General features: G+C 32.8%; 3 protein-coding genes and 1 long non-coding RNA gene across 4 annotated transcripts; 2 read left to right on the top strand and 2 right to left on the bottom strand.

Annotated features, from left to right (window-relative positions):
• The first annotated feature begins 42,409 nt into the window (after window positions 1-42,409).
• Window positions 42,410-60,806, top strand: LOC133189458 (cytoplasmic aconitate hydratase-like). Its single transcript, XM_061324828.1, has 23 exons — window positions 42,410-42,422; window positions 44,110-44,208; window positions 44,482-44,650; window positions 45,419-45,556; window positions 48,007-48,150; window positions 48,945-49,014; window positions 49,455-49,638; window positions 50,018-50,157; window positions 50,528-50,699; window positions 51,195-51,295; window positions 51,594-51,722; window positions 52,063-52,210; window positions 52,819-52,954; window positions 53,327-53,411; window positions 53,763-53,919; window positions 54,688-54,752; window positions 55,891-55,950; window positions 56,336-56,440; window positions 56,546-56,688; window positions 57,029-57,176; window positions 58,099-58,221; window positions 59,003-59,188; window positions 59,870-60,806. The coding sequence occupies exons 1-23, from the start codon at window positions 42,410-42,412 to the stop codon at window positions 59,978-59,980; spliced, it is 2,826 nt and encodes a 941-aa protein (XP_061180812.1). The 3' UTR covers window positions 59,981-60,806.
• A 740-nt stretch (window positions 60,807-61,546) lies between these two features.
• Window positions 61,547-64,674, bottom strand: LOC133189501 (uncharacterized). The gene is made up of 2 exons (XR_009721488.1): window positions 64,520-64,674; window positions 61,547-61,967 (listed from the first exon to the last, which is right to left on the bottom strand). It is a non-coding gene; the product is annotated as an uncharacterized LOC133189501 (long non-coding RNA).
• A 15,236-nt stretch (window positions 64,675-79,910) lies between these two features.
• Window positions 79,911-111,582, bottom strand: LOC133189405 (uncharacterized). The gene is made up of 11 exons (XM_061324778.1): window positions 111,528-111,582; window positions 107,018-107,118; window positions 102,251-102,297; window positions 99,371-99,496; window positions 98,103-98,302; window positions 90,643-90,950; window positions 90,395-90,535; window positions 89,600-89,827; window positions 89,072-89,181; window positions 88,759-88,900; window positions 79,911-81,576 (listed from the first exon to the last, which is right to left on the bottom strand). Exons 2-11 carry the CDS (start codon window positions 107,081-107,083, stop codon window positions 80,773-80,775), a joined length of 2,172 nt encoding a protein of 723 aa, XP_061180762.1. The 5' UTR covers window positions 107,084-107,118; window positions 111,528-111,582; the 3' UTR covers window positions 79,911-80,772.
• Window positions 111,583-123,801: 12,219 nt separating this feature from the next.
• Window positions 123,802-126,728, top strand: LOC133189404 (uncharacterized). The gene is made up of 3 exons (XM_061324777.1): window positions 123,802-123,978; window positions 125,219-125,291; window positions 125,953-126,728. Exon 3 carries the CDS (start codon window positions 125,958-125,960, stop codon window positions 126,705-126,707), a length of 750 nt encoding a protein of 249 aa, XP_061180761.1. The 5' UTR covers window positions 123,802-123,978; window positions 125,219-125,291; window positions 125,953-125,957; the 3' UTR covers window positions 126,708-126,728.
• The last annotated feature ends 17,451 nt before the right edge of the window (window positions 126,729-144,179 follow it).

Raw genomic sequence — 144,179 nt, 5'->3', positions numbered from 1 at the left:
ATTTCAATGACAAAAAAAAAACGTTTATATATAACATAATGTTGTTCATATGTCGTCATGTACAATATTGATATCTTATATAATGCTACATATTTAATTGTACAGAGCCTTTATTCTGAAACAATTTCATTTCATACTTTATTTCTGTCTAATTGATTAGAAATGTTTAAATGACATACAAATTTATCATAACAACAAATTTTAACAGCAAAATAAAATTCTCAAAAATGCATCTTATGTTGCTCTAAAGCTTAATCGTTGCATAAAGTTTTTAATTGATGCTGTAAATGCATCTAAATTCTTCCTCCTTTTTAAAATGCCTGTTCCTTTGAAACCCCCGATCTTGAATTTTCCATTACATAACTTAAGTAAAATATGTTTTGTTTACGTTTAAGAATATATGTATAAATGAGTAGATTCTGATCTTGGATACGGTAATGAATTAATAATATGATGTACAGATTTTAAGATAGGTTTGCCAATGATTGGCGAGTTCTAATTCGAATAGTGCTTGTGCGAATTGTCCTAAGGGCAAGTTGTCCAAGGAACGAAATGCCTAGCATTTTTCGCACATGCGTAACCTGAGGTAAGCCCATGGCATCCGGTTTAACCCCATATATATATGTTTTCTGCGTGTACCTCGGGGTCCACGCTATAACAACTATACTTACATTTCAATGGTTAAAATTCTTGCCTTCATTAACAATCACATTTGCTTTGTTCAAGTGCGGTACGTGATGTTTGTGAGAAAAAACTGATTAAGATGCCAGTTTCCTGGGATACCCGAGCCAGGGAATTTCACCACTGACCTATTTATTTAGAGCTCTAAAACACAACACTTTAATTCAATGATGCTAAATAAAGAATCTACCAAGATATATTCTGTGCAAAACAAAATTACTATATGCATCAAAGACTTATAAACATTGTTTCATGATTTTCCATTTAATATAATAGATCAATGTTTATAATGAGGTGCTTATTACATTACCATCGATTTACAATAAATAAACTTGGATTGATGAATGGCACTTTTCACAATATTGGGCCAACGTTGGTCAAGCATTTCATCTGATTCATCTCCAACATTGCAGGCTACATGTAATCCCGGTATTCCCTTTATTGGACAAACTCCAGCCCAATGTTACAAGCCCAACACAGACCGATGTCTCATAAGTCAACATTTACTAAGCTGGACCAGATATTGAATGTCCAACACTAAGTGGGCACGTTTCGAGTCAACATGTACTCGGTTAGACCTATGTTAGGCCAACATTTCATAGTAGGAATATTATCATCATTGCATTTTTACCTATTTCACTTCGCATGTTGTTAGTAATTCTGGCAGGCTGACCTTGGAGACCTTTGATATTACGGTGTAAGTAGTTTTATTGGTCAAGGGTTTTGGCGGTAAGTTTTCTATTGTTCGGTAGAGTACGCAGGAGTACTCACTTCCCGCACGGATAGACAACCTGGCGGCTCGTAGATATTTGTCTCGATTGGTTATTATAGTACATACATATATTTGTTTTACAAGGAGAATTTTCTTGATCATTATACAGACCACATTCAGTAAGTTTTATCTCTTTTCTACTTTTATCTTTCTAGCTTCACGTAAATAAATAGTCGAACCCTTGTACCTACTGTGTTGTTCATCTATGTAACACGGTCACAGGACCAACATCGCATACCCAACACCGTTGGTTTAGCTATCATGCCAACGTAGACCAACGTCGGGCCTACATTTGTTCCCCACCGCCAACACTCTACCAACAATCCAACCAAAAAACCAACGTTGTTGTGCTATCTGGGTATCTGTTTACTAAGTTTTCATTTGTGATTGTATCATAATCGGGTCAAATTCATTCTGGACTCCAGCCTAAAATAAACCCTTCTAAACCTTAAACCATAGAACGCGACAGCTGTCTTAAGGGTACAAAATATGTGTAGTAAATATTGATCGGGTTCGAGATCCCGAAATTGATACTTGAGTTGTTAACTGCAAACAATTATGTTCAGTTGCTTTTTAGATCTGACAGTGTAACAGACCTGATCATATCCAGGGAGGTTTTGCAGCTCAGTGATTCACCTGCCTTGGATGAGCTATTGCTTTTATATTGTATATGTGTGTATAGTGATACTAACACAATATTGGTGTCAGAAGTGGTAGTTTTCGATTAAATAACTAAGCATAGAAGATCGCGCATTTTGGCGCCGTTTTTAAAAATATTTCTCTGTCTCATAAAGACAATATTGACTTTACAGCCACTGCTGTATTAAGGGTACACATTATGCATCATAGTGTCACTTTTACATATATAACACTAAGTCTATCCATTATTTCATTAAGTCCTCTTTATATAATATGTAGTACGTTATATAATACATGTATGTAGTACAGAAACTTTAACATCATTTCTCAGTAAGGACCAAAATATTATTGTAGGGCTGTGACACAATCATGAGAGATTTTCATGAAACTTTTTCAGGTGATTAATGTCCATACAGTATGTCATAATCAACATTCAACATTAATGTTACTACCTGTTGCCATGGTAACAGGCTAACATAGATTTTTGCCCCATTTATTCTCAATTCAAGCATAAAAATACTATATACTTGATTTCATGTTGTTTAATCATCTTTATTATTTTGAGATAATTCATACATTATATGAATAGAACAAATGGAGAATTTATAACACCATTAAAAAATATTCTACAAGTCAATGCAAATTCTTCAATTGATGACTCAAAGATGACCAAATTCTTACATTCTGGAAATGACCATTTTTACCCCAAATTTCAAGAAGTCTCTCAAGAAATGCAGGCAATTCAAGATATAAAAAAAATATAAGAACACCATAATAATATTAGTTAACTTTTATGAAAAGTAGAGTGGGGTGGGGATTTATTTCGTTGTCAGTATTTTTTACTTCGAAAAAAACTGGGTACGTTAAGACCGATTATCAGCCCTGTAAATTCGGCAAAAATTAAACATACAGTTACATTTAATCAACAGTATCTATTAATTGTTAAGGTTTCCCTGTGTGTGAAATAGGTATCATTTTTTCTTAACTCACTTGCCCTTTTGTTTTACTGAAAAAAATAATGCATTTTGATATTTTCTTTCCCAATGATTGCTGCAACTTTTTTCAGAACATATATTTTTTTTTAATTTTTCTTCATCCAGGCTTTTTTTTTATTTACCCCTTCTTTGGCTGATCCTGACAAGTATTTGGAATGTGTTTTTCTTGCATGTTTTCTTTGCATCTATCTTTCTCAAAAACATGTTTTCAAAATTCCTTTGCTACTGCTGCATTATATAAACACAGTGCTAATTCACCTCATTTTATCTGATGTTTCCTCAAATAAGAAAATACCCATTATCAATAAATGAAATAAATGCCAGAATTTATGTTTTGTTTTATTCTAATTAAAAATAAAGTAATAAAATCATACACAAGTGCAACCGTTTACATTTCTATTTTAATTCCATCAAGCCTTTATATGATTGATTACTTTGTATGAGAAAGCTAGCTTCCTCTTATCACCAGAAGTTGTTCTTAACTTCCTATCAAAATAATGCTATAGCAAACTGTTGTAAACTTTAGTTTACAAAAGATAACTATGGTAAATGTAAGTTTTCTCTATAGTTATACAAAGTATCAAAATTTCACGATAGTAAATCAAAGTATCACAGTTTTCAGTAGAGTTATTAGTAATTCAAGTTTCAAAGTTTTCACTATAGTTAATCAAAAGTTTTCACTATAGGCAAGTTTTCTCTTGATTTAATAAAAGTATTAAATTTTAACAGTAGGTAAATAAAGTTTCATAGAATGCGGCACCACAATAGATCATTGTTTGTTTTTGTTTTTGTTTTTTTTTTGTTTTTTTTTTTTTTGTTTTGTTTTTTGTTTTGTTTTGTTTTTGTTTTTTTTTGTTTTGTTTTGTTTTTTTTTTTTTGTTTTTGTTTTTGTTTTTGTTTTTTTTTTGGGGGGGGGGTGTTGATTTCTTAAATTTACAAATAAGCTGTTGCAATTGCAATATTTCCAATTATTTTTTAAATTTAAGAAAATGCATATACATGTTTAGTGAAGTTGATGGAAGAACAGGAATTCTGGTTCTAAATGACACAAATAACATTTTATGATATATTTTCCTTCCTCTTATAAAACACTCTACATTAGCATTATTCTAAAACACATTAAATGAATGTTCTTATCTGTAGGTCTAATGTTGAGCAAGACAAGCTCATATCAAAATTCATTTGTTTAATTTCTTTTCTTTTCTCTATTTCTAGGGGAGATGGGGGATTTATAAACAGTTCCTTTAAGCTTTTCTGAATTTTGACCATGAATTATCACATAGTGTCCAGAATGGTTATCCAAATCAGAATTCTATAGTTATTTAAAGTTTTCACAATGCTTAATAAAAGTTTCAACGTTTTTACAATAATCAATCAAAATTTCAAAGTGTTCACTATAGAAACCTTACGTTTTAACTATAGTTTATCAAACTATCAAAATTTTCATTAGAGCAATTCAAAGTCTCACCGTTTTTAGTATAGAAAACCAAAATTTCTACGTTTTTACTATGGTGAATCAAAGTACCCAAGTTTTCACTTCAGTAAATCAAGGTGAACAAGGACTTTGATTCTATTGTTAACCATAATTAATTATAGTAAACTATAGTTCATTATAGAAAACTATAGGTCACTGTAGTATTTCTGCTTTGGTTAGGCCTAGCCTCCTACACAGACTCTCGCTAATTCTATGCATAGTATTTTCACGTAGACATTATGATTTTTATAAGACAGGGAATTAATTTACTAAAATTTGAAATGTATGATCGCAATGCAATAAGCAATTTGAAGTTGGAACTACATGATATATATGTGTTGAATTTATATGCCTGTCCGTCTGCAAGTTCGGACATTTATCCTGCCCAAATGATTTTTCAAGGTTTTGTTAGGCTGTCTATGATTATGCCGAGAAAATCTAAAATTTTGCACTCATAAATAGATATAATGTTTAGGCTGATCAGGTTATACGATGTGGATGCTAAATTTTCAGCCTTCTTTAACATTCTGTAACGTTTTTCCGATACGGTCTAAGGGGAATAACTCTCAGTGTTTTCCAATTCTCCCAATGAATTGTCTTGAAATGATACACAAGTAATAAAGTTTATGGTTTATTCACATTTTAAAATCCACATTGGCACAAACACAGTAAGTATAAAAATTTGTCCGAAGTGATCGTAATGACACATGAAAACTGACTGACTCTCTGTCTAAAATCGCTCCTATATTTATACATAAAACCCATTGCTCGCGCGGAGCAATGCAATGTAAACAAAAACCCATTGCTCATTTGGAGCAATGTTATATAAACAATCAGTAGTTACAGAACCAACCAAACCCAACCTGACACCTAAGCAGTCCCAGAAAGCAGTCCCCGGGACTGCTTTGGGACCGCTCTGGGACTGCTGTGGGACTGCTCTGGGACTGCTCTGGGACCGCTCTGGGACTGCTCTGGGACTGCTCTAGAAAGCAGACCCAGCAGTCCCTGAGACTGCTTTCTGGGACTGCTTTGTTCACTCATGCATGAAAAAGGTTCTGAGTGACATGATAGCTCCGCCCCTTGTGTATTCTGAATTTGCAGGCTCCCTGTTGTTGTTTTGTTTACTTTCAGCAGAGAGGTGTTTAAGATAAAGAATTAAAAAAAAAACCAAGGATTTTTTTACAACATTTTAATAAGTAGAGATAGATATACATGTAATTACTAAATGTCTTCAGGGGCTGTAAATTTACACAATTGTAGTCTAGAATTAATTTCAAAAATTGAAAGTAGTTAAAAGGGAAGTCAGGAGATGACTGTTATCCTTTAAATTAAACTTTAATACAGGTATTTGAAAAAAAAATATATCTAGGCCTATTTAATTAATCAATGCTAATTAAAACTTTAATACAGGCGTTTGAAAAAAAAATATCGAGGCCTATTTAATTAATTAATGCTGTCAAGTTACGGAATGTACTCAAAGTTTGCATTAGCACTATTTAAAAACAAACAAACAAAACAAACAAACAAACAAACTTGTCATTACAATAAGACATTCAGAGGGACTGGACTGGGACTGTACTGGATTTTTTTTTAAATTGAAAAAGCTGAAACCATATGCATGCTAAAAAAGAGCATTCCATGCTATTTTTTACCGCCCTCAAATAAAACCTAATAATTTATTAAATGACTATGAAATACAATTATTCTACCATTCTTCAGTCATTTAAAACATTATATGTGTGAACAATTATTGGGGATTTATTTATGAATTTGTTTTTGATTTATAAACAAGTAATTAAAAGAGTAAATTTATAAACATTTTAAAATATTGGGAATTGTGACTTATTTCTTATTTGTTTTGTTTGTGTTTTCCTGGCCAATTAATAAAAAGCAATACAAATGTATAAAATGGTGTCAACACCTGAAGTTTCAAGTCAATGCATGTTATTTGGGTATCAGTGTTACACATCACTGAACATGCTGGTCAACAATGACACTAATTTCAATCTATGTACTGCAAAAAATCTTCGTTTCGATAAATGTGTATAAATTTATTTCGGGATTAATTAATTTTGAACATAATCTGAGGGTTCCATTCGCGTGATTTACAGATATACACTCAATCGTTTATATAATAAAAGTATTATTGTTTTCTGTTACATAGATAATTCAATGATAATTAAATTGGCAAGTCAGTGAAAATAATCATGACTGAAATATAATACACAAAGAATTTTTCAAAAGCTCCAGTACTTAAGAAAACTGCATTCAGAGTATGGTATGGAAATCGGCCTTGCTCTATAATTATAAGGCATATTTAAAGCTAGTTTTGATAGAAAATAAATAACTCAAGCTTAATTATGTACAAAATATATATATATATATATAAAAATAAATATGGAAACCAATATCAATCACAGTAATTTAGAAATTGATTTATTTTGGTGAAAAATTAATATGCCACAAAACTGTGTTTAAATATTCATGTTATTTATAGGTGTGAACGTCTTCTTTGTTCAATATCTATTATTTGTTTCTATACGCTTAGTGTGATTTTCTTAATAGTTAAAAAATGACCGTCGCATGAGAATTGATACTGCTCAGAAAGAAATGGATCATCAATTTCAACTGCCTTTTATAGTTACATTGTTTATTGGTAATCTCATTTCCGAGTAAGCTCCGTCCATTAAATTAATTAACCCCGCCCACTGGGACTGCTGGGACTGCTTTCTGGGACCGCTGGGACTGCTGGGACTGCTCTGGGACCGCTGTGGGACTGCTCTGGGACCGCTGTGGGACTGCTTTGTGTCAGGTTGGGTCTGGTTGGTACTGTACGTAAAATATCGCTACAATTCTTTGCTTGAGTCAGAAATAATGAATTTACACAGATCGAAAAATTGAAATCGCAGTCTTGTACGGCAAGGCTGAGTTTTCAAGTTCATGACATTTGAACTCCACACTATGTGATGTAAAGAAAGCTAATAATTGCATCTCATTTTCCTTATTCATCAGCAGTGTAGAGTATTGTGAATTTTAATTGTTAACAATGAAAACTAAATAACGTGCCCTAATCTATCCTGCATTACCAGAACAGTCAGTTAACATTGGTGGCATTAACAACACCTTAAGGCGGTTGCAGTTATAATTATTGTTCCTTCCTGGTTTTCACTATCTCAATTTATGTGTTTTAAACCTCTCTAAAATTTATCAGTCCTTTGACAAATATTTTTTTCAATCTTCGTACGTTAACACAGCAATTGAAAAGTAATTCCAACCGATAACCTGTGAAGAGCATTTATGTTGTTTACGTTAGATTGTTGGAGTCTGCAACCAGGTAACTTACGTTGAAATTGATTCGCAGATCGTAGATGCGTGAAATGTGAATCAACTAGTTTGGGTCTCGTTAATATGCACACAATATACACTAGATATTTTGTACGCATGCATAATTACATTGTATAGACATTTTGTAACGATATTTTCTATAAATACTGTACTACACATGGGACGATTATTTTAAATTAAAAAATCATAAACAGAGAATGAAAAAAAAATATTATTGTATATAATATCTACTAAAAAATAGTGTTACGTGTTTCTGTACAATCACACAAGTACACCTTAGTCTATTAAGTTATTATTACTGAGGATTTCACCAGTATTTTCAAAGTCTGCAGAATTTCCAAACTTAACTTTCGTTTGCACTATTGCTTTAAGTTTCATGCATTCTCTTTTAAGGCCACTGCATTTGTCTATCCAGCATATTTTGGGATCACTATGTTCAATTGCTTTTAAATCAGAACACAATTCTCTCAGAGTAAAGTAATAATCATCATCTTTCTCATCACTGATGTAAAATCTGCATTTCAGGATTTTTGTCTGAAGTCTTTTTCCTCTCCAGAGCGTCTTTAAAATAGACATATCTGATTCACGCGGACGTACTCCTCTTTCCACCAATGTCTTCACAAGCTTTGGTCTACCCAGGTATACGGCAGTGTGTAAAGTGGTAGGTAGCTCACTTTTATTGCAGTGGTGAATGAAACTCTTGTTGTGAATGATGAGGCGCTCTAAAATTTTATCATATTTATGAATCGCAAGATAGTGCACAACATTATTACTGTGTTGATCGAGTTCCATATCTAGTTCACTCGCATTGATGTTTCGATTATGTGCCCTCAGTAATAAGCGAATAACTTTTGTATAATCTTCATTTCCCGGTAATAAAACAAAATCTGACGTGTTAAAATCTTGTAGGATGGATACTACATGCTGCGCTGACGGTAAACTAACTTCAACAGATCCAAATCGGAGTCCTAGCAGTGTCGTCTGTAATACCGAAAAGCCTTGCCTTGTTCTGTCTAAAACATTATGACCTGAATCTATAAACTTCTGTAATAGTGATGCTCTTCCAGCAAACGCAGCGAGATGAGCACAGGACCAGCCATTGTCTGTATTTGTAGGCTCATGAATCTCTAGTATTAAGTCCACCAGTTCTTCCCATCCGTGGAGAACACAATAGTGAAGTTGTGTCTTGCCAGAACATACAGATCTAGAACTAAGAAGATCGTATAATTCTTTATGTTCACAAATATATCGAATGATAAAACTCGATGTTTTTCTATTTTCGTATGTATTCACACAATGGAACAAAAAAATGTTAAGTTCTTCCCGTTTGATTTCAAACATTTCTTCGTTTGTTTGTTGTTCAGATGGTGAGAGGAAGCAGCATGTGCAGTTTGATTTTATTCTTGACAGTATTTCAGTGATATTTTTTAAGAATAGATTTGGTCTCCTAGTATCATTTCTGTCATCAGCTGAAGGAGAAATGTAATACTCCTTCAGAAATGCCGAAATAAGGACACATGGTTTTATCTGTGAGAACGGTAAAACATTTTTCCAGATTTCAGAAAAAGTTGTTAAAACTCTAGGATACTTTTGCATAGCTAGCAGAACAGCTACAAAGTCAGGATCGTTAGAAGCAGGATGACACACAATGTAATATGCCACAAAGTATGGATCATCACTTGTTTGTATACCATTCCCATTATCACCATCCAGCATTCTCTGTGCGAGGCATTTATAATGCTGAATTGGTATTTTCAGAATAATTTCACTCGCTTTGATTGAGTAGTTTTGGGTACGAATAAAAGCAAACATTTTTCGCTTACTGCAATGCTTTAATACAATATCTGGTGCAAGACGCCCAAATGAGACTAACACAGTGTCTAGAATACTTTCATGTGAAAATCTAAAATCTTCTTCGTTTTGAGTACCCGACAAATATAAACCAGTTAATTCTTTAACAGCGTCTTTTATATGTACGTCTATGTCTGATATACTTGCTGTCTCAAAGCCTATTATTTTACAAATTTCTTTCAGCAAATGCATGAATGTGTTCTGTAAATTAATGTTCCCATGTATTAGTACGTATCACAAAACACAGTATTTCAATTTTCCATTGCACTCATCTTTTGAGATTCTCATGTTTTTTATTATATCGTATAACATTTTATTAGGACCTGCAAAGTAAGAGGGACCAAGCTGAAAACATTCGCGCTTAGAGAAGAACTGGAAACATGTCAATGGAAATCCATAGTAAGGATCGGCATTTATTATCTGCATTTTCTCACTCTCTGATAATGTGTAATCGGCATCAGAGCCATTTTTGTCTGCAAAAGCGGAAAAACGTTCACCATCTAGTTCAGATGCTTTATAAGAATAATAATCCTCGTGGTCTTTAAGCATTTGATATCTATCATACAGCGTAAATATGTTTTCCGACAATATGTCAATTACATACTCTTCGTTAAGAATTTCAAACATATGGTACATTCTTGCTTCATCTAGAACGTTCTTCCCGATTCCCATTAATACCTTAATATTCCCAGTTTTAGAGCAAGAAAATATGATGTGATCAAGATGATTTTTCCATTTCTCAGCAGCTCCTACATCTAAATTTGTTGAACCTATAAAATCATCCAAAAAGACAATAAACCGTTTATTCGGGTTGATAACCTTATCCCATTGATCTGGAGATTTCAATAAAACAGGTGTATAGTAGGGTTCGGAGGATTCGTCAGACATTTTGCACATGACTTGATAGGCTGTGGTGGTTTTTCCAGCTCCTTTTTTCCCCACCAGAATAGCGACGTGGTCTTTTTTGAGTTTATTTATTGTAATCTGTACAGCTGATGTCATTGTGCAAACTTTCAACGATTGTTGATCTTGAAGAACTGCTTCTGTATTTTCTTTAAAAAAAGAGGCGATTTTCTTTTAGATATTACTTCCTTCATTGAATACATATATTACGTACAAAGTATACTTTGAAAATAGGCCCCCTTTGCATTTTGCATATTGGGTCAACATTCGCATTCATCGTTGGGTCTACAAAATCAGCTTTGTTGGCCCAACGATGGGTCAACATATTGATGCTGACTGGGTGGTTACTATATATCAACCTTCTACCCTCCTAAAAATTCAATTAGGCATCAATCCCGGTTGTGCCATATTTTTTTCTCTCTTTCTGTAAAACTGTGTATGGGATGGGTTCAATGTACTCATTTCAGTAAGCTATTATTTTCGTTCTTCATTTTAATCTGCGTGAAGCAAATTTTACGCACAGTAACACGAAGAACGCATAGTTATAAATTGAATTTGCGTGCTATTTATTGAAAAAGAAACTTTGCATCTACAGTACCTGACATCAGGGACCTAATGACATGTAAAACATCAGACCAGGTACATGTGCCTAGTAAAATTCATCATTATTACTTTAACGAGACCGAGTCTAATTATTTCTACCCTAGAGATTTTGATAAAGAACTTGGTACGTTAAGACCGATTTACAGCTCTGTAAAATCGGCAAAATTAAAACGGACGATTACATTTTATCAATTGTATCAATTAACTGTTTAGGTTTCCCTGTGTGTGAAATAGGAATCAATTTTTCTCAAATCACGTGCCCTTTCATTTACATAACGTTCAAAACCGGTCTAAAATTCCGGAATTCCTCTATTTTGGACGTTTTCCTCCTCTTCAAGTCTATATTTCGATATGGCCGCATCCGAGTATGTATGCGAAACTTTGCAGAAAGAACAAATATACTACGAATTCTAATATTAAAGAAAAAAAATAATATTACAAAAGTGCGGCCACATCCGTTTTTACAAAAAAAATTGAAGTTAAAAATGCTGCATTTTTGGATAAACTTCACTTTCTCTCCACAATTAGTCTACATTTTTAAAATCTAAATTTACAATTTTATTTCACAATGAAATGGAAATATAAGGAATCACTGTCTAGTTAGTAGAGTATGCTAGGGACATCAACGATAGTTGGAAACGTGGAATAATTTATGAATAACGGGCTTCTCCCGTTATGCAAATTACCCCACGTTTCTAACTATTGTTGATGCCTTGGCATACTCTACTAACTAGACAGTGATTCCGTAAGTATATTGAGGATTATTCCTGGTTAGTGAATTTTACATGAACCAAGCAGTAAAGCGGATCCACTGGAATAAATAAATAACGTTCTATAAAAGAAATCCTAAAATCAAAGAAAAAAATTTTAACGCAGTTTAAGACACCTCGTAACCCCGTAATAGTGAGAACTTTATACGTTAACGTTATCGAAAAAAAGAGAGAAAAATAGAAAATACGAAATTAATAGCATTGCCATTTGTTTGAATGGAGAAGGGGAGGAGTGTTGTTGATGGTCTTTTCATTGCCAAAAATTCAGTTTTAAACCTTATATGGAACGTTCAAATTTTCTTTTTAATTCATTCATGTTTCTTTAAAATTTTTAATGTAACTTCATAGACAATGCGGAAAATGGTTGAAGAAATCATAAGGAAATTTTAACATAAAAAAAGATAAATCTGATACGAGCACAATTTTAAAGAAATACTACCTTGTCTCGTCTGCATGAATGAATCAAGCTTCATTACTTGTCTAATGAAATCGTTTGTAATAAAATTATATTTTCCTTTAAATTATTATATCCTTTCAGCTATCAAAGATACATTAGATGAATTGAAAAAAGTTCAAAATTGTTTTCTGGAACATAAGGCAGATTAAAGTAACGGTTTGAGATAATTTTAAAGAATTAAATAATTTTGAAAGGACACGTCGTAGGCATGTTTGTAAAAAACTGAAATCAAATCTGGAGACAGGGCCGCTCTGTTATACGTAACGTACATGTACCCAGTTCTTTTCTTGACTTAATTTTTACTATTATATTTATTGTTTTAAGATTAAAAAATTGAATGTTTACCGTTCCGATTTCCTAGAGGGCCATCTCAAAAGTTTTCAAATTTTATCAGACCCTATGGGAATTTTTTGGAAAAGCGCCAAATAATCATATTTTTTCCATAATTTTTGTATTTCTGCCCTAAAGATTTCTTTTTCAGCCAAGTACATGAAAGTTATTGTAAAAAGTCACCAATCTCTAATTTCAAAAAAGTTGACCATCTAGGTTGATCTAGGAACTATTACAAAGTTGTTTTTTTTTTTCAATACCCAATACCTCTAAAATTTTCGTCTTGCGGTTTAAATATATGTCGTTGCAGATGAATTATCGGTGCAGGTGAATTATCGGCGCAGGTGAATTATCAGCGCAGATGAATTATTTTGGTAAAAAAAAAATAGCAATGTTTAGATTGCTAGTATGTTTCTTTTGCTGTTCTGTCAACATTTTTTAGTACCGGGTATATTATCTATGGACGTCTTGAACATACAAGCGCGTCATGTGTCATTCTTCTGTGTCATGCATTGCTTACAAAATCGGAAAACAGAAACGTCGTTAGAGCCATTTCAGCGATTTTTTCCTAATTATTGTCGTAAAAGCACAATTTCAGACCCACAGCGATACAGACAGTATTAATTTTGTAGTAAAATCACAATATATGGGAAAGGTGTAATGTCAAACATATAACTGCATAAAGTCATGCGCACTCGAATTAGACTCGGCCTCGTTAAAATATTTTCTAAAAATTGACATACCAAGAATATTCTTTTCCTCGGAGTTTGGAAGCTGTTCTGATCCTTCAGAAATTTCTTTCAAAGCTGTATCTATAATTATACAAAAGAAGAATGTTTAAGAGAATTATACTTTAAAAATACAAACAGGGAAACTTATAAAAAGGCATATTAGTCAGAAAGAGAGGGAGAGCAAAGTCATGATATGTTTAAAGGGGATCCTAGGTTGTTGATCAGAAAAAAAATGTAATACTTAATAGGTCTTCTTGGTCATCAATAAAGGTAAGATATTTTTCTTCGAGTTCAGGGTCCATCACGTCCGTTTTTATACCTTCTGTAGCATCTGTGTACATTGAACATCCCCCAGGAAGACATTTTTCAATTTCACCGATTATATTTGTCAAGTCTTGCCAAAGACTTTGGAATTCTGTCTCACATAGTGAGACTTTTGGCCTGTGTCCTAAATAAGTATTTCTGATCTTTCTGATTCTGTCAATATGTGCAGATAGAGATCGGTCTGATAAGTCTGGTTGTTTTCCCCATCCTTTCTTGTGAGGTGGTATTCCAGACAAGTTTCTTATTAGACTATATAATAACGTTAGATCAAATTCATCATAAGTACCACTGAAGTGTCCTGATTTTGGATAAAGAAGCTCTCTTTGTTCTTTAGACAGAACAGGACTTATATTTGTTTTGTTCTTCTGGAGAATGAAAGGAAACTGGATTTCTGAAATATGGATTTTGAGAACGTCTCTAAAGAGATCAGTACAGGGACCCTGTATTACTCGGGACACACGTGCAGAGTTTGCTGTCTCCTTTGTCGAAATATATTTTGAATACGCCATCATTAATCTGAAATTGAAATAAAAAATTATTTAACTCTTCATAAGAATCCTTTTTTCGTGCTTTGTAAAACGTCTAAAAGAAAAATTATGAAGATGTCACTCTTTGATTGGAAAATCATTCATATTTAGTTTATTAAGAACCCTCTGTACACTGCACACTAAAGAGTTCTGATTCTATGGTATTTTTCTGCAGTTAGAGTGATCTGCCCTTAGATTTAAATTCTAAAAAATAGAAATTTACAGTACATTACTCAATTTGTAATCAATTCAAGTATTCCTAACATTTTAAAAGGCCAAGATAAATTAATTGAACATGTTATTTACATGTATTTTCAATATGAAGGTAAACAACAGTGATTTCTATTCACTGATACTGTGTTGTGTTTAAACATTTTTCCTGGGGGTAAATGCCAGGTACCATATAGTGAATATTAAATAGAAAAGCTCAATATTAGCACCTTTATATAATATATTTTTCTCAATATCCAAAAAATATTTTGCACTGGTGTAGAGAGGGTCCTTAACTCATAAAGAATTAGAAAGAACTAAAGAAAATATTAATACTATGTATTTCATTGAAAAAGAACAATATTTATTTATGTCCTTTATTTCATTTTTAAAATATTATTTTGCAAAAAGCTAAAGTGAGCTTTTTTGATCGAAATTCAATAAAACCTGCCACAAAATACCCTAAAGGGAATTCAATTTAAGTTTATTAAAGTGAATGGCATGCAATTAAGAATTCGTGAAAATTTGATGGGCTACATGTAATAAGATGATACTTATATGAAGGCTTCCTGACATAGTGTAAATTCAAGTAAACTTATTAAACCATGGACCCAAGGGATAGGGTTTGTCCACAGTAAGAAATCAGAATTTTACATCGGAAAAATCTTTTAAAATCTTCTTTCCAAGAATAACAAGGTCGTGCTTAGTCATTTTTAAAAGCAAACAGGAAGTGTAGATTAAAGTTTAATCAAATCTTGGTCCCGTACATAGAGTTGGACTACAGAATGAGTTCATCATTAAAATGAAAATATTTAGGTGAAAATCTTATAAAACCTTTGTCTTAAAAACAGCTTAGTCATTTTAACTTACATTAATATGCAAGCATCCTCAGGTAGTTCCGATATAGTTTTATTCAAATCCTAGGGTTGATCCAGAGTCACATTTAAAAACAAATTTTTACATGGGAATCTTAATGTGCATTTTTTTTTTTAAAAAAGTCTTCTTCTCAAGAACAGTTTCATCATTATCAGTCATATTAATATGCAAGCATCTTCAGGTAATAAAGAATCAAGTTTTTTCAAAGCATGGCCTTAAGGATTTGGTGGGGCCAAAACACATGATAGATAATGCAAAACAAAAATGTTAAAAAATCTTTCTATCAGGTACGGGAGAGCCATGATTTTAGATATTAATATACAAGCATTTCAGATGGTACAGGTTCAAGTTTCCTCAAATCAAGGCCTCTAGGGATACGGTAAGATCACAATAAGTGATCACAGTTTTGCATAGAAAAACATAATAAAAAAATCATTTAATGTATTCTCAGGTAGTGTTGGACCAAGATAGATATAAATATGCAAGTATTTGTGGATACGTGGCTAGGATAGGATCCTTAAAAAATACACTTATCTATAGTGAACTATAGTTTAAAATGGTTAACTGTAGTATCAAAGTTTTTACTATAGTAAATCAAATTATCATAGTAAATCAGAGTATTTTACTACGGATGTCAGATTGTTATATTTTATGTTCTATAGTTTATAAATGCATATTTGTTGTATTAAATGGAAATATCACTTGATTATTGACATATTATTCAGAAAAAAATCAGATCAGTAGTATTGAATTTTAGAGATTTTAAATATGAAAATCTCAAAAAACTGTTCTAAAATAAAGTTTCATAATAGTAAATTAATTAAAAGTATCAGAGTATTTACTACAGTTAAGTATAGCTATCTATAATAAACTATAGTTACTATAGTAAATTTTCGTAAGCGATATTACAGTGTACAACCTATACTTCTCTGAACTACATAGATGTAACTTCATAATAGCATATGACATCAAAATGCCACAAACTTGAGCTGACGTGAACGGAAACTCTTATATGTTTTACATTCCATTCGTATGATACGAATATTATATATATTATCGTATAATGTTGATGTTATATTCAGATGTATTGATTGTTGGTTTAAGCTTCAGTGGGTTATTGATGGGGAATATTTTTTATATAACTTGATTATTCCTTTCTCTTTTAAAGTCAATCAATAACGGAAAGAGGAAAGAGCAAATTATAAAACCCGAGGAGTTCGCAGTAGCTCTGGCATTTGAATTGCATTGTGGGTTACTACGGATACTACAATGATTTCACACTTGAAAAGAAAAAAAAAACAACACATATACAGGCGATCGGAGAGGCACAAAGAATTTTTTCTCCATGCATTATGAAGATGAAAAGCAATCTGTCCATTGTTATTTCCATGCTCACAATTACAAACAATTCTATTGTTAAACAAACGTGGAATTCTAGGTTTCTCAAAGCCATTCTGTAAGGCGATTTGCGTCTGTATTCCTTTGATGTATTGTCGGTGAATACAATTGTCAGGTTGGTTTCCTGGCCCAAAACACGTGATCATGGGTATTGTAATGTAAAATAAAAAAATTGTCCATTTATATGCCTAAGGGATGTCGCTCGTTTTCCATGAACTGTTGAAGCGCTAGTGTCCTTAACGTGGCACAGCCTACGTTTTTTTATGTACATTTTCTTGTTAAAACAACATAACAAAAATATACAAACACCCGTTAAATCTTTTATAGTTTCTAATCTTTGCATTTTTTCAAAAAGTTTTTTTTTTGGATTTTTTTTTTTTTAAAGTTTTGCAGTCTTCTGATTCATTCAACGCTTGGTCTATTGTTCGTGGTAAGTTCCTCTGTGCGCATTAATGACAATAGCCGTATAAGGTAAACAAAGGTTTGTCATTGTAGAAGACATATTACACTTTTTTCTACCAGTGTTTCGGGCGATTTTGGAAATAGTGTCAGTACTAAGCTCCAGTTTTCGCCGTAAAGTATCACAAAAGCGAAGATTGAGTAGATTGTGATTTTTAACACCCCCCCCCCCCTCTTGTCTTTTCTGTTTAATATCATGAAAATCTTTCAGAAAGGCCTGGAAACACATTTTTCATAGGAAATGTTTTCAAAAGAAACAGGCTATAGCAATTTCCTGTTTACTGCCAATTTATTTATAAAACCGGTTCTACCCTATAACTTTTGAAAGGGTCAAAATACACCTCTTGTCTTGAATTTAAATCACAATAAAATTAGTAGGGATGTATGTTTTCAGTCGCCTTTGGGCATGAATAGCAGACAGTCCACGTGTGTTATTTGGGTATCATTTCTACACATCACTTACCATGCTGGCCAACAATGGCATTTATTTCGTTCTTCAGATTGCAAAGCATTTGTTTTAAATAAGATAAAAATGTATTTCAGGATTATTCAATTTCTAAAATATCTGAGGTAGTCACTTGCATGATTTACATGTACATGCACACTGATGTATGGGCTCGGAAAATACGTACTTTAGTGAAATTGTTTTACGTTGCATAAAGATTCTTACAACAATTATATCGACAAGTCAATGAAAATGATAGCCAGAATACATTAGTAAGCAAAATTTGATAAAACTGTCATCAGATTCATGATACACATGTATATTTTCTCAAGCTTCAACCTCAATGAAAAACGTATGATTTATAATATTCGAATCGGTCTTGCTCCGTAATTGTATTTCAAAGTCATTAAATTCATGTCTAAAAATAAGTCATCCGTTTTATCTAGCACATGGTTAATTTTCTATAAAGAAAAAAAAATATGTATTTTTTCGGTAACCATTATCAATAAATAAAATTTAATAAATAATGGTTTAATTTGGTTTCAAATTAATATGCCACAAATGTAATTATTTAGTGTGAAAGTCTCTTTTCTTCTATTACTATTTTATTTTATATATACTGTAGTTTTGTTAATTATTCAGAAATTATTTTCACATAAGAACTGTTAATATGCTGTACATGTACATGTAACATGTAACACTTTTTCTACTAAAAAAAGAAGTGTGTCATTAAATTTCAACTGCCTTTATATAACTGACATTGTTGATACAGTGTGTAATCTCAGTTATGACTGAGCCCCGACCTTTAAATTTTTAACCCCGCCTATTGGGACTGCTGGGACTGCTTTCTGGGACCGCTGGGACTGATACTGCTCTTGGAAAGCTGTGGGACTGCTCTGGGACTGCTTTAGCTCTTCAGGCTTAGCATAGAGTAGGACTGGATCTGGAATTTTTACACCTGTTAGGTAGGCAATATTTTTATTGAGGCCCATTAGTAATACATTAGGTCATAAGTACTTCAGTTTCTTGTAAATATATAAATGTAAATATTTTGTGCTGTTGATAAATTTGCAAACTCTTGTTATAAGAATTCTTGGTTTGGTAAAGCACTTTGCGTGCATACGATCATTTTCGCTACACTGGTATCGTGTTATTTTTAGCTCACTTGAGTCGAATGCTCAAGAGAGCTTTTCTGATCAAAATTTGTCCGTTGTCTGTCGTTGTCGTTGTCGTCTTTGGCGTTATCGTTGTAAACTTTTCACATTTTCATCTTCTGCAGAACTACTGGGCCAATTTCAACCAAACTTGGCACAGAGTATCCTTTGCTGAAGGGGATTCAACAAATCATGACCCCCGGGGGTAGGGTGGGACCACAATGGACGATCAAAGTTTTATATAGGAGTTTATAGGAAAAATCTTTAAAATCTTTTTCTCCAGAACAGCACAGCTATGATGAGTCATATTTGTGTGGAAGCATCTTCAGGTAGTGTAGATTCAAATTTGTTCGAATCATAACCACGGGAGGTAGGGTGGAACCACAGTGGACGATCATAGTTTAACATAGGAGTATAAAGGAAAAATCTTCGAAAATCTTCTTCTCAATTTAGAAAGGCAAAGCTATGATTGGTCATATTTATATGGAAGCATTCTCAAGTGGTTTAGATTCAACTTTTACATGTTTATATATAGGGGAAAATATTTAAAAATCTTCTTCTTAAGAACAGCAAAGCCCTGATTAGACATATTTATACTGAAACATCCTCAGGCAGTGTAGATAACATTTCGTTCTTTTCGTTTTGCAAAATTACTTTTTAAAAAAACAATCTGATTGTACATACAAGTACTCTGAAGTTGACATTAAAAAGATGCTCAGGTTTCTGATTGACAATATCTATGTGGTTTTTGGAGACCAAGTCTTCCAACAATCTATTGGAATTCCCATGGGTACCAATTTGCGCCCCATTATTAGCAAACCTATTTTTGTATTCATATGAAGCAGAACTTGTTCAAAATCTTTTACGTGAAAAGAAGAAAACACTTGCTATGGCCTTCAACTCGGCATATAGATATCGACGACGTATTGTCAATTGACAATGGTTATTTCCATTCTTATGTCGACACGGTATATTCCAGTGAGCTTGAGATAAAAGATACCACACAGTCTGCCACATCTGTTTCATATTTTGATATTTTATTAGAAAAAGACGTAAATGGTAATCTAACAACAAAGCTTTATGATAAACTTGATGACTTTAACTTTTCAATCGTCAACTTCCCTTACTTATACAGCAATATACCCTTACCCCCTGTATACGGGGTTTATATCTCTCAGTTGATTCGATACGCTAGAGCATGCTCTACGTATGAACAATTTCTAAAACGAGGTAAGTTATTGACAAACAAGTTGATAAAACAAGAAAATGAGCAGTCTCGTTTAAAGTTATCATTTTGTAAGTTCTATGGTCGATACAATGACCTTGTCAGCAAATACAATCTTTTACTAAGTCAAATGCTTACCGACTTTCTTCATAACTAGTTGTTAGGCCATTATTTACACACTGAATTGTCGAAGGATTTTTCCGTTATTTCCCGATCATGACAAGAAGCACACGGCGGGTGTGACCGGTCGGCATGGGATGCACACTCCTCCATGGCACTTAATCCCACCTCTGATGTCTTAGAGGTCCGTGTTTGCTCTGCTCCTATTTTGTAATGTTTAATGGACTTCTGAGCTCGAATACTGTTCGTTATCTCCACATATTTCTTATAATGCGTGGGTACAGGAAAAAAATCTTCTCCAGAACAACAGATCACTTTTGATTCTATTGAAAGTGAAGCATCCAAATATTTTGTGGATTCAACTTCGATTTAATCATAGCTCTCCTAGGCTAGATTTTGTTTCACAATATGAAAATAAATAGGAGTACCAGCTGTTGAAGAATTATAGTACGATAAAAGTGACTCAGGTGAGTGTTATGGCCCATAGGCCTATTGTTTAATTACATATGTACCGTGTAACGAAATTCGGTTACGTTGGGCCTTGAGTGGTACCTAAGACTTACAGAAAAACCAGATTCTGTTACAAAAATATTATCAATAATGATAAATTCATGAAAAAAGTAAAGCGTCCTCCTGCGAATTGATTATGTTTAACGTCAACTAAAAATTTTAAATCTACGTTCGGGGGAGAGAAAATTAAACAAGCGAAATTTTCAAAATTCCAATGATGAAAGTTTGGAGAATAATTGAGTTACAGCTGTACATGTTTCTTATTAAATGATAATCATTTCATGTTATAGCTGTCAGTTTAAAAGATATATTAAATAACTTATGAGCCTCAGAAAGTATGCCAAATATTAGTCTATAGGGATCAAAGATTGTATATTCTAATGCAGTTGAGTGTTCAGTTGTTAATAGTTCTGGATTCATTTCAAAATAAAAACAGGGATTTAAATGGGTATTTCTTTTAAACCTAAGTGCGCTGGGGACTTAAAACAAAAATTAAAATCAGACGCTATAAAACGTGCACAGCAAAAGCAATATTTTGTTTGCGCCCTTTTGGGTGCAACAATTATAGGTTCAATCTAATAATCTTATTATATCTTATTTTACATCAGACGCTTTTACAACCAAGATTAGCTTTTAGTTTTCTTCCCATTATTCTTTATCCCCTGTGCTACTATTGATCCTAATATTGAAAAAAAATTATATTTTGGTATTATATCTCTCAGTTGATTCGATTCGCAAGAGTATGGTCTACGTATGTACAACTTCTTAAACGAGGTAAGTTATTATCAAACAAGTTGATGAAACAAGAATATCAGCAGTCTCGTTTAAAGTTATCATTTCGTAAGTTCTATGGTCGATACAATGACTTTGTCAGCAATTACAGTTTATCATTGAGTCAAATGCTGACTGACGTTTTTCATACCAGTTGTTAGGCCATTATTTACACACTGAATTGTCAACGGATTTTTCCGTTATTTCCCGATTATGACAAGGAGCGCACGGCGGTTGTGACCGGTCGGCAGGGGATGCTCACTCCTCCATGGCACCTGATCCCACCTCTGATGTTTTGGAGGTCCGTGTTTGCTCTGCTCCTATTTTTTATTGTTAAAAGGACTTTTGAGCTTGAATACTGTTCGTTTTCTCCATATATTTCAATGCAAAGATTTTATTTTTCAATATATAACTCTGGCATCATGCTATATTTAGGGATTCAATATAGATAGTATTACGGATTAAATATCTACAGAGCGATTTACAATGATAGTGTGGTTATAAAATATTTATTTAAAATAAAATACAATCTTTGTATCTTACAAATGAATATTTGATTGAATGCCATTTAGAACAATTTTCATTGTAACCGATGAGTAAAAGTGGTAACAATAAAGATTTTTTTATATAAATATTTGTTTGTATATCTTGTATTTAATTCTTGCATTTTGCATTTAGAATGAACCTTAATTATTATCACTGGATGGTATAGGAAGACTTTCTTTATATGAACCAAAAAAGTATGGGGAGTTTTCATTCAAGAATCTATGCATCCAAAGAAACAAAACAATGTTACTGCAATCATTGTACAATAATCATTATGGAATTTTTTTGATCGGCTTCGGTCGATCACAGTTCATTCCATATGAGGCATCCGGCAGATTTAACTACATGTACCTGTGCACACATCACGCCCTGCAATGCACTGACAGCTTTGCGTAAATCTTTCTAAACGTTAAGATTTAACGAGCATTGTTTTGATGTATTAATACCTCGAGATGCAAACGTTTATACAGTTACATTTGTCTTTGCATACGTGAGAATTTCTTTCTTAAGTACACTTCCCTTAAGGATAAAGTTTACCGGTTCATTGGTTTTCGGAAAGCGGTAAATTATGCCAGTCAAGAAGTTTCAAATCTCACCATTTCAATTTAAATGTATTTTGATTTTAACCGTAATGTTGATTTTTTTTTTTAAAGAAGTGCTTGACTCGTCACATAGCCAAAACCTAATTTCCTCTAACTACCCTACAATGACGCTGTTTCTCATTATAGTAATTTAGTCATCCACCGGACTGACTATTTACGTTGGAGTGAAACTGCAAGTGCGATTGCGTAATTTGAAATTCATGAACAAAGATTTAGACGATTCATTCTAATGAAACTAGCTCGTACTGATACTATTTGCTCCAATCAGAGGACATGCTTCTTCATGCATACTCTCTGGTCAATGTTAGATTAAAGACACGACTCGATCTACCTATAGACTGTACTGCTCTTCGTCGTTCTAGATGTTGAATTAAAGACATAGATTGTTCTAAGTGAGAAATTTGTACTGTTTTATATGAATTCGGAAAATACCTCAGTGCTTCTCTATATACACGCATTAAAGATGAGGCAGTTTATATCAAGAGCAGATTTAACACTTGATATATATATATCCCTCAATAGTCGTTGCAAGTCACGGATCTGTGGATATTCCTATGGATGCCTGATGCAACTGACTACCTAATTCAATTTTTTGCATCAGACATCCAATCCAATCCAATCGGAATGTACACAATAATCCACTTGCCACAAAGGCCCCAAAACATTGAAAAGGAATCGCTTTTCAATCTAATGATAATTATAAGTTATGAAGACATACAAAATTTGAAAATGTCGTCAATGTTCAACGATTGTAATCAAGTGGCTTTAGTCTGAGACGAACTTAATTTCTCTGATGTCCGCGCTCAAAAGAAATTAATTGGAGGTCATCATTATGATCGTGATGCAGTCTAACTAAAACTTGTTCTATGCTTTATTATTTATTATGCACAGCATTATAATATAAATAAGAAAGCGATTGGTTAATTTAAATTTGATTTAACAAACAGTGACTTGTAAGGAACACAACATGATGGATAAAACAAATCATATACCATCACAAGACTTGAAAGAAACTTTCTGTATTTCCCTGACTGCAAGACTCTCAGCTAACCTTGTGTATCGATTGTTTTGCACGTTTGGTGTTTAGCGGGAAACATCCATTCAGCAAATTATGTACAAGGTCTTCTTGACTATTTTTGCTAGGAATATTCCCATTTCTGAACACATTTACTAATCCCGTTAAAAAGAGAGAATTTTTAACAAAATGGATTAGGCGAGGAATTGAGCAGAATTCATGCATGAATGCTAATGTCTTATTTCCTTCCACTTTAAATTAATAGCTCTGTAAAAAGTTTGATAATTAATTTATCTACAGATTTACTTCTGTTTACAAAGACTTAGCATATTTGATTTTATGTCTCTCATCCCGCTTCACAAAAATGTCAACATTACATCTTTCCGCTAACAAGATATTTTTAAAGGCATCATAATGAGGTCGTACTACTCTATGTAACAACATTGCCCATTTAAAACTTGCTCTTCAATTTAAATTTGGTATGCTTTTTCGTCATACTCAGTTGAGAAAGAATGTGGAATTAGATATCTACATACATACTCATAGAAAAAATATTAATTTTGATCAATCAAAATAAAAAGAAATGTCTAAAAACCTATTTCAAGATACCGGTGTTGTAGAGTAGGATTTCCCCCATAGCCAGCTTTCCCCCCAGAATCTGTACTCTAGAGCAGGATTTCCCCGGAGGGGAAATCTCACGATAGAGGAAAATCAAATTCCCCCTCTTCCTTTCTCAGATTAAGATTTCCCATCTTTTATCAATGCTTAAATCATATCGAAAATATTTTGGCTTGAAGTTTATATGAAACTCAACTGATTTTTTAATGGGAATATTAATTTTTTCTAATTAAAAATTGTTAAATTTAGTATAAAATCTTAAGAATTCTCAAGAATTTTAACTCTAAAGAAATTTTAAAAACCAGTCACGCAAAAATCGTAAGATTCGATGTCTCAACATCTTCCCTCGGAGTCTTTTTGTTTAAGAATTTTAAAAAATATATCTCAGGCCACCATTAGTGATTTGATACTTTGTTTGTCCTCTATAAGGTCTAATATTTTATATATGGTTCGATACTTTTTACAAAGAGTGTGTGAGAAAATTATAATTCTTTTTATTAAAGGTTCCACATACTATTTTGTGAGTAATGTATCTGATTCGAGTTCAACAAAGGAAAGCCAAAACTAAACAGGGTTCTCCATCATTTCAAATTTTAACTGTGCCGCAGGAATTACGCGAAGAGCTTATATTCGCCGTCATTTCGGGACCGAACTCGCGAAGGAACCACGAAATAAATTGAAAACACACAACCTCTATGAATCAATAATTTAATACACAAATGACAGTAATTATTTGGTAAATTGATTAATAAATTTAATACTAAAACAATTGATCGATATCGATTAAACATAGTGTAAAACAAAAATTATCTGCTTTCAAATGACCTATGAATTGTATTATAATAATTCAATACCAATGAAATGATTATTAGACATGCAACTGCCAAATTAGCTTTGTTTTCTGGTGTATAGTATATACATCCCCCAGTTCTTAACAGGCCTGGTGCACTATTTTCTGTAGCACGATTAAACTCTAAAAATTCCTTACAAGCCTGCCGGCAATCTTTTTTTTAATCAGATGAAATAACACACAAGTGCCGTTTGCCTCTAAACGTTGTAATTTAGACCTTTCATTTCTTTTTCGCAGTACTTTTTTGTGTTCAAATCTCTGTATGATAAGATGTAAACTCTAACTTAATTCTCGATACATGCATACATTTACATTGGATTCCTCGCCGATTTTTCTTCATTCTCACAAATAGCCTAATGTAATTTTTTCACATACATATCGGGAATAAGTCAAAAAATTGTGATCTTGATTTTATGAAGTATATGTTTAAGAATACAAAAAAATTAAAACAATAGAACGAGACACTTTTAGAGGGGTAAATGGGACAAGAGTAAAAAAAAAAAAATTAATTTTATCTGACGTAATCAACATGCAGATAATTTTCTGATTTGCGATTTTTCAATCTATAAAACATTATTTGTTGGATATGGATATGGAAAGCAAAGTAGCGAATAAAATTTTTAGCTAACAGCATTGTAAGCCGTTACTTACAGGAGATCAGTGCTTAAATTGTCTTTATGTTTCATAGTACCTTAGCAGATTTTAATATGGTATAAATTTATAGATTTATTTTAAAATATTTACATTTAGTGTGTTTTTCTACTAATCCAACTTTGAAATTGATTTGAAAGTCATTTTTGTGTATACTCACGCGTAGAAATATACACGGCGAAATTAGCGCGCTTCATGAAATATGCCTACGTGACAAGTCTGTGTGATTTACACACCAATAACTCACACAAAACTTAAAAACATTCCTTAAATGTCCTTTTTTAAAATAGAGTTTAATTCTTTTTATGTAACAGGAGTATATCCAATTGTTTATATTATGACTTCTTTATTAATAAAACAAACTGTTAATTCAAATAAGTTCAAAGGGAAAAAAAGAGGTCAATTGAAACTTGTGTCCATATTGTTTCGTGGTACCATTGTAATCTCAATGTGATAACAAGTTTGGCTTTCCAGAAAGCCTGAAATGTCATCTCTTTGGCTTGATTAATGTCACAGAATAAACAGTGGAATGTAACATTTTTTCCTCAGCTATTACAGACAGAAGAACTTTAAAAAAAGGGGGGGGCTCAGAATAAACATTGGAATGTAACTTTTTTTTTCCTCAGCGATTACAAGCAGAAGAACTTTTTTCAAAAAAGAGGGGGGGGGGTAGTCAGAAAAAATAAATTACAACTTACCTGAATAATCTTTCACAAGGAAAAAAAGGGGGTGTTCAAGCTCAAAATTCTTATTTCCTGAATGGGAGGGAAGATTTAAACTTTTTGACTCTCTCGAAAAACACATGGGGGGGGGGGGGGGTATGAATATGCTGCAACAAAAAAATGTTGGGAAGGTAGAGGCAAGCTGCCTTTCAGTGAACATTTGCAACAGTAATTTCAAATACTTTTTTGTATATGTGTTTAAAAAATTTAACCACTAAGCAGTATTCGTAAAAATTGTAAACAATTGTTATACAAGAGGATGGGTAAAACCTTAGCGTTCCTTTTGACTTTACATCACAGCAGCTTACTCGGACAACAGCCAAGAAGTTTAAAGCGCTAACTTGAATTAGTCCGGTGTCATATAGTGAGACCCCCCCCCCCCCATAGTGAGACTTCCCCCCGGAAATCTAGCTACGGTAAGACTCCCCGGTGGGGGGTAGATATACTAGATAGTGAGTCTTCCCACCTAAACGACCATAGTGAGGCTTCCCCCTTCCATGTTCAGTATTATTTTATTTACATAGACAATGTGTATATATTTGCATTTTGATAATAATCTTATAAAATAGATACATGTATGAATAAATATAGAAGTGCGCATTAAAAATTTATCGTGCACAGTAAATGATTAAATTGTTCCAAAATGATTCTTATCAAAAGAAAAACATTTAATATTTAAGAGATCATTACTCGTGGACTCTTGGAATTTGCTTATGTTAACCTTCATCAATATACATGTACATGTCATCCCAAAATTATTTTTGGCTAACAAACTGTTAAAAGGCTGTTAAGATGTTTTAATTATTAATTAATGGAGAACTTTTGTTCATATACTGAAAAATATTGTTTTACAATGAAATAAAATATTCCGGAAACTAAATTTGAGGAGAAGTCTCACTATGAAAGGAGGAGAGACTGGTTATATAGTGAGACCTCCCCGGGAGAAGTCTCACTCTATTGCCAGTCGATCTTCCGGGGGATATCTCACTATATAGCCAGTCTTCCCGGGGGATATCTCACTATATAGCCAGCCTTCCGGGGAAATCTCACTATGGGGAAGTCTCACTATACGACACTGACCCTCAATTGCTTTCGAAGGATTTTCCACTTTTAAATATATGGTTTATCCTAAGAAATAACCCTCACATGCATTTAAATATAGGTCAGTAATAAAATTTACACGTTATAAGCTAAAATTAGGCATTTACAAATTATCTGAAAGAGTACCAATTTACCAACCCTGATATTTAGACTGTTCAAGGAAACAATCATTTTATATAATAATATTTCAAGAATAAGAGAAGTGATTTGATAGCTTTTTTGCCACTAACCAATAATGCAATTTAAAATTACACAAAGAAAATGATCGCAGGTGCTTTAATTATAAATTCTCAAAATACGAGTCGGGTAAAGAAATTGCGTCGTTTATAAAAAGGTAACAATATTGTATTTCTGACATTTATTTTTTATAGAACAAAAAGCAAAGAATAGTACTAGTGCAGATATGCGTAAAAACTCACAATGATTATAATCTTTCTTCCAATGCCTGTAGTTTTAACATTAACTATTTGTTTAAAAAAAATATTTTAAAAAATGGCATAAGGTTATTGAATGACTTAGATACACATAAAGGTAAAATTTTCGACATCAATTCACGTCAGTCGTATTTAAAATTTACTTTGATTTTGTTTTTCTGTAAATTCTTGGATCCACGCCTTGGCTGATCTAATCAATGCCATGTAAAGTGTACTTTGATACACACGCGCGGGCCATCATTCACGTAACAGCCTAGATAACTGCATGTTATTTGAAGACCCGCCAATTTGTTTTTCTGTAAATACTTTGATCCACGCCTTGGCCGTTCTTATCGATGTCATGTTAAGTGCATTCTGATACACACGCGCTGACCATGATTAGATAAGATATGCATGTATTTTGAAGACCCACCACTACCCAAGCGATATTGTCTCTTTGACTCTCTATGATTTACGTGTAGTTTTTCTTTTTTAAGATGGCCTGTTTGACTGATCGCCCATTCTTTGTCATTGAGCAGTTTTGTTTACATCTCTATATTTAGAAATCGTGTCATTTGCCAGACCACCAGCTTATCAATGGCAGCTAATTTACTGGGGCTTCATATCCGGGTTACAAACTTAATGTGTCATCTCTCAAGTTCTTTTTTAAGATGGCCTGTTTGACAGATCGCCCATTCTTTGTCATTGAGCAGTTTTGTTTACATCTCTATATTTAGAAATCGTGTCATTTGCCAAACCACCAGCTTATCAATGGCAGCTTACACTGGGGCTTCATATCCGGGTTACAAACTTAATGTGTCATCTCTCTCTCGACCACAAACCAAACGCAACTTTTCAGACCTTTAATTCCGACAAGCCGAAAACAATCGCTTGTTTTTCTGAGCTTGCCGGAAAGGCCAGAGAAGAAACATGTACCATTGATAACAAATAAACATATTTTAATACTTCCGGTGTCAATCATTTGAATTGCAATAAGTCTTGATTATTTCTGATAACTTCAGTTTGTTCCATAGATGATATTACACTAAACTTCTGTACCTATTCTAACAAATGTTACATCACATCGACTATTCAAAAAGTAAAAAGCCTTCATTATTTATGATAAGTTTGTTCCATAAATAATATAGCTCTAAACTGCCAATTCCAACAAGAGTTATAGCTAAATAAGAATAAACTAAAGAATTTAATTTTAACAAGAGGCCAAAGGGCCTTAACGGTCACCTGAGTACAACAATTTTGAGGAACCATAAACTGATAATGTCTCTCCCATTTATCACTATTACCATGCATACTTTTAACAAAATGTCTATTAACCCCATATTATTTACCTCTCATATTAGCCTCGCTTGGCTTTGAAGAACATTTAAAAAGATAAGTTATTTTTGTTTCATTTTTATTCATCTATTATTTCCATGTCTACCTGATCATTAAAACTATGAAAGTACTTTTTGTATTATATAATAAATGTTCTTGCATAATTCTCTTATTCTGTTAACCTTTCAAATGCATTATCTACAGTGATTAATTATCAAAGGTGAATGGCACAGGGGAATAACTTCACTCCGTAGAATACAAATTAATAGATCGAGAGACCTGGCTAGGACCAGAATACTTGACTAAATGGTCTAGATGTTCAAAATTCTGATAAAAAATACGCTTCCTTATTAAAACTTACTCTGTTTATCTCCAATATGCCCAGGAGCATAGAAGATTTTCAAAGAAATATTGCATTTTCACTATTTAACACAGACCTACCCTAACACCAGAACCCATGACTCAGGGTCATGAAATTTACAAATTTGGAAGAGGTACCCTCATCATTTTAACGATGCAGTTAGTTGAAGATTTTCAAAGAATTCACACATTTTCCCTATATTATCAATAGAGCCCCCCCCCCCCCTTCAGAGAAACAACAGAACCCCTGGGACCACAAGTCTTAAAACTTTTGTAAAAGCATCCTTGCTCATTATAACTATACACTTGTTTTCTTTGCTTTTTAACCAGGAGTAGAAGGAAATTATGAATTTTCACTATATAATCAAGAGTGCCCCCTTTTACCAGAACCCCTGACCCTGGGGCCATGAATTTCAAAATTTTGGAAGAGGTATTCTTGCTTATCATAACCATGCACTTTCGTTGATTAAATAATACCCAGGAGCAGAGAAGAAGTTTTTTAAAGGATTGGTGCATTTTCACTTTATAATCAATTGAGCCCGGCCCTAACACCAGAACCCCTGACCCCCGGACCATGAAATTAAAAATTTCCGAGGAGGCACTCTTGTTCATCGTAAATATGTACTTAGTTAGTTTCCAGGAGTAGAGAAGAAGATTTTCAAAGATTTAATGCATTTTTACCATATAATCAATAGAGCCCCGTCCTAACACCACAACCCCTGACCCAGGGGCCATGAAATTCACAATTTTGGTACAGGGCTCAATGCTTATTACAATCATGACAACAGTTTCCCTGCTTGGTGTCCAGGAGTAAAGAAGAACATTTTTAAAAATTGCATTAATTTTGGTGGTTCCAGGGGAGCAGGGACCAAGAAATTCATTTTTTTTTTTTGTTTCTCTTCACCTATATAGATGCTATATGCTAAAATTGGTTGAAATTGGTTGAGTGGTTTCAGAGAAGAAGCTGAAAATGTTCAAATGTTAGCGCACGACGGACGACGCACAACGACAGACAAAAACGGATAGCAATACTAGTAAGTCACCTGAGTGACTCAGGTGACCTAAAAAATCATATCAGATTTCTTTTTCATTGTACGTCATAATCAAATGTGCGCAAGAAAGTCGCCCAAATCATATAAATTGCGTACCCAGTTTTAACGACGTCAGTAAATCCGGGGCCTACGTTAATTGCTTTCATTGTTTCACACTTCCAGGATTTTATACGATAAGAAACTAATATGACGTACCTCTCCAAAATTCTGAATCAAAGCAATAAACCATACTGAAAAACTTTTTGAAATAAATATAATACCGGTAGTTTTCGCAAAAATTAAACTTATGAAAGCAGCACATCATCTCAAGCCGCGGCCCAAAGTAGATTTATATACATAGGGGAGGATTGTACATTTCGGTCTTGGTTTGCAATGAAGCTAAAAAAACACTTAAGGATATCCGATCCTCAGCTGGGAAGGCTAACTCTTTGATACATTAATTCAAAGTCTCAAAATGAAGCTTAAATATGAGATCTTCATGCAATGATTTTCATTTTATGCATCTCAATGTGATTCAAGGTTCTTTGAAGTTTTAGAAACAGTCTTTTAAAACGTTGATATTTTTACCCTAAAGGGTATGTTAAAAATACAGATTTAAAGAAATCCACTTTTCCTTTAATTTAGCCATACATGTAGATACCAATGCTAATTAGCATGATATGAAATTAGAAATGATTTAATGGTGTTTTACAACGATCGGAAACACTTTATAAACTATGCATTATAAAATAATTGAAGTACACAGAAGAAACTAAAGTCCTGTATAAGTATAAAATCATGCAATTTTCTTCAAATGTCCGGTTACCTATAGTTTTTTATCCTACAATGTTTTTATTTATCAATTTCAAATAAGAAAATGCATAGTAGGTGTCTTTATTCGCATTTCCTGAAATTTTATTTGAGATTTACTAATTTTTCCTGTATAATATGATTAACTTTAATGATGACGTCTGAACGAATGTCGTGGGTAAATTCACATTACTTTGAGAATTCAGAGACATTTTTGTGAGCAGTTTCATTTATTGAATACCTGATTTTCAGAACCCGAGGATCAGACTATCTTAATCAAAATGTCATTAATTTTTATGATTATGTTTATTTTAATTTATAGTGAACCTACCTATTATTTTTTTGTTTTGAACACATTGAAAATTTTAAGTATGATAAATTCAGTTAAAAAAACCATAAGGCCATCTTCCTGCAAATGCAGGAGCTGTAAATACATGTATTTGTATATGGATACAAGAATATTGAAAGATATACAAGAAATATAACTTACTAAACATGTCCTGATTCCAAGCATCACAATACAAACCAGTTCTTTCTAGACTACATAACTTTACGGCGTCTTTCTGCGGTACACAAAGAAATGATTCCGATTTTATTGATTGTCGCGACATATCATAACAACGAGAGGGGTTTTTGAAACAAACCCATAAGACCGTTTCCTTTAAGTTAATTGTTGTTTAAATAGTTAAATGTTTAACAAGTGAATCAATGCCTTTCAATAATTTCTATGGAAGGCAATGACGCCTAATTTTTCAAATGGCTGTCTGAAATTATTTCTGTCTTTATCTTCACTAAAACAAGTTTAAACCTATTTAGGAGGCCGATTTTTTTATGCAAACCAATTTTCACGAATCGAAATTATGAAAATAATGGTCTTATACATGTGCAAGGTTTAGTATTAAATGATTTTTTTAAATTTTATTTTAAATCTGTCAGTTAAAAAGATATAAAACTAATAAAGCTTCAGAGAGTATCATGCAAAGTACATGAATTCTGCATAAAGGAATCATATATGCTTTTTATTCTAATGGAATACAATGTAGTAAAACCATAGTTCTGGAATAATAATATTTTGAAAATCAACAATATAGATGTTTTTGTTCGTTTGTATTTTTTTTCCAAATTGGGAATTTTTATGCCCCCGGATCGAAAGATCCCGGGGGTATATTGTTTTAGTCCTGTCTGTCTGTTTGTCTGTTTATCTGTTTGTCTGTTTATCTGTTTGTCTGTTTATTTGTTTGTCTGTTTATCTGTTTGTCTGTCTATCTGTTGTCAACTTTAACCTTGCCCATAACTTTTGATTGGTTGAAGCTATGACTTTCATATTTCACATGTGTATTCCTTGTGACAAGACCTTTCCTTGGGTACCATCATATTTGACCTTTTGACCTTGACCTTGGAGTTTGACCCACTTTTGCAAAATTTTATGAGACTTTAACCTTGGCCATAACTTCTGAACAGTTGGTGCTTGGGGTTTCAAACTTCACATGTGTATTCTTTGTGACAAGGCCTTCCTTTGGATACCAACAACTTTGACCTTTTGACCTTGACCTTGGAGTTTGACCTACTTTTGAAAAACTTTAACCTTGGCCATAATTTTTGAATGGTTGGTGTTAGGGGTTTCATTCTTCAAATATGTAATCCTTGTGACAAGACCTTCCTTTGCATACCAACCACTTTGACCATTTGACGTTACATAGGAGTTTGACCTACTTTCGAAAAACTTTAACCTTGGCCATAACTTTTGAATGGTTGGTGCTAGGGCTTTCATACTTTACATATGTAATCCTTGTGACAAGGCATTCCTTTGGATACCAACAACTTTGACCTTGACCTTGATGTTTTACTTAATTTTAAAAAACTTTAACCTTCGCCATAACTTTTGGACAGTTGCAGCTAGGGCTTTCAAATTTAACATTTTTTATCTTTTGGCCTGGATTTTGACTTGCATTTGAGAAACTTTAACCTTTGCCATAACCTGCCATACGGGGGCATCAGTGTTTCACAAACACATCTTGTTCTTAAATCTATGCGCGTCAGTTATTTCAAATTAACATAAAATTAAATTTGGACAGGCTAAACTGTGCACATAGTAGGCATAATTCTGCTTACGTCTTAGATTGGGTGCAACAACAACTACAAGTCTGACCTAATTACATATATATCTTACATCAGACACATGCTTTTCCCTCATCATTCTATATATCTTGTGCTACAATTGCTCCTAATATTGAAAGAAATGGTATTATATAGGATTTTTTTTTAAATATATAATTCCGATTCTAGTTATATTAAAAGATTCATTCAAAAATCTAATTGATTCTCACAAAAGTACATCTTTTTCTCAAACTTCATAGAAGTTTTAATGTCAGGGTAGCTCAGTCGGTAAAGCACTCGCTTCGTGATCGGGGCCCTGAGTGCCGAATCAATCATGAACCTTTTTCTTATTCTTTTCTTACCTTATGAATAATCAAGGACGAAATAGACGAAAAGATCAGAGGTCCCTGAAATGTTCAGGCAAAAAGGGACCATTAAATTTCATTTGGTGTTTCTTTGCTGCTTTTGTGCGACATTTATTAATATTATACTTTCATGAAATATATGGAGATAACGAACAGTAATCGAGCTCAAAAGTCCATTAAACAATACAAAATAGGAGCAGAGCAAACACGGACCTCCAAACATCAGAGGTGGGATCAGGTGCCATGGAGGAGTGAGCATCCCCTGCCGACCGGTCACACCCGCCGTGTGCTCCTTGTCATGATCGGGAAATGATGGAAAAATCCGTCGACAATTCAGTGTGTAAATAATGGCCTAACAATTAGTGTGAAAAACGTCAGTCAGCATTTGACTCAATGATAAATTGTATTTGCTGACAAGGTCATTGTATCGACCATAAAACTTACGAAATGATGACTTTAAACGAGACAGCTGATATTCTTGTTTCATAAACTTGTTTGTCAATAATTTACCTCGTTTTAGAAATTGTACATACGTAGAGCATGCTCTTGCGTATCGAATCAACTGAGAGATATATACCCCGTATGCAGGTGATGAAGGTATATTGCTGCATAAGTAAGGGAAGTTGACGATTGAAAAGCTAAAGTCATCACGTTTATCATAAAGCTTTGTTGTTAGATTACCATTAACGTCTTTTTCAAGTAAAATATCCTATCCAAATATGAAACAGATGTGTCAGACTCTGTAGTATCTTTATCTCAAGCTCACCGGGATATATCGTATCGACATAAGAATGGAAATAGCCATTGTAAATTGACAATACGTCGTCGATATATCTAAATGTCGAGTTGTAGGCCACAGCAAGTGTTTTCTTCTTTTCACGTACAAGATTTTGGACAAATTCTGCTTCATATGAATACAAAAAAAGGTCTGCTAATAACGGGGCGCAATTGGTACCCATGGGAATACCAATAGATTGTTGGAAGACCTGGTCTCCAAAAACCACATAGATATTGTCAACCAGAAACTCAAGCATCTTTTTAATGTCAACTTCAGAGTACTTGTGTGTACAATCAGAATGGTTTTTAACAAAATAATTTTGCAAATGACCAATGACAAGGTAAGTAAATTTACGATTTCCATTTTTATTGAAAAAGCAGCTGTCAATGATATCAAAAAGCCTGGACTTTAATTTATCGTGGGGAATGGTTGTGTATAAAGTTGAAAAGTCGTACGTTTTTAAGCTGTTGATTTTGGTAAAATCTTTTAAATTCAAATTTTCCAAAAGTTCCTTGGAATTTTTAAGTATCCACATCTGATTTACATCACTTCTAAAATATATTGTTGCACAGTACTCTTGCAGTTTCTCCTTCACTACTGTTAATTTCTTAGTGAGGAGTAAAGAAAGAGGCTTGGTTAAGCATTTACTGGAACCCGCTATGTATCTTTGTTTGTAAGGATTTTTATGAAGTTTCAGAATCCAATATAAATATGGTAATTCAAATTCATTTTGGTTGTTTGGAATATTAAAAATATTCAAAACTGATCATGACATATGATTTTAAAGAATGTCTTCCTTAGAAAGGGAACTATGAGAATAAGTTGCATTACCACTTGTAGAATTAAATCCAAGTTCCTCTAAAATACATTTAATATAATGAGCCTTACAAACAAAGACAATGTTGTTACCTGCTTTGTCTGCAGGGACCAGTATGTACTGATCATGTAATTTATCTAATTCTATTTTCACTTCTGGATTACTGAATACAGAAGGATAGATGGTTCTCATATTGCCCCTGTATATGAGTTGAATCTGATTCGTCGAGAAACATTTGTTAAAAAACACTATTACCCGCTGAATAATGAAGCCAAGCCAAGCCCTCAAGCATAGCAACAGTCAACATGTTGCAGTATAAAACGACGGGTGATATTTCAAAAAATAGTGACTGATGCGCAGAATTTATGCGCGCACGGTTCACTGTTCTATATATCTGTATAAAACATTCAGTATAATATAATAAATAATATATATATCGGTTGACAATGGTTTTCTTGGGGTGAAAATTTTCAATGTTACACTCAGATACATGCAATATTTATGTAATATACAGTTCTTTATTGTTGACAAAAACTTCTTGTTTTCTTGCATTCAAAAGACTGAATTAACAATCAGATGACTTAAATCTTCTTTGAACAACCTTGTTTTAAGGTGAGGACAAATTCTCTGGTCAGAGGTCAACTTTATGCCTTTGAATATTCTGTATGTCTTCATTAGAAAGTGTAGTCTTATATCGTGACGTCTTATCTAGTAATTTGTCTCTCATTTGTCTCTCACATATCAAATTTTGAAGTTTCCAAGTTGTATATGATTTGAAAAGTTGAGAACAGGGTTAACGTTGCAGGTACATTAAACACAAAATGAATTAAAATAAACTCACACTTGTACTTTCTGTACTTCTGTACTCTGTACTTTCAATACTTTGATTTATTTAAGGTAATATGCAACGTACATGCACCTTGTTTACCTAATGGTAACTTTACAAGTGGTCTTTATTTAAAAGTTTAAAATCACAGTACTATTAGATGTTCTGAAACATAGAAAGGGTTTGAAAGAATATAAAATACGAAAAATTCTTGGGTTTTTCAATGCAAAATATACAAAACTGACCAGGTTTCCTTAAAATTTTTATAAGATCAGTGTACAGATTCATCAGAGTCGAGCAGAGACGTTTCTCTTATTGGATTTCTTCAATTATTTACAGATAAGAAAACTGACGATCAAAATTTACATTGCGTAAACGTGTATATGCCCTTACGAATTCAGGGGATCGAGAAAAAAAAATGTCATGTTCCAGTTAACACAGGAGCAGTAAAATATCCTTTGGTAAATATGGTTAAAAGAATATTGAAATAAATACATATGTTTTAAAATAGTCTTACAAGTCAGCTCTCCCTTTTAAGATAAATATAACATATCTTAAACTATGTGAATCAATGTCTTCTAATAATTTATACATACACGAATAAAACAAGTGAAGCAAAACTAAATTCTTGTGTGTCTTTTAGAGGGGACATTTTTGTTATCTCCCACTTAGTTTAAAGTCCAGCAGATTGCCACAAACTATGCCAGGCAAGGGAAAAAATAAAGATCACCGAGAAGGGGAATTTGTTGAACAAATAGACTGAAAGGGGGTTCTCTAAAACAGAAGCAAAAAATTTGGTCTTATACGTAAACTTTAGTAAGATTAAATAACAAAAAAGATAAATTTAGTAAATTCATAGGACAGTCTCCGAGGACAACTCAGTGAGATTAAAAGGATTTAAAAAGGTCTATAGAACCACAAAGAAAGGCTAAGTGAGGTGGAAGGAAAAAAAGATGAGGTGAAGAGAGCTGGAGAAAATTTTCTGATCTCGAAGACAAACTAGAAGCAGATGAAAAGCAGTTAAAGTACAATGAACAGAGGTCAAAGAGATACAGTTTGGTGTTTTATGAGATGGAGAAGAAGGAAAATAAAAATCCTAGTGTGATTATAAGAGACTTCTTAAGATATGTTTTAAAAATTCCTCCACAATGCTGAAAGCGATTTTAATACAACATGCTCATGGAATCCTTAACAAAATTACACTGTACCAAAGTGAACTATACTTTACTATAGGTTTAAAATTATAGTGTCAAAGTTCTAAGTTTGTTTTACTATTAAAAGTGAAAATTTTGAAACTTTGATTCACTATTGTAAAAACTTTGATTCACTAAAGTAAAAACTTTGTTGAACTGTAGTGAAAACTTTGAAACTTTTATTTACCATGGTGAAAATTTGAAACTTGGATTCACTATATATAGTAAAAGCTTTGGGACTTTGATTTACTTAAGTGAAAACCTTGGTACTTTGATTTCCTATAGTGAAAACTTTAAAACTTTCATTTACTACAGTTAACTATAGTAAACTATAGTTTACTATGCTACTTTCCCTAGGAAATACCCAGAAATCAAGATAATTCATACAACCCTACTGCGCGTAAGGCCATGACTGTTAGATTCTGTAAGATATAGATAAGAGGAACTTTATGTAATCTAAGTCTTTACAAACCCCATGCCAAAAGGCCAGGTAATCAGAAGCGACTTACCAGGACATCAAAATAAAAAGATGTGGGCTCACACTTTGCTTAATGGGCTCAGTGGAAAACGCGTTTTTGGTCTAGTATTGAAGTACATGTACATCTATCTGCACTATGACACTAATGATCGCAACAGTTTAGAAACAGAATCTGAACAGAACCTGTGGCAGCTTCAAATAAGTATAAAATTTTGCAAAATACGACACACATTGCACTGAAGAAGACAGGGATATTGCTTATTCACAAGTGGGGTTTTAATTTTTTTTTTTTATGTAGCTCGGTTAGAACTGATTCTATGGGATCTTTGACACTATTTAATAACAATATTGAATATAAGTTGTCTGTATGTAAATATACAATAATTCAAGTGAGCATGTTTAAGGCCTGAATAAAGATAACGAATAACGAGATTGTGATTTTTGTTAACTATAAGTTTATTAGCTTGTGTGGTGAATGGAATTTAGCACAGGATTTTAATTTGGACTGATACAAATATATGCAAGAGAATATATAATGTTAATTATTAATCTGGAAAGTTATTATGAAATCGAAATTTTAGTAGACCAATGACGTATTTATAATCCAAATACTGAAACTTATAAAGATGGTGTAGAAAGAACCCGATGCACGTCCGGATTTTTTCTTTCATTTTTTTTTTAATTTCAGCGGAACTTATGTCAATCATAATTAGATATATAGACATTCTTCTTGGTTACAGAAAAGATCACTCATTAATTCATATTGATGAATTTAAAAAGGAAAGTATTTTTCTTTCCTTTTTCTTTTTTTATTTTTAATTTTAAGAACTCCCTCTTAAAAATCAATACCTGAGTATGTATTGCATGTTTAAAACTGTCACGGTCGGAAACCGAAATTTGATATGAATTATATAGCGGCCTATAATTCCGATAATGCAAATGCATTAATAATTGATGATAGTCTATTTATTGACTATGCTACAACAAAATGTGTGTGTGTGGGGGGGGGGGGGAGGGGGGGTTCAACCACCCCTTCCATGAAAATTTCCTATAGTAAAACCTTATGTTAGGAAAAAATTGGGGGGGGGGCAGTCCCTCCCCTAATACTACGTGCCTGTAAGGACAGTGTCCTTAATCACAGTTGTATTTTACTGAAAGGCGTGTCTCTTCAAAAAATAGTCTTCAGTTTTATCATTCAATTTAGAGAAAAGTTGATTTCTGAGGAAAAGCTTTTGTTCTTAATTTTATTGCATGCTTTATCAAAAGTTACATAATCTTTTGCGTTCAGTCCTATTTCCTTAAAAATATTAGAAGCAAAACTAAATTTTCGAATAATAGAGGGCGGAGCCCTCTCACGGGCCCGAAGGGCCCGTGAGAGCGAAGCTCTCCCTATAGGTAACACGTATGTATGTAAAATATATTGAATTCTATTGTAAACTATAATTTTATTACAATACCTATGGAACTGAGAACCTTGTCGCCAATATGGCGTCCATAGTCTTTTCCATCTTGAATCTCGCGACTAATTCCCGCATTAACGAGATGCTGGAGAATCGTAATTTTAATTCCAATCCTGCGTTAATGAAGTTTTATCAATTCTAATAATCAAAAGCACCCTTATGGTACACATCCTTGTTACTTTCGTTTTCAACTAACTTGCTCTCGATCGTCATAGACCTGACATGTGACGTCATTCATTGATGAATCAGCGGAAACTGTTGCATTTTTAACAACCTGTAATAACTGATATTTCATATGCGTACTCTCTTTTTAAAAACAGATTTATTCCACCTTTTAATAAACCTTACTATATTTTGGTGAAGCAAAAAAACTCAGTTTAACGAATTCCAGTGACGTCACTGTCTAGACTGCGTACTACGCACTATGGAGGGGCGGATCTTTCTGTGGCCGTTTCACCAGACTTTAGGGAAAAGAAACAACTCTAATTTATTTGTTAATAAAATTTATTAATTACGAATGTCTTCAGGATTATTTTCAATACACATACTAGAAATATAAGATTTTTTGTGACATAGTATAATTTTTCTATTGAATAACAGGCCCGTAGGAAGCAATTTCATTTTGGGGGGGGGGGGGGGGCAGCCATACATTTTCAGTTGAGGGGGCACTATTAACCAAAAATTCCTTGACAAGCAAAAAAAAAAAAAAAAAAAAAAAAATTTCATCACAAGTTTTTATTGAGGGGGCACAAACATATATAGTAGCTATGTTTTCTATAGTAATCTATATATCGGCGAAAATTATTGGGGGGGGGGGGGGCACGGCCCCCCGTGCCCCCCCCCCTTCGGTTCCTACGGCCATGAATAATACATTTAAAAAAATGTTTTAGTGGTAAAAAGCATGAAAAGCTTTACTGAATTCTGGTATGAACTCAAGAAAGGGGGAAGGGGTATGCATTTTAATTTTAAAAATTTTTTTCTTAATTTTATTTTTTTAATTTATTTATTACATGGATTTATTTATTCATTCATTCATTCTTGTCTTTGATTGCTTGCTTGTTCCTATATACATTTACCGGTGGAGGCCTGTGTTTCATTTTTGTTGTGAATATTTTTTTCTCAAAAGATTTATCATTTTTTAAGTGTTAAATTTCAGTTTATGAAGTTCACCATCAAAAGAAAAATCTTTGGACATGTCGGAAGCTCAAACTACCACATCAAACACATGTTCCACTTATACATGTGGATACGTTTCAACGGATAAAATAAAATGATTTCTAATTTTTATTTTAAAAAGTACTTTTAAAAATATAGAACTGAAAATGTATTCAGCCAGTTGGAACCTATGGTGGACTATGATAGTGTATAAAGTACAAAATCATGAGAAAAACTATTAAGTTAAACAATACATAACCATATGAAAAAAGTAAGTTAAACAATACAGGAGGGACAGCAAAATACATGACATGTATATGAATAAAGTTTCATGTTCTCTTGGCTTAAAACAAAACAAAACAAAACGAATCTTCATTTGACATTACCCACGCTAATCCATGCAAAGAGTTCAAAGTTGTTGAGTAGTGCTAAAATATCTTCTTCTTTTTTTTAAAGCTTCCATATATGATCCATTTTATTATGTTGTGGATAGGGATGTCACAAAACATCAATTACTGATGCGGGGGGGGGGGGGTGTCAATACATTGATAAATATTCTATTCGATACTTCCCAGAAATGTATCCTATTATTCACAAGTTTTGGTTTTAAAATTCTAATAGTTTTCGCTTAAACAATTTAATATCTGGAAAAAAAAACTTTTATTGAGTTAAATTCGTTTTTCCAGATATTAAAAAGAAAAAAAATCATCTTGCTTTTATGTTAGTTTTAGAAAGCACTAAAGACTATTCGAATCAGATTATTTTTTTTTTTTAAATGCAGAAACGTTAAATTTACTCTACATTTTTTCCATTAAAATTAAGAAAATAATTCTCAGAAATTTTGCGATGCTGATACTTTTAGCCCTCACGATACACAGTCCTAGTGTTGGTCAGATGATCAGTTTCCAAGTGTCCTGATAACCCAGGAGTCAGATCATCTTTCTGTAGTTTGGGTCCCAAGTTCAACTTCCGATGTAGTCTCTGACAATTGTCCTTATTTGTATTTGATGTCATAACCATGCATTGGAAGTAAAAGATGGGAATTAAATGACTTGATGTTTCTGGATTGGGTTTTTTTAATTAAGTCGTGAAAGATAAAGAAATATGATGCTCACGCAAGCTCACGTATAATTGTTGGACAGATACATATAGATGAAAAAATTAACGTTTAAGAGTTCTTGGGCCTGGGTAGGTTAAATCCTTGACTGGCGACACTGGTCCAGTGCACACTCTTTCCCCGTTATGCTATTTGATTTTGAATGCTCTGGCCAAGCAATTCATGATGAAATATCATAGTAAAAGTTTTCCAGATTTATAAAACCAAATACTCTTAAATTTCTTTGTTTGAAATAAAAAATATTTGAGGTAAGAGAACTTAATTAGAGTTTTTTAAAAGGACTGAGGTTTTTGTTATGACTTGCAACTTGATTTTAACACTGATTTATCATTAAACAATAAAATGTAGAAATGTTCACTTGATGGCTCCGCCCTCACCAACGGTCGCACCGTCTTACATATTATTTCAGCCTTCATTAATTTTTTTTTGGCATAGGACTTACTTGTTGTACGACTTGCTTTGTACATTGATTGCGTGCGTGACTTCCGCAAGAAGGAAAATGGCGACCGAAGGTAGAGAATCACAACATCTCAATTTGTTTTATATATTCTCTCTTAGTTTGTGCTCATTTATTTTAGTCGGTCAATACAAATAATTTTACCTCCAATTTAGATGCTTGTGAGATTTTGATCCACAAAAAGATGGCATAGAAACGGTTCACTTTCAAAGTCTTGCGTAATTTGCACTGTTGAAATGTACTTTGATCTTAGGCCTACTCAGGATTTATCGGTGCAGTGACAGTTAGGCTACGGGTCAAAAAAAAAATAATGTTTACTTATATTTTTGCATTTACATTGTTATATATTTATTTGTACCTCTGTTCGAGAATTTTGTAGGAAAAAAAGGGGAAAAAAAACATGAGCTCATTTTGTTAACAATGTCTTGAGCACGGGTTCACGTTAAATCTTTAAGTTGTTAAATGAGATTTTTTGTAAAGTTGATGTTGTGCTTTTAATTTTGGTGAAGCTTAACACCCCACCCCCCTTTCCCACTATGTATTGATATGCATTAGCTGCTGAGATGTAGTTCTTTGGGAAAGAAAAGTTGGACGGACAAAATAGAGAGCTACAGATCCACATATTGTAAAAGCCTTTGATTTATGTTAGAAATAATATCCAAACCATTCAACAAGAAAGGTCATTGTAATTTAATTTTTTTTTCTATTAGCAGTCAGGGGTGAGACTGAAATCCGTCATTTTAAAAATGACGATTTTAAGCCATAAAATAAAATTTTTATTATGACTTAAACTCGTCATTTTTAAGAAAATGACCAAAAACAGTCATAAAAATTTAGAGTGTTTATAGAATACCGAGTTACCTCTCTTTGAAAAATGTTAGATCCACCAACCGAAAAAAGGACAAAAAACATCGTAAACGAACTTCATTTCTCTAATACAGTTGACTACAATACTGGTTATGTTGACAGTATAAATTTCCCAAGCAAAAATAAGAGTGGAAGAGTTATTTGTCAATTTATTTGCATTAAATAGGAAAGAAGACGAAAATGACGATATTCCGTCTTTTTTCAAAATGGAGGGTCTGGGCGCACTGAAATATCTCGCTTGTTTTACGGGGCGCACTACTTTTTTATGGCTTTAACTTTTTGTCGAGACTTTTCTCTACAAGTACGTATTCTTCCCGACGGTGTACTATATGTTTTTATAGGGCTAAAAGCCATGTAAAAATGGCGAATTAGTTCTACCAAAATTCGACATTTTACCGCTAAATAATAACTTTCACCTTCCATGTTGATGTTCTAACGCACGTGGTCGGCAGTAATTAGTGACCCGGATGAAATGAAACTTGCGTAAACACTCTTCTTTCAGCGGTGAATTCAAATTTCGCTTTTATGTAACCAGGATAGAAGAATTAAGTTGAAAAAGAAAATATGACGATAGTAAGTCATATTGACAAAAATGACGAAAATACGTACTTAGTAAATATGACGATTATCCATCATTTTTCAAAAATGACGGATTTCAGTCTCACCCCTGACTGATTAGTGATATTATAACTGAATCCTTTTTGATTTTTCCTTTCAAGGGAATTACAGTTCAGTAGCTTATAATATACTTGATATTATTTGATAAGCTGTGTCTGGATTGAATTAGTGTCAATGCTTTATATTTTTCTAACTTATACAAAAAAAAAAAAAAAAAAAAAAAAAAAAACTGGTATTTTTTACTTAACTATTTACAGGATCCACAAACCCTTATGGAGGAATAAAGAAGAATGTTGAAATTGATGGGAAAAGCTTCACTTTCTTTAATTTGGCAGATCTCAAAGATGCCAGATATGGTTAGTGGTTTGTTTTTAACATGTTTAATATGAGAGAGCACTGCCTTTATCTTCTACTGAAAGTTCTGAAAAGTTAATCAAAATTTAATTTTAAATGTGTCGGCTATTTAAGCAATCCAGTGTCAGTTATTTTAGCAACCCTAGAAAGAAAGGGAAAAAAGGTATTGTTAACATTATTACTGTTGCTTGGAAAATAAAATTTGAATCTGTACAAAAATTGCTTTCTACGAAATATTTACTTTAAATAATATTTTGTTGTTTTTTTTGTTTCAGAAAAGTTGCCATTTTCAATTCGAGTATTATTGGAGTCTGCAGTGAGAAATTGTGATGAGTTTCAAGTGCTGAAGAAAGATGTGGAGAACATTTTGAACTGGGAGAAAAATCAGGGACAGAGTGTTGAGATCCCATTCAAACCTGCCAGGGTGATTTTACAAGATTTCACGTAAGACAGCTTTAAGGGTAAATCTAATCCCTCTGGTCACTAACATGGGATTTTTAGTTAAGACAAATCTTATACACATAATAAAAGAAGATATAAATGAAATCTAGATCAATTTTTTTCCACTCATTTTGGGGCAAAATTTGAGGCAAATGAATGTTGAAGATAAAAATTTTGTCAAGGAATCCTATATGATTTCTTAAATTTAGATTTATCTCTCTTAGCAAAGGATTATTCCTCCTTAATTTCCTTTTTCCTTTTCATCACCCAGCCTTTGTGTTGCCCACGTGGCGCAGTGGTTAGAGCGTCTGCTCTAGAGTCGCGAAGTAAGGAGTTGATCCTTATGTTGCGGGTTCGAATCCCACTGTGGGATGTGGAGACCGGTCCTTCGGATGAGGAACCGAGGTCCTGTGTCGCAGTAGGTGCTGGCACAAAAAAGATCCCTCACTGCTCAATGGCCGTAAGTGCCGAATATAGGACAAAATTTGCAGCTCTCCACCGGCAAGTGGTGGCGTCTCCATATGAGTGAAAAATTCTCGAGAGGGACGTTAAACAACAAACAAAACAAAACCAAGCCTTTGTTTGGCTGTTTATGTTTTGCCAAGTCTGTTAAACAAGCTTCTATGGGCTATTGACTATTCTTTTCAACATCTACAAACATACTATCAGTGCTTGATTAAAAGTGCTGATTTAAGAAAAGATTTACTACTAGATTTAAGAAAAAATCCTCAAACTTGAGCTTTGTTAATTTTTTTTATTTTTGCCTCTTAGTGGAGTACCAGCTGTGGTAGATTTTGCTGCCATGAGGGATGCTGTGAAGAGACTGGGGGGAAATCCAGAGAAAATAAACCCCATCTGTCCAGCAGACCTCGTGATAGACCACTCGATTCAGGTGGACGTGTCAAGGAGGTAATGACCAAAGGGAGGGATTTTGTCTATTCTTTTGCTCTTTGACCTTATCACTCACTTACACTGTATTTCTTTCATCATGAATATACAAAGTACTCTCGAGAAATTTGAGGTCAGTCTGAAATATATAAAATTAACTTTCCCACCTTCTAAAAAATGGAAAAAAAAAGGAAATTACAGTATGTTGCAATTTTTTACTGATGAAAAACAAAAATTTCATGACTGTCTAATCTTTACAATCTCATGAATATCCTGATATCTGCACTTCCCTGATTTTTTTTTTTGGGGGGGGGGTTAAAAAAACAAGTTGTTGACTTCATATGCATTAGATTTCTTATTTGTTCAAAATCTGCACACATACAAGTACATGGATAGTTATGACTTGAGTAAGCTTCAAGTAGTCTTCAGGCAAATGGTATGTGAAAATCTGAAGATTTCTACATGTACATTAATGGATTTTATTTTATAAGATATACAAATATTGTACTCAAATTGATGCATGCAAACTTTTTTTTATATTTCGGAACTCAATTCTTGTTTTGATCAATTATCTTATGTCTCTCTTCTCCACATTAGATTTTGATTAGTTATGCTAGCTTTTTTGTCTATTTATTTACATGTATATCATTTAAAGGACTTATCGCATGTTTTTAAATTATTTGAAATTAAAAGCGTATTACATTCCTTATCATGCTTATGACCACAATTCATAAATTCTGTGTTTTTACTGTGGATAAATTGCAGTAATTGACCAATTATTGAGTCAAATGATAACCCCTGAATTAAAAATCTAAGTTAATTAGATAGCGATCACATGACTCTGTGACGTCAAAGGCGACAATGGCTGATCAGCCCTTCATTAATCTTACTAAAATATACGCAATACAACCTGAATTTTCTGCGTTGTGGATGACCAAATCACTTATTTTATCGTATTTGAATTTCAACTCTCAATATCTCTTAAAATATGCTTCCAACAATGTTTATTGTAATCAGTATTTTAATAAATAAGGTTATAGATAATATTTTTCATAAAATTACGATTTTTGAAGGATCATGCGATAAGTCCTTTAACTGCTATTTGTCAACAACATATTTAAGGTTCATTGACCCTGAGGGAAGAGAGATAACTCTCCCTGGGATAAATGTCTATAATTCTTACTTAAAATTGTCAAGTTCAAGTACAATTTCCATCAAATTTTGCCTGTAAAGTACACTGAAATTGTATGCATATTAATTATAAATCAGAATAATTTTAAAAAATCATTAGGGTGAAAAAATTTTTATGTGAATATACAGAGGGATGATGAACCTTAACTGAGAACAATTCTCTGCTCAATGAAATGATATTTTTTCGTAATTTTGGCAATGTTTCCCTGAAAATCTACCAAATGAATGAAATTTGTGCAGATTTGAAACATGATATAGTTTTACAATTTAAGATGTTGTTTAAAGGTTCGTTATTGTCCTGTCATGAAAATGATTTTGCTCCATTACATACTTTGCTAAAATACAGTTGTGTTTATTATAAAAGAGAGATAACTCTTTCTGGCAGAATCACCAGTGTAAGATTGACTTGTCCGGTGTGAGACATCAGTGTGAGATTTTTCTGTCTTACACAGTGTATTACTACGCCGCGAACGATAACGTAAACATTCCGTCTTTATATAAAAAATTGTAACAATGTTAAAAAATATTACATATACTCAAAATGTTGTCATTTAACTTATTAAGATAAACTTATTTTCATTCAAAATATTGTCGTATTTTCACTTTTTAAATGGCACTATTTTTAGATCGTGGAAGGATTCTTCTTGAATGAATGTGTACGCTATCGGATAGATAAGTTTTTTATTCCCAGTTTTTATCTATCTAATTAATTTACATGGACTGAAATTCATTTTATCATTTACACTGTGTGTAAACCTTTTTCAGGTACGCTCTCTCCGATGGTGTATTTAGATTTTTAATTAGATGGAAAATTAAAAGAATATATTTTTAGCCCTATTATGGCGACGTGATTGACAGGCCATTATTTTGGATAAAATAATGCGAGAAAAATAATCATTCATTACATACTCGTGTGGGAATAGTGAAATTCCACCTCGGGGCCAAGATTCACGGTCTAGGACTCGGCAAAGCCTCGTCCTAGACCTTGAATCTTGTCCCCTTGGTGAAATTTCACTATTAGTCTCCATCGAATTTGCCCATGTGAGGATGAGGGGGCAAAAAAATTAAATGGGGGGTGAAAATTCCTTGGGTACAGTAAAATGACTAATAACTTATTTCCAAAGACATAAATTTTCTAACAGGAAACATTGTGAACTATTTAATTTAAAAGTTATCTCCCTTAAACAGAGCATGGTTCATCCTTTAAAAACCTTCACGCTCAAACCTTAAACATATAGCAAACTCTTAATTGTAACCTCACTCCTGTCATTCTGTTTCAGTATATTGAAATATTCTCCCAACCCTGGAGGAGGTCAAAGTTCAGGGGCTCAGGGGTCACAGAGGTCAACCTGCAACCTGTGTCATGACCCTCGGTCTCCCATCTCCGATTACATTTGTCCTTTTCACAAGCAGAAGACACAGGGGTTGGTAGTATATTTTGATAAACTGTGAACAGCTTTGATTTCATGCATGCTTGTTTTTAATATAAATTGAATTATATATCATTCTGTTTTCATTACATTTTGACTTTACTGTTGTTTGCTTATATATACTTTTTTGCAGGTTGGGTGGGGCTTTCAATTTTTTTATTATTATTTTAGTAAATATTATTGTATAGCTTTAATTCAATAGGCATAATGTACTGTAAACCAACTTTTATTCGCTTGTGAGAAATTTTCGCGAGTTTCGCGACATACTTGAACTCGCGAATATTAATCGCCGTGAACCATTAATTTTGCTTTGTATTTGTAGAGAATGTTTCCTCAGTCGCGAAAATTAATCGTCGCGGATTGATTTCAAACTGACGAATCGCGAATAAAAGTTGACTCGAATAATAGTTGGTTTACAGTATGCATGATTTAAAAGTTGAGCTGGCGTGAAATTATTCAAAGGGAAGTGAAAAATATTCATTTCATTGTCTATATTTTTTTTATATCTTTTTATTTATTTAGAAATATTTAGCCTTTGCAACAGAATTACCAAAACATCACAACATGTTATGTTTTACCTCTTTTGTCTGCTTGTGCACTCACAGTGTACATGCATCATAAGTATGTTTATTTGACAGTCAAGAAAGGGGAATTCTGCTTGTGTGCATGTGAAAGGGAAAATTCAAAATGAATCTAAAGCAAATTCTTTTGCAGCCTGACATACAGAATGTATAACACATTTATATAATGGAAATGTATTTTATCTTGGAATTGTTTATACTTTGCAGTGCTGATGCTTTAGAACAAAATCAGGAGCTGGAATTTGAGAGAAATAGAGAAAGATTTGTTTTTCTAAAGGTATTGTAAGTTACCAATATTTTGACAAAAATGACACAAGCTGAAGAAATTTTTTAAACATAAATTGTGAGCTTGATTACTTCTCTTTGTCATTCACTACTGAGGTAATACTATGTTTAGTAGTTTTTACATTAAACTAATTTATGCTGAAAAATCACATTTTTGTGAGGTAAAATTTTTGTGGTTTGAGGGGAAAAAAATTAGATCTTGGGGAAGGGGGGGGGGGGGGGGTGTTGAAAAAAGTGTAAACCTAATGATACTGTATTGCAGTTTTGAATGTTAAATATGTTGAGCCACATATAGTTGGGGGGGGGGGGGCTAGTCTTGTATCCATGGGTCTCTTCAGGAAATAAACCCCTTTAAAAAATAAGTGATTTTACAGTGTTTTATTTTCAGTTTTAACCATCAGCTATATATTTATATTATTCCTCCATTTTTAGTGGGGAGCCTCTGCTCTGAAGAACATGTTGATAGTTCCCCCAGGGTCAGGCATCGTCCATCAGGTGAATCTTGAGTACCTGGCCCGGGTCGTCTTCAATGAGGGTGGTCTCTTGTACCCAGACAGTCTCGTGGGGACAGACTCCCACACCACCATGATCAACGGACTAGGGGTTGTAGGCTGGGGTAAGTACTTAGAATGGAAGTAAGGTGTTTATAAGTAGGAGGACTAAAAAATTGAATATTGACAATTTTTAAGTTACGTAAACAGTGGTAAGAATGAACAAGTATTCAAACGTTGTCCAGAGAGATTACTTAATCCAGAGATAAATTAGCTCGCAATATTAAAAATGTTTTGTTTGCACTACACAAAATGAATGTTGTCTTTAGTGATTAATGATTGGTACCCATTGTGCTTGATTTTAATTTTAGAATTTAAAAGTTCAACACTACTAATGCTTAATACAAGACTTCTTTGTCTGACTCTGACATGGAAAACAAGATTAAAATATCTACATGTATTTCTGCATCTGTGAATACTAGCTGATGTTTTATTTGTTTGCAGGTGTTGGAGGTATTGAAGCAGAAGCTGTTATGCTGGGTCAGGCTATCAGTATGGTGTTACCTGAGGTTGTGGGGTATAAACTGACAGGCAAGGTGGACCATCTAGTGACCTCCACAGATGTCGTCTTGACTGTTACCAAGGTAAATTAATTTATAGTATTCTTTACTGGGATGTTCCAGCTAGTTATAGTTAACCTTACTATCTTGAACATGCTTGGACTTATTGAAAAATTGAAAGATACATGTATTTAAGTTTTTCAACATACAGAAATTGCAATTTGACTCATTTGAAGGCCTGGAAAACTGACTTAGAAAAATTCATGGTATTCAAGAAATATATGCAGATGTTAAAAGTGCAGAAATTAAATTGTACATTAACTTTATATACAACCTGTAAAAAGTTCTGTACAATCAAACAGGAAAATACAGTCATGTAATTGTTTCAACCATTTACCAAATTTAACGTGAAATCAACTAAACTGGATCCAAATTTTCTTTACTTAATTTGCAGCACTTGAGACAGATCGGGGTCGTTGGAAAGTTTGTGGAGTTTTTTGGACCAGGAGTGTCCGAGCTGTCCATCGCTGACAGAGCCACAATCTCTAACATGTGTCCCGAGTACGGCGCCACTGTGGGGTTCTTCCCTGTGGACGAGAAAAGCCTGGAGTACCTCAGACAAACAGGTAGATAAAGAGTCAAGAGCTAAGTGGGTGAGGATATAATTTTTAAAGAAATGGAGTTTGTGAACAGATTATATGTGTGGCGGTCAGATGGGTTCGATTGCCAGAGGCCTGATAGCTCAGTTGGTAGAGCACCCTGACTGGAGATTCAGGGGGCCCAGGTTTGAATCCCAGTCTTGTCCATCACATGTTTTTCCTCTTTGGTTACATATATGTACATGTATGTAAGAAAATGATAATTTGTTTGTGTTAAAAAACAGACTGCTTGTGAAGAAGACCTGTCATATATAGATTCTGTTTGATTCGCATTTACTGGATGCATGATTATGCAGAATACAAAACTTTCGTTTCCCATATTAGAATTTCTGATCAGTGCTGGGTGAAATTTACACATGGATTCAGATGGCAAATGTACATTAAAACAACTTCAAGTCATAAATATTTTGATAGTCATATTAGAAAATATTCCTGTGTTTCTAAGCTAGCTTTGTCTTGCAGGGAGGTCAGAGGAGAGAATCAAGTTCATTGAGAAATTCCTAAGAGAAATCAAACTGTTTAGAAACTACAGCAATCCTGAGGAGGATCCAGTGTTTTCACAGGTGAGGGGTCATTAAATATACATGTATAAATATATATTACTGGCATTTTACAAGATGAGTGAAATTAAATAGATGTAGGAATAGGACGGAAAAAAATGAAAGCAATTTTGATTTTATCTGCAGGAGTTTTTTCCACTGCTAAAGCTTTTTTTTTTTTCATTCAAGGCTATTGAGAATCCCTTAGTTACTGATGGTACATGTATACTGTATAAATTATATTTATATGAACTCTCTTGTGACAGAAGGTTGAAAGAATGTAGACCTCAGTAAATATAAAATACTCCTCCAATATCTGTAGGTGGTAGAGCTGGACCTGAGTACAGTTGTGTCCTGTTGCTCTGGACCCAAACGCCCCCACGACAAGGTCGCTGTGTCCGAGATGAAGACTGACTTCAAGGCCTGTCTGGATAACAAGATAGGATTCAAGGTACTGTATTTGTTTGTTGTGAAAATTATTCATGTGGATATTTTATGAATTGGTATTAAGACTCAGTTACAAAGAGGAAATTTTCAATTTTGTCACTTTTTTGGGTCAGTGTGGTACGGAACACAGAAGGAGAGCTATTAACATGGTAGAAATATACACCTAAAATATAGTAAATGTAAAAATCAATTTCATTCGAAGCGGATTTATTTTAAGTATGAGATAATACTGGCAATTTTAGACTCAAAGGGTATGAAATGGGAAGAGAAGCGAGGTGTTTAAAAGTTTTCATGATTTTATCAAATGCTTCAGGTAATAACTGTTTTTGAATGGTCTATTTTAGGGTTTTGCAATACCAGCTGATAAGCAGGATACAAAAGTTCCCATTGTGTTCGACAACAAAGAGTATGTCCTGTCACATGGTTCTGTCGTCATAGCAGCCGTCACCAGCTGTACTAACACCAGTAACCCTAGTGTGATGCTGGGAGCTGGTAAGTGTTGGTGAAATACCATATAATGGGCAATTTTTGTGATAATGCAATTTTCGCTTTTTTTTTAGATCACCAAAAATTGAATTTTTGCAAAATTATCACCGTTTAAGAAATTTATAGATGTCATAGATCGATAGATTTGACTCTAATAAACCATTGGAAGAATCAGGAAAATAGGACTATGCAAAATGAAAATTACAGTCTTTTGGAATATTTGCGCAAAAATTGTTACGCATAGAAAAAAAAAATTCTATGGTATAATACACAACAGAAAATTTTTAATGTTTAAATACTGTATACTTTTGCCAGTTTTTGATGCAATACCTTGTAGAAACATTAGTTCATCATACCAATTTTATTTTTTTTTCTTTCATCCTTCTGTCTTTGAGACTTTCAACATTCCAAAAAGACTATAAATGTGGAAATTCTTGTAGGAAGTATTTGCACATTTTCTCCATATGAATGGTTCTATAAATCATAAAAGCATATATGATATTATTGTGAGTAATCTGTCTTCCATATTAATATTCACATAGATTATCCTACAGTTCATGTGCATCATAATCAGCATACCTTATGATGAATTTGCATACAATTTGTCTCTGCAGGGATATTGGCTAAAAAAGCAGTAGAGGCGGGGCTAAGTGTCAAACCATACATCAAAACCAGTCTGTCTCCAGGAAGTGGAGTTGTCACTTACTACCTCAGGGAAAGTGGAGTCACCCCTTACCTAGAAAAGCTAGGGTAAGTGTCAAAACTCACAGGGAAGAACTTAGAAAAACAAGGGTAAATTTAAAAAATCTTTTGGAAAGAAGAGTCACTCCTTGCCTAGAAAAACTAGGGTAAATGTCAAAATCTTGGGAGAAGTGGAACACCTTGTACTTGAAAAAAGTGTAAGTGTCAAAATTCTTAAGAAAAATGGAAAAACCCTGTACAAAGAAAAACTCCCATTTTAAAAGTCTTAATTGTTAGACAGCATAGAGATGGTATTAAAAACCAGCTCAGCTAAAACCAATTGATCTATTTCTTTTCCAAAAAATTGACTTTAAACAAAATCATGAACTTTTTTTTCTGATAAAGTTAACTTCATTGATGATATAAAAATGATGTTGACAGGTTTGACATCGTAGGATACGGTTGTATGACGTGCATTGGTAACAGCGGGCCCCTACCAGAACCTGTGTCAGAAGGCATAGAAAAGGTAAATAGGGTTTTGATACTCAGGAATATTTAATATTGTAAGTAATTATGAGCTGCCCTAAAAAATGTGTCTCAGGTACTTAACAGTATATTAATTTTTGAAAAAAAAACTTAGAACAAACACATACAGAGGTAATTCATAGTACTTTATGAAAAATACTTGCATCTTTTTTTTTCCCCATCTAACTTATGCGTGTATAATTTATGCACATGAATAATTATAATCTCTGTAGCTTAATTGGAATGAAAAAAAAAAAATGGTTTTCTATGTATAAAAAATAATGACCACAAGGTTGTTCAAGGTTTTTACACACTTCATGCTACTTTCATTTTCTACATGTACATATTATAGGGTGACCTGGTAGCATGTGGGGTTCTGTCAGGGAACCGGAATTTTGAGGGAAGGATCCATCCACTCACCAGAGCTAATTACCTCGCCTCACCACCCCTAGTCATCGCATATGCCCTTGCTGGAACCGTCCTTATTGACTTTGAAAAAGATCCACTGGGTGAGATATAAACATTTACCCTGTATGGTGGATTAGTCGACCACTGTACTTTTGTTTAGTTGTTTTCTTTGACCCTTTTTTATCCCCGTGCAACAAAGTTGGAGGGAATAAACTTGTAGGAATTTGCTCTGTTGTGTTGGTTTTTGTTTGTTTGTTTGGTTTTTAGTTTACAAGTACAGGGGTATGTTATGTGGTACCATTGAGTAATGTACAAGAGTTTTTTTTTTTACTCTCCCACGAATTGCAAAAAAAACCCCACCCTGATTTAGATTTTAATAACAAATTAAATGCACAGTACATGCTCACCTCTGCACTGATATGATTCGTGTACCTGTCACTGTTTTGGACATTTATATACATGTAAATTTGATTTCAATTGTATACAGTCATTTGCATGACTGAAACTTAAAATAAAAATAAAAAGCAATTCAATCCAGGACGGTTATTTTGACCAAAGGTAGTGAAATTTCCTGCCTCCCAAGTTTAGTTTTTGAAGCCAGTCAGAATGACACACTAAAAAGAAGTGATTTCAGTTACGTGTACGTGAAACCTGTCTTATCCGATATGCACTGGGAAACAAATTTTTGTAAAGGAATAGTCAGTGTGTCAGATGGCACGGTGTAAAGAAAAAATGGGAATGAAAATCAAAAAAAGGTTGGGATTCACAGTGAAACAGATTGCAACAGGTGTCAGAATAGGCAGTTTTCACTGTAATATGCTACAAGTACTGTATGATTTATTTTTAAAATCCTTTTCCTTTCTTTTTAGGTACTAATCCTGAAGGCAAGCCAGTTTATCTTAGAGATATTTGGCCAACAAGAGAGGAAATCCAGGTATGTTTCTTACGGAGTAAATATGTATACAGAAAGGGATTAGATGCATCAAAAGGCTTGGAGGGAGGGGGGATAAAAGGTCTTAAAATTTTCAGGTCAAGATCTAGTAAATGACTTTAGAAACTTTTTGGTGCTAGATCCATTATGACGTCATAAGGCCAATTCAACTTAATTGACAGATTATCATCCCCGCCCGCCCCTCAGAAATTGGCCCGCTCCAATTTTTTTTATTTTTGCAAGAATGATGTTTCCCGGATTTTTCGTGTTTGATTCCTGTATTTATATTTCAAAAAGTATTTCCTGTTTAGAAACATCAAGAACCGCATGTCAAGAAGAGAAATGGTTTTTATTATTTCTCGTGTTGTGACAGGCGTGAACGAAAGAAGGGGTTGGTATGCTACAAATTTTAGTGATGAAAAAACAATCATCGATTTCTACAGTGATTTCGTGAGCGGAAATATTGACAACAATCCACCCCAACCTGACATTCAGATGGCGTGAATTACTGTCAAAATCGGACACAAAAAAAACTGATAAATAAAAAATAAAACCCTCCCACCTGCCCCATATTTTTTAGTGACCCTGGATGATAATCTACTAATTAAGTTGAATTGGCCTAATCAATTTTAACTTCTCTTTTTCCCGTACATTACAGTCTAATTTAATTATGTAGAAAATAAAGTATTTTCAAGGAGTTTAATTTGAAGTCATGTGAAAAGTAATCCCGATACCTATATTCAGTTTAATATTATTTTAAGAAGAGACCAAGAACATACAAATTATCATTTTCTTAGAGGCCACATGTCCTTTGTCTGATATGGAAAAAAACTCCTGTATTCCTGACTGGTTTTCTTAATTTTTCATTGAAAATGACAGTTTAAAATATGATTTTTCGTCTTGTTCATCTACATATTATGCCCGAAACACCTTAAATGACCAATCTAAAGTTATAATGCATAATTTATGGAATTTATTTCTCAAATTTAAAAAATCTGTAGGCACCTTTCATTTACTAGATCTTGACCTTAACATGGTTTCCTTGACAAAATGCAAAGTGTTAACATGCAGAATATTCTTTGTCCTTCATAAAATTATTATCTTGTACGTATATGTATGCCAATGTTGTTATTTGTAACAGGCAGTGGAAAAAGAATTTGTTGTCCCTGCGATGTTCACCGACGTCTACTCAAGAATCCAGGTTGGTGTCAATTATTCTGTTTGAATGTTCTTATTTTTGTTCTGTATATCAGAGTTTAAGAAATACTTAAATTATATCAATGTATATGAACAGTATGTCTGAATTTAAAGTTTAATAGTTTTTAACATTGATAAATGTTTAAATGTGTTGCTAAAAACAGCATGTCTTTGCTTCTTCTTTTTTTTTTTTTTTATTAAAAAGAAATCTTTAGTTAGTACAATGTATTGTGCCAGCCAATTTCTAGTGTCAAATGTCAGTAATGAAAATTATTGAAATACAAATTATTCTAATTCAGCATAAGTGATTTTGACTAATGTTCTCCAAAAAATTGTCTGATGCTGGTTTATTATAGTAATATTTAATATTAGACATATTAAATTAACAGCAAGGAAACAAACGCTGGAACTCGTTAGTAGCACCTGAAGGTATGCTTTATCCCTGGGACGAGAAGTCAACATACATCAAGTCACCTCCCTTCTTTGAAAACATGGTAAGGTTTGACCCCTCAATAAAGAGCGGTAAATAAAATTTTTATAAATATTGAGCAAAAGTTCTTCCTAAAAAGTTTGTTATGAAAATTTTCTTCTTTCTACAGGGTAAGGAAGTCACTAAACCAGAAAGCATCAAAGATGCCCACGTTTTACTGAATTTGGGAGATTCTGTGACCACAGATCACATATCCCCTGCCGGTAGTATAGCTAGAAACAGCCCCGCAGCACGTTACCTAGGCAACAGAGGGTAGGTATTCAGAGCTTATGACTAAGCTCCCTTGAGTCAAAGTATGAAAAATTTTTGTATGTTTATGAATCCCTTGAAATGTTCTTACTTTGGAGTGTTGAATTCATAGGCTTTTGGAAATACAGTGCATATATTGCTTTAAACCCCTAAAGTTGAATTATGAAGCATTGTAAAATAAGTACATCTAACACATGTATATGGAAATATTCTGTACTTTGATTCTATTTTTCACCGCTGCGTGTATGTGATAAAAATTTTAATAAACACATTCACTTTTATAGTTCGAACATAAAAAAGCAGGTTTTTCAAGCAAAATATTGTCTTCACATTTTTTTAACAGGTTAACCCCTCGTGAATTTAACTCATACGGATCTCGTAGAGGGAATGATGCTGTGATGGCGAGAGGAACCTTTGCCAATATTCGTCTAGTCAACAAGTTCATGAGCAAAGCTGGTCCTAGGACCCGACACATTCCATCCGGAGATGAGGTTAGTGGAGATTGGAAGGGCTCTTTGTGCAAAAGAGAAGGGTTACTTTTTATTTTTTGGTGATGCTTGTACCACAAGGCTTTTTTTTTTTGGAGAGGGGGGGAGGGACTTATGTCTCATTTTGATTTGGGTCAGACTCATTTTGATAACCATCTTGATGAGAAAAAAAGGTTTTTATTTTTATACCCCCGCCATAAAATGGCCGGGGCATATAGTGTTGCCCAGTTCTGTCATTCTGTCATTCCGTCATCCTTCATTTTCTGTTCATTATCTCTGCAACAGTTGCACACATTCAAATCTAATTTGACATATGGATACGACATATGTATATGCAGGTCAAATTCAAATTTGGTCCTGGTCTGTTGATTTTTGACAGAGTTATCCCTCTTGAACTTACAAAAAAAATAAGAAATTATCAGTTTCCACTCTCTAACTTTTGTAGGGATGTATGTATAAGGATGAAATTGCATATGCAGGTATATTATCAAAAAATACAGGTCAAATTCGAATTTGGTCATGGTCCTGTGATTTTTGACAGAGATATCCCTCTTGAACTTGGAAAAAAATAAGAAATTTTCAGTTTCCGGAAAATACAGTTCAAGTTCAATACAAATTTAAATCTAAATATTGCTTTTGAAATTTTGGCTGCTTGTGGGGACATTCGTGGAGTAATCGACACATCTTAGTTATTACAAACAACCCACTTAATGTTTTTTTTTTGTTAACTCTAAGAGAAAATTCAACCAATATTCAACCAGATTGACTAAAGAAAATTTTTGAAAATAGAGTTTTTACCAGCAACCCCATTCTCTGTTGAATCAATTAAGATTCACTATTCTATTAACTCAAATGCCATCATTTAATGCAAATCTCAAGATTAAGACATTCTGTTTTGAATTCATTTTTTTCCCCTTTTTTGTAGATGGACATATTTGATGCCTCTGAGAGGTATAAGAAGGATGGTCGCCAGGTCATTGTTCTTGCAGGGAAAGAGTATGGGTCTGGGTCGTCCCGAGACTGGGCAGCCAAGGGACCCTGGATACTGGTAATGAGAAGTTAATGATTAATGCTGTTAAGTTTGGATGTCATTGCTACAGATTTATTTTGCTTAAAATGTGGTAGACATAAACAAATACTCAATCCCTGTAACACACTCCTTTTTTGAGGTTTTCCATCCTGAAAACCTCATAAGATTCCACTAAACCACTCGTGGGTTTTGTTGTTGGGCACCAAATATAACAAGCCGGGGAAAATGTCAGCTAGACTGGGAACTCAAACTCGGTACCTCCTGTTAACCATGTCTACCACTGAGCTACTGGTCTGACGTACCAAATGCCCGTTACACAATATCACACAAGCCGATTGTTTTCTAAAGTCTCTTCTGAAATAGTCTGGAATCTCACTTCCAGTACTTCATTTACTGCATATAAAAATTCATTTACCATACATGTATTTATAGGAAGGTTTTTAGCAGCAGAAATATTTGTGAGGAATAGACATGAGGGTTCTTACAAATCCAGGTTTTATAAATAAATAACTCCCTTACTTACACAAAAGGATTCTTTCTTTGAGCATATACAGTTGAACTTTGGTATCTCAAACACTGATATCTCGAATATCATGGACATGTCCAAGTGATTTTGAAGTCCCAACTTCTTATTCTTTACATATTTTACACTGGATATCTTAAATCCTCGGATATCTCGAAGTTTTTTCTCTGTCCCATTGAGTTTGAGACAACAAGGTTTGACTGTATTCGTATTAAACTATTTGCGTGAATGAATGCATGTAACATCAATCTAGAAGATTGCTTTTTTTTCTAACAGGGAATTAAGGCAGTCATAGCTGAGAGTTATGAACGAATCCATCGTAGTAACCTGGTGGGGATGGGGATCATCCCGTTCCAGTATTTGGAGGGACAGACCGCTGAGAGCCTGGGGCTGACTGGCACAGAGACCTACTCTGTAGATATCCCCGATAACCTCACGGCAGGTCAAGTGTTAGAGGTCAAGGTGAGTGGTGATAGAGGTCAAGGTCAAAATTCTTTATACAGTAAAACACCCTTATAGCAAACAAGTTAATAATGAATTTATGCTTATAGTGAAGGGATTTTCATTCTCTGTGGGCTAAAATCATATTATTAACTTAAAAGATATAATGAATTATGTCTATAACGAAGTGAAACCCTCGTCTCTAGCACTTCAATGTAAGCATGTGTTACTATATTTAGAGTGGCTGTAGTTCAGTAAAGTTGGAAAAAAAAGATTAGAGGCAAATATTAACATGATCATGCCTTCAGTGAAACCATACCAATTCAATGTTAATAGGTTCATGAGTTAGGCATATTGGTTGCTGTACTGTGTGATATTGAATTCAATGAATGTTTTGGACCATCTTTATTGACTTAGTTACATATTCTCTCACTGATTTGAACAGTGAAATTGTTGTTTTACACTTTGTTACAGGTTAATCCCTCATTATCATTTTAACATTGGCATTATTTGTTACTAAGATTCTTTTGATAATTTTTTTCAACTTTTGAAACTTAAGATTTTTTTCCAGCTCTGATAATGTAGTGATATACATGTATTTTACTAAACCATAACTAATGACATTTTATGAAGTATAAATTTATCTCATTTTTTTTTTTTAAATCAATTAATTGATCATCATGATGATGTTTTTTCCTTCAGCTGAGTAACGGCAAAACATTCCAAGTCAAAACGAGGTTCGACACGGAGGTGGAGTTGACCTACTTTAGGCACGGCGGAATCCTTAACTACATGATACGGCGGATGTTATGATAGAGTCTGTGACAGTGCAGTGGTGTACTGCCGGCTAAATCAGGAATAAGGAAGTAATTCATGACGTGGACATGGAATTAAGGAGTTGATTGCATTGATAATTTGCATGAATAATTGTGATTGGTTAATTTTTGTGGGGGAAAAAGTGCTAGTTAAGTGAGATTTTTTGTAAGGTAATTGATTCAATGGAGAACTTATGCTCAATCATTGTAAGATTTTGTTATGATTTTTTTTTTCTTTTTAATATTTTGGGAAGTAATGGGAATTTAATGATATTACATGTAGTTATGGATTTTTTTTTCCTTTAAAAATATTTTTCTCTGGAATATTTTTTTTTCTATGGGCATCATGAACATTTTTAGTTGCAATAACCTAAGTGGATGTTTATGTATGGTTTTTTTTTTTAAATATTGGTAATGAAGGTTTCAGATGGTATTTGAATAATATTTGAAATTTTAGTCTTCACCAATACTTTGTATTGGTAACTTATATACATGTATCTGCCTGTTATGGATAATTAAATAAAGTTATGTACATCCTCTCTGCTCTCACCCTTACTATGATACTAAACAGTATTTTTGATTTCTTAAATTTCCTATCCATTTATCTGTAATATTCTTCTCAAAATTTGAGATCTTTTGTATAATTACATATATGTAGAGGTTTTTTTTTATATCTTTAGTTTTAATATCTGCCAAATAATGCATTTACAACGTATATGCAATTGTAAAATAGATATTTATTTTTAAATTGTCGCAGAGAGGCATTTAGTTACAGATTTTTTTCCTATAGCAACATCTTTTCCAAAAAAGATCAGTGCTATGTTCCTTAAAAGATAGTCATTTTCTCTGTTATTGATATAAATTTTATTTTTCAGTATTTATAGAAAGTCATTAATATGTTTTAAAATTAGCATGAATGCAGGAGGATTAATAGTGAATTTTTTTTTATGAATTATGAATTTACAGTGTGAAAACCTGAAAAAAATAACGCAAGGTTTATCTTTGTAGTGACTGGGAATTTTTAATGACTGTGCATATGATATTGATGTGACAGAATCCACAATTATATCATGATAATTGATACTTACGTTTTATAGATATTATCAGATTGATTACAGTTTAATGTGTTTGTGTAATTGATATTGTAAGAAAAAAGTAATACTTGACAGTGACCAAAAAAAAAAAATCAGCAATACATTTTTATGAAATTGTGGCAATTAAAAAAAATAAGATTAATGTGAACAAATGTTTGTTTTATTCTTTGTTGAAAATCTAAAAGAGAAATTTTAACTCCTATTATGTAAAAAAAAAATCAGAAATACAATGTAAAAGAGTTGAGAGACATAATTAAAAACAGAGTAAGAGATTGTTAAATGCAAACAAACTTGATCAAAATCCTTTTTAATGACTGGAAGTCCAAGTACATATATGAATTAGAAGTGGTGTGCGGGGGGGGGGGGGGGGGGGGGATAACTGTAGAAAGAAAAAAAGTACCAGGTAAAAAAAAAAAAAAGAGACATTGAGGACTTTGAAAAATATACTTTGGAAGTTATAAATAATGACATAATAATAATCATCATATTTATTTGTTTGTATGGTTTGAATACAAAAATGTAAATTGCATGCATGCAGGCACAACATTTATTTAAAAATATAAACGTTCGATATAAAATAAATAACATTTGTACTTTGCTGCCTAAAAGTGTAGTTTGCAAGAGTACATTTTAAAATTGTATGTTTAACACATTGGTTTCATTCCAACCATATTCTCTGCGCATGTCAACGGAAGTTGCACAACTCTGAGTATCTGTTGATTGACGTCTTTGATTGGCGCAATACACGCTCCAAACGGAAGTAGAAGCACATACAACCAAGCGATGAAGAACCCGATCGGCCATCCGAGGAATATTAAAACCAGAAACCACAGAAAAGCCCACAAAAGTCCGGCGGCGCCTCCTTCACCCTTGCCCATTATAATTCTTTACCTGAAATGATGAAAGGAAAATTACATTTCATGTTTAAGAAACATTTAATGTTTAAGAAATGGGAAATCTTTTACATTGTAAAGCCTAGTACCTCCAGAATCGATCTCTTTCAATTTTTGCGGTAGTGGTCGGAACAGGGGTGCGTTTGTACCCCCTTAAAATATTGAATTTAGAAGTACCGCTGCTCAATTTTGTTATAAAGTGACTAGAAGGGCAGGGAATACCCTTTCCAGACACCTTCGATGGCCATTAGAAGCAGACAGAAAAAAACTACTTCATACGCAGCTATGTTAAGGCTGTCCGAAGGCTTAATATGCATTAAAATCTGCATTTTATTTTGAGCTAGATTTTAATTTAAATTTGTATTCTATGTATGAATTTGCAGTCAACTTGTGATGAGAGTGTAATCAGGTATTATAAAAATGCATTTCTGTGATGTCACATGACTTTGTTGATCATGTGATGGACACTTATAAATTCTTAAATATTGCACAAAAATTGCATCGGCACAAGTGCAAAACAACATTATTGAGAAAAATTTGTCACATAAGTCAATTCATCGTGATCTTTGGTACATATAAAATGCTGGGGGCAAGTCTGAATTTTACTTCTTGAGAAAATATTCCACAAGAAATTCAACTTATCCACATACAAGGGGGCATGTTCCACTCTTTATCGCAATTTATACAAAATAGGACAAATTACTTACAATCCCCCAGCAAAATTCAGTTAGAGGATATACTTCTTTGGTAGATTCACACAGAATATCTTCAATTTATCTTTATTAATCACTTGTGCCAGTCAAATATATACACGATTTATAAATTCTAACTCTGTCCGCAGACGTTTAAGGGGAAGCGTTTCACAGTCGATATTTTGTTATTGTTTGAATATATGTATATCAGACAAGTTAAAGGAACAATGATATTAAATTGCTAATGTTCAACATCATAACAGCACACTTATGCTTAAAGAATAATCCATACACTTGAATCAAACAAAAACGCTAAAAAATCTTTACATGTCATGTGAAAGGAATGTAAAAGTTATGACACTTTCCCCGTCATGTCAGCTCAAGTATGCAGTGACTTGACGTCATATGCTATTATGACGTCATATCTAGGTAGTTCAGAGAAGTAACTACAGTTGGAACAGTTTGACATTTTACGGACAGCCTTATCCTAGCTGCGTATGCGTCTTTGTTGGGGTTGGGAAGGGGTTGGATGGGTGTAAGTTGTATGTACATTTAGATGTAATGGTCGATCAAGCTTTTCTAACAAAGAAACATTTACATTGTTTTTATTATCGATTGACAAAGTAAAAGATGACTGAGTAGATGTAATTACGCAGTTCAGCATAAGTTCTAAGTAACAGATGCGCATTTTTTTTCCTCTTAGGCCTAAACACAGTGTAACTGAGACTTCGTCACTAGATCCGGGAGGATGAAAATGTGTAGGAAATGCAAATTGATAAGAAACCTAAAATATGCACAAAGAAGCAAGTATTCTGTAAAGTAATCCCACTCAAATGTCAGACATATTTTTTTAGTAACTTCGACATACTTTTAATATCGGGGACACATATACACTGAAAAATTTTACTTTTTCTAACACGTCATCATAATTATGCAAGTTGAAACGTTGTGCATTTTTTTTGGGGGGGGGGGGGCATTGTGGATATATATATATATATATATATATATATATATATATATATATATATATATATATATATATATATATATATATATACTAGGTAGTACATGTGCATATATGTAGAAGTACTTCCCTTATTATAAATAAGAGAATATTTCTAATCTTTCATATGTATTACGTACATAATGTGCATGGTAGATCCAGGATTCCCGAAAAGAGGAGGGATCAAACAGCTAGGCAGGGGGTTGGGTCCAGGGCAAAGCGTTAATGGGGGCCCAGGGGGTGAAGTTCTTAGAAGCTCCCAGTTCTTTTTTCTTTCTTTCTTTTTTTTTTGTAACAACTTAAATTTGTGAGTAATTAGTAATTAAGCTATGTTTAATGCATGTTAAAACAATATTTAACAACCTAAAAAAGCTTTTCTAAATTTTGGCACACTAAAAGGAGGGATCTAAATTCACCAGTGAATGACCCCCATTTCTCTCTCTCTCTCTCCCTCTCTCTGTGCGTGTAAAATTTAATTAAAGTTCGTAGCATGAATAGCCCAATTTACCGGCTGTTTACAAAAATATTTATCTTAGTGTGAATGAATGGAGTAGGCAGCGAACGATATACATACTTGTATTACAATCACGGCACTAAAATAAGGTCGAGGTAATCTACCGACATAAAATAAGAATTAACATGCCGAACCTGTTACCAAGTCAATCAGAACTGCATGCATATTCACTCATAGTACTTACGTTCAGCTGCCAAAAAAAAAAATGCTAACACACCCAGCCTAACCTCGGCTACTGTTATTTTACATTAAATTCTTGATCTTAAGACGTATTTTCTTCCTTGTGCAAATGCCCGTAAGATTGTGTTTTTTTTTTTAAATCAATAAAAGATCAAACCTACCTGAGGACGAGATATCGGCTGACTTTATGATAACCGTTGATTTCCCCAGGTTTGTATAGCTTGTGTATTCTCTCCCTGTTAGTCACGTGAAGTTTGTAATAATAGTTTATCATGTGAAAGATGATACACATCCACAAGCCGCGCGGCCGGAAAATGCATTAGATTGTTCGCTATATATATATAAGGGGCGGGCACGGATCTAAACTGTAATGTAAGCAAACACAATGGCTATATTTTTAAAGCTGACAATTTAATATAAAATCTCGATTACTGTAAAATAAGACTGCAAGAAAAATATCATGATATGTACTTTAAATTTAAAAAAAAAATCAATCTAGAGGATTAAAGATTTTCATAACGTGGAAGTAATTTCACTTCATTATGCTACCCTGAAGTCAATTTTTCCTCCACTTAGTGCATTAAAGAATTATAGAATTTTTCTATTTTTCCCATATACTGGTATTTAAAGTATTTCTTCAAATTCTTCAAAACATATTTCCAATTAAAATTCAAAAACTTTTCTTCTACAGAAATTTGGGAAGAAAAAAATCCTTTGGCAAGGAGGACTTTTTTTTTAAACAAAAAAGGAATAGAAAGGGATGAATTGTATGTTTTGTTTTCTTTAACCTCCAGATACTCTTCAACCACATTTCCTTAATTTACATTTTCGGTAAGCTACACACGAATTTATTTATTCAGAATCTTGTTCATTCATAATATTAATTTTGACTGGTATCAGCAATCAAAATAAACACGATGGTTCTACCTAATTCCGGTTATAAATGAGTATCCAGATTAAGGGGGAACGTTTATATACTTATACAACAATTCTGAAGGATGATTTCCTATGCATGGGGAAATGTTTGCTATACACATGTTTTACATTAAAAGACTTTATCAAGTCAAACTTAACTAACAGTTTAAACTTTCAATGTTACACATGTCCGTCTGTCAGGTTGATTAATGCCGATTAATGCCAGTATTGAATTCACAATTTAGACCATGACACGTCCCACTTCTTGTCATCATTTTCCCTTCATTTCTAAACGTAGCCATCATTTCTTTTAAGAGATGATTAGCTTGGTCCTGTACATTTACATAAGGCTTTGGAAAATTAATAATTGCATCCAAACCAGAACACCCTCATTATCCAAACCGTAATATATTTGTTACGGGTACATAAAATGAAACGCGTTTTTATACATTTTTTTGTATTGAAAACAAATTAAACTTTCAATGCCTTATTCGTAAAATGATTTTTCTTTCTTTTGTCCGCTTCAGATTTAAGATATATTAAATATTATTTTAATAATCACAAATGAAAACATATTAACAGGGTAAGAATGCCATGTGCTTCGATAAAAATCGCTTCGATGAGTAATTTAAATGCACTCTAAAAACAAAAGTAAAACACATCATTTTGATAAACAAAATATCTGTAAAATTTCGATAAAAAACGAATAAATAATTTAATATTTACCAAAATATAGCTCGGAAACTGGTACACAAAATTCGCCGTTTGTACATTTTACCCCATTATCACTGCATCCAAACATGTCACAACCGGCGCCGAATTAAACACGACAGTGATTAAAGCTGTTAGGTGTAGGTCGGTTCCAACGTGGATTATATATAGTCTCACAATGACTGGTCTTGCATGGAAAACATCACTAAAGACGGATTCTTTCTTCTGATATTGCATTAATACCAGCTGCAGTTCTGGAGTTTGCTGGTCTGAAAAAAATTAGGATGGACAAACAAGGAGCTACAGTCAGCCTCCCTTGAAAAAATGTCTATTTATTGTGCACAAAAAACCGCTGTTTTTCGATTTATTTCTCCGTATAATTATTTTTAAAATATTACTAACATTGTGTTCCTAACATTTTCTTTTACTACTTCCACCAGAAAACTGCATGTACAATTAAGTGATGCACGAAGTGCAAAAAAAAAAAAAAAAAAAAAAAAGAAAGAAAAAGAAATGCGTTGGACAGAATTGTCTTGCCACCCAAAATGGCAGCATAGATAGACGAAATTTTCGATGGTCTCAATTTCTTGCAAAGGAGGGCTATTAACAACAGATCTGGGGAATGCTTTGTCGTAGGATTAGCAAAAGAATATGCTAGGAACACAAAGTACTTGTTAGTAATAATTTGAGATGGCAGCTTAAATATACGGAAAAATAAATCAAGAAACAGCGCTATTTTTTGTGCACAGTCAATATACACTTTTTTTTCAATTGGTGGCACTGTTGCTCTCTGCTCCATTCCATTTTCTTTTCAGACCAGTGAGCTACAGATCTGCAGCTACATTAATGCCGGTACCTGCCTAAGGAACATCCTATTTGACCAAAGCCTCATAATCTGTGGATGCATATCGATGACGATGATTCAGATTATCCTTATACATGCAACCTATATTTCCCAAATGAGTAAACAGGTGAATTTTGATTGAGGTTCATTCCGAAGTGAATAAAAGCTCAGAGGCGATGACCAATTAAGTAGGCCTATGCAAAAATTGATTAACTAGTTATTAACGAGTTCCGGTCACGTGATGGTCTATGACTGACCAAAAATTTTAGGCTCCGCTGTTTATTTCCTAAACCTTATTTCTCTTTGGTTTTAAGTGTGTCAAATGCTGTGTAAAGGAGTTTAATACTCAATCTGGTGAGTTTTACATTAACTTTTGGCTTACTGTAACGTATACAAGTGGACTATTTAAATTAAGACATTGTTCATTGTTCAGTCATTGTGAACACGTATTCACTCACGTATTCACCCACAATGGATAAAACGGGATCCAGCAAAAAAACTCCAGACAAAGAACAAACAAAAACAAAAAAATTAGTGCAGCTACTGATTTAAAAGCGGCACCTATGTCTATAAGAAAATCTATTGTTTCTGAGAAGGCCGCGGCGAAAAAACCAAGGACTAGTAGCGGAGATCAACCCCCCAATCAAGACAATAGTCAATCAGAACAAAATGAAATTGCTTACGATCTGAACCAAATTCAGGACAGTCTAACTGAGATCAGAGAATCTATGGTTAAGAAATCGGATGTAAAACTTATAGTCTCAGAAATTTTGTTAGAACTGAAAAATGAGCTGAAAGGCGAGATAAAAAAAGAAATTATTTCAGAGATGAAACAAGATTTTGAAAAAGATATTAAAAACAAAGTAAAGGAAGAATTTGAGGAGAAAATAGAGAAAACATGTAAAGAATTCCAAACACAAACAAAAGAGATTTCAGACGGATTTAATCTTGATTTCGACACTCTTCGAGAAAAACTCAGTGTACAGGCAAGTGAAATGAGATCTATGAACAGGTCTAGGCGGCCTCTGTTTTTGGAGGATAGATTTTATCCTCTGAAAACAGAGGATAGCGGTCTTGCCACCTACCGGAATTTTCAAAACTAAGGGCAGTTAACTCTTAACCAAACAAATAACAGCAACTCTTGCATTTATGAACCGTACGCTGATTTCGAAATCAAAACATAAAAGGTACAGTTTCATATGCTGATGGATAATTCAAGATATTAAATCAATATAACTTTATTTTTTAATTTCCGTCAATCAGTTATTCGGTATACAGCTTGGAAAACAAATATTGCACTTACCTGCCTGTGACTAAGGTTAATTATAACCACGCTGATTTTTCCAGTACCGTAATTATGTGATAAGCAGTTTAGAAATTTTGATAAACATTTTTTCTTTGAAAAATTAAGTTCAATAATTTATTATTTCTTTCATTTATTAATTCTTAAGCACATCACTTTGTAATATTTTATTTGTTTATGTATATACATGGCTGTATGAATATATGTTAATTTCTTAGTAAACATGTCAAATTATTTATTTTATTTACTTATGCTATTCAAATTATTTATTTATTTTTTATAATTATTCATTCAATCCATTTGTACTTTTATGCTTAAATTATAAGGCAGAGTATATTTTGCGTTTTAAATATGCTTAAAATGCGTTTCCTTTTTTTAATTAAAAGAAAATATAAAAGAAATATTAAAGTCCTTTTTTATTTGTCTAAATAGGGAAAGATCATAAAAAATAAAACAAAATAACAAGAAATATTCAGTAATAATGGAGCGTAAAAAGTGCTAACTTTGAAAATAAATTGCAAAATATCTAGACATAGAATCTCAAATCACCACATACAATCGATAGTTTAATGTTTGAACTTTTACTTGCATGTACTCTGGTGCTTGCACTTTTTGATTAAAGGTAGGCATGAGGTGTTTGAAAATTACCTGTGTTATCCTCTTAAATCGGAGGATAAACTATCCCACAATGCAACGCGGTTTCCATATATGGTAAAAATTTTGGCCGCCATATTGAATTTAGCTATCCTCCAAAAACGGAGGCCGCCCAGACCTGATGAAGGAACAACTAAAAAAATGTGAATTTATAGCTGGATCTGCAATAACCCTCGCAAATCAAAATCAACAGTACTCCCAAAAGAGTAACATAAAATTCATAAATTGGGCAGAGGAGAAAAATGAAAATCTTAAACAACGGCTGTGCACAACACTCAAGGAAGTGGTGGACGTTGACCTTAACCCCGCAGATGTCCTGGAGATCCATCGGATTCCCGGGGGAGATGGAAAAGGACCACGTCCTGTGATCGCAAAATTTAGAAACAACGACATCAAGATCATGGTCATCAAAAACAGATCTGATAAAAATCTAAAAGACATCTTCACCATGTACGACCACCTAACGCAAATGAATGCCAAATTAGTGCGCGACTTGAACGGTGATCCGCGAATTCACAGTGCTTGGTACTATAATGGGAAAGTCTTTGGTCTAGACGAAGAAGGAAATCGCCATAAATTTGATATTCTGGACAATGTGTCCGAAAAATTGAAAAGACACTGAATACTGTGAATATGCAGCGGAGCGGACTTTGTTGCGAGATCGGGAAACCTTCTGACTGTGAGATCGGGCTCGCTATTCTATTTATATCATGTTTACTTTTTGTGTAAGTGTGTCGGTGAGTGTGTGCATGTTCCCCCGGTTTTCTATTATGTGTTTTGATTATCAAGAAAGATGGTGCTCATCACTGTTTATGATTTTTTTTACCGATTTTTCTAAATTCCTACAAACTAAATAAGTGGCTCAATTAAAATAGCAACGGTGAATTGTCAAGGCTTGGCAACAGGTACCAAAAGACAGGATGTTTTAAATTATTATAAGAAAAAAGGTTATTCAATTCTCTGTTTTCAAGATACTCACTTTACAAAAGAAATAGAACCTTACGTTGAAACACAATGGGGATATAAATGTATTTTCAATTCGTACAAGTCAAACTCTAGAGGGGTATGCATCCTTTTTAATAACAATTTTGAATTTCAGATTCACAGAGAGAAACAGGACGATAATGGTAATCTATTAGCTCTCGATATGACAATCGAGGATAATAAAGTTACTTTAATTAATATCTATGGACCAAACACTGATAATCCAGAGTTTTATGAGTTGGTAAGAAAGACATTTTTAGAATTTGACAGTGATTTTTTTATATTATGTGGTGATTTTAATCTGGCTCTTGACCCTTCAATAGACACAGAAAATTATTGTAACATTAACAATCCAAAGGCGAGAGAAAAACTTTTAGAAATTATAAATGATCTACAAATAATTGACTACTTCAGGATATTGAATCCAAATTTAAAAATGTTTACATGGCGAAAGAAAAATCCAGTAAAACAAGGATGATTAGACTATATTTTAATTTCTGAAAATATGTGTAATTTGGTTGAAAATTTAGCAATTAAACCAGGGTACAGATCAGACCACACTTCGGTGGTTCTTGATATGAAATTTAATACATTTAAAAAAGGGAAAGGTGTCTGGAAATTTAACAACTCTTTACTTACAGACAAAACATATGTTGGCAAGGTTAAAGAAACAATAGAGTCTGTTAGAAACCAATATGAAAAGAATAATGTGCTTAAAGAAGATATGAATTACAGTACATTTTTTGAAGTCCTTCTAATGGAGATTAGGGGAATAACTATCTCATATTCGTCATATAGAAAAAAAGAAAAAAATAAAGAAGAAGCCTTGTTAATTGCACAAATAGAACAATTAGAGGCAGAGAATATATTGAATCTACAATTAATAGAGGAGAAAAAAACAAGTCTTGAGAATTTGAGAAAAGTTACAAGGTCATGTTATAAGGTCTCGAGCCAGATGGGTTGAAGATGGAGAAAAACCATCTCAATATTTTTGCAAACTGGAATCCCGCAATTATTTGAATAAGATTATCAAAAAGGTCAAAACAGAGGAAAATGAAATCATTTACAATCAGTCAGAAATTTTAAATAGAATCAGGATGTATTACAAATCTCTTTATACTTCTGAAGATGCAGAACTTCTCGATATAGATCTTGCAGATATTATTACAGTTAGTGAGGTTCCAAAACTTGAAAGCCATGTTGCCAATACACTTGAGGGAAATATATTAGAAAATGAAGTCTTACAGGTGTTAAGAAACATGAAAAACAATAAGTCACCAGGAAGTGATGGTTTCACTGCTGAATTTTTTAATTTTTTTTGGTCAGATTTGAAACATTTCATAGTACTTGCCATAAATGACATATTTCAGAAAAAAGAACTTCCTATTTCTCAAAGACTAGGAATAATTACATGTTTACCAAAAGGTGATAAGCCAAGAGAATTTCTGAAAAATTGGCGGCCTATTACTCTTTTAAATGTGTTTTACAAACTTTTATCGGGTTGTATTAGTTATAGAATAAGATCCACCCTGGACAATATTATATCAAATACTCAGCTTGGATTTTTAAAAGGAAGATATATAGGTGAAAATACCAGATTTCTTTATGATCTTATGGCTTTTACTGAATCTAGAAATATACCTGGATTACTTGTACTTATAGACTTTGAAAAGGCTTTTGATTCAATATCCTGGACCTTTGTGTATAAAGTATTAAAATTTTTGGGGTTTGGTAAAAACATTATTGAATGGGTAAAAATTCTAAATACAAAATTTTGTACTTCAATGTGGATTTTTATCTGAACAGTTTAATATCCAAAGAGGATGTCGTCAGGGAGATCCCGTGGCACCATATCTGTTTCTTCTTTGTGCAGAAATTCTTGCAATTATGATTAAACAAAATCAAAGTATTAAAGAAATTGTAATTAACAAGACAGAACATAAAATATCCCAATATGCAGATGATACCTGGCTTGCCCTTGATGGTTCACCTGAATCACTTTTTGCAGCATTAGGTACAATTGATCTTTTTTCAAAGTTTACAGGACTTAAAATTAACAGCTCAAAAACTAAAATTGTTTGGATAGGTTCAAAAAAATTCTCAAATCAAGTTTTTCATCATTCTCGTTGGAAACTTGAATGGGGTTGCACAACTTTTAATTTACTTGGAATTAATTTTTCAGTAGAACTGGATAAAATTACTGATATAAACTATAATGTTCAAATACCAAAAATCAAAGCATTAATTCAACAATGGAAAAGAAGGATTCTTACTCCTATTGGAAGAGTCACAGTTCTGAAAACATTAATCTTACCAAAACTGAACCATCTTTTTATATCTTTACCAAATCCAAGTAAAGAAATTTTATCATTATTGAACAGAGAAATCTTTGAGTTTATATGGAAATCAAAATGTGATAAAGTAAAAAGAAAAATTATTACTCAAGATTTTTTACAAGGAGGATTAAAAATGTTGGATATAAATAGCTTTATCATATCTCTTAAATGCTCTTGGATTAAAAGATTAACAAAAAGTAATCAACCATGGTTTGATATTTTTTTGGCAATAAATGGTGATGACGTATTGTGTAAACTTTTTGATTTTGGTGAAGAGTTTGTGTCTTGTCTTATTCTAAAAAATAATGATTTTTGGAAAGATGTGTTTAATTCATGGGTATGTTTCATGAAGATGCTCAATAACAATTCATATATGAAAACTAGGTATCTAAATTTACCTGTCTGGTACAATCCCAATATAAAAATGGGAAACAAAATAATTTTTGTAAAGACCTGGTATAAAAATGGTGTTAAAAGTGTTTGTGATTTCTTAAACGATGAAGGAAATTTTTTAACTCTCATTGACTTTGAAAATAGATTTCATTTGTCTAAAGTTTGCATTATGCAATACAATAGTATTTTATGTGCTATATCCAGGTATTTAAAAACAATGTGTATAGATAAATCATCTGTTAAGAGGGAATGTACCCCTTTTATTCCTTTTTACTATGAAAATATTATTGTATATGAAAAGTGCACTAAAATAATTTACAGATATTTGAATAGTAACAATGTCACTCCTACGTCTATATTTCGATGGAACCAGGAGCTATCAGTGTTTTTAGAATCTGATATTTGTGTTCAAGATGTTTTTAAGGTTTGTTTTAGAACAACTATGGATACTTCCGTTCAATGGTTACAGTAGAGAATCCTTCATAGAATCCTTCCAGTGAAATATTATTTGAAGAAAATAAATATTTTATCTGATGACCACTGTACTTTTTGTAATCAGGAGATAGAAACTATGCAACATATATTTTTGAATTGCACAAAAATCTCTTTATTGTGGAGTAACCTTAGTATGCACATTTTTACAAAAACTTCCAAAAGAATTGGGTTTAACATATGTAATATTATTTTTGGTGAAACTCCAATATCTTATCATAATAGGGTGATAAATTTTATTATTCTATATACAAAGCAATATATCTTTTCCTGCTTGAAACAGAACAAAATACCTATGATTACTGGGCTGCTTCATCATTTAACTCTTATGTACAAAGTAGAAAAACGCATATCAATTCAAAAATTTGCAATGAACAATTTTGAAAACTTATGGTCACCATGGATTAATATTTTTGAGTTATAAACATTTATTAAAACACCAACAGCAACTATTTTTCAAATGGAATACTATAGCTCATTGATAAATTTTTTATTTATTATTTCATTCTTGTTAAAACTAGAGAGGGGAAGTGTGAATGTGTGAGAGAATGTGAGAAAAATTTCATTATGTAATTTGATATGTCACTCTTTGAAATAATAATAATAATAATAATAAAAAAAAAAAAAAAAAAAAAAAAGGCCTATGCAAAATTTGGATTTATTTGAAATATTCGACCAATCAAGTTTCAAATGCCTCATATGAACAACAAAAGCTGATAATCCATAGGAGTATTTGCACTGCCTATCATATCTTTCTTTTGGCCAAATATGTATTAAAAATATGTACTAAAATGAACCTGTTCCAGCATCAAAAAACGGAGTTCAAGTTTTGTAACTAATTTTCCTGACGGTAGATTTCCTTTTTTAACTAGAGTATAAATTTGCAAACAAATAAAAGGACGATAAGATTTACATATATTTATTTCAGTATTCGAAGTATTACAACAAGAACTCATAATGCAGAGTATTAAGAATAAAATTAATAAACTTTTTCTTTCCAAAAATCAGCAATGTTTCTCGTACATTTATGTTCATATTGGTAAATTAAATAATACATGCCATGGTAAGTGTGGAAATATTGTAAGATTTTGTAATTTTTTTTTTAAATGTTTGCAAAATTATGAATTGATGTACATAGAAAATGATAAATGCTCGCATAACTCAACACAAAAGAAAACGTACGATTTCTTTATATTTTTCAGGATTTATTACGTTATTTGTATTCAAAAGGAGTAAAAAAACATATAGCAATCCATGCATCAAGTTTGTTTTTACTTGCGTTATGTATCCCTAAATAGTTTTCTTTATTGGCCAATCAGTCAGTGATATGAATAAAATGTTGCTAAGATTAAATTTAGGAACGTACCTTATTTTAGAATATCTGTTATCACCACAAATGCTCTCAGAAACATTTTGAGCAATCTGAGCTCCTTAAATGTATTAACATGACAAAGCCAAAAAGAAAAAAAAATACATTTTAAAATCTTAGCTTACTGATAATGTAATTTTATTCACAAACAATATTAAGGTCAAGATCTAGTAAATTATAAGTTTAGACTGTCTTTTTGGTGTTAGATGCATTATGATGTCATAATTGATTTAAACTTAATTTTTCCCGTACTTTACGGCTATAATAGAATTATGTAGAAAATGAAGCATTTTCATGAAATTCAATTTGAAATCATGTCAAAAGTAACCCCGATACCTATTTTCAATTTAATATCATTTTAAAGTAGAGGTCAAGAAGATATGAAAAATTGTTTTCTGAGAGACTGTATAGGCAATATTGATACATTTCCTTTTTCTGAGATGGAAAAACTCCCATATTTATACCTGACTTCCTTCATTTTTCATTGAAAATGACAGTTTAGAGTATCTTTTTTCGTTGAGTTTACCTAAAAATTATGTCCCGATACACCCAATTTTACCAAGCTATATTTGTAAAGGATCGTTGAAAGAACTTGTTTCTCAAATTTGAGAAATCTGAAGGCACCTTTCATTTAATAGATCTTGACCTTAAGGCAGGTCGCGGGTTTAATAATTCGCGCCTTCTGCGCATGATGACGCGTAGTTAGAATAATCTAACCGTGTCTCGGGACAGGCCCTCACCACAGTTAGAATGCCTCCCATATACCCGTAATGTAGCAGAAAATTGCAGAATCGCTCCGAAACGATTTTGGAGAAAATTAATGAAGTTGCATTGAAAATAACAGTCAAATTAATCAACAAACCTTTTTGAGACTGTAAATACCTTTCATCTAAAAATTTAGGCCACATAATGGAAGAATTCAACACTTTTTCACCAATGTTTTTTACTCGTTTCAAATTTACACACCATGTTGACATTCGGAACTCTCGGGATTTTTCATGGTAAATGCACTGAGTTAGATTTATCTCCCGTATTTTCTTTGATACATTGACAATACACGGAACGCATTCCATCGTTAAACCGGGTCCGTAGGACATTTATCATTTTAACGATAGAACATTCTATTTAGATGACGCGCATAAGTCGTAAAACAAAAGCTAAGTTGAAAATAATTCCTAAGCAGTCTTACATGTAAATGGTCATTCTTATTAGAATAATAAAAAAAGCAATACTTCTAGGAGTTTTCAGTGAATTAGATCACAGGAGTCGGCAGTTTTATCCATAAAACAACGTAAACAACAACCAGTGAGCTTCGCGAGCGTAGCGAGCGAAGCGACGCTCGCGAAGCTCACTGGTTGTTGTTTACGTTGTTTTATGGATAAAACTGCCGACTCCTGTGATTAGATTCATTAAAATATAATCAGAAATATAAATGTATGCACTTCCGGTTTTTCGGTAAACAACTTCATTTTCACTGTGTTCCATCAGAAACCCGGGATCTCAACATTAATTCAGGGTGTTTCGCTTTAATGAAATGTCAGAGATGATGAACAAAATAATAAGAATGTGGGTATCATTTCTATGTAAATTTTAGCGATTCACTCACGTTCAACAACTTCTGTAATGTGCTGCATTTTCAGTGTTTTCAAAATGAATGACAAGTTAAGCACAACAATCTTCTGTGTTAACGATTACTGTAGGTTATATTCAGGGGCTTAGCTTGACTTAAAATTCTAGTGAAGCAAAACTATTGCAGCCGGGGGTATGGGGAGCACCTTAGGCCCCCAGTAGGTCCAGGGAGGAGCCATGAAGGGGGGTTCAGGGGGCGAAGCCACCCGAAGAAAAATGCATCGTTCTTTTATAGGGGTTTTTATGCCTAGAATGTAAAAATCATACTTGTCTTGGACAGAAATTTTGTAAGGTTTACCAGTTTCAATATTTAAACCTCAGTTTGCATATAATCATTAGATGCTGCAAATTTTTTTTAAAAGGGTTTAATATATTAAATAAAAAAATGTTTTTTCAACATGTTCAAACTTCTATCACTTTTAAGAAATAAAATATCATTTTTAGAGTTTCATTGGGATATGACATGAAGTCGGTCAGGTGATCAAATTCTATAATGCCCAAAGGATGTTATAGTAGATTTGATCAACACCGACTTCTCGTCATATCCTGATGAAACTCTAAAAATTATATTTTATTTCTTATACTTACATTTTACTTTTTTATTCTTGTTACAAAGAAATATAGGCACTATTTAGACTTTGCTATGGAAATGCAACATAACGTACCTACAATACATATTTTATTAATTTTCTATGAAAATACAACATTTTATAGATTTGTTTAAATGTTAAGTATATATAGAATCTCCCATGACATGGTTGCATAAATATGATTTTTATCCAACAAGTTGTGTGATTTTTTATCCCTGAGCTTTGGCGAGGGGATAAAAACACACAAGTTGGATAAAAATCATATCCATCCACAAATCACGGGACATTCCTTTTATCAAATATAAAAAAAATATATCCATTGAGTGATATCCACGGGATAAAGGGGTAAACTTGGGATAAAAACCATTAGTTTTAAAACAAATATTTTCTGCAATGTATTAAGGGATGTTGCTGAAAAATCTAATGAGGCAGTTACCACAATTGGAGCTACTCCCCTGATATTATTATTTTTATCATCTGTAAAATGCATTCAATAAGGAGTAGATCAGGAAAATTTACAATGAAAAGGATTCTGTATGTCCAGTGCCCAGATTGTTGCTCCATAAACAAAGTGTTTTAAGGAAAGACGCTTTACACAACAGACAATGTCAAAGGTCGGGGAGTAATTGATATTAATGTCAAGTTTGCGACAGGTTATTGAATATAATTTATAAGGATATATTTTTTTTTGTCATTATAGGACTACAATGCATCATATGAAATGAAATTTTAGTTTATCAATAACGAACAATTTTAGAAAGGGACATACCACTGAGTCACTGAATTATGTACACGAATGCTTGCCTAGAAAAAGAATTGCATATATATATATATATATATATATATATATATATATATATATATATATATATATATATATATATATATATATATATATATATATATATATATATATATATATATATAAAGTCAATTGATTATAAGAACCTTTAGGTTGAAAACCTTTATTCCTTTTCTTTTAATTGCTCTAATAAATTTTTCTCACTTAGAATACATGAAATTTTTTAGTATTATTTGTCATTAAATAATTCTATCTATTAAATAAATAAATTAAATAAATAATGAAAATGTGTTATGAAAATGAGGAAAGTAACTTTTTTATCCCTGATTTCTATACAATATGATGACACAAACCTGGCACTAAGCAAGATAAGCATACTTATGATGTGTTAATTATATATGTGGTTATTGTTTACATGTAAAGTTCACCATATATATACATGCAGTATGCATTTCAATAATAAAATGAAATATTTGGAGATTATATTTCAAAATTATGAGGCATGCTGGAACGTGAGAAACACATTTCAATAATCTATTCTCCACCATGAATATTTATACACTGTAGTCATCATAAAACTGAAAAATCATAGATGTTGCATATTCATAAGTTTTATGCTTCCTTTGTTTTCATCCTTTATATGTATGTTATTGATAATGATTCAATTCAAGCAGCCTATATCTAGCTATAAATCTGGTATATATCTTAATTGACATGACCCAGCCTGTAATCTATTTTATATATTGACTAGTCTTAAAAATATTCTTATGAAATTAAGTTGATTGAAATACTTATTTACATGCAACTTAGGAATTATTTGTAAAGTATGCAGTATGTTAAGGGGAATTAATTTTGCCTTAAAGCAATCTGATTATTAGTCCCCTACCAGGGAAACCAGAGGGGACTAAAGGTTTCCTCTTCGTCTGTCTGCCCATCTATCTGTCTGTCTGTCAAGTTGTCTAGCTGTCTCTCTGTCTGTCAGCCTGTCCCACTTGGTTTTCCGTACTTTTTTCTTAACGCTTGGAGATATTGAGCTCATTTTTGGTATGTGAATGTATCCTGATGAGTTCTAGATCAAGTTAGCATTTGGTTTTGCTTCATTGATTTTTGACGGAATTTAAGACCTTTTAAATTTTTAATGGTTTTCCACAATTTTTTTTAAAAGCTTGAACATATTGAGCTAATTTTTGTTATAAGATTTTGAATTAATTGTTAGATCAAGTTTGAATTTCATTCCGCTTCATTGATTTTTGACTGAATTAGGACATTTTCAATTTTTCATGGGAACCAGATTTCACTTGCCAATAGGGGACTAGTATTGCTATGGCAATACTCACAGAATGCTTGTTTACCATCGTTCTATTATTTCTATATTTTTTTTTATACATGTTATAATTTTGTCATTATACATGATATTCAAAAGATGCAAACATGCATTTTAATTTGATTCTATTCCTACATCACTGATCAGCATGATCATTGTTGCTGTATTTTCTGCACAGTCTCATAACATATAAAATATACATGTATATTCCAGACATTCAAGATGTAAAGCCACTGTTTTATTGAAGTTTTTATTCCAACTTTCCTACAATTGGCCTTGACCTGTGGTCTTAAAATTTGGAAAGTTTTTTTTTTAAAATGTTTGCAAGCATGCACATTTCTCAAGATATATGATCATGCATTCTCTCTTGCCATGTATATAAAACATATGCAAGAATACCATCCGGTCATGTACTATAAATGCATATTCTATTAATCATTATTATATTATACCCCCCGCAAACAAAGTTTGGGGGGGTATATAGGAATCACCTTGTCCGTCTGTCCATTTGTCTAGCTGTCTGTGCAAACATGTCCGATCCATATCTTTCTTACGGAGGAGCATTAGAATCTTCTACTTCACACAAAGATTACTCATGACCTAAGGGTGTGTCATATCCTTAACCCAAGGTCATTTGGGCAAGTTCAAGGTCACTGAAAGAAAAAGTTCATAATTCGTGTCCAGTCCATATCTTTCTTATGCAAAAACTTGAATCCAGGTCATTTGTGCAAGTTCAAGGTCACTGAAAGAAAAAGTTCATAATTCGTGTCGGGTCCATATCTTTCTTATGGATAAACTTGCTGAGTTCCCATTTCACACAGATTGCTTATGACCTAAGGGTGTGTCAGGACTTTGATCCATGGTCATTTGTGCAAGTTCAAGGTCACTGAAAGGAAAAGTTCATAATTCGTGTTCGGTCCATATCATCAGTATTGATGTTCAATTAGGCTACGCCTTAGTTTCATTTATTAAAGATTTATAATGATCAATTACCAGTAAATGTTGAAATAAATTCTGAACACCAATACTAGTATTAGTGACTTGGCACCTTCTCTGAAAAACCTAGCGGGGGGTATAAGTCCACTTTGGACAGTTCCAGTTAATTTTATTTCATAACCTTGACCTTATAATTATAACCTTGAACATTAAATGATTTATTGTGATGACATAGGTGATTAAAACTAAAAGACAATTAAATGTAAGAAATTGATGGGTACACATTCTGCATTTATTATGAATTCATTTAATACTTGCATTTCCTGATAAATCAATATAACAGATAAACCAGTAAAAGTTTTTGAACTTTTGTCAATGATAAGAAAATTTAGTCCATAACACCCAAATTTTTTTTATTTTTCAGAAGGTGAATATTTGAGGATGATTTGGTATAAATTTCAAATAAATCCTATGTTTGAGTCTTTTTTAATAGTAAAATGAAGAAGGTATTGTCCGTTTTCCCTATATAATCCTATGTAAAATTACACTTAGGACCAATAAAAATGACCATATTTTGAGCGCTGTTACCTGACAAACTAGTTGGGGAATATTTTTCTTTTTTGGCACAGAGTTTACTCATGAACTGACAATTCACCATACAAAATTTTTCAAAAATCGTATGTTTGGAACTTACACCCACAAGACTCCTTAAATATGATAACAAAGCCAATGAATATGACAAGCACATATTTAACTGGACCTGTCGATAAGATATTGCGTTTTTTATGTCAAACTGTAAGTGATATCAGCTATATATTATCAATTATCGTTAGCATAAAAGCCAGCACAACATATGTCAAAAATAAAAAGTAAAAGTTTTAAAACAAATACATGTATTGACTCTGTTATCGGGCAAAATTCCTTTTTGCCGACCCCTCAAGCCAAACTGTTACCTTCTGCATAACAGCCTCAGGCAAACAGTTTGGTTCTTAGGTCCGACAAAACGCATGTTGCCCTCGAATCAAGTCAATAAAAACATATTGTCATCTTTCACGCTGACATTATTTTACGCAGTTAGAATACGTTACAACACGAGCTTCAGTACTAAGCGCAACATCCAAATACATTCAATCTATATAATTGATTCAACACTCATCTGTATTTCTAATTTTCTTTGCTCGATGGATTTCAACTTTCTAGAAAGACGTTCAAGCGTTTCTTGATTGGCAAGTATTTGCTGACGGTTTTCCGATAACTCATGAATCATTTTCTCTAATGATTTTATCCTTCTTGGTAGGATTTTGTTTATAGTCTTTTGAATAAGATTTTCAAATAATTCCTTATAAACACTCTCAAGATGATTACATATTGTGCTTCGAATAGTTGACCTGCACATTTCAAACTCCTCATCTATTATTCTTTGTCTTCTTTCTTTCCGACCAAGAAAACCGATGACTGGTGCAATAACTGGCGATGCAGCAATACCAACACCAAGAGTTGCAAATGCCAAGCCAATTGCGATCGCTAGTAATGGTATCCAGAGTGGTGACGTGGCAATTACACCAGCCACATATGGTACTATTGATCCTTCTTCAACATCCACTGCATGTGTTCCTTCTGAATATTCTGTCCAATCATTTTCCATTTCTGAAATGTCAGAAGACATTTCAGTATAAAAAGCAAGGACTCTCTCTTTCAGTATAAGAAACTTTTCTTGATTTTCTTCTGATTGCAATACACCTTGGACATACATCTGTACTCTCGCTTTGATCTGTTCACTGAACATGTTTGGAATATACGGAATGTCCATTAAGCTCATTTGTCCTGGGGGATTTAATATTCGATCCTTTCCAAGACCTGTAGACATGTAATCATAGACTTCTTCGGCAGAGTTTTCAATTATCTTTCGAAAATTCTCCCGCAACTTCGTTCCCTCCTAAAGAAAATCATTTATCTTAAATCTTGAACTGATGTTACAGACTAAGTCAGAAATATGAAAGAATATTTTACCAAAAAAAATTTAATATAATAATATGAAAGCAGATTTTTGTTACGAAAGAAAATTGGATCAAATTTTAAGGTAGTACAAAACACCTTTGAAATGAGTTTTAACTCATTATTTTCTAAAACACGCCAGAAAATAAAAGAATAAAAACATTCTAACTTTGAATCAATTTTTGAAGAAAAAAAATAATTTATGACATTTATTCACCATATTCTGTTTTAAAAATTGAGACATCCCATATATTGGATATTCTTGATCCTACATTAGAATACGTAAATGTCATCTACTTGCAATTTAACTGCCCGTTAATTTTTAATTCCTTTATGTAGTAGAGACCTGATATTTGGATGTATGTATAAGGTCTCCATACTGTATGTACAGTTAAAGTCACAATTGGAGGTCAAAGGTCAAACATTATGACATCATCTACTGATTCTTTTTTTTTAAATTATTTTAATGCCCAATAGCTTCAGATATATAAAAATCATAATCAGTTTGTGAATTAAGCATTTAGAGTAAACTTCTTATTATTAGAATTTATGAAATTATGATAAACAAAACTTTTCTGAGGAAAATTTTCCCAGCTAAAATTATTCTGTTTTTTAAAAAATATAATGTGATATTCGTGGGGATCGAACCCTAACAATAAAAATCCTATATATCATTTTCCATTGAGCGTAACATACTAACCACTACGCTAAACAGCTCCTGGTGAATGGTGGCATTTCAAACGTTTGCGATATGACCTTTGACTAAATAGATTTCAAGTCTCTCTCGGAAAGATACGAATGTTGTGTCATAAAAGTGTATTTTAAAGGTACAGTGGGTCTTCGCTCCATCTTTTTGTTAACCAAAACCAGCTGGGAACGAGGAAATGACATAAATACATATATCAATAACAGGTTTATACATAGTAATAGAGGTTAAAAGATAAATGCACTGCATTGTTATACGATGGAAGAAGCGTTTGGTAGACCAACTAAAATGACGTCAAACTGAAAAGGCTAGAACTGGAAGTCATACTTGGAGACCACCATTAAGTATTGGAGCAGTTAGGGTTATGATCGGGGTTTGGAAATTGTCTCTAAAAGAATTTATTCCTTGATTCATTCATAACTCTAGTACGTGTGAAATGGATACCTCGGAAACTTAAACAAAATAAAATGCAGTATCGAATTTATGCTTCGAACAAATTTTTAAATACGAACGATTCCTGAACAAATTCAAAAACTCCGCGGACTACATTTGACGTCGTCGTTGTAACGCCGGTAGCTTTTTTGAATGATTCATGTACCAAAGAAAAAAAAAAGATATTTATAGAGATATTTTAATTCTGTGAATTATTTTAAAAATATTTATTTCAATGCATACCACTTTTTAACTTAATAACATTAGTGAAACAAAAAAATAATGAAAGTGTTTGCTTTTTTTCCTTGGAGAACCTTCGTATAAGATATGTGGGACATAATTATTTAGTAAAATACAAGATATGGGAAAAAAATTGAATGGCAATTTTTTTTTCAGCTAAAGGTCCTTCTTAAAAATTAAGATTCATCCAATATATTCCTATGTAAAACTTTAATTGCCCATTGTAGCGCAAACAAAACCCAGGGATTCATAATTTTAAGAAATATGAATCTACAATACCTGTCCAAGTTTCCGTATAAATTTGACTAATCATGGATTTGCTTTTCTTGAGGAGAAGATTTTCAAAGATTTTTCTTCTGTATTCCCATGTAAGACTTTAAACGCCCATTGGGGCTCCACCCTATTCCCTGAGGTCATGATTTGAACAAATTTGAATCAATACTACCTGAAGATGCTTCCATACAATTACTATTACTCATGATTTCTGGTGTTCTTGAGAAGAAGATTTTAAAAGATATTTAACAATATAATCCTATGTAAAACTAATCGCCAAATGTGGCCCCACCCTTGCCTCGGGAAGTCATGATTTAAACAAATTTGAATCTACACTACCTAAGAATGCTTCCATATACATATGATTAATCATGTCTCTTCTGTTCTTTAGAAGAATATTTTTAAAGATTTTTTTTTATATATATGCCTATGTAAAACACTGATCGCCCATTATGGCCCAGCCCTATAGCTAACCTGGGAGGTCATGAGTTTTACAAATTTGAATCTACACTACCTGAGGATGTATTCATATTAATATGAGTTAGTACGGCTTTGCTGTACTTGAGAAGACTTTAAAGATTTTCCTTTATATTCCTTTGTAAAAAGAAAAATTAATCGCCTATTTTGACCTCGCCATAGCCTTAGGGGTCGTTATTTGACTAGATTTTGATAAACACTATGTAATAAAGCTGACACATAAATTAAATCTTTTCTGGACCATTGGATATGGAAAAGAAGATTCAAAAGATGCCATTAGATTCTCACTTATTCTTAATCTCTTCTTTTAAGAGGACCTTCGTTTGAAGAAATTTAAATCTCCTTTACCAACGGATGCCTTGTGGAAAGTTTGGTTGAATTTCGCCCAATGGTTTTTGAGAAAAGTAAAAAAAAAATGTGAAAATTTTACAGACGACACACGATACACGGACGCCGGGCACACTTCAATCAAAAAAGCTCACTTGAGACTTTGGCTCAGGTGAGGTGAAAACTTATATAAAATCCTATTTCAAATTCACAGCGAAAAAAGAGTAATATTTTTTTTTATCACTTCACTATATATTCCATATTGACTTTTCATTTTTTTACGCATGAACACACCACAGTTGTTCTGGGGTCGATAGATGCTTTCTAAATTATTACATATATTACGTACGCTACAGTGTAGATATATGTGAAGTAATGGAAACGAATATAACGTATTCTAACGTATAAACCACGTCAGCTATTGTTTGAACTACAGTACCGACCGGACACAACCTAACACCAGAGCGAACCCAAAGCGCACCCCTGGTTCGCTTCCTGGGTTCGCTCGGGGCCCGCTGCGGGTTCGCTTTCAGAAAATTTGGGACCGCTCTGGGTGCGCTTCGGGTTCGCTCTGCGTTCGCTCGGGGTCAGCTCTGGGTCCGCTAGAGCGAACCCGGCGTTCGCTTTCCGGGTTCGCTTTACGCACTCATGCGTGAAGCGGACCCCGCTTTAATCTTGCCGCCAGTAAGCCCCGCCCCTTGTATATTCCAAATACAGTAGTGAAATCGATCATTACTGTTTTTATGGCGATCGAAACATCTACGTGTAAGTGACAATATGGAGAACGTTGATAATTTTTCAGGAATTTCACCGTACATTCGACGAAGAATTATCACTTTTATTTTTCTTAACTTACAAGTTATGTATATCTCGAGAGAGAAAAAAAGAAAAGGTGTTAAATTTATTTTCGATGTATCGGATGGAGTGAAATTGATAAGAGTATCTTAATAAAAAAAGCTTTCAAATTCATTTGTTTATATTATTCATGCGTTTTAAAATAAGTTTGAACTTCCAATTGTAATTGCAACTGCTAAATCGTAATTTTAATGTTTGAAAGACAAACAACTGAATTACGATCTTATCTATAAAATAGCTGTGACATACTGTACATGTAAAATGCTAAGTTTTCATATTTAGCAGTTTATATTTAAGCTAGGTTGTCGTCCATTACATGTATATATGTAGGTCGTGATAATCACTAAAAATCCTCATACAGTGTAACTTGAGTTTCGTTTTACAGATCATTTATAATTTACTTCCATGCTATAAATCATTGTTTCATAAGGCGAGTTTAACGGAAGAAAAAAACCCCAACAACAATCAAAAAACCAAAACAAACAAACAAAAACTAATAACTGGTCCACTGATAAGAATAAGTTGTTTTCAAATATATGTAAATTATCACTTGAATAGTTTGTGTTCCTTACTGGTTCATGATCCCCCCCCCCCCCCCCGCCCCACTACATACATGTACATACTGGAGCGGCATGTTAACAAACAAAATTCTAAATGTTTAAGAATAAATAAATACAAGAAAGAAAACAAACAAAACAAGAATTCAATAACTGTAAACTCGCATGATTAAGTAGATGAAATTAGGATAATAACTCCCAATTTTATTTTATTAATTATTTTTTTTATTGTTTTATTTCGATGAGCCCCCCACTCCTCTCCGTACTTGAATTGTTTTCTATGGGCCGGTTGTAGCGATTTTAATTTCAAATGATTTACAGTGTTCTCTCTCTCTCTCTCTCGTTAAGCTATTTTACTGATTTTCAGCATTCAGGTTTGCAGCAAATTACATGCATGAACATGTACTCTTAATGCAACGTACCAAAGAACTATGACGTTTCCAAATTCAAAAAAAAAAAGAATAATAATTGTATTTCTCATTGATAACGTGCCCAGACGAGGTACATGTAACTTAAGGGGCATCGAATGTAGGGGGAGTATATACTCAGGTATACCGTGACCATGGAGACAGTATACATCCAGCTAGCAAGTGTCAATTAAAAAAACCCACCGCAAATGCTCTTAATACCCGCAATATTTTCGAAACAGGTGGATGATTACCGATACGTGATGACCTTGGCTTCACTTTGAAACTACAATTATTAAAGTGTTGAAATTAAATAATTATGACAATTACAAAGTTCAAATACAGGTACCTATGTAATGAAAAAAATATATGTACGTTTTCGTATTAAGGTATTTTGCAAGTTCAATTTACTAATGTTGGAATTACGTGTACTTTTCATGCACAAGTACGTCTAGTATATTTTTTTTATGTTCATATAAAGTATTTCGAAAATTACATGTAGTACATGTAAGAGGTTCGTGAACATGTAAACCTGTATAATTATATATATCGACGCGAAGGAAAGTGATAAGCATTTTTGCGTTTTGTTTTTTGTTTTTGTTTTTGTTTTTTGACTGACTTGCAAGTAGTTACAAAAATTCAAAAACATACAATGTAAGGTCTACATGTAGGATAATTAAAATTGACAAAATAATCTTTCCCTATATACAAGTATTTAAATCAAGCTATTTATTAAATTTCGGTAAAAGATTAATTTAAAAAAATATCATCGTAGTTAAATGAGATTTTTTTTCTCCAATTTACGTATTGACATAATGCACATTTATTCTGTACAACGTACATTTAAATTTTTTTTTCATGATCAATTATTAAGATCGATAATTTCGAAGTTGATCTGAATAAATTAAAACATGCATGTAAATTGAAATAATTAACAAAAAATAATTAAATTAAAGCACGCACATGTTCTTATACTAACTGTTCTTATACTAATGTTCGTATACTGTGCCTTGAGATAATAAAATTCTATAATTTATCGAAGACCATTTTTTTCTTTTTTTTTTTTAGTAACATATGTTATAACCATTATTATCTTCTTTTTTTCTATTATAAATTAAAGTACTTATTGTCTGATAAATTTACGCAATATATATTTATATATTAATGGATTTTAAAAACATAAAGAAAATAAATATTTAACTATACATGTAACATGGTACCTGGAAAATAAAAATATATAATGTATCAATAGATTTTAAAAATAAAAAATAATGAAAATAGATGTGTAAATATTGCATGTTGTCTGGAGAATTAAAGTATATAAATGTAAAATCATGTTTAAAAATCATATTAATAATATTTTTAGACTGTACATTCACACGATTTGCTTGTACAATGTTTAGATTATAAACTGGCATGTTGACTGGTCGATGCGCTGATGGTCAACGCATTTTATCACTTATCCTGATTGACAGACCTGTTCGGCATGTTGATTGGTCGAAGCGCTGATGAGTTAATCGATAATCCTGATTGACAGCTCTGTTACGCAATACCGAACGCGCGTTCGCTTCCTGGGACCGCTACTGAATTTGGGGTTCGCTTTCAGCGTTCGCTCTGGGTCCGCTCTGGGTTCGCTACGGGTGTGCTCCGGGTTCGCTCGGGGTCGGCATTAGCGGACCCCAAGCGAACCCGAAGCGAACCCAGAGAGCGAACCCGGGGTGCGCTCTGGGTTCGCTTTCTGTTAGGTTGTGTCTGGTCGGTACTGTATGTTCCAGTACGCTTTTGAAAATTTGTAACAGTCACATTAAATTGTATTGTATTTTATACATCCAACATATAAGAGAAATGTATAATAAAAAAAATGCTCTATAATTTCTGTGAACACTTTATTATTTGTTTTAAATATCGAATATTATTATTATATTTAACCAATGCACATTCTAACGCTGAATGTCTAATTTGATCATCTTCTTACGGGGTCTGATAGGCTATTTGTCAAACTATTTGCGGAAAAAATGTGTGAATGACATTTTTCATATTAGACATAAAGAAAGATTTTTTATCTTAGAACGAAATATCAAAATTTCATCGAATTTAAATTTGAGGGGAAATGTGGCCTTTCTGTTTTGTACTACCTTAAGTTTTTTTTTTAATATTCTTTCCTTTTAAGTTCACTTTTAAAAATTAGATATGTCAGCATGACACAAATCCCCCCGCTCACATTCAAGTTTAGAATATATGAAAATTCCGAATGTGAAATTAAAAAAAGGGGTTAGAATTAAGAATATAACTTTAACATCTTTTTCTGGAATTAGTTGTCCATACTACAACATACCTAAGCTGTGTAAAATGGTGCTCACGTACAGGCAAAGCAATGAAAAGACCCCAAAACAATTTTCGAAGTCTCAGGGCGATATATGTCATGAAAATTGATCATTCATTGCGTAACTCATATTTAAATTGTACTAGACATTAATGTAAAGAGGAATTCCACGAGGAATCAATAATATTTATATTTACAAGAACAGCAAAAATAAATTCCAGGAAACAGTGAATTTTAGAAATTTCCATTCCAAATGCAAGAAATGACAAACCAATAATCAACTCAGTATCTATAAGCATAGCAAAATGAGTCCGAAAACTGACAGAATGACGTATGAAAAGGGGTAACACTATATGCCCTTGGCATTTCATGACGGGAAAAGATTTTATAAATCTAAATTCAAATCGTCAAATTAATACAGAATGACACAGGAAAATGTGTTTATTTAAGATATCTGAATGAATATTTGAGATGGTCGTGAGTCATGAAGAACACTACTATCATTTTCCTTTAAATGTAAGTTTACCTCTTTGCATTTAGTTATTAACTCCTTGATTCTCTCCTTGTGGCTCTCCGCTAAAGCCCTCTGTTCTTTTTCACTTTTTTTCCCTAACGCTAGTCCAGAATCTATCCCTTTTATCACATTTTTCAACAACTCGTGGAGGAATCTTTGAAAGATAGTAATGTATTAGATAGATAGATTAGACAGAGAAATAGAGAGAGAGAGAGAAAGAGAAAGAGAGACAACATTTGTTTTTGCAGGTTTCATGTTTATAGTTTTACATAAATGATATACATGTATTCTTCTTTTAACGAGAGAAATAAATTTAAATGGTTACCTTAAATGTTGTAAAAGTCTGATATTTTCATTTTTCTTGATAATCTTTCTTAAGGATAGTTGGAATTTTTCAAACTCCTCTGTTGAAGAATTCGTTTTTTGTGGTGTCACCTTTGTAAGTAGATGCATATATAAAATGACTTGTCTTTACATTTTTTAATTAAAATGAACTGAATAAATTTATTTTTCAAGGAAAAAATGAGCTAAGGAAGTACTGGAACATTTTTCTTAATGCAATAGAACCAAGAGAAAAAAGCCTTATAAGCATTCGCGTCGCACAAGCCAACTTGGAAACATGGGGTTAGAATATGTGTAAAGTAAATCTAAAAAAAAAAACTCACATACAATAAAAAATACATATAAACATAAAATCTATATTGTACTATGTTTTGTTTAATGCCTGTAAGCAGTAACTAAAAATTGAAATATAAATGATACTATATAATATGTCAAGAATTGTTCTGTTGATTTTTCTGAAATTATAGAATTTGACATTTAAGATTCCTCCTTGATATAAAGTAATACATACTTTTATTAGACTCATTTTGAAAATATTTTCCTCTTTTACAGACGGCCAACTAGTTTTAATTTCTTTCTTCAGTTCTTCCCAGGTATTCTTTTCATCATTGTCGCTACTGTCCTCTTCTTTTCCTATGTTGTCCCACTTATTTGTAATGAATATTACCTCTCCTGGATCAAAACATGGCATCTCGTCTTCTACTTGAAGCTGTATTATTGACCTCAGAATATGTGGAAGCTGTTAATGGATTAAGTATATAGTTTAGAAAACTTCAGTTGTGATCATCTATGCTTTTTGTGCGGGTATTTTTTTTTTTTTTTTTTTTTTTTTTTTTTTTTTTTTTTTTTAGGAAATGAGAACTTTTGTTTGCAAATTAAGGATATTTTTTATTATTATTATTTTTAATTCTTTTTAAGTTTTTATTTTACAATAAATAGTAAAGACAAATATGTTCTTTTATGCACTAAGAATCACAATGTGTTAATCACTTCAGCAATTAGCAATATTTTTTTGTTTATTTTCATTTTGGAAAAATAGCTGTATGAATCACGCAGGCATGAAAACTTTGAATTCCAGATTTCATGGATTAAAGCAAACAATACACACTCAATATTTTTTCTTATTCAACAAAACCTTCCATACATACTGCATAGTGAAAAAAAATTCCAGAGTCTGTACATACACCTGTAAATATTTTGCATTTTAACGGGTTTTGGGGGGTAACGTTTAGGGTACTGTGTCGAAATTATATATGATGAAAATTTAAAAAAAAACATACGTAATGGGATTTTCAAAAGAACGTACCCTGTCATTCTGCATACCCCCAGCACTTGCTACATCGACAACAAAAATAAAGGAAACTGCATTTGGGAGGTATTCCATCAGTTTCTTGCTGAGGTCTCCAGAACCACCTATTCCTGGAGTATCAACAATAATTGTGTTGCCCTGTTAGAGTAAATTTGAGTAGCATTTTTATTTATTAATAATTGTTGAATCCGATGGCAAGATGTATATACAATATCCAAAATTGATTTATTCTTCTTTAATATAACCTTGAGAAAAGGTATTGGGAATCCAACGTCTACGGATCGGAAATTTTTGCTGTCCTCCGTTGAGGTCATATCTGTTAATTTTTCCAATGTATCTCTCAGTAACTTTTGTCCGTCTTCTGTTTCAAGATTGCACTTTTCTGTTAAAGTAATTGTTTCGAGTTTCCCATTTATACGTTCAGTGATAATCTTTACTTCTTCAGAATTTCTTATTTTACAAATTGTAGAGGTAGACTCCCTCAGCTTGGCTTTAAATATTCTTTTTTGTAGTATTTTGTTTATTAACGTCGATTTCCCTGCGCTTGTCTCACCTAACGAAAGAATTGTTTGGTAATTATATCATTACTTTCATCACGAATACTGTGCATGCATTCCATTACATTGTATGAAGCGTTAACAGGGTGACGTTTTGATGGAAAACCAGTTTCAAAAGCCTGAGATTTAGCAAATATAAAGAGAAATCAAATCTACAACGTTTTGTATTGAAATCTGATATTTACATGTACAGCGTCGTGACAAATTGTATAAGCGATTTCTACACAATGAAGAGGTTTCCTCTATCATCCTAGTGGTTTACAGGTTACTAATTTTACCCCTATGTCATTGACCACGCAAGTAGTGCCAATTACAAAAATGGAGTGTTTTTCGTAAAAATTCTTGTGAATGTATATGAGTTGGAATGAAGTAATTTTAGGGCAAAGATAGAAAAGATATGATCTGACAAAAATTATAATCAAATTTATAATAATGGGAAATTTGTCTTTAAGTGCGTAGAAGGAAGGGTGTGAAAAGGCCCATGCGTACCCTTTCATGGAAGGGAAAGTTTAATAAACAAGACAGAGGTACTTAAAATGACATAGCAGGACTTGTAGACTATGACTTTTGATGAAAAATATTTTGTTTGGACTTGAATTCTAACTAAATTCCATGCGATTTTTTAAATTCAATTTTACAAAGGAATATATAGCGAAATAATTGATAATATGTGTCCTAGTTCATAAAAAGGAAAATAACTTTCGATGCAGATCGAGTTAACTATTGAGGGTTTCATAGAATTTTCTTGCGGTAGAAGATGACGTAATTTAGATATTTTTTGTCATTATTTTCGATTGAATCGTAAGTAAGCCAGGCATTCATTATGGGCAAAAATCCAAGAAATAACAATCAATGTACAGTAAATGATTGTTGAAATGAAGTTATATGGTAAGAAAACGTCTGAATTGAATATTTAGTAGAGGTTTTAAGATCTATCCTCACATCATTGTAGAATAAATATTTAACCACGGTAGAGATTAAAAACACAAAAAAGCAGGGCGTCCATTCAAGATGTCGTAGAGGGATCGGAACTGACTCTTTCGTAAAAATGGACAGTGGACCTGTTTAAAATGATATTATGAATAATTTGAATGAAAACAGGGACCTTATTAATTATCATAGGTTAGTGCACAAAATTATATGAAAAGGGGTGTGAAGAGACGGGTGGTAAGAAAAACAGTCGGCAGTGTCGAACGAAAAAGGCTTATTTTCAGCTGAATCAAAAATAATAAAACACACTATTGACAATAATTGGAACACAAATCATTGATATCTTGGTTGGAATTTCCTTCTAAGAAATATGTAGAAAAAATATGCAATAAATTTAGAAAATCCTGTATGGTTAGTCATTTTGGGACATTTTAGCAATACACTGCACGGTCTTCAAGAAGGCAATGTCCCCGTACACGGAACCCATTTTACTCGGGTTACAAATGTGAAAATCATACTCTATTGATTTTGTGACTGACATAGCACCTGAAAATTTATAATATTAATGTAAGAGAGAGAGAGAGAGAGAGAGAGAGAGAGAGAGAGAGATAAGCCGATAACACAATTTGTAAGTTTTGTGAAAAGTTTTTTAAACTACCGTGATCGTATAGATTATTAAATGCTTGTTTCTGAAATTTCAGCAGAATAGACCAATACGCTGGTTGTAGCAAAAGTTTTAAAGATCCGTCCCCATTATTCCAGAAGAGCGTAGAACTAAAACTCCAAAAGTAATAATTAAGGTCCAAAAAAATTAGAGTCGAGTTTGTAATCAGAAGAGTCAATAGATGCCTAATGAATGGTCGAAGGAAAGAAGGAAAGGATAGAGTGTAGAATACAGAATGCCGTTTTCCGGCAAAACAGGATATTTTGTGCAGAGAGAGTTTTCATGGTCCCGGATATAAAAGTACTTTTCATTGGCTGACTTAGCGTTGCCATACCACCTACGCTTAGTCCGTATGTCTGTCCGTTGACCAATGAACCCCAACATGGCACCGCCCTCCAATCCAGGTATACCTTCATTAATAATATGTATGGACTCAGTCCCCATATCCACTCCACAGGAGTTCTAGCCCTAAGCTCTTTACTTATCTGCTTCAAAGTTCCCAATTTTATTACTCTTAATCAAGAATCTTAATAGTAACTTTACATTTCCGTTCAAATTTTATTACTTAGTATCGATGGGCCTGATTGGTTTCTTCTGATCAATTCTATTACAAATGAGTTTACAAAGTTATTTAATTTTATTTATTTAATTAATTTATTCTATATGTAACAACTCGATATCATATAAAAGAAGAAAGACTAAATCAATTAAAAAAAAGAAATTTACTAAATGGTAAACTTGAGCAGATTTTTAAGGATATTTCGTTGGCAGTATTAATAATAATTATTACAATAATTAGTTTTATAATAGGGATATTTCAAGAAAGGCTTTCAGTTTTAATCTACAAATTTAGTAATTTGTTTTACAAATTCAATTGACATTATGCTGCACTTGGGTTTATTTCAATTTCGCGGTGAGGTTATAAGGTTTCCCAGAAAATTTCACAGTGCACGTTTAGCAGTCCCTTCTTTGAGCTTTCAAATATGACGTCATGATGGAATATGACATCACTCACTGCACACTGTTAAGACTGGGAGTGTGTCATATTTACTGTCTTCCTTGGAAGACGGTATACAGTGTTGAAGTATTTTACAGTCTTCGGACTATGCACTTCCTCTCTTTTGTGATTGGTAGAAATTGGATGATGAAAAAAACTTCAATTATTTCATTGGTTGAAATGCTGTTCAAGGCAAGGGAGATAACTTTCTGATGATTTAATTTTCGTACGACTTAACAATTTTTTTCAAGATTTTCAATCGTAAAAAAGAATGACAAAACGAACAGTGGAAATTGGCAGTAATTAACATGCTAGTTTTTTTTTTTTTTAACAGCAATTACCAATAAAAAGTTTCTATATTTACATTGTTAACAGAATTGATCTTTATTGCATGCAAGCTTTACAGCTTGTATTTATTCTTTTCCCCTTTGTTTTGCACTGTCTTTCTAATCTCGGCAGCACTCGGTAACATCTCGGCTGATTCGTACATGTACCTCATCTACATATCACAAAGGTGACGGCCGAGTGATCTCGGCTGCAGAGTCGAAGTTTACGGAGACAGTCGAACATCAGTTAACTTTTCACTTAATAGGGTTTATGTCAGAAAAAAACTAGTGAAGAAATACAAGGCCACGAAATTTTCAAGAATTATACTGCCTGATAGGTTTAGGTCAGTATACTGTTTAAGGTTGTTGCTAAAGATGGTAAGCTTTTTGATAAAGCTCTACTTGTTTAAAGCAACAATTAAGGTAACATGGGTCCTTATGATCGCGGTAACCTTACGGTTTGGCACCGAAGACCAACGGGTTCAATTCTCGTTTTCAGTGCCGCAAATCAAGGGTAGGGACTGTTCCTTTACTAAACAAACGACATTAAAAGTGAAAGTCATAGATTCTTTTTATATTATCTTCAAAAAAGGAAGTCCAGCGACATGCTAGGTTTTTGCCCATAGAGAAGAATCCTGCACAAATCAAAGCTTTTGACACTTAAACTAAAGCAGGTGTCCCTCTCTAAATGGTTGAATAATTCTTGAACTGTGTAAAACAACATACTATCAATCAATCAGATGTCTTTTTTAGACCCCCTCTTTAGTATTTGGACAGACAAAGTCGCTGTTCTCAAAGCTTTTTAAATCCCAATAGATTGCGTCACCTCAACACCAAGCAATAGTCCAATTATGAAAAATTCATTTAATGTCAGTAATTTTTTATCTATCACAGTAACATATAATTAGTTAATTATTTTATATTTATTACATATAATAAGTCAATAACACAAAAAAGCATACATTTATCTTTCCACTTCAACATCGATGGCCTCTACCATTTCTAGTACATAATGTACTGATAGATATATTCCAAGAAATAAAGCTAAATTAAACAATAAAGATTCATACTATATTGTATATAAAAATATTGTTTTTATATTTCTAGCAGACAATTTCAGTTAGACTTGTAATCATGTGTATCACAAGGTTTTTAAAAACAGTATTTTAATGACATCCGGTCTTTCCAGTCCTTTGACTCTCTACTTTTTCAGAAAAAAATAGTATTTATCAAGTGAAAATTACATTGCTTATAATAATTATAGTTATATCAACTGAAACTAGTCCTACAGATCAAAAGATTTTCACTGTATTTTCGCGCGATAATCAATTGAAGTGACATAAGCCATGCAATTTTCACGAATTTTGGTTATTGTTAAGGTTGTATATAATCAAAATTAAACCACATATTGGCGAGATATAAATTTTCGTGAGCAGACAGTCTCGCGTAATTACTCGAAAATAAAACTCTTGCGAATAAAACGTGATTTAAAAGTATTGCAACTGAAAGTTTACAATATGAAATAATCCAGCCTTCGTTATGACTACACGTAAGTAGTTTTACCTGCTGTAGATTTTTGATGCCATAACCACTTTTTAGTTCATAAGCCGGAAGTCTTTTATATGTTAATAAGAGGATTGCATGCATGCAAATTTTGGTGTTGGTTGAAGTTGGTTATGACATTGTAGGAGTTGCCAAACGCACCCACTTTTTGGAGTTTTCGCATTGCCATAATGCTACTACGGACCGATAATACGTCACGTTATGATCCTATATCATAAAAATACTTAGAATCATTAACCACAGTTATCATTAAATAAGAATATAACGAGCCTCTAAGTGACCTCTAAAATTTAAGCGCCAGCTGGCTCCTAATAAAAACAAGAGGCCCATGGGCCACATCGCTCACCTGAGCACATTGGCTAGGAAAAAAGCAAAAATCATTTCAGTATTGAAAAGTTTACAGGGAGGGGGGTGTTGAATTTTAAACTACCTGATGATGCTTTCATATCAATATAAAAAATGGTTTTGCTGTTCTTGAGCAGCAGATTTTTTCCCATATATTCATTTGTAAAAATTTGATCCCCCATTGTGGCCCCACCCTACCCCCGGGGGCCCTCATTTGAACAAATTTCTTTCTACACTACCCAAGGATGCCTCCATATCAATTTGACTAATCATGGCTTTTCTGTTCTTGAGAAAAAGATTTTTTCCTATATATTCCTCTGTAGACTTTGATCACCCATTGTGGCCCCACCCTACCCCCGGGGTCATGATTTGAACAAACTTGAATCTTCACTACCTGAGGATGCTTCCATATAAATATGACCCATCATGGCTTTACTGTTTTTAAGTAAATTTTTAAAGATATTTTCCTATATATTTCTATGTAAAATTTTGATCCTACGTTGTGGCCCCACCCTACCCCCGGGGGTCATGATTTGAACAAACTTAAATCTACACTACCTGAGGATGTTTCCACATAAGTTTCATCTTTCCTGGCCCAGTGGTTCTTGAGAAGAAGATTTTTAAATGATGCCATTATTTTTTCACTAATTCCTAATTATCTCCCCTTGAAAGAGGGCGTGGCCCTTCATTTGAACAACTTGAATCCCCTTCACTAAAGGATGCTTTGTGGCAAGTTTGGTTGAATTTGGCCCAGTGGTTCTTGAGAAGAAGTCAAAAATGTGAAAAGTTTGCAGACAGACAGACGGACGCCGGACAAAATGTGATCAGAAAAACTCACTTGACCCTTCGGCTCAGGTGAGCTAAAAATTGTCGCCAATGCAAATTTTTAGTCGCCTGACAAATTTGTTTTAGGCGCCTATAAAAGCTGATCCATTGGATTAGTCACGAGAAGGGGGTCTAATGCAATCGTAAAGAAAAAATCAGCATGAAATATAAGCCAGCTAAATGCCAAAATGTTTTAACTTAAGTATGCAAGTAAAGCTCTCTCCTACCGGCCAGAGGAGAGGATCGTACATTTTGGCCGTAGTTTGCGACGATGGAAAACTCTTAGATTCAAAGAGTTTTAATTGATCATTTCTTTTTAAGAAACTTGGATCTCATGAAATATTCTTTGAAACTATTATAATATCAAGGATTGCTTATAAGATTTAAATTGTATGCTAGACCGTACAAATACGGCATAACATTAGTGTTCAGACGATATTTCTAATGAGTGAGAATTTAATTGACAAACAATTGACGTCACCCGTCCAATTTACTGTGTTTCACAATTGTCGAGTTTCTGAAGCTGAAATTTACCTGAAACATCTTATTGCCTTATCTGGTCTACATGAGCTCTGTGTGCACTGGCGCGATGCGAATTTTTTTGTTCGCACTTGCGTGACTAAAAACAAATAAGTTGACAAAGAAACAAAAGATATGTCCATTAGCGTTTTTAGACTTTTTTCTCCTCTTTATAAAAAATGGTTGAAAATGTTTTTAGTTCCGGAATATGATGATCGTGAAGTCATTTAATAATAGTCGCCAATTTGGCGGCTTTAGAGGAAATCATGCACCAATCAAAAATTCTACGCACTATGCACTAAAGTAGTTGCCAATTAGAGCCATGTATTATAAGTCTGACGATTTATGTAGCTGTTAAAAGAAAAATATTATTTGAAGTTTTGAAGTCATCATGGGCCGCAAAAAGGCCTTATAGGTAGTTTTCATATGACGTATTTTCTCTCCGAGTTATTTTCCTTGGCCGCAATCTTTGTGGTCAACCTGGTTATTTTTCCTCTTTGTCTTACCAAATCTAAGAGGGTGTAGCAGAAATATTTGGGGGAAAATCTTTATAGAATAAAAATTATGAAATAAAGGAGGCTTTAACAAATGTATATTTTTCAGAAAAACACTGCTTCTTACCCCACAATGGCCAGTATAAAAAGTTATATTTGGTTGAATAATGAAGGAATTTGAGCATGTTGACCTCCAATATGGCGACCAACGGGAAATAACTCTTGCTAATTTGGGCCCACTGAAAACTATCTATAGAGAATGAATCTATATCTGGGAAAGATTGATCTGTACACCTTCTTGTTAGTATGCTAATGCTATATAAATCCTTTGCATAATAAATGTGACAAATACATTCTGATATAGAATATATAGGAGCAAATTGACATAAAGTATATTATATTAAAATCATTTTTTATTATATAATAATTATATTTTACTTATATTTTAACTCAATGAACATTTCCAATTTTCGTGGGATATTTACCTGCGACAACAATTCCATGGTCTTCTTTTAATAGATCTTTCCTTCTTTTTTCGATTATTTTAAGATATCCTGGATTCGATTCCCGTAGACTTTTTCTTAAGCTGTCGTCATACTCGTCACTTTCAAGAATCATTTCTAGTTCGTCCAACAGGATGATTAATTTTTCTTCTTGACTTAAAGTATCTCCTGTCATCCATTCCCTTAAAATATTTGAATATACTGAACGCCGTAAACAGTTGAATAGCTTAGATGTTTTTGAATATCTTCAAACAGTAGCTTTTTGTGACAATATAGTATTTATAAATGAGTAAAGTTTGCTTCATCTTGAGTATAATAAGTAAAAGGCAATGTCCGTAAATTATACTTAAATTATACTCGCAGTAAAATTAATATAGATTTTATTAAAAAAAAAAATAAGTTACATGTTAAAAAAAGTTTTAGTTTATGAATGATATTGGTCAAATATGTGAAAGAACGTTTGTGCATATAAGCACTCTTATTTTTTTCTATTTACTAAAACTGTGCAAATTTGTACTTTAATAATAAAAGTGAAGACAAGGAACAGAGATAAATCCCATAATTCCTGTAAGGAATAGGAATTGTGAACAAGACAATGAACATTCAATAAATTTTCCTTTCATTAATGTAATATTTCAATGAAGTGCCGAGTAGCATAAAGTCGAAATAATGACCAAAAAAAAAAAAAAAAAAAAAAAAAAAAAAAAAAAAAAAAATTCTTAATTGGACAAAACGAAAGCCATTATTTGCCTTCGCAAACAAATGTATTTCAATTTTTTTCGAATTTTCTTAACTCATTATTAAACACTAAAATTCTTTTGCTTACAACCGATCTAAAGAGTTGAAAAGAGTAAGCTGGTAATTCTAGCGTTTGCAATAAGACATGATTAAAATTTTTAAAACATTGATATAAGAAAGTATTTGGATACAACAGAGATCTAACGCAAATGTTATATTTCAAATAGGAAAAAAAAATTAAGAGGTAATAAAAGTCTGATACGACAGTTTCGATTTTCAGCAGAAATAAAATATTTGACGTAAAAGATATATACATGTATACTAATCAACACGATGAACTCTGCGAGAACAAAAATATGATCTCTAATAAAAATTTTACTCTTTTAATTATTTTTTACTGAGATTATCCTTAATCAAATAAGACTTCCATATATATATATATATATATATATATATATATATATATATATATATATATATATATATATATATATATATATATATAAACGAACACTTCCTGATGTTGACTAATGATATTGGAAGACGCTGGTGGAATCCAGATGTCCTGTGAAGTGGACTCTTCAGGTTCATCAGCTGCAGAATTTTGATCTTCCTCCTCACAATGTAAGATTTGCATACTATAAGAAAATAGGAATTATTACATGATGTACTGGAAACCAACTATTATTCGCGTCACCTTTTATACGCAAATCTGGTTGTTTGAATTAAATCCGCGACGATTTTGTCTAAATACACAGAAAAATAGATGGTTCGCGGGAAAAAAAAATGCAAGTAAAGATCATCGCGAAACTCGCGGATATTTATCGCACGCGACTAAAAACTGGTTTATAGTTATTTTTATCAAATGAATAGTAATTGTAAGTTTAAGACTATTTGTCATTTAAAGTATTACACTGTACATAGTTTATAGGATTATATCTGATTTGACATAAATATATAAGATCTCACTTTTCCGAGTTTGATTAATTTTTGGATAAATTATGATTCTTTAAAAAAGGGAAAATACAAAATGCTTTTTATATAAATGTAATTAAGTGTATTATGATATATATATATATTTTTTTTATAAATGTAGTGTCCTAGATGATACTCACAGCTAGAAAAAGGACGCTTATACAGTTTATACAATATTAGATATAGAAAATCCATGCCATGGTTTTGAACAAAATATTATTAATAAGAATTTATTATTTACATAGGAAACTCGTTTGATTAATTTATATTCGCTTTATAATCTCACGGTAATGGGTGGTTCGCAGTTTTTTAATATGTTAAAAATTACGGTGAAATGAACCCAAGGAAAAAACGCATCAAAATCTATGCACAAATAACGGAGACATTGAGTAAAAACCTCATTAAGGACCCTCTCTACACTAAACAAAAATGTTTTTTGGACATTGAGAAAATTATATTGTAGGGAGGTGTAAATATTGAGCTTATTTATATCATTTTCAACATAGGGTGTTTGGCTTTTACCCCCAGGAAAAATGTTCAAAGTCAACAAAGTTTTGATGAACACAATCCTGTTGTTTACCTAAGTGGGGAAAAAGCATGCAGATGAGTTGTTCAATTAATTCATCTTGGCCTATCAAAATATTAAGAGTGCTTAAATTGATTAGAAATTGAAGGATAAACTGTAGATTTCAATTTATTTTATTTTAGACCTAAGGGCAGATTACTCCAACTGCATAAAAATACCACAGAATCAGAACTCTATAGTGTGCAGTGTATAGAGGGTTCTTAACACTTGACCAATTTTCTGATTCGATAGGGTTTCGGGACTTTGGCCACCGTGACATCACAACATGGACCGGTCATTTAAAATGCTAAAAAAAAAAAAACACTGGATGTTACACTGATGGTTTGAGCGTTTCTTTTACTTTGTAGTGACGTTAACGAACAATAGTTTTAAGGGGACTGTAGTATTAATTTCAAATTAAATTTGTAATTAGTTTTTGGGAAAAATATCTTATATTTTGTGTGTCTGTAGTTAATAAAAGTTACGATACTATGATAGATTTAAATAACTTGATAAACCTTTAATAAAATTATAATAGGTAATTGCAAATAAATGGTTTTCATAATTGCTTTCTATATTGTATCTGTTTTCCTTGAATTCATCTTAACCATAATAAAAGGTATTATCGACGTTGGTCTCGGAGAAAATCAATTGAAAACTATAGTGACCCGCTTATTTGGTCCATGTAGTGACGTCACGCTAGTACAGCCTCATTATCGATCGCTTCGATTTTTGCTTGATTGGATTTTCAACAGGTAAAAATAGGCACTTTCAAAGGACGATAACTCAGTAAATTGTTGATAGATTTCGATGCGATTTTTTTTCTTTGATTTTATTTTTCCGTAATCTTTAACCTTTAAAAGAATTACGATCCATTTCCATTACCCTTTAAGGGGAAGAAGGACCTTAAGCTGAAAAAAATACGTGTCATTCATTTTTGTTCTTGTTTGGTATATATATGTCCTACATATCTTAAAGCAGTTATATCATTAGGTTTCGTATATCATTTTAGAGATATCGAGCCCATTACTCTGTCCATAATGGGATTTTTTAAGTTTAGATAAAAATATGTAAGTGGACATGTATCTTTTTAAAATATTGCAGAGTATGAATAGGGTTTAGAATTAAAAAAAAAAGAAGAAGAAGTTTCTTCTATTACAATGCATCTGGATAGGAAAATTACGTACTTAAACAACAAAAAACTTAATTTGCAAAAATTCTATCGTTCAATATTTTAAAATTTACGTTGAAATTCAAGTCTTTCATATTATTGATTAAATGCAAAGAATTCGAACTATGACGTCATACGTAAGCTAAATAAGCGATAAAAGATATACCTTCATAAGATTGCCGTCATCAGCTGTGCAAAAATAATTTTTGTGTTCCCCGTTTCTCAAAATATTTCATCATATACTGATTATGACTTGTTTTACCTGATAATTTACATAATTATTTATATTCACCAAGTATGATCTTGCTGTACTAGCAGATCGTGTATGACGTCACCGACTCGTTGGACGCACAGTTGGAGTGGATCAATCTATTTCATAATTTGTTGATGTTTACAAGAATGTTGCAAGTTTTTATTTTTATTTTTTATATAAGATCGTAATTAAAGTAAAACAAATTGTCAAAACTTTAATAACTGAGAGTTTACACGTTTTGCACTTATATAAACGGAGATGATGACGTAGTTAAACAGAGTCATGTGACCATGTGTCCTTTATCCTCTTAAGGGAAACAGAATATTAATGACAGAATAACGACTAAAAAAAGATACAAGAAGAAAAAGAAAATTTAGACTATGATATCAGTGATTGTGCCAATGATGAACAGAACCAGGACTGAATACCTCCTGTCTTCTACCAGGTCTTTTTCCGTATTTGATATTTCCACTGACTGTAAGAGAAAAAAATAATTACAAAGCTCACTTGCTTTAAAGCCTGCTATTATTATAACAAAAACATTTTGATACAGATAAATATATATGTTCGTTTGATAGTACAAAACTGATATTGAAGTTGTGTACAGTCAAAAGAAAATGGAGAAAATTTTTTATTACATTTTCAACAGTGAAATACTTTTGTTTATTTATGAATAAAAGTGACATTCTGTCACAGTGTGAAAGGAATTCAAAGACATATCCTGTCACAGTGTGACAGAATATCAGAAGTGCTGCAAAACTCTCTATTTTCCTTCCCTTCACAAAGAATGTTATAAAAAAATACTTCTTGTACTGTTCTTAGATAGAAAGAGTAAATACGCCATCCTGAAAAAGACTACAACTGCCGACGTTTCTCCAAATATGTTCTGGAATAAATCTCACTAAGCTATGACGTCTCAAACGCGCAACTATGACTTTATGTAGCCTATGACACTGTGTTACTAAAACTCAGAGGAAAAAGGAAAATCAAAGAAAAAATAATAAACAGAAAATTCAATGTTTTATAGTTGGATATGGAATTTTTTTCACGAGTGAGACAGGAATTTTTTTTTCTATTTTCACGAGTGTGAAGCACGAGTGAAAATATTTAAAAAAAATCCTGTCTCACGAGTGACATAAATTCCATATCCAACTACAAACCATTGATATCCTCTATTTATGCACTGTATATTCTAATTATCTTTTGATTTATGTCGATATGAAGTTGCCAGTCAAGAGAGGATAAGAAATTACCATAAATATTACTTTTTACATGTAGGATTTAAACTGAATAAAATTCGTTGGCTAACTATCGATTGGTATGCTTAAAACTAAGGTTATTCTTCAGAAATTATAAGTCGCAATATCATAAAATGCTGAGACAATTTCTATTTCCTTTTATCAGAATTTCAGAAAAACAAAAAATTGAATGAATTACTATGAATCAATCCTGATCAATTGTTTATACATTGTACTAACATTTTGAAATAAATAGAAAAATATTGTAAGTTACAGCAAAGTATTGAATTATCTCTTCCAATGTGCATTTGTTTAATTGTATGACATCAATTCACGAAAATCTTAACTTAATAGAGTGGTTAAATATCTTTAATATCTTTCACATTAACCTCTCTTAGACTAATACAGTCAACAGAGAAATATAAAATATACGACAATAAGGTAAGTTATTTTGCATTTTTTTCTTACGAATATTCTTTTTTTTCTGCAATAAAATCTGTTTTTTGTTCTTTTATTCAATTCAGTTGAAAATGGGATGCGAATTTGACATGCATTTTGCTGTAAGATTTTTATCTGATGATTACTCGCCAATATGATACTAAGAAACTTTTCGAAAAGTGTGAACAAGGGTTAATCCAACAGAAATGCCACTATGCTGGAAAGTCTTTGAAAAAAATTGAATACCAATTTACATACAAGAACTTTTATCTTTTGTTTCCATCGCCTAAAATATCCTTTCATATATGTGCTACCTTTCAAAACATAAAAATGAAAAGAGAGCATGTGCCGATCGGTTCAACAACATACAGGTAAACTTTGTTATCTCGACATCGACGGGATCATCGGAAAATGTCGAGATATCCGATGTGTCGAGGTATCAGAGTTGAGACTTGACGTCCAAGATTTCAATACATAGCAAAACAGACAAGCTTATATGTACATGACTTCAATAGAGACTGTAGCTCAACATATTTCAGAATTCCCTCTATTTTTATTAAAAATCTAAAAAGTTATTTTAAAAATCTTGTTTATAAAACGTGTTCGATCTTTATCGAAATCTTTCTAAATTCACAAAGTTTCAGCACAAAGTGACACCATTCGCGTGTAACTTGCCTCTTTGTCAGAACGGGATACGAACCGATTCGAAAAAATACTATTAGAATTCAATCGGAGTATTCAGTTGACGGTTCGTTGATTTGCCATGCAAATGGAAGAGAGTTCAACTCATCTGCATACAGTTTACCACTGTTGAATGCTTCTATATATTCTTTGCAGTTGACAATTAGTTGAATGCTCCTCTAATTTCTCTGCCGTTGACCATTAGTTGAATACTCCTCAATTTTCTTTGCAGTTGACCATTAGTTGGATACGCCTCTTTTTACTTTGCAGTTGACCACTGTTAAACGCTCCTCTATTTTCTTTGCAGTTGACCACTGTTGAACGCTCCTCTATTTTCTTTGCAGTTGACCATTGTTGAATACTCCATTAGTCAGTGCAATTTAAAAAAAAAATGGTAGGAATTTTGAAAACCTAAGGCAAGCAGTACACATGTGTTTGGAAAAGCTGCCATATGTCTCTGAGTAGAAAAAGTCAAAACAATGGGGCTACTTAAGTGATAAACATCTGTATGTTTACATGTATATTCATAAATGCATGAATATAAACTGAGCTGGCACACTGTCTTAAGTTGCTATGCCTCCTTAATTTTCTGTGCAGAAAGAGTAGATTTAGTCTAAAGCAATGGCATATTTTTACCAACTATCATAACAAGAAACACAACAAAACACTTGATGCATGAAAAGTTATCGGAATTCTTTTAATATTTTAAGAAGTACACAATAGTAGGGACCTAAACTGGGTACGGTATTATATCTTTCTAACATCGTTTAGAAAAAAAGATAAAGAAAGAAAGAAAATTCATTAAATTTTATACTTACATGAATTGCACAAGCTGAATCATTCATGAAAACAGTTGTTTCAATTCAAAATTCTCCACTTTCTGACAAAACACACACTGACACACGTTACTTGATTCAAATCTAGATTGATGTATTAAATCATGGAATTGCAAAGCCGATCTATAATAATATCATTTCAAACCCAACATAAATAGAGTCAGAGAGCTTTTCTAACACTGAGTGGTCAACTATAGTCAACTCTGCAAGATGTCACAAAGTCGGAGTGTTCAACAATGGTCAACTCTGATCTCGCATGAAATTTTCAAAGTATTAGCATTCGACTTATGGTCAACTCGGTAAAAAACATTCAACTGACGGTCAACTGACCATTTTATGCAAAACAGTTGACAGCTTTTCAGAAAAAGCATTCAACTCCTAGTGGTCAATTGATTTCGAGTATTCAGTTAACGACTAGTTGACTGCTAGTTGACGACTAGTTGACTGTCAACTAGACATTTTTGTATGGGAAATGCGCTCTATAAACTTCGAACCGTATAAAGTCGACATCCGATATACGGAAAAATTAATGCAGATTATTTTTTTCTTATTTCATTCAGGAAGAATGTACATTAAAATTATTTTTTTTTTAAAGATTTGTGTATCTAAACTAACGTAGTGATGTTACAGATGCATGAATTACGGCTGATTCGGTCAATCGTGTCGTTAATTGGATTGTTTCCTGTTGAATACGTATACATTTTAACTACAAAATATCATTAAAACATCTTTTAATTCCTTAGTTTGAATTATTCACTGTGTTTTTATTCATTGTAATTAAGTTACTTTTTTCCACATTTAAAAGTTATGTTAGGTATTGATATAAATATCTGTCTGTACATTTATGCAGAATCGTGTAGATTTAGCAATGATATTACCCAAGCTGAACATTAAGCAATTAACTTCTCAAAGACGTCTAAGGGGCTTTGGATTCACCTACAAACACAGTCTATAGAATTAATTAAGCAGGGTGCAGTCAAAACATGGGTGTGAAAGGTGTGAAATTTTGACGACGTAGAGATACCCGGAGTCATCCTATTCTCTATTGAGAAGTTGATGGCTCGTTTTAATACTCCCCCTCAACTTCTCTACGAAAGGCCTAATGAAAGCAGTTCAGAAATTGACTAAATGAAGAACCAAAACCGGGTTCCACTTCGATCGGTGTTTTAGGATCGATGCATTATCATAGACATTTTTTGGATGCACAGATGTTGTTTTGCAATGGAAATGCGATTAAAAATACCGATTCTGCTGACTTAAAAAACATTCATCACGGTACAACACTTACTTGAGATATCTGTGTCACCGGATTCGTTTATCCATTCAAAACTGCGTTTGAACCCGGTTGACTTCTAAGAAATTCTAAAACTTTTTATCCGGATAAATTGGATTAAATGTTTCAATGTTAAATAGTTATCCGGAGAAATAGTTTTAGACTTTTTTAGAGGTCAAAAAGTCTAAATCTATTTCTCCGGCAGAAGTCAGCAGAATCGGTATTTTTAATCGCATTTCCATTGCAAAACAACATCTGTGCATCCAAAATATGTCTATGATAATGCATCAATCCTAAAACACCGATCGAAGTGGGACCCGGTTATGGTTCTTCATTTAGTCAATTTCTGAACTGCTTTTATTAGCCCTTTCGTAGAGAGGTTGATGGGGAGTATTAAAACAAGCCATCAACTTCTCAATAGAGAATAGAGTCGTCCGTGCGTGACGAGGGACCCTATATGACAAACAGTTAGGTTCAGTAGAGCAGAAAATTGCCGATGTCGACACATACCAGGTAAATTTTGCTCTTGGGACTGTGAATATACGTCGAGGTAACCCGGGTTGTCGACATTACCGAGGTCGACATATCAGAGTTTTTGCAAATCATTTATATAGTAAATACTGCCGGGACCGCGGAAGGACGTCGACATATCCCAGGTTGTCGACATATCCAATGTCGAGATACCGAAGTTTACTTGTACATGCCATTTACTATACAGCTATACAATACCTCTTCATAGTTGTCTGAAGAATCTTCTGCATTTGATTTCAACGACGTGGTCCTTGATTGCGACATTTTGAATTCACTTAGGTTTCAACTGCGCTAGAAACCTGAAATTTTAAGACTTTATTGATTCTACTTACAATTCAAATTGAGATACATGCCAACGTTGATTTAAACCATATTTCTAATATCCGACAATTGTGTTTTTATTAATTGATGGTATAACAATGTCTGGAAATATCATGTGAAATGAGAAAGTAACATATCATTATCGAAAAATAGTAATTTGTTATCATTAGTAAAAAGACACATGCTTTAAACATGCTTTAAACTTATTTTCATTTTTTATCATAAGTAGTGCAACTATAAACTTTGATGATGTAAAACTGGCTATTGCTTAAAATGTTCAGTTATAAATTAAGTATATTTAGCCATTATTATTCACCTAAAAATGTAGGCCACAAATAGCATCCAAAGCACCGTTAACGATAACCTTTTCTAACTGCATTACCTATGCAACTGGGTTACACTAACTTAAGATTTACATGTTCCAATTAATTTAGCAAACGAATGCAAAGTGTATATTGTATATTCTAATTAAATCAGCAATACAATAATAGACAATAGAGGGCCTACGTTTGTTGGTATATTTATTATGAAATTGACCTGCTTAAACAGCTCGATTTTGATAATTAATTTTGTAAATATCCAAAGCATACTTTTTTGGAAAAAATGCGAGTCAAGGCAATCGTAGCCCAACGTATGAAATACATTTATGAGACTCGTCAAGTTTTACGAGATAGAAGCTGTTTGAAAACGCCTACCTTATCTGATCCAGAGAAATAAACTGTAGGTCACGTGCATAATCCTGAATCTGAGAGATTAATATTAGCATCTGTTTGCTTATATACAAAATAGATGCCTTTATTTTACGAGAGAAATATTTTGTTTGAGTTGGGCTCGGCCCGACTGGAGAAGTATATAAAGGCTCGGGTTTGTCATTCACCTTTCTTACTGCTGAACTTTTCAGCTCTAAGAAGTATTTTAATAGTGACTGTTATCCAAAACGTAGAGAATATCGTAAAGCCAAAAAATATTTCCAAAAAGTGCGTACCAACAATAATTATAGTGACATGGTTATTAAAAGAAAACAATATAAGAAGACATTGCAAAAACAGTTTGAGGACCACCAGAAGTCTTTTATATGTAAATTGCGTGGACTACGTTCAACAGATCCGAAAGCATATTGGTCTCTATTAAATAAAAAGGTAAAGGTATTATCAATACTGTAGCATTAGATACCTTTTATAAACATTTCAAGGAACTAAACAATTCTGTAGTAGATTCTGATATTGATTTGCCAAATAATTTATATGAATATATTTCAACGATTAACCAAAATATTACTGAAAAAGAGGTTGTCGATGCTATTAAATCATTGAAAAATGGTAAATCATGTAGTAGTGATATGACACTTTTTGAAGAATTCCATTAGTAAATTGATGCCAGTGTTTGTCAAAATTTTCAATATTGTCTTTGAAAGTGGAATTATACCTGAATCATGGGCTAAGGGAATTATATGCCCAATACTTAAAAATAAAGGTGACCATGCAAACCCAGACAATTATAGAGGAATAACTATACTGAATTGTTTCGGGAAACTATTTACATGTATTTTGAATAATAGGCTATCCTGTTACATAGCCAGGAGAAAAAAATTTTACTGTGCATTTATTGACTATAAAAAAGACTTTGATTCAGTTAATAGAACTCTACTTTGGCAGAAGCCTCTGCGCAGTAATATTAATGGTAAAATGCTTAATGTGTTGCAGAACTTGTGTAAAAATGCCAAATCTTGTGTAAGAAGTGATGCAAAATGCTCAGAGTTTTTTTTACGTGTAATATCGGTGTTAGACAAGGTGAAAATCTATCTTCCCTTTTGTTTTTATTATTTCTAATTGATTTGACTGATTTTTTGTCCCTTGAATATAACTGATTCACTGATGTTGATAAAATGTCTCATTTACTTTTTGATAATGATGATATTGAGGTGTTTTTTCAGTTGTATTTGTTACTAAATGCTGACGACACAGCTATATTTGCTGAAACTGCACCTGAGTTACAGTCAGCCCTGAATGCTATGTATCTTAACTGTGAAAATTGGAATCTCAAAGTTAATGCTTCAAAAACAAATGTTGTAAAATTTTCAAAAAGTAGACAACCTGAAAATACTTTTTTCATGTACAATGGTGAGAAATTATCAACTGTAGAATACCTTGGCATTATTTTTTCAAGGAAGGGTAACTTTCAGAAGAATAAATTAAGACTTGTGCAACAAGCAAGGAAAGCTATGTTTAGTGTTTTAAGTAAACCTAGAAAGCGATGTCTGCCTGTTGATATTTTATTACAATTGTTCGATGCAATGGTTGCTCCTGTTTTACTGTATGGTTCAGAAGTTTGGGGATACGAGAACAATAGTATTATTGAGTCATTACATTAAGAATTCTGTAAATATATAATGAAAGTGAAAAAATCTACTCATAATGATATTGTGCACTAGGTAGAGTGCCTTTGTCTGTATCTATAAATGCCAGGATGGTTGGCTTATGACAAAGAATTGTCTCTGGAAAAAATGTAAAGATCGCTCGAATGTTATATGAAATTATGTATAATTTTGATAAAGAGGACATTTTCCAATTCAAGTGGTTGTCACATGTCAGTAGCGTACTGATCAAATATGGTTTTGGAAATTATTGGAATGATCAATTTGTTCCAAAAAATGTTTGCCTATCTAGAAAGGTTAAAGACCAATGTAAAGAAACTTTTATATCAGACTGGAAATTAAATATTTTTAATTCTCCTAAATGTGTTCATTATAGGATATACAAAACTAACTTTGGTCTACAGAAATATTTTTCTTTGTTACCCTATGATCTTGTTTATAGTTTAAGCAAATTTCGATGTGTTAGTCACAGATTACCTATTGAATGTGGAAGTTTTTTAAATATAGATAGAGCAGATAGATTATGTGATCTCTGTAGTGTGGGAGAAATTGGAGATGAATTTCACTATATTTTTAATTGCAATTTTTTTCAATGATGAAAGAAGAAAGTACATACCTGAAAAAGTTTACAAAGTGAAAAATATCAATAGTTTTGCTAACCTGTTTAACAGTGATGATAAATTTACCTTAATTGGCTTGGCAAAAAAAAAATGTTATGTTTTTATTTCACTCTTGAAATTCCTTCCAATACCTCTAAATTAATATTGTATATATGTTATTCCTTTGTTCATTTGTTACCGTTTCATTGTTGATTTATTTCTTTTTGTACTTTTATGCCTCATGCGAGGCCACAAAGTGTAATAAAATGTTTCAAATGTTTCAAAGGTAAAGACTTGTTGAAAGTGTTGTTAAAAATTTAAGTAATTTTGCCTTGTAAATCTCAAATAAATTCATTCGTGCCATTATTGGCAGAGTAGGACATATAGTTGCGTAAAAATGGACCTGCTCCATAAAGGTTCAATTGAGTAGTAATCATGAAAAACTTACAGACACATCTAAGGCATGAATGATTGCATGTGTTTGCATCCAAAAACTGCAACATTCATAAAATGTCTGAAGAATGACTGAAAGTCTAATTCCCAAGAAGCAACATGTATGCAGAATTTATGAAATAATTCATTGCAAACTTGAAAATAGGAACTACACCAAAACACCTGTTACTACATATTCGCAAATAAAGGCCATTTGCATAATAATCATCATTATACCTTGAAGTCATAATCTTTCAAAGTTTCACAAGGAAGTTCAGGTTAGGTTAGGTAAAGGCGTTTCTATGAAAATCAGCTAATTAAAACATACAAAAGTGTTGCCTGTTACGTATACACAAAGAACGATTTAATTTATTTTCTTTTACGTTTTTATAAGTTTCTAAAAATCACTAATCCTTTGTACATTTGCATTTAAAGCACGTCATTACATTTCCAGCTCGGTTTTGCTTTCAATATGTAGACTATAAATGGAAATACAGACACATTGTTTGCTTGAAGTGATCTCTCACCTACATATATCAACACATTTGATTATATATCACATGACCCAGTTTTCATTGTTCGAAATAAATTTATCATTAAAAGAAATATGATCGAAAAGAAGGGAGAGCATATGAATTAAGACTGTAAAATCCTTAAACAAAATATCCTATTTCGAGTTAATAGGTATTTCACAACCAGCCTTTGACGAAGAATTACAACACGCTCCTGATTTCATATATTTATTCTATTATTTTTATTTCACTCTGCATAGAAGAAAAAAAATCTTATAGCAATAAGCTGATATAACTGAAAACAAACTTGTGTGCATGTGTTGCCTGCTATATTAATATTAACAATACGAATCAAGCTTAAGCGTGCTAATTCACTTTCATATTGGAATCTTTCTTCATGCATTGAATGTAACATGAAAAAAAAATCCACATATAATCAAGACTGTAATTGAATAGTATCGTGAATTTACCTGATGTATGGTCTTGACTCGGTACACTAATTCCGATTTTTTTCATTCAGCTAAAATTAGTTTATAAGTTTGATGTATATCATAGAATTTGAAAGTACAGGGGTTTAAGTAGTGAAACTATGATATTATACATGTTAGTTATCAAAGCCCTACCTCTCAAAATTCAAATTGAATGAAAGGTGCAGTATTCTTGACAAAGTAGCTTAAAAGTCAAGGTAAAGGGCTTCAGCCGATCACAGTTAATTCCATCTGAGGCATCTGACAGATTTATCAATCTGCCGGATGCCTCAGATGGAATAACGCCCTGCAATACTTTGTTTACTATACACTGATATTTCATGTAAATCTTTCTTAACATGTTAAGAACTAACGAGTATTAGTCGCCCGCGTGGCGCAGTGGTTAGAGCGTCTGTTCTAGAGTGGAAGAGTAAGGAGTAGATCCTTACGTTGCGGGTTCGAATCCACTGGAGACGAGTCCTTCAGATGAGACTGTATAAACCGAGGTATCGTGTCGCAGTGGGTTTTGGCACGAAAAAGATCCCTCACTGCTCAATGACTCTGAGTGCCGAGCATAGGTTAAAATTTGCAGCCCTCTACCGCCAAGTGGTGGCTTCTCCATATGAGTGAAAATTTCTCGAGAGGGGCGTTAAACAACATACATTCAAACGAACGAGAAATATTTTAAGTTTGATGCATTTACCATGAGATACAAACGTCTATACAGTTATAAGGTGAATAAACTTTATATGAGTAAGAATTTCATTCGGAAGAACACTTCCCTTAAGGGAGAAATTTATTCTTCCATTGGAGTTTTGGAAAGCAACAAAAATATTCAAGTCAAATCGAATTAAGAAATCGCGATTTATCCTTTTATGTCTATTTATAGTATTGTGGAATATCAGCATATTGTTTATAAAGAAGTTTCAAATCTCTCCGATTTCAGTTTAGATCATTTAGAATTTTATCGTAATCATGATTTTAAAAAAAGGGCTTGACACATCAAATACCTAGAACATAACATGAAATCACCCTCCATCTACCAATAGTGACGCTATTTCTAATTAAAGAATGTATCGATTGATTTTGCACATGGCTCATTAAGCGGGAAACATCTTAGCCCTAATTTTGCTAGAGATGTTCCTGATCATAATTACTAATCCTGTTTATAAGAAAAAAATCATTCACAAAATACGCTATGTGTTGAACTGAGCAGAATACATGCATGATTACTAAATTAAAAAAGTTTGATAGTTAATATATCTGCAAAGCTATTTTTCCTTACAAAACTTAAGCCGATCCCTCATCCCGTTTCACAAACATGTGAACATAACATCTAGCTTTCTAGTTACAAAATATCTTTAAAGGCAACATAATGTGGGCATACTGCTCTATATAACAATTGTTCTTCAATTTAAATTTGGTATGTGAAGAGAAGCATTTTAAAAGGGTTATTCTTTCAAGGTCATACTCAGTTGAGAAATAATGTGAAATGGTACACCCGACAGACCTGTTCTCAAAAAATTACATAGATATTGTCAATCAGAAACTCGAGAATCTTTATAATATCACCTTAAGAGTGCTTGTTTGTACAATCAGAATGTTTTTTTAACAAAACAATTTTGCAAAGGACCAAAAAGGTAAGAATATTTACGAGTTCCATTTTAATTAAAAACGCAGCTGTCTATGATGTCAAATGGCCTGGACCTCAATTTATCGTTGGGAATTATAATATTTATCTATCGTAGAAGTCCATGCAGCATGAAACATTCAAACCCCTTTCTCATTTTGGTAAGTGAACAGTTTTTACAGTCAATATTAATATTTATATATCCTTACATCAATAAAAATCTAATATTCGATAAATAAAACTATCAGCCCGTCTCCAGGCAGCCTAATAAAGAGAAGGAAACGGGTAGATTAGAATGTTATTGCATATCTCAAATATATTTATGCATACCTACATGAACGTCGACTATGAGCAGTTTTCCTCCATTACATGTTATGTAAACTGCGTATTAAAAATGTTATTGTCGGTAACCAGTCGTGCGTGTGCAAAGAATCTACAACCCTCTGCATTGAATGTAATTGAGAAGATTCTGTCAACAGCGTATAAAACATGTCCTATTTCACAAAGGGGGAAACATGTCAGTGCGTTCACACCCACAACAAAAATCCAACTCCGAATTTATCCAACAAACCAAAACAAAAATGCAATTTGTAGGAATGGGTATCGCCAAAGAAAAAAAAAACATTAGGGAATGTAAAAAAATATATGAATAATTCCTATTCCTCTGATTGGCCGTAATGCAACAAAATAGAAAAAAATTACTATGTTATATTCACCTGCATGTGATCTTTCATATGAAAATGTGAATATATAAGGATGAATTTTCTCTACTTTGGTCTTGAAACAGATTGGGAAATTCCAAAATGATACAAATATACACTGGGAAAAGTGGCTTACATGATATTCATGTGATTATCTTTTTGTTTGAAAATTATGTGAAAATCATGTAAAAATTATATAAATATTTTGTCATGCGAATATCATGTGAATAAGTTTGTGTGGTATTCAAATATATATATTTTTTAGAACTTTCATGTGAAGTTTTCTCTGCACGATTTTTATGCGATATGCTCTTCATGTAAAATTCATATGAAAGTTAGGTCAAAATGGCTTAAAGTTTTCACATAATTTCACATGTCTTGTTTTTCGTCTCTCTCTCATGCAAAGAATTTACATGAAATTCATGTGAATTTCATATAAAATTTATGTAAGCCACTTTTGCTTGTGTAGTCTCTCTGAGGTTGTCTTTCATCTCTCTGTATAGCTTGCTGCTCTTTAATAAAATTTATCAGATCTGAATCTTGAAGACCTAAGCTCCCCCCGAATAATTTCAACTCATTTAAATCATCCATTTTGGAGATAAGTAACACATGTGACAAAACAATCAATGAAGCGGAACGAAATGCAAACTTGATCTATAACTCATCATGGTAAAGTTACACACCAAAAATCAGCTCAATATCTGCAAGCGTTTAGTAAAAAAAATGCGGAAAACCAAGCTGGACAGACTGACAGACAGATAGAGGGACAGACAGACAGACAGACAGACGGACGGACAGACTCAGAGGAAACCTATAGTCCCCTCCGGTTTCACCGGTAGGGGACTAAATAACACATTTAAAAAGAAGGGGTTCCCTACGGGATATTTTCCTTAAAAATTAAAATACATTACCAAAAGTATGATAGGATGGTTCTAATGTGACAATATCTCTATAAATAGCATTTATCTCTCTGATAAACAAATCATTCAAAGTAGCCCACAGCGCAACATCGACGACGTCAAAACGTAGCTTATGGAGTTTTTTGAATTTGTTCAGGAATTGTGCGTCTTTAAAAATTTGTTCGAAGCAGAAATTCAATACTGCATTTGATTTTCTTTCAGTTACCGAGTTATACATTTCACAAGTACTACAGTTAAGAATAAATCAAGGGAATTAATTCTTTTAATGGACAATTTTCCAAATAAACTTAACTGCTCGCATAGTTATCGGCGGTCTCCACGTATGATGTCCAGCTCTAGACGTTTTAGTTTGTCGTCATTTTCGTTGGTGTACCAAACGCTTCTTCCTTTGGATAATCAGTCAATCCATCTTTGTACCTCTTTTAGTATGTAAAAACCAGTGTTCGATACATGTATTTCTGTCGTTCCTTCGTTCCAGCTCGATCGTTCACGGTAGCTCAGTCGGTAGAGCGCTCGCTCCGTGATCGGGAGGTCGTGAATTCGAATCTCGGGCGCGACTGACCTAAGTCGATAAAAAATGGGTAGCAACTGTTCCTTCGCCATGTGCTCGGCACTTTGAAGTGAAAGTTGCTGGTCCTTCGGATGAGACTTTAAAAATATATAAATAATTCGAATCTCGGGCGCGACTGACCTAAGTCGATAAAAAATGGGTAGCAACTGTTCCTTCGCCATGTGCTCGGCACTTTGAAGTGAAAGTTGCTGGTCCTTCGGATGAGACTTTAAAAACCAAGGCCCCTTGTCACGGCAGGCGTTGGTACGATAAAGATCCCTCACTGCTCAATGGCCCTGAGTGCCGAGTAAAGGTCAAAATTTGAAGCCCTTCACTGCTATATGGTGACGTCTCTCTATGAGTGAAAAATTCTCGAATGGGACGTAAAACAACAAACAATCAATCAATCGTTCCAGCTCTTTTTCCGTGTTAACAGGAGTCATACCCTGCACCACACAGTACTGAATGATAATTTGGTGCGCCGCATTATCACAGGACGAACATAACTAATATTTTTTGTGCGGGTATGTTAAGGAAGCATACAAATCATTTCTCGAGAAATTTAGACTTTTTAAAGAAAATTAAGATTGATAATTTGTCAAAGTCGTCGATAAAACGTAAACTATTATTAACTATTATATAAAGACACGGTGTGTCTGAGGCCAAGTAGTGCATCACCTCGACGTCATCACGTGACTGCTATAAATAGCAAAATATTCCTTAATAAAAAGTTCACAGAACAACAATACTCCGGGGTTTAATAATTTCTTTGAGTAAATAATATAGTTGAAAGACATCTCTTATGCCTAAAAAGTGCTGCTAGAATCCCACTGTCCGGTCGGGAAAATAATTATTCCACATATTTGCACGAAACCTTACCCGATGTTTTGCATTATATACATATAACCCGAAATATTTCTTCAAACCATGTTTACCTCACGATTCTAGCGGCACTTTCCAAGTATTTTAGAACACAAGCTTTCAATATGTATAAATCTTATGTTTTTAAATATCCAGCTTAGTGTTGTTCTTTGCATTATTGTTGTCACGAATGACAGAGGAAAGACCAACTGAGATACGTAAATAGCTGACTTTCTTCAATAGAAGATATAATCGATGAAAATAAATCAACATACCTGATTAACAAACTTTAACTTCACATGAATAACACATATTATTCACGGTATTTGCTTCTAAACCCCATTTTACGTATCTTTTTACATGCCGTCTTAGCCAAATTATCGTTACACAACATGATCGATTCTCAAGTTACTTGTTGAACAGTTATGACGTCATCGGTCGGAGATTTTAATTCAAGTGACAGATACAGCATAATAAAATAAACACATTTGATTTTTGTTAATATTTGCACGTTTCTATTCATTTTCAGGAGTTAAATTATGTCTCTAAATAACAATATTAAGAAAACTTGTGTTCTAAACTTGACGTCATCTCGCCTACTATGACGTCATATTGTATCACTGATTCAGTCAAGTCAGATTATCTTAGTGCTTCCTAAACACACCTGCGTGCATGGTCATATAACGTCATATTTTTGTCATTTATGAAGTCAAAGTATTAATTTTTACAAACGAGTCCTCTAGATCGTACAGTTTCTACGGATGTAATTTTTGTCACATTATATTTCCATATAGCCGTGTGATAAAGAAAAACGTAGATGGCAATGCTAATTTTGAAAGTCAAGAAATTGCCGTGCGCCGACCACTGATACATAACACCCTTGAAATGCTATTTCTATATGATTCCAACCTTATAGTATTTCGTCAAAATGACGAAAATATCGTTTCCCAACATTGTGCCAAAAATGAATAATTTTGGTTATGTAGTTTATGAAATATTTAAAAAGTTCGCTTTTTTCTGGGACAACCCTCGTATAATTAGCTTACAAACTATAAGTGCACGGTTCTGATTAGTAAGAGTGCCTCTTCCAAAATTGTGAAATTCATTGCCCCTGGGTCGGAGGTCTGGTGTAAGGGTCGGGGCTCTATTGAATATATAGAGAAAAAGGCGTTAATTCTTTGAAAATCTTTTTCTCTCCATCTGGGCCCCTTGGTCAGGGGTTCTGGTGTTAGTGTAGGACTCTATTGGTTATATAGAGAAAATGCATTAATTCTTTGAAAATCTTTTTCTCTGCTCCTGGGTATTTAGCAAACAAATTAACTGCATGGTTATGATGAGCAAGGATGCATCTGCCAAAATTGTGAAATTCATGGCCCCTGGGTAAGGGGTTCTGGTGTTAAGATGGGGCACTATTGATTATTTAGAGAAAAATGCATTAATTTTTTGAAAATCTCCTTCTCTGCTCCTGAGTATAAAGCAAACAAAGTGAGTGGATGCTTATGATGATCAAGGATGCCTCTTTCAAAATTGTGAAATAAATGGCCTCTGGGTCAGGGGTTCTGGTGTTAAGACGGGGCTCTATTGTCCATATAGACTGATTGATTGATTGTTTGATTGTATGTTGTGCCAACGCCTACCGTGACACTGGGCCTCGGTTTTTAAGGTCTCATCCGAAGGACCCGCAACTTTCACTTCAAAGTGCCGAGCGCTTGGCAATGGAACAGGTGCTACGGATTTTTTTTGTTATCGGATAATGTCAGTCGCGGTCGTGATTCAAACACACGACCTTCCGACCGAGCGAGTGCTCTACAGACTGAGCTACCGTGATTATATAGAGAAAAATGCATTTATTCTTTGAAAATCTTCTTCTCTGTTCCTGGGTATTGAGAAAACAAAGTAAGAGCATTGTTATGATGATCAAGGATGCCTCTTCCAAAATCGTGAAATTCATGGCCCCTCGGTCAGGAGTTCTGGTGTTGGGATGGGGGCTTTATTGATTATTTAGAGAAAAATGCATTATTACTTTAAAAATCTTCTCTGCTCCTAGGTATTAAGCAAACAAAGTAAGTGTATGGTTATGGTGACAAGGATGCTTCTTTCATATTGTGAATTTCATGGCCTCTGCATCATTGATCTGTTGTTAGGGTGGGAACCCTATTGATTATATTGTGAAAATTAATGCATAAATGTTTTGAAAATCCTCTTCTGTGCTCCTGGGCATCTAGGAGGGAAACAGAGTACAAAATTGTATTGAGCAAGGGTATTTTTAACAGAATTGTAAAATTCTGGACCACTGGGTCAAATGTTCTGGTGTTGGATAGGACTATTGATCTTGTATTGAAATCTGTATTCAACCGAAAGAAGTTATTTCCCTTTGCTATTCACCTATGATAATTAATCACTGTAAATAATGTATCTAATAGGTCAATTGAATAAAAGAATGACATATATGCAAGAATTTTTAATGTATTGAATAATGCATAAAGTACTTTCATATGTTTTAATGATCATAGTAGACTTGAAAATTATAGATAAATAAAAGTTGGACAAAAATACCTTATCTTTGTACATACATTAAATGTTCGAAGACTCAGAGAGGCTAATGTAAGAGTGAATGGGTTTACTACAAATGATTAAGCAATATTGTTTTCTTTAGTCTGTATCTGGAAAGTGACGATTGGGAATGTATTAGCACTGACAAGTAAATAAATCTACTTATGACTTGTTACTGAGTACCACTGAGTACTACTGAGTACTAGACAAACTATTTTGCTGATCCCTGGTCATCCTATTTCTCTTGCTAATGAATAACATATCTCCATTTATCGGTTTTGTTTTATTATATACTGCGAAAATTATCTAATCCGACCCTGTGCAATCTGTTTCACCGTGAATCCCGATCTTTATTTTCATTCCCATTTTACTTTTTTCCATGTTCTTTACACTGTGTAACCAGATATCCTGTCTATTCCGACACAAAATTTGTCTCCCAGAGCTGTTTGATTAGACAGTTTCACTGTACTTCTATGGATCCTTTACAGTGTTGTATTACGCTTAGGTGACCGTTAAGGCCCTTGGGGTCTCTTGTTTAGATATCAGCAACATATCTAATAGATTTATATATATGTTCATACAGATAACTTGAATTATGTTTGCCAGAGTAAGTAAATTTTTAAATTTTGTAAAAATTTTATAAAAATGTCATAAATTGTATGCTTTTTTAAAAGATTTATATAGAAAATGGCACAAACTACGACTTCTTTACATTCAGGTAATTTATTATTTCTTTTTATTTTATGTCATTTTTGTTAAAAATCAGTCAAAAAAATTATCAATCAATGCATCAAATATTTTGTTTGTGTTATATAAATCTTCTAACCTGACACATATTCATTTGTAAATTTAATATACGTATTGTTTCTGTCTCCACACACCCAAACCCACATATATATATATCCTCTTTTCTGAGCATTCAAACATCTCCCTGAGTCCTCTCTTCATGCTTTTTATCTTCTTGCAACGATTTGGAGAGAACATAAAAGGCGTCTGTGCATCTATGTTTGGTCGAGTTCGTGCAAAACGGAAGAAAAATAAACCCAAATACCCAAACATCTTCACAATTTTAAGAATCTAATGACATGATATTGAATATCGGTATTAAGATGTGATGATGAACCCAAGATGAAAGAAAATAAACGCCCTGGGTGCTTAAAAAAACTCTGTTTAAACATCGGAAACTATTGAAGAATGTTTGCTAATTAAATAATGACTGTTGTCAAGTCTGATTGAATAGCCTTTTGTGTCGCCTGCAGAACAGACCGGCACTAAGGGATCATTTTACCCGGCGTCTGTCTGGCTGTCCGTCCGTCTGTCCAACTGTCACTCCCTATATCTCGAGAACTGTAAGAGGTATGGATTTGATATTTTGCACATATATTGCTTGGCACTATGGCTTTTATAAATTACCATAGTTACCGACCTCGTGACCCTTGACCTTGGACCTACTTTTCAAAATCGTTCATAGTGCCGATTTACAGAATATTTTTGACATTAAAGAGGTAAGTCTTTGCTGTTTAGCAAGTGCACTGTTTGTAATAAGACATTATGAAAAATACCAGCATTACAATCCACTTGACCTTGACCTTTGACCTGCTTTGCAAAAAATATCCTAGGCAATTTAATCCAACTTATGACTTTTGAATTTTGAGAGGCAGAATTTTTATAATTAGCATCTATACGTCATGTTTATGAGCTCATTTTACTATAATTTGAAACTGTGTGATATTCAGTAACCTCACCAACTTATATTTAAATATCATGAAAATACATGGGGATCGGTATTCCACAATGGATCGTGTAGACTTACAATTGCAGTAAAGACAGACTGAAATCTCTTTTGGAGGATTGTTGGAAACACATTATGAAATGATAAATAATTATTTCTAAAAATTTCAATTTAAATATTCATTTGAGGGTTAGGGAACCATATTTTCTTTGATTGTCAGATTCTATCGCATATACTTCCCATGGATGCCAATTTTTCTTTGCAGGCAAATGCAATTGAACTATCATGCTAGTAGTAAATAAAAAGCTGACCACTCTTAGATTTCTTTACACCTTTAATGAAGCTTAAAAGCAGGCGACACATGCGTTCCTTGGAACACTCTAGTTCTAATGTTAGATTAAAAAAACGTTCTTGCTTGATGATTTATAACAAATAACAACTAGCTGCGTTTTTATTCAACACAGGACTCATAGAAAAGATAGAAAATGTCACAGGGAAACATGAAATACTGTACGTGCTTATAAATTGGCGTATTAAAAATTTAGCGCAATCACTGGGTATTGAGTACTTGGAATAATCATGAATCGAATTAGTGCTACATATGTCTGCGCCATGTATTGTATTTATTAATGATTTATTAACGGCATTCATTAATTAGTGCATTTTGTCAGCGCCAAAGGCGCTGAAATATGAAGCCCGCTTTTTCAAGTATAAATATTATACAGTATATCTAGATCTCGAGTATAATCGAGAGATTATATATATATATATATATATATATATATATATATATATATATATATATATATATATATATATATATATATATATATATATATATATATCTCCAATGACTGAACTATTTTAATTTCTAGCCTAAAAATAGATCTTTCTATGTTGTGAAGGGGATTGAGGTTATTTTCTCGCAATTTCATAGAAAGCTCTATGAAATTTTACCAGAGAATGTTAAATTTTTTCAGTATTCATTCGGACGCAATTTTTTAAAGACTTCCGGACATTTAGGTGTTAGTAATTTGTACATAACAAGAGCATTGAAAGAAAAAAAAAATGTTCGGTTTAAGACAAAGCTTGCATGGGGCAACTATAAAAAGAATATGCTAAACCTTCTTTAATATGTTAATCTCCTTGGTCTAAATTCTGGAGATTTTTTGGAGGGGTGGAAATCAGTATTTTGTACAAAAATATTATCATCAAAATTCCAAGCATTAAATGTCAAAAAGATATATTATTCGTTTGAGCCATTTGATCTTCATTTTCGATGCAATAAACAACATTTTTGACGCCGAATATAGCAATTGAAGTTAATTTACAAATACACGCACTATCAGAATTGGCATTTAAATTTGTCAACTTTCATTCCGACTTTCTTTACCAACATTAGACGATGATACAGCATGCTTCAGTCCTGATTGCTACATCAAAATACATCCAATCTATTATTATTTATTTTATAATCTATTTAATTGAGTTAATGCTCATCTGTATTTCAAATTTTCTTTCCTCGATTAATTTTATACTTTTGGAAAGACTTGCAAGTGTAAATTCATTGGCAAGTATTCTCTGACGGTTTTCAGATAACTCCCGAATCAATTTCTCCAAAGATCTGATCTTCCTTGGCAGAATATCCGAACTTATCTTTTCAATAAGTTTTTCATCAAATTTAACATCCCTCTTTTTATCCAACTTCTACAACAAATGCTCATCGTGGCTCTTTAAATATAAATTTGAAATTATATTTATATATTTTGATATTTGTTTTTCAAAAAAGGTAACATTAACCCCGTGTTATTTATGTAAGGTTTCTTATAACTCTTTAACATCTTCACCTAGAAATGATTAGCATTAAGGGAGTGTGATCCTAAGGTTCTGAAAATCTTTTTATTAATTGAACATGCTTACAAAAATGTCTCGGACTTCACAGAGTAACGTATATCTACCCATGGTATTTTTTCATAGTTCATCAGTAAAGTTAATAAAAATTATCAGATCGCAAATATATATTCAGTAAATGCGAATGAAAGCATCAGCTATGGATTTTCTAATTTAAAATTAATAAAAAAATTAATATATTTTTGGATTCAAAAATATGGGTATAAAGGCATTAGGAGAAAAATTGCATGCGTTGCACACTTATACAGTAATTTAATTCTTTTATTTATTCCAGTTGTTAATTATATACTACAGAATGCAAAAAGCTTATGCTATCATTGCAACACATCACAGATCACTTCTAATTTCATATCATGCTAATAAACATTGGTATCTAATGCTAGATAAAAAAATCGATTTCTCTAAGAATGAATTTATCTTTGTGCTTTTGTGGGTACAAATATCAGCTTCTTACAATATCATTTCTAAGATTTCAGAGAACATTGAGTCATATTAAGATGCATAAAATGAAAATTGTTGCAAGAAAATATTTCAATTTCAAGCTTCATTTTTAGACTTTTTAAATTAAATAATAGATTTAAGAGTTTTCGTTCGTAGCTGAGGATCGGATATCATTTTAAATTAATGTATTTTTTTTATCTCGTTGAATTAAAAAAAAACCCATTAAATTACATTCAACTAGTACTTAATGAAATTAATGTGGACAGTCTATTACTTTTTGTACATGCATACTGTTATCGTTTAAGATTTTTTTGAGTGTCAAGTAAATCACCAAAGCTTTCTTGCCAGTGGATTGAAATGGTGAACACACTCTTTCGTGTTTTTTTTATTGTTAAAGTGCCAACATACATTAAATATATGGTTGCCAAAAACATATGTTCAACATATGTTTTGAGTCTGATATATGTTCAACATATAATTCAAACATATGTTCAAAACTTAAAAACATATGTTCAATACTGCGGGAAATTTATATGTTCAACGTACGTTCAACATATGACAATCAATACATATTGAATGCACGCTACAATTTTACTTCAAATGTGCTAGTTCATTGAATATATATAGGGATTAAGATATATATACAAGGATTTCGTTAAAACTCATAAAGTAGATGTCTTTTACCAAATGCTCTTTCAAATATAATTGATTTTTAATTGGTTCAAGGCACACATTCCAAAAGATTCGCTATTTAATAGCCTCTTAGCTAAATACTTAATTATCGATATATTATTATTGCAATCTCTAAAATTTAACGGAAGTGTTTTTCTTTTAATTTTATCACATGATAAGAGGGCAAATAAAAACATGCAAAAGCAACCTTTACAAAGTCAAATGAACATGTGCTGGACTGCTCATAAATCACGCTTTTGCAAAATATTTACATTTATGTAAATAAATGCATTTTTGGCAATCCTGAATTATTGTTATTGCCCTTGAAACACCACTAGGTGGCAGCATTTGTTTTACTACACATTTCACCGCTAGGTGGCAGCTTTAATCAAAACAGTGCATCCTAAATGAAATTGAGAAAGATGTTTGATCTTTAAATAAGACACGGGAAGTGCATCAGGAAGTTATTCCGTCATTTGTATTGTAAGTGTATTTCTAAAAAAATTCAGTTTAATGATGTAAAACAATAAGATGAGACGAATTATGTAAATTTAACGGATAGCGTGGGTTGTTACGTAATTGTGTTGATCAATGTGAAAAGTACATCGAATACAGTTATGGGATTTCTTTAATAACAACAGTGTTCCTAACAGTTGCATTATAATGGAATTTACTTTAATTTACTTGTGAAATTATGTAACTGTGTAAAAAGGTGATCTTGCGGGTTGTCTACCAGTGTATCTAAATATAATTTTCCCGGGAGAACTGCTCGACGCTGATTGGTCAGAAATGTTGGTCAACTTTCTATAAATATTCAAGTAAACAAACCACGGCGGATGTTGTGATTTTGAGGAATTCGCATATCGTAAAACTGAAAATATATCGTGACTCAAAGTCAGGATTTGAAAAATTCGGGGATATAAGAACATTACAGTCTATGCTATGAAATGTCAGGAGGTAGATCATACACAACAGTTTGAAAATGTTACTATTGGTTCGTCCAAAGTTTGCAGTGTTCCAGCTGTGTGGAAATGATATAGACACATAAAGAATTTATGTAAACAAAGTTAAAATTTGATTCTTCGGTTAAAATAGATTTAAACTTTTATTGCTAACAAATAGTATGTGAAAGTGTGTCAACTCCCTTTTTGTCAGAAAACTTGATATATATATTTTACCATCAAAATACAATAATCTTTTTATGGAGTTAAACAAAATTAAGGAATTTGCGGCAGACTCCAGTGTTGTTATTGGAATTTGTAAGAATTCAAACAAATATGACAATCTAATTTCAAGAATGGGGAATATATGAATTGGAAAACTGGCCAACCAAAATACAAGAACATTCAAGGAACAATTTTGTATGCAAGATGTGATGTGTAAGAAATAAACAAAGAGGAAATGAGTTACTAAAGGACTTTGTTTGAACAATATGAATTGCAATACTGATCTGTATGTGTTATATCAGTAATTAAGGTTATATGTTCATAATTATGTTCAGCACAAAAAAAAAAAAAAAAAAAAAAAAAAAAAAGTTATGATGCACATGTTGTATAAAATTATAAATATTTAGTTTATATATTCTCACATATTTGGAATTGCACATATGTATAAGTTAATATTTTGCTACACTATCCAAAAGGAGAAAATCACCCTGAATGGCTAAAATATTGGGTGCATTATATATGTCTACATGTATTAATTTTGTTCCTTAATTTTGCAGCTTTGAAAGTGCAACACGGAACAGACAAGAGTGTTAGCTCTGCTGAACTGAATTTTGAGTAATTATATCACAGGTATTTACAAATAGGGCTCACTGAGAAGTGAATGTATAAAATCTTTGATGTAGATATTTGGTGCTAGCCAAGTATTTTATCATCCAGTACATTCCATTAAGACTGGCTTTTAAAGTTTTGAATTAACAAAACTATATCTTTCTATCTCAAATGCTTATAACAGGAAACAGTGGTAACTGTGTTAATTATCATGTTTGCATAAACTATGAATGTAAACCCTAGATGTAGATATTTGGTGCTAGCCAAGTTTTATATCATACAGTGCATTCCATTAGGAATGGCTTTAAAGGTGTAGCTTAACTAAATTAGATCATTCCAACTCTTTGCAGTGCTAACTGTAATGTTTGCCTTAAATTGTACTGAATTTATTAAATACAGTGTTAACTGTATATAATGCAGTGTTAGCTGTATTACAATCTGGTGTTAGCCATGGTATTATCTGAGTACGTATCATTGTGATAATTACTGATAACTAGGCTATTGGGGACTACACTTGTAGTTCTTCAGTGTTAACTGAAATTATGAGTTAAACATTAAGCTGCGGTAGCAGTGATCACAGTTTCTAGCGTTAGCTAAATATTGGGCAATGTTAGTTGTCTATTGTTTGCGTTAGCAATTCTGAATTAAATATCATGTTCTTACAACATGCTTCATATTACAGCCAAGATGTCACAGCCTAGGAAAAGGAGACGGGTTACAGAAGGCTTCAAGGAGGAAGTCAAGGATATGCTGAAAGAGATGGTGGCAGAAGCTATTCCTACAATAGCGAGCAAGGTTGTGGCACAGCTACAAGAATTGAATAACCCATCCAACAGCTTGTCGCAATCTGCATCTTCATCTGAACAGAGATGTGCAGCTGCATCAGTACAACAACCCCTCCCTGGAAATGACACAGCAAACAAAAGTCAGCAAACATCAACAGGTAGTGTCGACCAGACATCACATTCTATGCCTGAGAAATTCCCATCACAATCACCATGCTTAATGAAGTACATGGCAACAATCCAGAAACTTAGCAACGATGTCGGTGAAAAAGCGGCTTTTTTCTACGATGAACAGTTTCGGTCTTGGAGAGCGGAAAATCCTGCTCAGATGCCCTGGGACAAAATCAATGCTGAACTTCACTTGGAGGCATTACAAGTTGGACTTAAAAGTCGGTTAGACATGAATGAAAAGACTAACAAACAGAAATCACAGAGCCAGCAGCCCTTTCGTGGGAAAAGTAAGAAGCCATGCTTCAGCTACAACAACAATAATGGGAACTGTGTTCGACCAAACTGTGAGTATGCGCACATCTGCAGCAGATGTTTTGGAGAGCACCCAAAGAAAGAGTGCAGCATGTTCTCAGAGCCCAACAAGAAAATCATTGCAAACTCTAGTAAACATCAAAACCCAGCAAGCCAGCCTAGAAAGTGAAATAAGATTAAATGATAATGTTATAACCCCAGTTGACACAAGAGCATTAAAGTTTTGGCTACATGGCTATGACTCTAAAGAATCAAAATTTTTGTTGGATGGTTTTACTTTTGGTTTCAAAATTCCATATACTGGACCAAGACAATTTAGGCATAGTAAAAATCTTCCTTCGGCCATAGATAACATAAATATTCTTCAACAAAAAATTGATATTGAAGTTCATAAAGGGCGTGCAGCTGGTCCATTTACAGTTGATAATTTACCTCTTAGCAACCTTCAAATATCTCCACTGGGGTTGGTACCCAAACAGAAACAGGGAGAATTCAGAGTTATACATCATTTGTCATATCCAGAGGGGTCATCAATTAATGATGGAATTTCAAAGGAATATTCTGCTGTGACATATCAAACCGTAGATGATGCTGTTAAGCTGATTAAACGATTTGGAAGAGGTGCTCTACTTGCAAAGACTGACATTGAACATGGGTATAAAAATATTCCTATCCACCCACTGGACCATGAGTTATTGGGTTTTGCAGTAGGAAATAGTATTTATTATGATAAGACATTGCCTATGGGTTTAAGTTCAGCATGCAGTCTTTTTGAAAGATTTTCAACTTCCTTGCATTGGGTTGTCAATAACAAGCTAGGTATTGAAGGTTGTGTACATATGTTAGATGACTTTTTATTAGTTGGCCCCCCATGTCTACCTCTGTGCACTGGTCAGCTAGAGTTATTTTTGAAGTTCATGAAACAGATTGGAGTGCCTCTTAAGCAAGAAAAGACTGTGCTTCCTACAACTGTTTTAACATTTCTAGGACTGGAATTAGATACTGTCCAAATGGAGATCCGATTGCCTTTTGATAAATTGCAAAAAATGCGAGAAAAAATTTCACTGTACAAACAAAGAAAAAAGGTTACTCTCCATGAACTTCAGTCTTTAGTGGGACTCCTTAATTTTGCTTGTGCAGTAGTACAGCCAGGACGCACTTTTCTGCGAAGATTAATTGACCTGACTAAAGGATTACGTAAACCACACCACAGATGTCGGCTAAACAAGGAAGCTAAAGCTGATCTTGAGGCATGGTCAATCTTCGTTGAAAACTTCAATGGAAAATCCATGTTTTTAGAGGACGTTTGGCAAACATCAGCAACTTTACAACTGTACACGGATGCAAGTGGCTTAGGGTTTGGTGGTATTTTTGGAAACAATTGGTTTTATGGGGAGTGGATTTCAGAGTGGCATAGCTATCACATAACTATTAAAGAACTTTTTCCTATTGTGGTAGCTGTTCAGTTATGGGGACAAGATATGTCAAATAAAAAAGTGTGTTTCTTTTCAGATAACATGGCTGTTGTGCAGGTGATTAATAAACAAACAGCCAAAGAAACAACCATTATGAAACTTCTGCGTAAACTTATTGTGCAATGTTTAAAGTTCAATATATTGTTTGTTGCTAAACATGTTCCAGGAGTAAATAATGTGCTCAGTGACAAATTGTCTCGTTTGCAGATTTTGGAGTTTCACAGACTAGCACCATATATGGATCACCAGTCGACACCTGTACCAGAAGAGATGTTCAGGCTCTGAAGTCCCTGTCAATATACTTGGCAGAAAATGCTTTGACAGTTTCAACGCGGAATTCTTACAACAGAGCCAAGCTGACTTGCAACGAATTCTTATCCAAGTACTTTCCAGGAGCCCCAATGTTTCCAATGACAAACGAACAGTTGGTTTTATTTATTTCTTACTGCTATCAGAAAGAAGTTTCGCCTCAGACTGTTACCACATACATGTCAGCTTTGGCACATTTTCACAAAATGGAGGGTTATCCTGATCCAACTCAAAATTTCATTGTGAAACGAACAATTCAAGGATTTTCGAAACTCAAAGCTAGACCAGATACTCGTCTTCCCATTACGCCAATAATATTACAGAGAATAATAAACTCGTTACCTAAGTGTACTCAGTCATTTTATCAGAGAACTCCTTTTAAGGCGATGTTTTTATTAGCATTCCATGCATTCTTAAGGGTGGGAGAAATCACTTCCCCGACAAAAAACACTTTAAATTTATCAGCAGTGTCATTTGAGAAACAACAGAATGGTGTACCAGAATGTATGACTTTGACCATGGTTGATTTTAAGCATCATAGAGGAAAACCACCTGTGACATTTCATTTAAATGCCAACAAAGACAAACCAGAATTATGTGCAGTTTTGGCAATGTGGGAATACAAAGAATTAAGAGGAAGTAGTGATGGACCACTTTTCATGTTTCAGGATAAGTCACCAGTTTCAAGACATTACTTTAATCAGCAATTAAAAATATCACTTAATTATTTAAATTATGACACAAAACTTTATAAAGGACATTCATTCCGAATTGGTGCAGCTACGTTAGCCAAATCAAAGGGAATCTCAGATGAACAAATCCAGTTGCTAGGACGATGGAAATCAAATGCGTACAAAAAGTATATTCGCATTCCATTGTTGAACATCTAATTTGAATTTCACTGTTACACAACAAATAACAGAAAATCATGGGGTTATGGGCCCTTGTTTTTTCTTACAATCCTCATCAGCTGTCATCATCTTAGAAACATGGGGACAGGGGCCTCTGTTTCGATTGAACGAAGTTTTATTGTAGGTGTTTTATGTACATGATGTATGTCAAATAATTTTTGTCTTGTTTGTAATTCTAACCTACCGCTGCTTCTTTATCAATTACATTGGAACTTGGGGACAGGGGCCTCAGTTTCAATTGAATGCAAAAATTTTTAGTAGTTCAAAGTAGGTTGATAAACCTCTGGTCTTATTGGAACGCCTACCTCAGCTGGCAAATACAAAGAAACATGAGGACAGGGGCCTCTGTTTCAACAGATTTAACATTGTGGTAAAACATTTTAGATCTTGCATGTATTTAGATGTCATGACTTCCTCTGAATGATTTCTGGGTGGGGGGGTATTACTTGTTAAGTAATACTTTGGCAGAAGTTGATCCCTCACCTTTGATTTTCAGGGACACAATTTTTAACTATAACTATTTAGCATATGTTTTGTTATTATTTTTCCATATTGTACATATGTTGTGTATATGAAAACGTTGATCGTCATTTTGCTAATAAATGACCATTTTCGATTCTAATATGTGTTTGAGTTTAATAAGTTGAAAATCAAACGGAGCAGAATCATTCAGAGGAAAAGAGTTGACAAAAATTTACATTTATGTAAATAAATGCATTTTTGGCAATCCTGAATTATTGTTATTGCCCTTGAAACACCACTAGGTGGCAGCATTTGTTTTACTACACATTTCACCGCTAGGTGGCAGCTTTAATCAAAACAGTGCATCCTAAATGAAATTGAGAAAGATGTTTGATCTTTAAATCCCACCTCCCTCCCTAATCAACATTGTTTATTGGGAGATTCATGCTCATGCTTTAATACTTTGAGTAGTCTAGTCATTTTTGTTTGTCATTTTTAACTATTTTGATTTCTATGATTTTTATTGTGGAATGTTTTTATTAGTTTAGCCATTTTGCATGCCATTTGCTCAAGTATATCTGATTTTAATGACTTTTAATGTGGTATGTTTTGATTAGTCGTGCCAATTTTCGTTGCCAAATTTTCAGCATGTCTAATTTTAATGACTTGTTTCGCTACATATTCTGAGGTGTTTTTCTAGTCAATGTTTGGCAGAAGTTGATCCCTCACCTTTGATTTTCAGGGACACAATTTTTAACTATAACTATTTAGCATATGTTTTGTTATTATTTTTCCATATTGTACATATGTTGTGTATATGAAAACGTTGATCGTCATTTTGCTAATAAATGACCATTTTCGATTCTAATATGTGTTTGAGTTTAATAAGTTGAAAATCAAACGGAGCAGAATCATTCAGAGGAAAAGAGTTGACAAAAAATACCTTTCCTTCAAAACGCGTTTGGTGACATTCTCAAAGCATGACCTAATGTGACAAAAAGTTGTAATATATATGAAATAAACCTTCTCTACACAAAGTAATTATATAGACTGTTAACTACAGAACAGTATACTATGAAAGTGACATCACCTTGGACCAAATATAAGTGTAATGATACAAATATCACATGTTAGAATTTTTTATTTTTTTGTTTGTTATTCTGTAGTAAGTATAGGAGGGGATAGTGTATAGACTGCACATCTTTTTTGCAATACATACATGCTTAAGGCTCATTTTGAAAATATTTTCCTCTTTTACTAAAGGCCAAATGGTTTTGATAGCCTTTTTGAGCTCTTTCCAGGTCTTTTCTTCTTGATCTTTATCGCTGCTATCTTCGTCATTGCTCACATCTCTTGCTATGGTGTCCCACTTATTTGTTATAAAGATTACTTCTCTGGGATCAAAGCATGGCATCTCATCTTCTATTTGAAGATTAATTATTGACCTCAGGATTTCACGAAGCTTTGAAAAGATTAAGTTTACAATGTTAAAGCACTGATTTTTAAAACTTCTTTTTTTTAACTGATAAGTAGATGGACGTCGTAATGGTGTGTTTATGGCGTTATGACTGAAGTTCTTTAAGAGGGGGTCATAAAAATATTATTAAAGAAAGGAATAACATACCTGTTCTTGAAATTTTATACACAGAAATTAAAAAATCTCAAGTATTTATTGGTGTTTTTGTATATATCCTTAGTATCTTTCATATTTTGTAATACTCATAAAACTTTAAAAAATCGTAATTCTTTTATATATACGAGCGTTTCGAAGAAAATTCGTGGACTATGGCAACCTTCGTCAAACTATCTTCAAGAAATTCAAAATGAGCACATTATCATATGTAAAAATATTTTATTTGTTTTAAGTGTGAAGTTTCATTCCATGTGATTTAATAGAATTCATGTTATTTAATTTTAAAATCAACACGTTTTGTAACCACGGAGCCAACTCAACAACACTATAACGTCAAAAACATACCGACATGAGGTTCTCAAAAATACTATCCCTTTAAATTTCACACAGTATTGCCCAATACAACTGCTGCTCCGTGACGTTCTACGACGTCATCTTTTTTGCCTTTTTCAATGAGGACTACCTATCTTCTGAAACTGATTTCTTTTCAACGAAGCAAATTATTAAGTCACAATTTCGAATCAGAAACGATGAAACAATTCTTAATTTGAACGTGTAGAAATTTTCCGTTTTTGTGTCATTTTACAGAACATATGACTTCAGACATTACTTAGTGTCTTGATTGTAAATTAAAAATTTTTGACCTGCTCCGTGATACGATTTTCGCATTTGTAAAGTCTAAATAAGTTTGAAATAAACCACAATATTTTAAAAATGTTGAATACAAATCATATGAATTTATTGTTGAAATTTTTCTCCCAAATTTGAATGTGATATGACGTTATGTAAAAAAGTTATGACGGTAGTCCACGAACTTTCCGAACAACCCTCTTAGAGACGCCCCCTCTGGAAAGCCAGACGGTTGCATTTTGTGTCTTACATTTAATGCATAGTGTAGTTCCTCGTCATATACATGTATTATAATTTTATCGAAACGTCTTTTGTAGTATTTGTAAAATTTGTGATAAACTAACACTTTCCCATATGATCCCATAGTAAATGTACCTGTATTTTGAGACGGTCCCTAAAATTACTTAAACAGTAGATTTTCCCTAAACTTGGCATGTACGCTGATGACAACGTTCCTTACAAAATAATTTTTTTAATGTACTTTTTACATAAAACCCCAGTGGTTTCCCTTAAAGATATTCTTTATAAATACAATTTTGCCAGAAAATATGAAAGTTATTTTAAATCTAACATACGTAGTGTAGATTCGAATATATCAATTAATGATCCCGAGGGGTAGCATGAGGTAAAAATTTGTGATGATGTTTTTTCCTTTTGGAATATAATACTATCAGGTAAATTTTGAAAATCTTCATCTTAGGACAAAGACTTGATTAGTCATATTGATATGGAAGCATATTCAGATAGTGTAAAATAAAGTTTGTTCAAATCATGAACCCAGAGTGTAATATGGGGACACATCAGGTGATCAAAGCTTTACATAGAAATGTATAGGAATAAAATCTGTTGGTGAAGAACATCAGGGCCATATTGACATACGTGTGTGTTGTAGCCCATTGGTCTGTTGTTGCATTGCTAAGAAATTTTTGTCTTTATTTAGTTTATTTACTCCTTATATAATTATTGTTGAAAAGAAGATATCCTATGAGACATAAAAAAGTACCCTGTCGTTCTGCATGTCACCAAGACAGCTTACATCGACGACAAAAATTAAAGAAACCGCATTTGGTATGTAATCTATCAGTTTCTTGGTAACCTCTCTTGAACTTCCTATTCCCGGAGTATCAACGATGATTGTATTACCCTATCAGATTCAATGAAATAAAGAAAAACATGGTCATTCTCAAAATGTTATATTATCACACACACACACCCTCACACACACACCACACACACACACACAAATATATATATATATATATATATATATATATATATATATATATATATATATATATATATATATATATATATATATATATATATATATATATATATATATATATATATATATATATATATATATATATATATATATATATATATATATATATAAATTTGGTATATTTTCTTATAATTTTCACCTTCAGAAAAGGTATCGGAAATCCTACGTCTACAGAAAGAAAATTTTTTCTGTCCTCCGGAGAGGTCAAGTCTATTAAATTCTTCAGTGTATCTCTTAGTAGCTTTTGTCCCCTTTCCGTTTCGATATTGCAACTGTTTGGTAAAGATATTGCTTGTGTTTCCCCATTTGTACGTTCAGTGATAATATTTATATCTTCAGAATTTCTTATTTTACAAATAGTAGATGTTGACTCCCTATTCCTGCCTTTAAATATTCTTTTCTGTAGTAGTTTGTTTATCAACGTTGATTTCCCTGCACTTGTCTCACCTAGAGAATTTTATGAAACGGTATTCAATTTTTTTAATATTCATAAAGACACAGTATTATTTGACAGTGTAATATTGACCGGGCTATGTGCAATAAAGTTAAAGTTAAATCTATTCCACTGTACAATGCAAATGATAATTAAATGAAGATAGAACTACTTTTCAGAGGTTTCGTCACATCAACACCTCTGTAAAACAAACAAGTTTCAAAAGAAACCTTGGAGAAAATAAACAATAAAGTTTAAATGTGCATCATATACATGTACATGTATATATGAATTACATATAAAAGAAATAAAGTTACAACGAAGCCAGTCTTGAAATGCAAACATATTTAACAGTTATATAACTAGGATGTAAATAATGTTGCGCATTTTTATTCCGAACTTCTTGCAATCTTATAATCATTCCCTATGCCATTTTCACGATTCTTCAGTGATACTTGGTATCATAAAGAAGGAAGGTTGTTTTGTAATTTGCCAGTGGAGAATAAATACAAAACTTATTCTTAATGTCCGCATTTCATACTAAAAATATACAATCTAATCCTTTTATAACCTACATTCATCCCCGTGTGCTGTCATAGGTTTTGTATGTATTCGACTTTGTGCCCAATAGAAATACATCTTACTGAAGTATGTCTTTAAACATGCGTAAATCAAAAAAATCAAATATAATTTGATAAAAGAATGAAAATAATAATACATACCATAACTAATCAATTATTTATTCTTTTTTTTTAAGAGAGTGCAAAGGGCAATACTTCTCACAATGTATCATAATTCATGCATTATGTTCTTGAATTGTAAATTGGTTTTCCTGACATCTTCAACGTATGAATATTGTTAAAGTAACAATTATTTTTGCTAACCAAAAATGAGATTTTTTCATACTAGTAGATATTTCTGTTTATCTTAAATTATCTGAAATCATGACAATACATGTTTTGTAATTATTAATTATTTAACGCTATTTCAATGAAAAGTTTTGCATTTTCAACTTTCAAACTATTAATAAAAGTGTAAGTGTTAAACATCTTATTATATGTTTACCTTCGTTCAAAAGGAAAACAGAGGAAAACATTTCAAATTGAAAAGTTTTGCTAGCTTCAGCACATTAACAAAAATATAAATAATATGCTACGTAGCTATTCTCTATGATTTTGAACGTGGAATTTGATTATTTAAGACAGATTGTATATGAGATAGAACATTTCATGAATATGATTGATGCATGCACCATTTTTCTGCCTCTGGCTAGACTTCTAAAACAAGCAAATTTAGAAGAGTTATCTCCCTTTCATCATAACATTTGAAAAAGAAAATATTTATAGCGACATCATAACGCAAAAAAAGTAAATTGACCAAAAAAAAAAAAAAAAAAAAAAAAAATTAGAGCTTTTGTATGACGCATGCAAATTTTGTTCAATTTTTGAACGTAAAATTTCGACTTCTGAAACAAAAAATCTACTTTATTGAGAAAAATATAATTTTTGTCTGCCCCAAGACGAAAACATTGCTTCACTTCTTCCTCCTCACTGTACGCGTGCGCAGCTTAGGAAGTTACCATGGTCTCAAGTCCCAAGAAATTAATGTCGGTATTATGAAAACATATTCATTACCTTTTCCATGCTCCAAATCCATGTTTTTTTTTTTTTTACAAGTTTAACACTAAAAATAAAAGTCATGCCATCTTGACATTGACAATTACCACGATATGACCTTTTTTTTTTTTGGTTTTTGTTTTTTGTTTTTTGTTTTTTTTTTTTTGTTTTTTTTTTTTTCTTTTTTGTTTTTTTTTTTTGTTTTGTTTTATTTTTTTTTTCGGCACTTTTGTTTGTCAGTCTTTCTTGCTTTACAATGTAGTTGAGTTTGTCAAATCCTAGCTACAGTACCAACCAGACCCAACCTGACACAAAGCAGTCCCAGAGCAGTCCCGGGGACTGCTTTCTGGGACTGCTCTGGGACTGCTAAAGCAGTCCCAGAGCAGTCCCACAGCGGTCCCAGAGCAGTCCCACAGCGGTCCCAGCAGTCCCAGCGGTCCCAGAAAGCAGTCCCAGCAGTCCCAGTGGGCGGGGTTAATTAATTTAATGGGCGGAGCTTACTCAGAAATGAGATTACCAATAAACAATGTAACTATAAAAGGCAGTTGAAATTGATGATCCATTTCTTTCTCAGCAGTATCAATTCTCATGCTACAGTCATTTTTGAACTGTTAAGAAAATCACACTACGCGTATAGAAACAAATAATAAATATTGAACAAAGAAGACGTTCACACCTACTAATAACATGAATATTTAAACACAGTTACGTGGTATATTAATTTTTCACCAAAATAAATCAATTTCTTGATTTACTGTGATTGATATTGGTTTCCATATTTATTTATTTATTTATTTTTTATAGAAAATTAAACTTGAGTTATTCATTTTCTATCAAAACTAGCTTTAAATAGACCTTATAATTATAGAGCAAGGCCGATTTCCATACTATACTCTGAATGCAGTTTTCTTAAGTACTGGAGCTTTTGAAAAATTCTTTGAGTACATTGTATTATATTTCAGTCATGATTATTTTCACTGACTTGCCAATTTCATTATCGTTAGATTATCTATGTAACAGAAAACAATAATACTTTTATTATATAAACGTTTGAGTGTACATCTGTAAATTACGCGAATGGAACCCTCAGATTATGTTCAAAATTAATTAATCCCGAATTAAATTTATACACATTTATTGAAACGAAGATTTTTTGCAGTACATAGATTGAAATTAGTGTCATTGTTGACCAGCAGGTTCAGTGATGTGTAACACTGATACCCAAATAACATGCATTGACTTTCTGCTAATCATGCCCGAAGGCGATTGAAACCTCAGGTGTTGACACCATTTTATACATTTGTATTGCTTTTTATTAATCGGCCAGGAACACACAAACAAAACAAATAAGAAATAAGTCACAATTCCCAATATTTTAAAATGTTTATAAATTTATTCATTTAATAACTTGTTTATAAATCAAAAACAAATTCATAAATAAATCCCCCAATAATTGTTCACAAATATAATTGTTTAAATGACTGAAGAATGGTAGAATATTTTATTTCATGGTCATTTAATAAATTATTAGGTTTTATTTGAGGGTGGTAAAAATAGCATGGAATGCTCTTTTTTAGCATGGTTTTAGCTTTTTCAATTATAAAAAATCCAGTACAGTATGTCCCTCTGAATATCTTATTGTAATGACAAGTTTGTTTTTTGTTTTTTGTTTTGTTTTTTTTTTTTTTTTTTTTTTTTTTTTTTTTTTAAATATAGTGCTATTGCAAACTTTAAGTACATACCGTAACTTGACAGCATTAATTAATTAAAGAGACCTAGATTTTTTTTTTTCAAACACCTGTATTAACGTTTTAATTAGCATTATTTAATTAAATAGGCCTAGATATTTTTTTCAAACACTTGTAAGTTTAATTTAAGGGATAAATTAATCCCCTGACTTCCCTTTTAACTACTTTCATTTTTTAAAATTAATTCTAGACTACAATTGTGTAAATTTACAGCCCCTGAAGACATTTAGTAATTACATGTACATGCATATCTATCTCTACTTATTAAAATGTTGTAAGAAATCCCTGGGTTTTTTTATTCTTTATCTTAAACACCTCTCTGCTGAAAGTAAACAAAACAACAACAGGGAGCCTGCAAATTCAGAATACACAAGGGGCGGAGCTATCATGTCACCCAGAACCTTTTTCATGCATGAGTGAACAAAGCAGTCCCAGAAAGCAGTCCCAGGGACTGCTGGGACTGCTGGGTCTGCTTTCTAGAGCAGTCCCACAGCAGTCCTAGAGCAGTCCCACAGCAGTCCCAGAGCAGTCCCACAGCGGTCCCAGAGCAGTCCCACAGCAGTCCCAGAGCGGTCCCAAAGCAGTCCCGGGGACTGCTTTCTGGGACTGCTTAGGTGTCAGGTTGGGTCTGGTTGGTACTGTGTAGGCATATTTTTTTAAATCCTTCGCTTTATAAAACAGATGTCTAAAAAGAAACCCATGATCCTGTCTCATTATGTATCCTTTAAATTCACACAGTATAACAAATAATGAATCTTCTTTGGCATTTTATGAGCATTATGATACAAATGCTTGAAATGTAAATTTCCAAGAATCAAACTATAATGTATTCATTTTCTCATTTCAACGTTATCAACATTTGCATTTGTTGTATAATTACCTGCAACTACAGTTCCATGATCCTCTTTCAAAAGATCTTTCTTCCTTTTTCAATTATTTTAAGATATTCTGGATAGGATTCTTGTAGACTCTTTCTTAGGCTTTCATCATACGCTTTATTTTCAAGAATAAATTTAAGTTCGTCGAACAAGATACTTAATTTTTCCTCTGGACTATCTTTTGTCATCCAGTCCCTTATGGTACATGTAATTGTATGAATACATGAAACATTAGACGAATCACTTAAATATTTAAATATTTTTTTCACAGTGTAGTTTTTGTCATACATGTTTATCTTTGTTTACATATCACAATTATTTCCAATAAACAATGCATTTTGAATTCAATTCACACACTTAATTTTGTTTGCTTAAAGCTATTCAGCAAACGGAAATGATACCGTATATACTCGCCTATAAGTCGTTTTATTAGAAGTTAAACTTGGATCCAACTTTGACCTATGTCCGACTTTAGGCGAGTCCTAAAAAGACTGGTATTTTCCTGGACGTCGAAATGTAGATTTTTAAAACAGCTCCGATGATTATCGTTGACTGATGCCTAGATGTATTATTTTGTTTATGCATTCTAAGATTATGCATAAAGTACTGGTTTTTACATATTTGAAATACTTTATTATCTGAAGTGTTTATTATTTATTTCGTTAATTATTTACGTACCTAATTCTTTCAATGAATTCTGATATACTTTAAATCTATCGGTAAAATTGAATTGCAAACGCGTATTTGCGATTGCAAAATATTCATATGTACCGTCTTAAATATTTTTGATAAAAGATTTGATATCAATGTCTTAAAATAAAAAAAAAAATCTCGACTCTATATAAACGCCTTTGTTAAAGAAAATAATTCTTCCCCATCTTCACAGTTGTTTTCACCTTTCACGGTAGCTCAGTCGGTAGAGCGCTCGCTCCGTGATCGGGAGGTCGTGAGTTCGAATTTCGGATGCGACAGACCTAAGTCGATAAAAAATGGGTAGCAACTGTTCCTTCGCCATGCGCTCGGCACTTTGAAGTGAAAGTTGCGGGTCCTTCGGATGAGACCTTAAAAACCGAGGCCCCGTGTCACGGCAGGCGTTGGCACGATAAAGATCCCTCACTGCTCAATGGCCCTGAGTGCCGAGTAAAGGTCAAAATTTGAAGCCCTTCACCGGTATATGGTGACGTCTCTATATGAGTGAAAAATTCTCAAATGGGACGTAAAACAACATACAATCAATCAATCAATCACAGTTGTTTTCTCAGGGCGCGTGCCACTAAATTAACGCAGCGTCAGGTAAGTGATGAAGATTATTAAGAGACAATACAAACTTAATCATGATCACTGCCAATGAAAGATCATGTGTGGTGTTCATAATCAGAAACAACAGATATGGCTTAGAATTGAACACATAATAATTATAAAATTACGGCGTCAAATTGTCAACCGATTTTGGTAAAAAGTTGTAGCCGACTTATAAGCAGGTCAGTGGCAAAGCCCTCCAATATTACCTTAAAAAATACAACCGACTTAGAGGCGAGTATATACGGTAAATATAAATGTTGGCTTTAAACAAAAAGAATATAAACTAGTGCTAATTGTAACGGGAATCGTTACAGATGTTCCCCAAACGGCTCCCCAATCCCTTATGATGACCCACTCTCTACAAGCTTCAATAAATTAGACAATACTTTAAATTTGTAATATAGATGGACACTTTATTTTTAAGGGTATTTCATTTGAAAACTACTCCGATATAGCCATATGGGTATTAACCAATCAAATTTCAGCGCATGTGCTTGCACTTGTTTTCTACATTTATCACATTAATTTTCTTATAGTGTCTCACAATGTATACATTTGTGTTAAATATCAAAGAATTTCATTGAAAAATAAGAGAGATGTAACCCTTTAAGTATTAGCCAATCAGAATTCAGCATACCCGCATGCATGGCCTTGCATTCAATTTTGATAGTATCATAATGTAGGAGCCCTGTGTGCCTATCCATGTCGCAAATTTCATCCTGTTTCATTGAAAACAAAGGGAGTTATAGACATTTAAAGTTTCAGCCAATCAGATTGCAGCACACCTGCATGCGCGTGTTTTCAAGAAATTTCCTATATAACATGTTGTAGCACCTTATAATATATGCTTATATTCTACATTTCAAAATATTCTGTCAAAAAACAAGGAAATTATTGAGATTTTTGTATCAGCCAATCAGAGAAGAGCGCACATGCATGCGCGTGAGTTCACGCTAATTTGACCATGTCATATTGTCTAGACTACTTATGTATCTTTATATTTTGAGTTTCAAAGCAATTCATCAAGAAATATAAAAGTTATGGCTTCATTAAGCATATCAGTCATTTCACTCACTGCACGCGCGCACACGTGCATGCATGTGCACGCAAAATGACATTCGTTCCGAACACCTACACAACATGCCTATTAACCCTAAAAAGGTTTCATGTCAATCGGATGAGTGGTTATATGAGAACACTCCCGGACAAAAAAGTACCGGAGAAGAAAGTAGAAAAAAAGAATAATAACTAGTGCTAATTGTAACGGGAATCGTTACAGATGTTCCCCAAACGGCTCCCCAAATCCCTTATGATGCCCCATTTTCTACAAGCTTAAATAAATTAGAGAATACTTTTGTAATATAGATGGACACTTTATTTTTAAGGGTATTTCATTGGAAAACTACTCCGATATAGCCATATGGGTATTAGCCAATCAAATTTCAGCGCATGTGCTTGCACATGTTTTCTACATTTTTCACTTTAATTTTCTTATAGTGTCTCACAATACATACAGTTGTGTTAAATATTAAAGAATTTCATTGAAAAATAAGAGAGATGTAACCCTTTAAGTATTAGCCAATCAGAATTCAGCATACGCACATGCAGGTCCTTGCATTCAATTTTGATAGTATTATAATGTAGGAGCTCTATGTGCCTATCCATGTCATAAATTTCATCCTGTTTTGTTGAAAACCAAGGGAGTTATAGACATTTAAAGTTTCAGCCAATCAGATTGCAGCACACCTGCATGCGCGTGTTTTCAAGAAATTTCCTATATAACATGTTGTAGCACCTTATAATATATACTTATATTCTAAATTTCAAAGTATTTTGTCAAAAATCAAGGAAATTATTGAGATTTTTGTATCAGCCAATCAGAGAAGAGCGCACGTGCATGCGCGTGAGTTCACGCTAATTTGACCATGTTATCTTGTCTAGACTACTAATGTATCTTTATATTTTGAGTTTCAAAGCAATTCATCAAGAAATATCAAAGTTACGGCTTCATCAAGTATATCAGTCATTTCACTCATTGCACGCGCGCGCACGTGCATGCATGTGCGCGCAAAATGACCTTCGTTCCGAACACCTACACAACATGCCTATTAACCCTAAAAAGGTTTCATGTCAATCAGATGAGTGGTTCTATGAGAACACTCGCGGACAAAAAAGTACCGGAGAAGAAAGTAGAAAAAAAGAATAATAATAATAATAATAATAATAAAAAGAAACAGAGTAAAAACAATATGTTCCCAAACTTCGTTTGGGGAACATAATAATAATAACTAGAAACTCATTGCGAGCAATGAGAGGTCTTCCGTCCGTTAATTCAAGCTTAAAAGGTGATAAAAGAAATTCAAACACTCTGGAGATTTAACCCGGGTCGTCAGCGTGAAAATCCAACGCGCTAACCATTAACCATTCACTTTTTTGCATCACTTCCTGTCACGACCGGAAGTAACGGCGATACAAGATTTTCTCGCGATTCAAAATAAAACTGATGACTGACTATCAGTTCTGAAAGTTTTAGACTTTAGTGGCTACTGTTGCCTAGCAATATTGTGAGAACAAATTCTAATTTTGAGAAGAAGTAAACAAGCGACCGGAAGTGAATTTTATTAAAAAAAAATCTCTGACATTTCTCTAGACATTTGCAGTATCTACAAAATGCATAAAAACATTTCAAGTACTTTATCGATAAGCAATATTTATGAGAGAGTTAAATATCGAAATAACGTAGTTTGTCACCTAAAACCGGAAGTTGATGTTTTTGTTTCCGGTGGAATCTAACATATTTCAAAACAGCGAAAGAGATGCAATAAAGTGATGCAAACTTTAATTTAAAAAAAGAAAAGTTACTTTTTTTATTTCTTTGTTCACTCCCTGTGACGACCGGAATTTACGACTGACGCGTTTAACCAAAATGGTTTTGGCTACTCCTCAAGGTCTGTTACTCATAAGAATTTGGTGTTTTAATCTTTTACCTGTTTTTGAGATCTCGCTCAGACAATTTCTCAGTTTGAGGACAGAAAAACACGCAATCGGAAGTGAATTTTTGAAAGATAATTGAGGTTACTTGAGACATTTGCAGTGTGAATAACATATTTAAAATTCAATTCAAATACTTTATCTATAAAGAAAATTTATTGGAAAGTAAAATACTCAAATTAGTTAGTTTTTCTCTTATAACCGGAAGTTGTCGTTTTTGTTTCCGGTAGGACCAACATCTTCGGAATCTGCGAAAAAGATGCAATAAAGTGAATGTAATTTTTAATTAAAAAAAGAAAAGTTGAAATTTTCGATTTTTTGATCACTTCTTGTGACGACCGGAAGTGACGGCTAGCGCTCTGAACACAAATGGTTTTGCCTACATCTTAAGATTTGTTGCTCATATAAGTTTGGTGTCTTAATCCCTTACCGTTTCCGAGATCTTGCTCAGACAACTTCTCATTTTGAGGACAAAAAACACGCAACCGGAAGTGAATTTTACAAAGATATTTGACGTTACTCTAGACATTTGCAGTCTGAATAACATATTTAAAATTCATTTCAAATACTTTATCTACAAAAGATATTAATGCGAAAGAAAATTACTCAAATTATGTAGTTTTTCTCTTATAACCGGAAGTTGATGTTTTTGTTTCCGGTGGGACCAACATATTTCGAAACTACACAAAAGATGCAATAATGTGATATAGGAATTAATTCAAAAAAGGAAAGTTGAAATTTTACGATTTCTTTGATCACTTCCGTAAGCGACCGGAAGTGCCGACGACGAACGAAAAGGCGATTCCACAAATTTAGAAGTCACGTTCTATGCTCTCCAATAAGTCTCCAGTTCATATCTTTAGCCATTCTTGAGAACATTCACGGACAACATTCCATTTAAAAATCAAGAAATTGCCCGTAACTTGGAACCAGAATGGAATATTCCAAATTTTCTTTGTGATGAACAAACTTCATACAATGACTAATTTTTCCTGAAAGTTTCACGTAAAACCACTGAATAGTTTTCGAGAAAACGCCTGCAAAAAATTTGGTCAAAAAAAAAATAATAATAAGAAGAAACAGTAGAATCACTATAAGGTCTTCCGTGAAAACGGAAGACCTTAATAATAATAAGAAGAAGAAACAGAGTAAAAACAATATGTTCCCAAACTTCGTTTGGGGAACATAATAAGGAGAATAAGACACATGAAACCTAAGCTCTAAAGTGTTGAGGGAAAGAGATTTGTGTACTTTTTTTCTTCATAATAATTGAAATGGAATTTCACAATATTAGTTGCATATTTTTTTTATGAATGAAAAGGGCTTCAAACGAGCACGATTTCCATTTCCAGTTTTCTGATCAATAATGTTATATACATGTCTTGTCAACCTATGCGATCAAGACGTTATTTATTTATAATGAAGCTTTTACTATTTCTGTTTATTTTCTCCTTGAAAGATAATGTCAGGTTTCAGATATTTCTTTGATAACCCGTCTGCATAGACTGAAAATGTTTTACGTGTCTTTGAAGGTTATATGACTCTTTAAAAAAGTCCTATATGATGTCTACTGGAAATCACTTCTTGTCCGAAGAATTCCACTGACAACTATATTTAACAGCAATTAAGTAGCAATTCAGTTGCAATTAATAAGAAATGGACGTAAAAAATTGCCTTCTACTGAAGAATAACGGGAAAATTCTAATTTTTACACAATTTAAACAATAGAAATGCTGTTAAATGCATATAACTCTCATATATATATATATATATATATATATATATATATATATATATATATATATATATATATATATATATATATATATATATATATATATGAATTGTGGAATTCCTATCATTTTTTAAAAGTATGCTCTTCTCTCGTGTATATTAGTCTGACATGTTTGTCTTACTTTAATATTTATTAAGTATCTATTTTCCCCTCAAAAGATTTTGCTACATTAA

Source organism: Saccostrea echinata, unplaced genomic scaffold (genome assembly GCF_033153115.1).
Source record: "Saccostrea echinata isolate AGI-Se365-2 ecotype Australia unplaced genomic scaffold, CSIRO_AGI_Sech_v1 ptg000018l, whole genome shotgun sequence".
Lineage (NCBI taxonomy): Eukaryota > Metazoa > Mollusca > Bivalvia > Ostreida > Ostreidae > Saccostrea > Saccostrea echinata.
Note: the sequence above shows the minus strand (reverse complement) of the source record. Positions and strands in the feature narration are given on the sequence as shown.

Bases quoted from the DNA above. Each gene is read 5' to 3' on its own strand.
- LOC133189458 (XM_061324828.1), top strand. The intron at 53,412-53,762 runs GTAAATAGGGTT...TACATATTATAG, and splicing joins TGTCAGAAGGCATAGAAAAG to GGTGACCTGGTAGCATGTGG. The intron at 57,177-58,098 runs GTTAGTGGAGAT...CCTTTTTTGTAG, and splicing joins ACATTCCATCCGGAGATGAG to ATGGACATATTTGATGCCTC.
- LOC133189405 (XM_061324778.1), bottom strand. From the start codon at position 107,083: ATGTCGCAATCAAGGACCACGTCGTTGAAATCAAATGCAGAAGATTCT. The intron at 99,497-102,250 runs GTATTCAGTCCT...ATTTTCTTATAG, and splicing joins GACCTGGTAGAAGACAGGAG to TATGCAAATCTTACATTGTG. The intron at 98,303-99,370 runs GTTCGTTTATAT...AAATATTTTAAG, and splicing joins ATTAGTCAACATCAGGAAGT to GGAATGGATGACAGGAGATA.
- LOC133189404 (XM_061324777.1), top strand. From the start codon at position 125,958: ATGTCACAGCCTAGGAAAAGGAGACGGGTTACAGAAGGCTTCAAGGAG.